The sequence below is a fragment of the Corvus kubaryi genome, unplaced genomic scaffold (genome assembly GCF_017639235.1).
Source record: "Corvus kubaryi isolate FWS band 111438036 unplaced genomic scaffold, C.kubaryi_AGA036_p1.0 37392, whole genome shotgun sequence".
Lineage (NCBI taxonomy): Eukaryota > Metazoa > Chordata > Aves > Passeriformes > Corvidae > Corvus > Corvus kubaryi.
Genome location: NW_024581131.1, coordinates 3,947,411 through 4,066,624, shown reverse-complemented (window position 1 = coordinate 4,066,624; position 119,214 = coordinate 3,947,411). Strand labels below are relative to the sequence as shown.

Sequence of the window (119,214 nt, the reverse complement as noted above, 5' to 3'; positions counted from 1 at the left end):
GAGGGGGAAAGAGAGAGGGGGAAAGAGAGAGGGGGAAAGAGAGAGGGAAAAAAAAGCTTGGTTTGCCAAGGCCCCATGGAAACTGCCTGCTCTACATATGCTTACATTCCTCTCTTGTCTGACTTGCAAGAATGGGGGAGGAGAGATAAGGTCGTGTTCCACATGTCACAGGAACCAGAGCTTTCTTTGGATTTCTCAGTATTTCAGTCCCTTTGACTAAAAAACACATTTTAGGAAACAAACTTGGAATACTTTCCTAAATGCTGATTGAAACAGCCATGTTCATCTTTACCTTCAATTGCTTTAAAAATCTGTCCAAATGGTGAATAAATAAAATAGAAATTCCCAAGAATGATTTTTGCCAGGTGGAACTGTTCAAATCTTTCTTTAGTGGCATTTTTTAAAGGTAACACCTTCTAAAACCTTGAAAAGCTCATTTTCAAAATACCAAGTGGCAACATCAAGTGTCTTAACACAAATAACATGATTGGTACTAATGTGATGCTAGTGACTTGACACAAGAAAATATTGATTGCAACAAACAATATGAAATGTATTTTCTGGCATCTCAGTCACACTTTAGATCCTCATGAAGAGGAAAACCAATTCAGTAGCTTTAGACCTGGCTTATAATTAAATTACAATGAGTTTAAAGGTTTGACTGATCTATATTAGTCACAAATTTTTCTTTGTATTTTGGTAAGTGGCCTCCAGAACTCAGCTTTCCTTCAGCACGTGACAACCTGGCCTGTCACTATCAGCACTGGGAGCATCACTCAGGCCAGGAGGCAGCATCTGAGAGCTGTTCAGCTCAGCCAAATCCTGCTCAGAGCAGGTCTTCCACAGGACCAGTGCTGATACACGAGCATGGGAAGTTCTGATGTGAAATGTTATTTCTAGTTTTGATTTACTCCTTGCTCAAAGGCTGAAGGATTTGTAAGCAGCTGGGCAGTTGCAGATAGATCTTCCAGAAGATTTAGAGCTCCCTCACACACCCATCTCCATTACTGCCTCGTTGGTAAAAAATGGATCTATCACTAGAGCTTTGTATTGAAATCTCACCGTATTTCAAGTGGGAGACAGAGGAAGCCAAAATCACTCAGCAGATGTTGCCGGATGCTTTAAAAGCTACATTTAAAATCTCCCCAAGGACCTGTGTAAAAAAAGGCAGGGAAAAGTCACATTTAGTGTTACACACAAACAGATCCATTAAATGAAACAGCCTTTTAACTGTTAAGCGTATTGAGTAGTACGAGCAAGCACGTCACTGTTTGCTGTCTTTATTGATGTATCTGCACTGTGTTCAGCAATCCCATAAATCTGTTATTGCTGGGAACAGCTGTGGAGCAGACTGATAACCTGGGAAATGAGCACACAGCTGGTAATGCTGAATAACCAGCTCCAGGCTGGTGCCAGCCAGAGCCCTTACACCTTGGAATACACATACCATCAGAAAATGCCGAGGTGTCAGCAACACTGAAGCGTAAGAACACTTCCCAAGGTAGCAAAGGATTATTTGGCATTATCAGGCTATTACTGAGCTTAGGAGTTTCTGAAAAAGTCACCTGGCCAGGTGGATAACACTCTACATATATATCCCTGTGGAGCAGGCAGACGGCCATACACAGGCACGGCGGCCCGGGCTTAGCAAGCGGCATGGGCAAGGAGAAGGAAAGGGAAACAGCAGAAGGAGAGGAGGGAGGTTATCAGAACCTGGGAAGGAAGTGAAAAAGGAGCAGCCCGGCAGGGAAAGCTTTCCTTGGAAAGACCAGCGGTATCATGTGCCATCTGGAGGCTTAAACCAGAAATGAACAGGATATATTTCCTTTCTGGCTTGACAACAACCACCTCTTACATAGATACATACCTTAATCAGAGCTGACATTAGATCATTATCATAAAACCTGTTTTCTTCTGATAGCATATTCCCAGCTCTGAAATCACCACATCAAAAATCTGCCAGACAAAAAAATAAAAGAAGTCTAGAAATCCCTTAGAGAGGATCCCTGATTTCCTGTCCATCCTGCCCTGTGGTGAAACGAGCACAGACTGGCACTGTGTGTGAAGAGCGCTCTGTCCCTCACACACTGAGCACACAGCTCTTGTGTGTCCCTAGAAATCCTCGTCAGCACTATTAATATACCAGGGATGTCCACAAGACACCAGCACTACCCTTGAACATTGCTCCAAACAATCTGGCTTTTCTCTGATTACTTGGGAAGTTGGAGATAAAACATGAATTCGAGTAAGTCACCTGGGATCAAACTAGACTATCTTTTCTCAGCAAGAGGGGATAATTTGCTAGTGTTGCTTTTGGCTGTCAGGAAATTATGTATATTAATTTAAAATGAAATAAACCCAGGGAAAGCAATTTGAATGAATAAATTCTGTTCTGCTAAGTAACGGGGACAAAGAAAAACAGGCCTGGATTCATAATCTTTTTCTTCAGATCTAAGAAATAGCTTGAGAAGGGCTCCCAGCTTCTCCCCCATGTGATATGCTCTAACAGCTCCTTCCCTTCAGCTAACAATGCAGGCAGGAAGCAGCTCCTCCTGGTGCTTCCAACTCAGGTTTTCTGCTTCATTTGCCTCCTCCTCCCTCGCAGGCAGGAGGCTGGCATGGGCAAGCAGTTTGCCAAGTCCAAGGGTAAGGAAAATGGAATGAAGCACAAGATTGGAGAGAGGCAGTTTGGTACCAACATCAAAAACACTTTGCAAAGTGCTGAAAACAGAACAGTTTGCAGGCAGAGGTTTTTCAACACCATGAGTTCTTACGTGAGGTGCTGAAAGAGACTCCCTGAAGCAGTGTCACAGTAAAAGAAGAAAGAAAGTACAGTAACTTTTCTGGTGAGTACAGGAGAGTGGAGAACACTGTACCTGCCCACCTCAGAAGCAAGTAAACTCTTGATCTTCGCTTGCCCCACATTCCACCACTTGACCATAGTGATTACACCTGCATTTTTTAATTAGTTTTTACTCAGAAAACCCAGGAGGTGTTAAGTCCTTGGTTCGCTCTTTTTGCTTCAGAATAGCATACTGTGCAAAGTTTTCAGGTGTTTTTCCCTCCCAAGCCCCCATTTCTGACCCTTTTCCACAAAAACACTCACATGTTCATCTCCAAACTCCATTTGCTGCCTGATAACACCCATCCAGGAAGGGCATGCACAGGCAGCATCGATACATCCCATTTATTAAGCCCAGAACAGGGCAGAAACATTACATCCTCTCCTCTCTGACCTCCATCTCTAATCTCCAAGGCAGTAAAACTAACACATGACAAGACCAGGTACAGAATGTGATTCCCAGATATTCAGGTTCATCTCTACCCACCCAAACAGACAAAGGCTCCAAATGACAGCCAAAACAGCTGGCTTTCCTGAAGTTCTAATATTACAAGGCTAAGACCACCGTCATGTGGCTGGCACACAGTCCCACCGAGTAATGACAAGACAATCACACTTGGCTCTTCCCATCTCACCATGCAGGCGTTTCAGAAACAGAACACAGCAGTTGCCATGGAGGATCACAAGATTTACTCCAGTGTAAGCACCCTGTGATGAACTGGAGAGCTGCTGTGTGCCAGTATCACACTCCAGGCATGTGATCCTCCTCAGGAGTGATTCAGATGGCAGTCAGGAATGGCAACTAAATAATTTTAGGAGAAAGGGACTTAACTGAGATAATCTTCTATGCATCTACAGACAGGTGATCTGTAATCCAGCAGCCAGCTATAACATCGCAAAGGTATTTCTGCATCTCCTTCTATCACCACCTCCAGACAACACAAAGAGATGAAAAAGTCCTCACTCTTGTTTCTCTGGAAGCAAAGAAATCCTAGAAACATTGGTCCTCCCCCAAGGCTATTTCAGTGAATGGAAATCTTTTGATGGACCTTGGATGATGGTCCCGTTTCTTTACCTGGAATCAAGCTGTTCATTTAGAGAAGCTACCAACTGCCAGGACACAGTAATATCAGATCCAGGGCCTGCCAGGGAAGTCTGAAAGACAGATTAACACCCTCCCAAGGAGCTCCAGTGACTGCAATACACAACTGACTCAAGTGCCACCCCAGAGGATGGGGGCCCACTTTCCATTATGAAGTCCTTATGAAATGGGTATTTTAGCAAATTAATTTTATTCAAAACAAAATCCCAACAAAGGAAAAAGAAGACAAAAAGTGCTCTGGGATGATGCTTTTTAATTGTTATTTTTATATTTTTAAAAACAAATCAAACCATTAAAAATATTACAGACATGTACTGAAATTTCCTGTACAACAAATATGAAAACAATAAAATTTGTACATCATTTCAAGATATTCAACAGTCACTTATTTGAAACACATCAACTTTTCCCTTCTTAAGCAGGCCCCAAATGGGAAAAAAGGGTAGAACAGAAATGCAAGAGATGGCAATTGTCACACAGTGGAGCTTTCAGTGGACAGCTTTAAATAAGCAACAGTGAGAGAAAACACTGACCAAAGAGACCAGATCTCAGCAATTATAACACAGAGAACATCAGAGGGCAGGCAGAAAACATTTGCAGGAATTCAAGTCACCTTGACCAAGACAGATCCACAAGGTAGTGGAGCATTACCTGTAGTCCTCCTCTTCCTGCAGAGACATCTGTCATAGGTTAGCAAGCATAGTCCCGGAAGGGACGTCCTTGCTAAGGGGTGCTTAGTTTCCTCTGGGAACTGATAGAACCTATCAGCTGGCCAGTTTGAATATGGACAATTCTCTAAGCCACTTAAAGTTGTGATCACCTCTGTGATCCACATTTAAGAATAGGCAAACTCCCCCTCCAAGCTCTCTCTCGTTTCCGGCGCTGGCACAGGTGGCTGCAGGCCCCGTGTGAGGGCCAGCGGGCCCGGCCAGGCCCTGCCTGGGCCAGGCCGGGCCGGGCCACGGCCATCCTGAAGCCATGGACCTGTTCCAGCCGTGGAACCCCCCCCCACTGCCTTGCCGTGGGCAGCTGGATCGGCTCGGCTCTTCCCCCTCTCCACTGCGATAAGAAAAATACAACATTCCAGCTGCAAAGCTGCAAGGCCGAGGTGAGATTAACCCTTTTATTGCTGTGAAGAGCTGAAAACCTGAGGGAAGAGAGAGAGGAGATGCTTAAAGCTGAAAGTCTGTTGTGAAGCTATGATATATCAGAGTATCCTGTTGTAATTTCATGAAGATATGGGGGGTGGAGTGTTCAACTCGTGAGCAAAAGCACCTGCGCTGAGATAGGCAGATGCTGACGCAGCTGTAATTTCATGAGAAGTTTGGACAGGGAGAGATGAACCAGATGAGGACTTTTGCTCCAAACGGGAAAGGAGAAAACCTCAGTCCGTAGAGATGAACCAGATGAGGACTTTTGCTCCAAATGGGAAAGGAGAAAACCTCAGTTCCTAGAGATGCTCCCAGAGATAGTCCTAACGATGAAGATGATGAAGACCCTTTGCTCCCAGGGAAGGAGAAGGGCCTCTGTTTTTGTTTCTGAACGGCTCAACCTTAAAATTGTACCCCAGAAAACTTCAAGAGTGGACCCTCGAAAGCAGTTGCGGGAAAAGCTGCAAGTCGGGGGAAAGGACTCACATGCAGGCAGAGACTCCTCTTCCTAAATGGACTGAACGATATTTGGAAGTGGGTGGCTGTCTCGTTGTGATAATGTTTTCATAGCATGAGCAAGAAGAGACTTCTCTTTCTAAATGGACTGAACAAGGTTATTATGGAAGTGGTAAACAGACTGAACATCTTAAGGGTTGTCTTTTCACATTGTCAGTGGGAGAAGGGAGGAAGGTGGGGGGAGGAGGAGAGTTCTGAAGGTGGTATAATTTTTTTTCCTTCTTCTTTTAGGTCTGTTAATAAACTTCTTTATATTCTTTCAAGTTTGGTGCCTGTTTTGCATTTCTCCTAACTCTTATCTCACAGCAGATAAACAGTAATGAGTATTTTGGACCAAACCACTACACTAAATTGGTGTTTCCGCCCGGTTACAAACCGAACCCGCGACAACATCCTACAAGGAATGTCCTCCTTATTCACACTGACACTATGCCCAACCATATGTTTACAACAGCTTAAGCCTTGCCAGCTTTTTCCACCTATACACAGAATCAACAGGTCATTTACTTCAACCTTCAGTCTCCTCTCACAATGAATCAGTTTTGAAAAAACACCTGCATACAGTTCTTTAAAAATGGATACTCAATTAGATGATGGCACAAGTGAGAATTTGATGCCTGCTTCCAACACCAAAATAATGGGACAGATCCATCTGTTTTCTGTAAGAGGATCTGGGCAGTGGTTAGGCAGAAACACATACTGTCCTAGCTTGTTTTCTGATGTTCTGCTGCAACAGAATAGAAACAACATGATGTAGCATGGAAGACTCATCTCCCTCTCCTCTATGCTATGCAAAACAAGGGCCTTCTGGAGCAAAAGAGCACTTGCCACCCTAAGGCAGCAAGTTCTTGGGAGACCTGGAATAATGAATACTGGCTCTGTGCTCTGCACAGATGTGCAGTAACTGAAAGAGTAAGAGAATTAAAGAAAATAACATGACTGCAAAGCGCAGACTTTCCTCCCTCCCAGTTCCTTTGGAATGGTTCTGTTTGGTCCGAGTGGTTTATCTTTGTCATCTGACAGCAGCTTAGGAAGAATGCAGGTGAGAGATCCACTTTCTGGGCTGCCAGTTTGGATGGAGCTGGGCAGGATCATCAACCTCATGATAAGGGTCTTTTAAAGTATTTCCAGAGAAAGAGAAACAAAATTATATTCAAGAACCCACAAGTGGCTGCTACAAAGAAAAAAAACCAACAAACTACAAACAACCAAACCAAACCCCAAAACCTACCAACCAAAAGTGCACTGTGGTTTGTTCCTCCAGTTTTGCTTATGCAGCACACCACAGTTTCACACCAGGTTGTGAAAAATTCCTCAGGATATTTGTAAAGTTACAGTTGTGCACCAGGAATTCCTATGTTCTCCTTCAGCTGACACTGGAGGACCTGTGAGGCTGCCAGGTTCCACTGTAAAGCCACATATACTCCTAGCATCTGTAGCTTTTCCTGACAACTCTACTAAAACAAAAACCGCCAAAACGACGACAACAAAAAAGCAGCAGAATTCCAGGGACTCTGGTTATTAAACCTTCATAAGATTTTTTCCCTGCTTTATCGCTATTCTATAGCATTATTCATAAACTTCATATTCATCTGCAATGCAACCAGTGCAACAATCCAAAACCCAAAAAACAGACCCTCCCCCCGCCCCAAGCTATGTAAGTCCTTCATTGGTAATGCCTTCCTAAGTCTAACAGTTATGTACCAGCAAAATAAATCCAATCTGATCCTTGACTTGTGAAATCAGCAAACCGGGGATTTCTGCTTGTTCCTTCTGTTTCTAAAAGGATCAGTCAAAACAAAAGCAGCAGTATATTGCAAATAATTACAAAACAATTACACTGGATCAGTGAGATGCAGGCAGGTAAGATGTGTCTCAGTTTTGAATGGATAAAACAACCAAGAAATTTGTCTTTACAGCATAATTTTGTGCAATGTCTTTTGGTAGAAATGGTAAAGCCACTCGATCCGTTTGGGAGTGCTTCAACACTTGGAACCTTAGTTTCAACATTTTCACAGATTTATATACTTGAGGAAAAACAACAACAATGATAAAAAGACACCAACCTGAGAAAAACTCTATTAGAGTGAGCATTATTCAGTAAATCATATATTGCACCTTTAAATAAATCATTATAAATTGTATAAAAACAGAATATCAGCCAGGAACAGGGAGGAGCTATTCTGTCCTTCATCCACACCCCCACACACTCCCCCGCACACACATTCACAGATTCACTTGCTCTGTTTGTAACTACAGTTAAAGCTCGGAGTGACAGACCACACTCCTTTTTCCTCTGGCAGAGGCACCGAAACATTAAGGCAGGGGATATTTGTGGTGAAATGCAAAAACAAAGCTCAGCTCCAAACATCTGGAGAGTCCTGCCAACAGTGCAACTACAGTTAAGTTTGACATAAGCCTTATTTAAAAATCTGTGTTCTCATTAAGAGTTTCAGTACAAAAATAGAATCTCTGCTGTTTTTTTTCCTAGAGTAGCAACTAGAAAAGGCACAATTTCCAAGTATAAATGTCCATTTGAAGGAGCCATTTGTACTCCTTTTTTAAATAAAAAGGAACACAGAAAAAAATAGATCACAGAGGCACATATCTATTAACTAAGTAACCAGATACAGTAGATAAAATATGTTCCTGAAACTTATAATTAAATATATTCAAACAGCCCACAAACCTGGTGTCTGTAAATGAAATCATATAAAACTGTAATAAAAAGCTTGTGTTATTATTTCAATATTTAAATTCTAGTTCACTGTTCATACTGCAAATGCTATTTCACCTATCAGTACTGTTAAATTCCCAAGAAAAAGCAAGATTCCGCTGTTAACTTTAAAAAGTTTTGCTTGGGTTTTGTTGTTTGGGTTGTTTTAACATCAATCTGCAGCTCCTGCCAGCATTGTGTTTTTCCTCCTGTAGATCACACCTTTGAATGCAGACAGAACTGGAGAAGCCAGACATGAGACACTGCACACAATTCCAGAAAACACGAGTCGAACACCTCCCTTTCCTATGGGCAGGTAGCACCTCCTGGAGGCACTGGGCTCCTTCTGGGCTATGTGTGGTAGCCATTGGCCTTCCCAAAGGCTGGCCCAGGTGCGAAGTTTTCATAGATTGCCATTGCTGTCACGTTTTGGTAGATAAGGTCAGTTTTCCTCTCTCTCTGGGATCTAATGATATCCATGACACACTGGTTTAGGAAGATGTACTGGTCCTGATGGGAGAAAAAGAGAACATAATGCATTTCTAAAAAATACCTGATTTTGGAAGTAATTCTGCTTCTGAATATAGGTTTGGCTACTGCACTGTTATCACAGAGCTTGTTTTAGAACTTTTATGTATAGTTCATAGAAAATAGAGCTGGAAAGGACCTCATGATGTCATCTGATCAATGCCCCCCATAAAAAAACGAGGATCAAGTCTTGCTGTCTAGAACTAGGATCTGTCATGCCTAACGCTATCCCAACAGACTTGCATGATGGAGATTTTACACCCTTTTTCAAATCAGCTTGAGTTAGTCCACACACCTTTCTGGATCAAAGTGATAATTCCAGCAGGAACACTTGGATTCCTGCAGAACACAAAAGCAAAGATGCACACCGAGACCAGTTGACTCCACATAATTCTGGCTCACAGCTAAACGATAAAACCCACATGGCTAAAAAAGCCTGCAAAAAAGTCTGCCTCAGGATTTGATTCCTTCCAGCTGCAAATGCCAGTCCTGCAAAGTACTCCGCAAGGAGATTGCTTGAATGTACTATGGTCCCTGGCTGCAACTACTTTTGTGGGGACGAGGCAGGAAGGAGGGAAGTTAAATGAAGAACAATTTTATCTCCTTAATATCTTATCTTCCTGTAATTCAGACTACATCCGGACGATTATGCACACTTGAGGAATGTGCTGCTGGATGGGAGAGAGCCTCACCTCAGTCTGCACCATGAGGGGTCGGTGCATGCGGAGATCGTACACCACCCCGTACACATCCACCGTGCTCTCCATCTCCATCTGCTGGATCAGGCGGTCGATGGCAATGAACGTCCCCGTCCTCCCAACGCCAGCGCTGCAATGACACCGACAGGCTGTTCATCCTTGCTCTCAACCACCTGCTCACTGCTGGCCTCCTGAAAAGCCAGTCAGGCCAGGATGATGCTTCCTACTATTTCAGCAGCATGGGTAATAGAAGTCTTGGCAGCACAGAGGGGTGGCTCTTACCACCACCAAGAGAGGCTTCTCAGCCTTACAACATGTGCACAGGATTACATATTTAAGCTCTTGAAAGGACAACTTTTCCAGCTCAGTTTTCCAAGCTAGGAGAGGTGCTCTGTTCTAATGACATTTTGTATCACTTCCTTTGCTATCTACACAGCACTCCTAGTTTCTGAAGCACAGGGCCAAGGTTTTAGTATGGCAGGGTAAATAGCCCATGTCCTTAGGCAAAGAGACTTTGGTTTTAATCCCACTGAAATAGAATTGGCTGTAAAAAAACCCATGAGACAAAAGTGTGTCTGACAGAAACACCTTCTTCCTACCTGCAGTGCACCAGAGTAGGAGAGTCCATTGGATTCTGGCTGTTGTACTCGTGAACAAGGTGCCTGAAGTTGATGAGAAGGTCTGTTGTCTCTGGCACTCCGTGATCTGGCCAGGAGGTGAAATGGAACTGGCGCACCATGTGGCTCTCAGGGGTGTTGGACTGCAGAAATAGACATTAAAATAAAACAACCAACAGAACAACAAAAAAGACAATGAAAACTGGCTTCAGAGGAGCAACAGTTGGGCTTCCTGACACAGGCCAAGCTCAGCTTCATCAAAGATGCCTGTTACAAACTATGCAGTGATTTGACCAATGACATTCCAGTTTCCCTCTTCCTTCTGCTGTGGTAGAGAATACTTTGAAATAATTTCCTTTTACTTTACTCCAAGCTTATATTTGCTGCATTTTATTTGCTGATGGGGCTAACTGTTCAGTGCAGAAGATATTACAGCTATCTGCATAAGCACAAGGTCATTTACACACTAACAACCAACAATCAAGGCAGTCCTTACCTTTTCTACAGTGAAGTCCCTTATTGTCCATTCCGGAAGGACAACTTCTGAGACCATTGTCACAATAATGTCACCATAGCTCTTGGGCTGTTTGTCTGGCCAGTACTGCTCACATTTTGTCTAAGAAGAGAGTTACAAAGTTAGACACATCACACACAGCAATGAAGCAACTCACTTTTAAGTAACACACCACCTGAAGCAGGGCTAGAAAGCATGTCACCCTTCTCAAGGCCTATTCCAGGGCAAGAGAAGATCTACCAAAACCATTCTTTAGAGAGAAGAACCCACCCTAAATGAATGTGTAATTCCACAACCCTCCTGACAATCTGTTCTGGTAGTCAGCAGATATAAAAAGAGGAAAAAGCTAAAAAAACCAACAAAAAAACCAAAAACAAAAACCAAAAAACCCCAAAACAAAACAACAACAACAAAAAAGAAAACTGCTTTTTTAATTTAGAAAACAGTCTTCCACCAAGAGGATGGTTGTTAAAAGATAGTCGTCAGTCTCCAAACCACTAAGGTAACAACAAAATTAGAAGAGATGCAGCTGCCTTCAAGAGACAATTCAGTACTGATAACAACATACCCGGGCTTGTTCCATACATTTTGTCAACATAACAATAGAGTAGATACTCTTTTCCCAAATCATTCGCCAGAAGTCGTCTATAGTATTGGGTAACGGACCCTGTGCAGCAATAAATGCCTTCTTTGAGTTATAGCCCTAGGAAGAAAAAAACCAAAATAAATAAATATATATATACCCACACATCAGTGAGAAATAAAAGCTGATTTTAAACATCAGCATGAGCTCTTATGCCTAAATCAAAAAAATTCACAATATATTTAATTTCAGCTAAAGAAGCAACTTACAGGCATATAGTTTGCATTAATATAATCACCAGTTCCAGAGCTTTGATTTGAAAGTTTAACACGAGAAATATCATCTGCAGAAAGAAAAAAGGAAAAGAAAATTATGAATTTTAGAACTAGAACCTTTCAGCAAAATATTGTTTATTTATAAATGCATGGTTTCTAAGTAAAAGGTGTTCTAGAACAACGTGCATTTTAAGAATAAGAATATAACTTTAGGAATCATAAATAGCAGTAGCCTTCAGAAAAAGGAGTGGCCAGGATAAACACTCTAGAAACACAGATTATTTTGGTTTTAAACACAGTTTGGTTTTGCCCATTTATATATTTTTAATCCAACACAAAATTTACTACCGTTTTAATTACTAGATACAAAAAAAGTGATTTGTCTCCTGCTACCATGGCAGCTGATATTTTTCCTCCAAAGCATCCTTAAGTACCTGTCACTGTTCACTTTTCAATTAATTCTGACACCTTGCTACATTGGGATGCCCACTGGCAGCTTGACAGGGCTTAAACTCTTACTTCATCTGCAAAGCTGGCCAGCAGGGTCTTAATATTTCTCATAGCTCTGCACATTTGTTTGTCTGTGGTCAACTGTTATCCTCTTGTGCTTTCAGCCTGGATTGCATCTGTCTCACAAATGGAAAATTAAAGTCAAGGGAAAGTTCTTTGAAGAAGCTTTCTGGAGAAATATCCTTGAGGGAAGGCTCCTTCAGGTTTGCTTATACACTGACTTCAGGAAAGCAGCAGTCCAAATTCATTCATTTGGAAAACGACATTTGAAACCTCTGGGTACTATTAAAATCCAGATTAGCCAAACCCAACGGTTTTCACTTAAAACTCAACCAGTAGGAGTTGCAAACCCAAAGAGAGTAACTCACATGGTAAGACGTTGTTGTATCTATTTTTCCCCCTGTTCTCAGGAAGTTCAGCAGCAAATTTGGGCTGATGAACACCAGCAGACTTGAGTTCCTGCAATAAAAAGAGGATTCATGAGCACCTGGTCCTGGTTCAGCAATCATACAGAAACATGACAAACAGAAAAATAGTCTAAACACTCATGTCCTGTGCTGTAAAAGTAGGCATGTTACACTGGGATAAATGTCAATAAAAATCATCTTATTACAGAGTGGGAGGGTGACAGTGGCAAATCTGATAAGAGAAGAGATTAATACAGAAGGTAGGAATAGCAGCATGTTTAAAACCCACAGATGGACTTTAAAAGCCTGGAAAGAGTTCTGTGGAAGCAGACACTGATCTCAATGGCAGCTCCTTCTGTCCCCAAGGCAGAGAACTACTGCATAAGCTCTGCAGACATTGCAAGGAGAGAGGAGCAAACACAGCACGAAGCGACTGAAGGAAGCAAAATCTGAGAGGAAGGCAAGGTGGAGCACCAGCCTGTGAAGTACAGAGAGACAGAATCTGAATAAGAAAGTCAATTAATAGCTTCAAGGAGATGAGAAAAAGAATGAGATTCTTTAACAGCAGACATGACATCACAGAATCCTCCCTGACACTTCCTTCCTGTCCTTTGGCCCTTACCACAACTGAGCTTTAGCACATTTCATAGAAAAACTCTTATGGTCAGTAAGAGAATCATAATTGCTGTTTCACTGACTGAGCTATTCACACATGTGGTTTGCAAATCACACCCACACACTGGAGAAGTCGGTGAGATTAGCAACAGACCTGTCTTGATTTGTATAAAAAACCCCAAAACAACCCAAGATGAGAAAACTGAAGTGCAGAGAAATTATACAGTGTCCCCTAGGCTAACTCTATATATGACTAGGGCAAGGATTCGAGACACCTGTCTGTGGTGAGAGATCTGACAAGCAGGCCATGCTACAAGCCCACAGGCAGAGACAATAATTCAGGACAGGAAGTATTTATGAGGCACTTCAACTAAATTTGGAGCTGCATAAGGGAAGGGAAGGCTACACATACAGCTTAATCATCTTTATAAAAAAGGACCCTTCTCTTCTCCTTCAGTAAGCCTTGTGCATGCTCCATAGGAAAGATGATTTGTCTTTCCAAAAACATTTGTCATGAAGCTCTCTCTCCACTGAGGGCACATACCTCATACTCTTCAGCAAAACCACAGTTGGAGTCAGCTTGCTGCTTCTTAAAGTATGACTCAAAGTTCTCCACTTTAATCATTTTTGATCTAAAGTGAGAAAAGCCATGTGTCAGCAACTGGTATTAGGTAAATAAGCCATGAATTAATTCAGTTAATGTGTTAGAAAGTATGCTTTACTTACTTCTTGATTCTTCAGGAGAGGGTGAGGGGAAGAAAAAAAGGCTCATTAGACACATGCAGTTGTATTTTTCATTATGTGAATCTAAGACTGAAAGCATGACTGTTAGTTGCAGCCTCAAAACGGTGCATTTACATGGGACAGGATACCAAGCATAGCATTTAACTGCTCTGTTAAATCAAGGAGAGAACAGGATCCTTCAGGAGAGGAACATCACACAAGGTGCCACTCAGCTGCTTACTCCCATTGGATTGACCCCATTCCCTGGTGTATTTTATGTCAACAAAGTCTACAGAGGTGGGATTCCATGGGATGCTCTGGCCACGGCTTTCCAACAGCACAAAAATTGGTGCCAGAACCAATAACATGACTCAGCTGCAGTGCCTGTGACTTCCAATACATTGTGGTTACCCCCTCCATGGTCAGCTTTTACAGTCACAACATGATCAGAATTAATGGCTCAGCACAAAGTAGTCATTAAGAAAAAGAAGAATTCAGGTCACAGAACATATTTTGCCTTTGTGCACATTACGAAAAATTTGGATTGTTCCCTCAATGTGCATGAAGCCTGTATTTCATTCAAACATCCTGTTTTTCAAAACCATGTGGAGCATTTGTGTGTCTAATAGTGATTCATGAAGAGAACACTCAAATCCCTGTGGTGGCTCTAGAAGTCTCCATCAACATGATTATTTTTAGCCTGCATGCTGGAGTCCTTCAGTTCCATGAGGAATTAATACTTCAAAATTCTCTACAAAACTGCTCAGAAAGCAAATATCTGAGTTCCAATTAATTTTTGCAAATATCACTTGAGCTCAGAAAACAACATGAGAAAAGATATGGACTTACTTAATTGGAGAAAAGGAAACTTCATTATTTCTTTTATCTTTCCTATAAGGTGAAAGAAAACAACACAATAGGTTCACAGTAGAATTCAATGGAACGTGTATGAGATTTCTTATGACACCTATTTCCTCTGCCTGTTAAGAACAATTTCTCTTAAAGCTTCTCATTCTGTGAAAAAAACCCCAAACTCCTGAGGCAAACTTTATGTCTGGAATACAGAAAAACAACTTCATCCTTCTTTTGGTGATGATGTCCAACGGGACTGCTTCTTTCTGTTGGAACTAGAGTATAAAGTCTGGACACAAAGCACGTATTTTGGTGGAAGATGCACACCTGAGGGATCTGCACCACTAGCTAATATCTCAGGAGAACTGATACCAATCCCAGAATCCCTACAGGAAGTGTTCAACAGTGATATATGTCAGTCATTCACTAGTAGCTGAATGGAAAGAAATGTTCCTAGCTTTAAAGGAAGCTCTTCCCATGGTGGTACACAGCTACTGGTTAAAATTGTGAAAATAACAGCAGTTAACCAAAGAAACTGAGAAAACTGGACTAAGGGCCCTACAGCTGACTCCAGAGAAAGGATGTACTACATGGTGAGAAGCAGGAAAAAGCCTTCATGCACTCTAACATCCCAGATTATGTGGGCAAGATTGGAAACAGAGACCAGCTCAAACTCATCAGCTTCTGGAAATTCCAGAATAGAAGTTTCATGTGACAGGCTATAAAGCAATTAAAAAGAATGACTAATTGATAATTTAAAATCAAACCATCTAAGGTACAATTACACCCAATTACTTTTAGCACAATAATTTGAGACGTTTGCTCACTTCTGACTGAATGACTTCATCACTATTCATGAATGATGAGGCACTGCCACAGGTTGCCCAGAGAAGTCGTGAATGCCCCATCCCTGGAAGTGTTCGAGGTCAGGTTGGATGGAGCTCTGAGGAACCTGGTCTGGTGGGAGGTGTCCGTGCCCATGGCAGTGGGGTTGGAACTGGATGATCGTGAAGGTCCCTTCCAACCAAACTCATTCTATGATTCTATAATTCTGTTCCCTGAATTAAGATTTATTTTGTTTAGCTCTTCTGAACTCATTAATTTGTTACGTTTTAAGTGGGGTTAAAGTTACTTAACAACTGGTTTGATACTTCAACTCTAATCTGTAACATACAAACAACATTTTTAATACAGCGTATTTTAAAACATCTTGCCAGACGGGTATCATGACAGAGAGAGCCCTTTCTAGGAGAAAGATACTCAAGTGAAACACTGGTGCTCCTCAACACAACCAATACAATAACACACACACATTACCTTCTCCTTCTCCAGAATATGAAGCCCCCTACAGCGACTACAGCAAAGATAGCCAAAAGGCATCCAATAACCACTCCAGCAATAACACCTGATAAAAGAGAATGAGTATTACTCATTTACCTCTTCAGTAACTTCTAACTGAATCAACATGCTACAGCAGAACCTTGCCAGTGACAGAGCATGCTCCACTCTACTAAGTATCTTGTCTTTACTGTCCTTTGGCAGTTCCAGTATTGACACCTCATTAAGAATAATAACTAGAGAATGTTAAATTAATATAAAATTGGGATCAAAGGAGCAGTATCTGCATGCCAATACACCTGCTTCCAGTTTAACAGAACTGTGAGAACATCAGTTGCTACCCTCTACTTGTTGTTATACCAAAGTCTCACTGTGTCATCCAATCCCTTTCAGCATGCCACGAGCAGCACAGCTTTTGGCTACTCCTGCAGGGGATTCTTACACAGAAAAAAGGGATCACTCGCAGAACTAGCAAGGTATGAATTTACAGAGCAGTGCCACTGCAAAGCTAGAAGGAAATAGTTCATACAGGGAAACCAATGGGTGTTTTGATATTATGAAACTTGCCATAATTAAGGAATCTCCACACGCTGTGTATGTGCCAAGCCGCCAGTCCTATATTTGACATTAACTATACCTGGATCCTGGGGTAGTAAAACCGGTTCAGAACAGGGTGAAAATGATACATAACTATCTTCCCCTTCAATCATGTTGGCCATAAAGGTTATATTAGTGAAACCTGCAACACATGCCCTGTTGAAAAGGAGCAAGAGAAAAATAAGAACAGGTTCATTACAGGGTTTTAACAGCCTTTAGCAAGATCTGTAATCTTTCCATTAGATGATCTTTTAGATTCCAACAGCAGAAAACTTACCAAAAGAGTGGTTTGAAATAAATACCTGTATGAACGAAGAGGTATCAACGGTCCATTTTCATAGCCATACATTGTGTTTCCCTTGCCAACATTAATGATGTTTTTACCATTCTGGGAATGGGAAGAAGATGATTCTGCCTGCTCTGTTTTTATGACATATGTAACATAGGCAGTTGTCTTCTTCTTCTTGAAATCTCTGTATGTGTTGTTCAATTTAGACTTCAAAGAGTCAGGACCTTCAGGATAAAATAAGAACATAGACACAATTCATCCCCTGATTTTGTATCAATTGCCACAGCAGCCGAGATGGTCACATTAACCACAGTTGTCATTCTTTCACAAGTAAGAAATGACTGAAATGAAAGGCTGAGAGCAACAGATAATCTCAAGAAACCTCTTCTACTGCCGTGCAATCTACTGCACTACCTCTCCCCAGTGTTGTTTGTTTTAATTTGCTTTTGGTTTTACTTCTACCGTATATAGTGGAGCTTTTGAATAAACGTACACGAGTGTTGGAACCTGGCATCCTCATGGACAGGCTTCACCAGCCGAGTCAGCTATATCCATATGCATTCTATCAATTCTTGTATGTAGAGAGTAAAATGCAAATGGTGTAGAAAAAGACAATCAGTATTTGGCAACATTGTGCTACTCAAACAGCAGCAGGCCTCATTCAGGGTGACACTAAACTCGTCCTGACCTTGTTCCCTGTTCTATCCTACAAGAAGTCTCACACCTAAACTGTAAGAGATGAAAGAGGTAATTTCTGCCTTTCCTTGACATAGACAAGCACTGGACAAAACACTGGCCAGAAGAGTTTCTAAGAAGACTAAGAACAGGCTATGACAGTGAGCAGCGACCAACAGGACACCATTTGCAGAACAGCACCACCTTACAGTGTCTGTTGTTACAGCAAATGAGCCCTAGAAACTTGAGGCAATTATACAGTTGAGACACATGTAACCTAAGAGGTAATAAACTAAGTCAACCTACCACTTGTCCAACAACTCAAGAGCAAGCCAACTAACAAATCTTCCCAGTGTTGAGGGATAACAGAGAATCTCATTGACAGAAGTTTGCATACCTTGCTCTCTGCTGACTCCCTTTACAAAGCTAAAAGCTCCTTCTAGAAGTGGGTATAATACTGAATTCACCTTTAAAAGAAGCCCTGCAGGAGGCTCTGAAAGGTGGAAAAGCTCTGGTAAGTTTCCCGGAGCTGGGCAGACAAGGGGTGATCTATTACCAGCAGCAAAGCTCTCCTCAACTGTAACACTGCAGCAACAGGATGCAAGGCAACTCTTCTAAAGCACTAACTTGGTCTCATCAAAAGCAGATGAGGTTGCAATTAACTCAGCTGCCTAGAAATGGGTGTTCAATACTACCTGAGATGTGTTCTGTCCTGTCTTGTCCCTAGTTTCCATTCCAACGGGATGTACATCCCTGATTATACCTGCAGCTCCTTGTGAATGCCTTGAATATCACCCTACAACATTTCAAACAGCCTTAGACACCATGCCTTACACAACAGAATAAAGTCCCCTCTGACTATCCTAAAGGTAACCATGTCTATTTTAGAACAGAGCACCACTCTCAAGAATATTTGTGCTATTTCAACATGATAAAGCTGAAGCGATGCTTGGCTGTGAGGCTGTCTTCTGCTCCCATCAAAGCACTCACTCTACATTTTTAAGTGTGGGCAACCTTCCTCCCTTATTTCTCTCAGTCACATCCTCCAGGTTCTCCTTCTTGAATACATTACAATCCAAACCACACAGGAGAATGCACCAAATCTCCTTGTGACTAACCAGGACTGGCTGAAGTTACAAGCAGAGCTGCATGCAAGAGACTGACAGTCAAATCAGCAATTCAGAGGCAGCTAAGTAGGTATGGGAAAAACAGGAATTTTCTGCACTGATGTGATGAAACATATATATACACATATATATGTACACACACATGCATTTCTTGGATGTGTATTGCATGGAGAACCACTGAAGGAAGATCTGTAGTCAAAATCCTGCAAAATGGATTTCCAGTGTGGTAACAAAGGATAAGCGTGAATGTCAACTCCCACTTAGCAGAAGCTGTCTCCATCAGGTGCCTTATTCCTCCAGTGCACTGGCAAAAATGAAAAGTTGTTCAAGCGGGACCTATGCTGCAAAACTAAGCTCCGTAATTTAATGACTTATTACCAGACACTCACCTATCAGAGACATTTCCTAGTTTTGATGCTTTAAATAGACCAGTCTGATAGGCTACCCCCTAGTTTTCTGAGGCATTTAACTCCCATTAATGCTGTCAATGATTTTTAAGCCTTCCATCCGCATCCCATCTCTCTTAGTTAAAGTGTTTTGAGTAAAATCAGGAAGAAAGCTTTTTTCCTTTTAAGACCTTACTGCAGGCATATTCCAGCTGAAGAAGGGAGGAGGAAAAACAATCCATATTCCAAAGCTGCTTCTATCAGCTGCTCTGAAAATTATTCTGTGGGAGAAGAAAGGATACTATGCAATCTTGGGGAAGGGAATCACTGCCAAATCAAGATGGGAATAGCACAGGGGCAATACATATGAGATTTATGTACAAAGATAAGTCAGGCAGGAAAAGACTGACTGAAAATAGGGCCTTCTGAAAACAAGGAGTGACCTGACTTCAAGCAAGCAAGGTATTTACCTTACAATTCAGAAAAGTGATTGAAAATTCTGAGTCTGCTTTTCCTCTATCCATTTAGCACCTATTTAGAGTGTGAAACATAATGCTACCTGGTAAATTGTTTCAGCTACAAGATAATATCATGAACATCTTACCCTGATCTTCTGTTGTAATCATTACTGCGTAGGCTTCTAATGGACCATTCCGTGAATCAAAATCAGAGAATTCAACAGACAATGAGCTGTGACTGACAGCCTTGACTGAAGGAACTTCACTTGGAGGAGGTGGGTCTATCAACAAAAATATTTTTTAGTTCAGTAAGCACTGATAAAAAGTTTTCCAACCAAGAAAAGGCTGTGAAACTGACACTGTTCACATAATGTATATTTACTGTGCATCACGTTAGACTATGCATTAATGTAGTGTTTTATTCATAATCTGCAGGCTGATAATGTAGTGCATACCAAGTCTAGTATTCTGCAATCATGAAGTTAGTATTTTTGTCCTTTTTCATTCTTGGATCTTAATGCTTACCAGAAATGCTGGTGTGACACAATTTGTCCACTGGAGAGCTTTCAGAGCCATTTGAAAGCGTTATGATAGAAACATTATAGGTGCTGAAAAAATTTAAAGATGCTGTTTGGAAGGTTTGCTCAAAGCCTTCTACTGTGCAGGGTGGAGCCAACTCTTCCCTTGAAGTATGTGTATTAGATATGTTGATTTTGAAGCCAGAGTTGTTACCAAAAGGACATTTCCACTTCAGCATTAGGAAAGGCTGCTTGGCCACTGGTTCACACAGGAAGGAATTCACTGAGACAGTTACTGCCGAAAGAAAAAAGAATAACAAAATAAGAGGAGTAAGAAATCAAACCTTGTCCTCAATAGAAAAAGCTGTCTATTTGTATGTTATGTGTATAAATGCTTGTAAAACTTCAGTATTCCCTTCCCCTTTTAAAAAGATGCCTACATGGCACCTACTGCCTACACAAGGACTTGTTACCTTATGAGGAAGACAACTATTTCACACACTAAGTACACAGACCTATTCTGTGCTCTTTAACTCCTCTACAAACAGGGTTACCGGCAAAAATTAGGCTATCTATCAAGATCAGCAATGTTTTCAAAATACTGTTCAATCCTTTAACATACTACTCCCAAGAACATTTTTATAGTATGTAGACTGCCACTAAATCCCTCCATAATTATGTAAAACTCTTAGTGGCCAACAAATAAGAAAATTAATACAATCTCTGTCCATTAAGAGCACAACAGTAGCCATCCTTAAAAGCAGCAACTAGAACAAGTCAGTTTGGGTGAGAGTCTTCTAGGACATGATATAAAAACTGCAACCTTATGACCAGATACAGAAAGACACTTAAAAAGCTAATGTAGCAGTAACACTCAGAAGAAACGTCCCTCTAAACTAAACATCTTGTAAAACTTGGCCTTCAAGATCAAAACAGTTATAAATCTGGAATTACAACACACACCAAATTTATTTCCTCTCTTGGTAAGGGAAGTATTGGGTACTTTCAAATACAGGAGTTATAGACTCATGTATTAAATTATTTTGTTATTAGAAGGGGTATTATTTTAAGAAACTAAGGTACACAATTGTCTACCAGAAGCAACAGATTCAGTAAAAATAGATGTGAGTGACTGGGACTTACTCCTACTGCATATTATAAATATTTATTTTTCTCCAGTAACACTGTCAGTTACTCCTACAAATATGGTGAAATTATAGGAGATTACAGACAAACCCTGGAACAACACCTCTGACACCTGGTGACAATGGATGCCTGGTTTCTAGAAGAGTCATGACTTTTGAACTCTATCCTGTAGGAATAGTTAGATGAAGTATCATCAGCGCTCCATGGGAAAAGTCAGAGACCAGCATACTCCACCCTGATATGGACAAAAGAGCTAGGCTCTGTGAAAGTCATGAGGAGACCCCAGAAACACTCAGGAGTATTTTGTGACAGACAAAAAAAGCAGAGGCACAACCACGCTCCATGTTTTAGACAGACTGAGCATTATGAGTAGCCAAGCAGAACTTTCAGAGTACCAGTGACTTTCCAAGTTCATCCCAGAGCCCCTCAGAAAACCCACTCGGGAACTCTGGGACAGATTCATTTCACCTCGGTCAAAATGGGACAGAACAAAGGAAAGGACAAGGCAGCACAGGATCACAACAAGGAGGAAAATAGTCACAATGCCTAACACTAGGAATGCAGGAGCAACTCAGCCATCTCCTGTCTGCTGATGAGCTGAGCAAAGCAGCAGGGCTGACAGCCACACCACCCAGTGCTGTGATGCTGTTTGGGGTTTTTTACCCTTTTTCTTTTACCTATTCTCTGTATCATTTACACATGTACTTGTAGCATTGTAGCTTAGTTTCAACATTTTCCTAGGCAGAAAGACAAAATAAATTCCAGGATCCCTATCCTATCTTGGTTCTCCTTAGAAACCAAGGCTGAAACCAGCTTTCTAATATATACTTTTGTAAACAGAGCCTGGAACTCATCCTGAGGGGGGAGAATTTAGAAAGTACTAGAATTGGGGGGATTACTTTACCAGGGGAGTTCCTAATTTGGAGGTTCTTATCAGATATACTAATTTGCAGAATCTATAAAAATGGTACACGCATCACGCACAGGGTACATCTTCGGCTACTTCTACCTGACTAATTTGTGCACCTAAGGATCCTCATATAAAGGTACTCTTTTATTACCCTAATTGTGTCTGACTTGTATTTTTAGGGCCAGAGAAAAAGGCATCAGCTGCCCAAGCCCAGCCACAGCCATGGGCCCTCCAAAGGGGGAAGTTCCCCAGGCACAATGTGCACTCTCTGGGAGCCCATCCAAATAAGAACCTGAGGGCCTCACCCAGAGGAAAGGGCAACAAAACCCCTTGCACAGAACCCCCTTCCACATATTACCACTGCTGACTCCAGGTAGGCTGTGTGCAGCACTTCTGCCTAACATAATATTGTATTTCAAACCCTGGGCAGGTGTGCAGAGCCCTGTGCTGCACAGCAAAACACAGACCAGCAGCAACAGGGATGCAAAAAACTGTGACTTACTTGTGTACAGGTGTATGGATCTTCCTTCTCCTTCTGTGGCATTATCAGCCGCTACAGCAAATACTGTGAAGTTGTACATTGTCCCAGGGATTAACTCAGTAATTTCTGCTTTGGTGTCATTGAATGTCAGGTTTCTCTTTGTATCATTTACAACCTCTATTCTGTACGTGTAGGAGTCAGAAGCGTTGTCATTCACCATCCATTTTAGGATGACAGAAGTCACACCAACATATTCTGCCTCAAGATCAACAGCTGGGCTGGGCTCTGTGAAAGGCAAAGCAACAACTTGTTAACGTGCAGGAACAGCTGCTCACAGACATGGAACACAAGAAACACAGCCAGTGCTTCACTTCCCTCACACCACTCATGGTCCAGAGTGCAGGAGCACCCCAACAACATCACCAGGCACTCCTGGACTCCTTAGTTGCACCAGTGGGCAGCTAAGACAGAAGTGATGGAATGTAGCCTTGAGTGGCATTCGTCTCCCTTTGACACTCTAAAGCAGAATACATCATCGCATTGCCAGAGCTCCCAGGATTTTGCTTGGAAATTCAGAGGTGTGGTTAGGAGAGATAAAAGGTTGTAGGGGGACTGGAAAAAGAACATGGCGGTCCATCTGTGTACAGCAAAAGGTAAGGAACTTCAATTATCACTGAAAAAGGAATAGAGGTTATGAGAGGTGGCAAAGGAGCAGCTTGCCTAGGTCATGCCATGAATGCACTCCTGAGCAAGTGTTATCTAAAGTTCATTCTGCTCCAGCCACAGGGCCCCAAGTCACAGTATCTCTATATGGGAGCCCTTAACAAGAATGTCCTGAGGCCCTGATCCCCCTAGAAGTGAAGGCAACAGATGCACCCACACAAATCCCAGGCCAGAGGAAGTTTTTGGAAAGAGCTCCTTGTGTCATAGGCCTTGGTAACCAACTTCAACAATCATTGTTTTTGAGGTGTTTGTTTTACTCTGCTTTTTCTAAGAAGGCTATGTCTCTTTCACACAAACATCTCTGACTGCAGGCACGCAAAGCACAGCACCTCTGCCGGCAACACCATTAAATTTCAGCCCATGGGCAGGTGGGCAGAGCCCTGTGCTGCACAGCAAAGCACAGACAACGAGGAATAGGGATGCAAGAAACTGTGACTTACTTGTGTACAGGTCTATGGAACTTCCTTCTCCTTCTGTCTTATCATCAGCCGCTACAGCAAATACTGTGAAGTTGTACATTGTCCCAGGGATTAACTCAGTAATTTCTGCTTTGGTGTCATTGAATGTCAGGAGTGACACTGTTGTATCATTTACAAACTGTATTCTGTACGTGTAGGAGTCAGAAGCGTTGTCATTCACCATCCATTTTAGGATGACAGAAGTCACACCAACATATTCTGCCTCAAGATCAACAACTGGGCTGGGCTCTGTGAAAGGCAAAGCAACAACTTGTTAACGTGCAGGAACAGCTGCTCACAGACATGGAACATAAGAAACACAGCCACTTCCCTCACACCACTCATGGTCCAGAGTGCAGGAGCACCCCAACAACATCACCAGGCACTCCTGGAGGCTTTTGCATTAATAGGTGGGTAACAGGAAATTGAGAATGAACCATCTCAAGCATGACTCATTTTCCTTTCACAGGCAATGGCAAGAGGGGCATAGGCCACCCCGGTGCCACCACTTGCAGGGTTTCATTGCCAATGCAAAAAAGTAGGCAGGAAGAAGAGAAGAGTGGAGGGGAAAGATACTGGTGGTGCAACTTTGTACAGCAAAAAATAAGGAAGACAAAATATCACTAGAAGGGGAAGAGAGGTGATGAACCAGACGCTTCTCCAATCCTCATGCCCTGCACTTCATTCCCATGGAAGAGAGACTATCTCCAGACCCTCTGGAGACCCTCTCTCCAGCACCCTATTCTTTCTGCATGTTCAAAAGCCATTACAGACAGACAGGTGAGACTTTTGGGCATTGACTGTGCAGCTAGGAATATACATGCAGGTACATTTCAGGAAAACATAAATGACAAGAACAGTCATCTATTTTCCTTCAAATGCACTATGTGGAATGATCAGGCTGGGCTACTGCCTTGCAAGCCAGCTGCAAAATGGTCCCTCCAACACCACATGTCAAGACTTTTAATACTCAATGTGGCAAGGTGCTGGATGGCCAAAGGAGTTCTCCTCATGTAGCACTGCCTGAATCTCTCTCCTGGCTGCACCACAATGGCAGCTATAGGCCTCCAAATCACACAAGTTCACTCAGAACAATATGCTCTTTGTGGGACCCCCTTAAAATGAGAATCTCAGGCCCCCATACTCTAGGAAATAAATGCAATGCCCTCTCCCAAGTTTGGAAGAGATCAGTGCTCAGTGAAAAAACTCTTCTCTTTGCTGACAGTCTTGAAGCAAACTTTACCAACAGGTTTCTACCAGGGCAATTCTGCTTCTACACTAACATCCTGTGCTTGGAGATTGGCCATCTCCAGCTCCAGGATGGAATCATCACCTCTGCCTGCAACAGTCTTAAATTACAACCCTTGGGCAGGTGTGCAGAGCCCTGTGCTGCACAGCAAAACACAGACCAGCAGCAACAGGGATGCAAAAAACTGTGACTTACTTGTGTACAGGTCTATGGAACTTCCTTCTCCTTCTGTCTTATTATCAGCTGCTACAGCAAATACTGTGAAGTTGTACGTTGTCCCAGGGATTAACTCAGTAATTTCTGCTTTGGTGTCATTGAATGTCAGGTTTCTCTTTGTATCATTTACAACCTCTATTCTGTACGTGTAGGAGTCAGAAGCGTTGTCATTCATCATCCATTTTAAGACGACAGAAGTCACACCAACATATTCTGCCTTGAGATCAACAACTGGGCTGGGCTCTGTGAAAGGCAAAGCAACAACCTGTCAAGACAGAGAAATACAGAAAGAAGAGCCACAGCCACGATTTCCTATTCCACACAGGATGAGCACCACTTGGAGCCAAGCATCACTCCTACTGTACCAGTGCCCTGTTTCAGGCATTCATGCTGAGGCATCTTTGGAATGATCACAGGAGCTCTGGGGAATATTCTGTTTCATTTCATATGCAACAATTACTTGCTTCCACAGTGGTTTTCCAGACAGAGAAGCAGATGGAAATCAGGGAAGGAAACAGTGCAAGCTGATCTTGGTCAGTTAACTCAAAATTGTGCCCATGAGTCTCAATTTGAGAACTTCAGCCCGAACTCTCCTCAATATCAGGAGAAAGAAATGGGCTGCTTGAGCAGGTCCAACAGCTGGCACACCTTAGGGGGCTGTGTCTGCAAGCCCGACTCAGCATCAACCCCAGACAGATAGAACTCACCTCAGGCAGCTTAGACAAGCTTATTGACCCAGTAGCAGCTCCAGGACACACTCCTCTAAATTGCTTTGCAGAGACATTGCCTGTTCTCTTTGTATTTCTGAGCTACACACAAAAGTAGAGTCTCCTCCTATCCCACCTATCTGGTCTGGGAAAAAGGTTCCTTGGCACAATGCCAACAAGGCTGGCACCACACTTGATAATGCAACCCTAGGAAGTGGGACAGTCACAGCCCACAGGAACCTCAGGCCCCAGACTGCAAGGAGCTCAAACCAATCTTTAAGAACAAAAAGTCTCTGTCACCCTGGTACCATATCCCTGCACACCACAGCTTTTGGCACGAGCTGTGATAACCCACTCCCAGAAGTGTTGTGAGGGATCTGTTCAGCCCTCAAGTGTCTGGAGGAAAAGTCATGCTATTGTAGCAGCTGGATCTCTACATAGCCTTGAGCAGACATGCTGATTAAATAACTGATTTACAGGGGGCACATACAAGCACAGAGACAATTTCAGTCCCTTTGCCAAGACTTCATTGCGTTCATGCACACAGACACCTGGAGCAAAGAAAGCAACATCACAACGAGAAATAGGACGAAGTTGGAAACCCAAAGTAAGAAAGAAGAGTGATTTGGTACAAACACATGGTTACTTGCAATTGCAAGGCACCATTTCCTTACTTGTGTACAGGTCTATGGAACTTCTTTCTCCTTCTGTGGCATTATCAGCTGCTACAGCAAATACTGTGAAGTTGTACGTTGTCCCAGGGATTAACTCGGTAATTTCTGCTTTGGTGTCATTGAATGTCAGGTTTCTCTTTGTATCATTTACAACCTCTATTCTGTACGTGTAGGAGTCAGAAGCGTTGTCATTCACCATCCATTTTAGGATGACAGAAGTCACACCAACATATTCTGCCTCGAGATCAACAACCGAGCTGGGCTCTGTGAAAGGCAAAGCAACAACTTGTTAATGTGCAGGAACAGCTGCTCACAGACATGGAACACAAGAAACACAGCCAGTGCTTCACTTCCCTCACCCCACTCATGGTCCAGAGTGCAGGAGCACCCCAACAACATCACCAGGAACTCCTGGAGGCTGTTGCACCAGTGGGCAGCTAAGAGAGAACTGAAGACAAGCCATGCTGAGCAGCATTTATCTCCCTTTGACATTCCAAAGGAGAAGCTTTGGTCACCACTGAAGCTGAGCTCACAGAGAATCCAGAAAGATGGACAGGAAAGGGATGAGTATGGTCGGCAATTTCAGTTTGGTTTACTGGTTGGGTTTTGGTTTAGCTGTTGTGAAGGATTTTTCATTTCATGGAGGGGGGCGGGTTAGAGGGAGTTTGGTGTTTAATAAGTAAGGAAATAAATCAAGGCTATGTTTCTTCTATACATTAACCACTCATTCTTAGCATCTTGCCCAGGTAAGGCTCCTATTAAATTACAACCCTTGGGCAGGTGTGCAGAGCCCTGTGCTGCACAGCAAAACACAGACCAGCAGCAACAGGGATGCAAAAAACTGTGACTTACTTGTGTACAGGTCTATGGAACTTCCTTCTCCTTCTGTCTTATTATCAGCCGCTACAGCAAATACTGTGAAGTTGTACATTGTCCCAGGGATTAACTCAGTAATTTCTGCTTTGGTGTCATTGAATGTCAGGAGTGACACTGTTGTATCATTTACAACCTCTATTCTGTATGTGTAGGAGTCAGAAGCGTTGTCATTCATCACCCATTTTAAGACGACAGAAGTCACACCAACATATTCTGCCTCGAGATCAACAACCGAGCTGGGCTCTGTGAAAGGCAAAGCAACAACTTGTTAACGTGCAGGAACAGCTGCTCACAGACATGGAACACAAGAAACACAGCCACACCAGTGCTTCACTGGGCAGCTAAAAGAGAACTGAAGACAAGTCATTCTGAGGGGCATTCATCTCCCTTTGACACCCCAAAACATAAGCACAGGCCATCACAGTGACTGAAGTCCCATGTCCTCCCTTGGGAATCCAGAGGTGGGCAGGAAAGTGATAGAGTGGAATGGAGTATTTATTTAGAAGGAACCTAGAACTATCCTAGTCCAACTGCCTGACCACCTCAGGCCTCACCAAAAATTAAAGCACATTATTAAGAGTATTGTCCAGATGTTTCAAACACAGAAAGGCTTGGGGCACTGACCACCTCTCTAGGATGCCTATTCCAGTGTTTGACCCCTCTGTCAGTAAAGAAATACTTCCTAAGGTCAAGTCTAAACCTCCCCTGAGGCAGCTTTGAACTACTCCCACTCATCATATGCCTGGACACCAGAGAAGAGATCAACCCCACCCTCTGCATTTCACCTCCTCAGGAAGCCGAGGAGAGCAATGAGTTCACCCCTCAGCTTCCTTTTCTCCAAACCAGATAAGCCCAAAGCCCTCAGCTGCTCCTCACAGGACAGGCCTTCCAGCCCTCCTCTGCAGGCATTCAAGGACCTTTACATCCTTCTTCAATCATGGGGCCCAGAATTGCACCCAGTACACATTCAACTCCTGCATCCATACCTTTGATAAATACTTTGAGCAGCCCCAGGATGGAGCCCAGAGGACCTTAAGGACAGCACTGGTGAGTACTCACCAGCCAGACACAGCCCCACTCACTGGAACCCTGTGAGCCCTGCCCTTCAGCCAGCTCCTCACCCAGCACACCATGGACCCCCTCATCCCACAGCTGGACAACTTGTGCAGAAGGATGCTGTGAGGGACAGGACCAAAAATCTCACTAAAATGCAGAAAAAATACATTGACCACCCTCCCTTCCCCATAGGAGGAGATCAAATTAGCTAAATGGGACTTTCCCTTTGTGACCCATGTCGATGGCACCTGATGACTGCATTGCTCTTTAAACACCTCTCAACAGTACCCAGTACAATCTTCTCCATAATTTTTCCAGGAACTGAGGTTGGTCTAACAGGCCTGCAGGTTCCTGGGTCTTTCCTCCCACCCTCCAGGTAAACAGGAGTAACAGTGGCTGGCAGAGACCTCTCCAGGCTCCCAAGGCCTTTGGTAGCTGATGGAGAGGGGTCCTGCTGTAACATCAGTGGGACCCTTCTGTACTCAGGGATGAATCCCAACAGGCCCCATGGACTTGTGAACATTCAGCTGATACAGGTGGTCCCTCACACTTTCAGTGTCCACAAGTGGAAGCCACTGGCCCAGCACTCATGGGCCTCCAGCTCTGGGGCTCAGGCAGACCAAGGTTAATCGGTATCACCAAAACCTGAGGCAAAATACACACTGAACACCTCTGCTTTTTCTTCATCCCCATTAGGCAGGTGACCATCTTCAACAAGGATCAGTCCAGTGTTTTCTTTAGACCTCCTCTTGCTATTAATGTGCTTTAAAAAGCCTTTCTTGTTATCTGAAACAGCATTGGCCAGTTTCTACTGTGATTGGGCTCTGGCCCTTGGTGTCTTCTTCATGCATAGACAAACCACAGCTCTGTAATCCTCCTGAGAAGCCTGACCTCACTTTCAGAGCTCATTCAATTTCTCTTCCTCTTGAGCTCCACAAGGAGTTGCCTGTTCAGCAAAGCTGGTTTTCTGCCCCATTGCTTGACTTTTGACATAGTGAAATTGCCTGTTCCTGTGCTCCTAAAAGGTGGTTTTTACTGAACATCACTTGTGGACTCCTAAGCCCTCAAAAGCAAATTCCCAGGGTAGGCTGCTAAGTAGTGCCCTGAATAGCTTAAACTTTGCTCTCCTGGAGTCCAGGGTAGCAACTCAGCTGTCTCTTTTCATTCATTACACTGTGAATTTGAAACACAGTCATTTAATCACCATAGCCAAGTCAGCCACCTACCATCTCACATGAGTCCTACTCTACTCACAAACAGCAACTCTAGGAGGGCATCTTTCCTAGTTGGCTCACTACTTGCGACAAGAAATTATCTCCCACACAAAGTGATACGAGAACAAAGATGGAGAGGAAGCAAGGTGGATTATGTTTGCCTGGTTTTTTTCTTTTTAAAAGCAAGGATGTATTTCTTCCACACTTCAAGACCCCATTGCTTAGTGGACATGCCAGATTAGGCTCCAGGAATAAGGCATCACATCTATACACGACAGCGTTACATTTTAGCCCTCAGGCAGCTGTGCAGAGCTCTGAGCTGTCCACCAGGAATACGGTTGCAAGAAACTGTGACTTACTTGTGTACAGGTCTATGGACACTCCTTCTCCTTCTGTCTTATCATCAGCTGCTACAGCAAATACTGTGAAGTTGTACGTTGTCCCAGGGATTAACTCGGTAATTTCTGCTTTGGTGTCATTGAATGTCAGGTTTCTCTTTGTATCATTTACAAACTGTATTCTGTACGTGTAGGAGTCAGAAGCGTTGTCATTCACCATCCATTTTAGGATGACAGAAGTCACACCAACATATTCTGCCTCGAGATCAACAACTGGGCTGGGCTCTGTGAAAGGCAAAGCAACAACTTGTTAACGTGCAGGAACAGCTGCTCACAGACATGGAACACAAGAAACACAGCCAGTGCTTCACTTCCCTCACCCCACTCATGGTCCAGAGTGCAGGAGCACCCCAACAACATTACCAGGAACTCCTGGAGGCTGTTGCACCAGTGGGCAGCTAAGAGAGAACTGAAGACAAGCCATGCTGAGCAGCATTTATCTCCCTTTGACATTCCAAAGGAGAAGCACAGGCCATCACTGTGACAGAATTTCCAGGGCCTCCCTTGGGAATCCAGAGAGGTGCGCAGGGAAGAGACCAGGATGGAGAGGAAGATAATTTAAAACAAGAAAACAAAACCATCAGGTTTGTGCTGTACAGCAATATCCCATTCTCTGCATACTGTCCAGGTCAGCCTCCGGGACTAAAATATCACGTCTTATACACAATAGCATTGAATTGCAGTCTTCACATATGCAGGCAGACCCCTGAGCTGCACAGAAAAGTACAGACCACGAGAAATAGAACTGCAAGAACCTATGACTTACTTGTGTACAGGCTTAAGGACACTCCTTCTGTGTCATTACCATCTACCACTGCATAGACAGTGAAACTGTACATCGTCCCAGGGATTAACTCTGTAATTTCTGCTTTGGTGTCATTGAGTATCTCCACAGGTGCCACATTTACAATCTCTACCCTGGACTTCTCAGGTTTCGAAGTAGTGTTAACCACTGACCACGTTAAGATGACAGAAGTCACACCAATGTATTCTGCTGTGAGACTACCAATTGGGCTGGGTTCTACAAAAAGAGAAAAAAAATTTTAACCTACAAGAATATTTGCTGACAAACGCATACAGCACCCTCCTCCCTGCCACACCCAGTCTCTGTAAAACAGAAATCAGCCTGGGAAAACAGTCAAGCTATCTTTCTCTACTGCAAGGCCCACCTGCAAGCTCTGCCATCTACTCCAATTCCTCAAGCTTCACTTCATCTCAAGGAGCACAGCTGTCTAGGTGCAGCAATGATTTCTGTGCTGCCTCAGCTGTGAGCTTTATGCAGCATGCTGAGGCAGTGTGTGTTGGAACACACAACCCACTGTCATTTTTTTCCTAAACTGAATATCCCAAAGAGAGAAGCCTTTCTTAGTTGCAAGATTCACACATCTCTCCTGCAGATATGTGACACAGTGTTCTGTACTAGGCAGAGGACTTCAGCTGTACCCCATCACTTACACATTTCAAACCTGTATGTCACAGTCAAGCTGTAACCTAAAAAGCCATAACAAGCAGGGAAGGGAGCCCGAGTCTAACATGGATAAAACTACTGGCCATGCACCAATCACAGTATGAAACTGCACTCCCAGTCAGGTGTGCAGACACATTTCTCGGCCTCATTCTCTACTGCAGTAAAGCAGCTGGATCCATGCCCCTGCAATGCTCTTTGCCCTTTGAACTAGAGCTCAGGCTTAAAATGCTATCACAATATAGAAGTGCAAAACACCCCGAAGATTCACATCCCAGCCACATTCCAAACCACGGACATGTTACAGTGCTTAGATCACCTCTTGTTCCATCAGACACAGCCCTGGCCACTCTTCCACCTGCAGAGGTTCTGTTCCCACTTGCAGAGATTACTAATAAATCATCATTACTACTAGTTGCTGGTTCTGCAGTTACGTTTTTTGAGCTGCAATCCTCAGTGCCTGGAAGAAGAACACAAAACTGTGTCTTTACAAAATTTCTGGACTTCCCATTTGCAGAAGTACAGTCAGTTACTGATATCAGGCACAGACCCGCAGCCACTTCTGTTTTCCCAGTTCTATAGAAGCCTCACTGCACATTTCCTGGTTTTACCACTTTTCCTGGTTTCACCGCTTAACTTCTGTGAGATGATTTGAATTAGATTCAAGTGACTGCCACATTATTTCAGCCATCCACTGACTCTACATATGGTTTGGATGAAAGCTATCATGACCTGCTCTTTTCAGTACAGTTTTGTTTGAAATGAGTTAAACCAACTTGCAGACACATTCTGTGTGTGTGTTTTCTTCATCTATTGTCAGAAGTTTTGTTTAACCTGGCACAGCAATTTTGCCTCTTCCCCTCAGCATATTCCCCTCCTCCCCTCTCATATTCCCACAGTGCATTCCCACAAGGAAAGAAGAGATATGGCTCTATACCTAGAGCCAGAAAATTCACACTGATGTAGCACAGCCCAAAGCATAGAAACAGTTGATTCAGACCCTAGAATTTAAAGGCTAACTCATGTAAGCCTGATGTTCAATATTAAGGTAGAACTTAACTGCACACATTTTCAGAAATTTCTGCCACACGAACACTTGTTATCTTGACCAGTGCAGCAGTTCTAGACTCACTTCACAAATTCTTTAAAAGCATCACTTTGTGTGCCCTTTGGTTCTGGGGTTTGTTTGGTTTTTATTGCCTTTCAGTGTATTTTCCCATCTTTCTAAGCACATTACACCTGTAATTGATTTTACCAGAACTCTCTACAAACTGAAAAGCAAAGGGATTACAGTACAGATTTATATCTTTAAATATCCTTAAGTGCACTGCAGGTATTACAGTCACTAAAATAACTGAGTATGCATTTTTAACTCCTATTACTAAAAATTCTTTCCAGGAAGCTTTTTTTTTTAAAATACTTTGCTTATACTGTTTGATCTTTCTTAAAAGAAATCAAGATAATGAGAGTTATACAAAAAAAATAAAAAGCAAGCAACAGAATGATACTTACAAGCAATTGTACATCTGACCTGGAAAACAAAAACAAATAACAGAAATTAAAACTTTAAAACTACTGGAAGCTCAAATAAAATAACGACTGGTTTAATTAACATGAGGGGGGAAGAAATCTGTTTTAAAAAAGTCCGGATTTTTCAATCTGCAAGAGTCATACATAAAGTTCTACTGGCATAAAAATAACACCAAAAATACACTAAACTAGTAGAGAAAAAAATTCTAAACATGCTGGTAAAATGTTAGTTTCCACATTCTAAAAAAAACTAGTTTATTTTATCACCAAAAAAAAAAATTTTGAATAACATAAGCTGGTTATTTTGCACATAAAAATGTATAAACTAAATCTATAAGATCTTAGTTAAAACACACTTTAGTTAGTACCATCTCAGAAAAAAATGGCAGATGTCAGTTAGGTCTTTCTTATCAATAAGATTTTTCCTTTCATCCTTTTGCTGCATAAACCTTCTTACTACTTCTCCCAAAAGAATGTTTTACATTTTCTGAAGTGAACTCAGGGTAGTCAAAGTTCAAAACACTCGATGCATGCTCTGAAATCCAGTTTACACATGTGCACACATCCATAACATATCAGCAGTTGCCACTTAACTGCAGCCTGAAACTCCTCTGCTGGTAATACTGACAAACACACCAGAATTTTGCTTTGAGGATGATTTTTAGTCTTCAGACTTTGTACTTTACTTCCAAATAGCCATTTCCCTTCCTGTTGGTGTGAGATTTGGCCCATAAATTGTCGTATTCATGTCTCTCCAGGTGGCACCACAAAATGCTGCTTACAGGAGTGAAGTAAAAGCCCCAGACTGCAAGAGGTCTGCAAGAAGCAGTCTTTTACTTAAAGCACTTGGAACTTCTGTCTTCTCTACCCACAATCAATTTCTTAGCTGTTTGTGCAATTCCATGAGCTAACTCAAAATAAGCAGCTATCTCACAACACCCTGATGCAATGCTTGAATCCCAAGTCACTCACTCCCCCAGCTGTCACGCTGCTGGTGCCACAAGGAGCTCCACCAGCAGCAGCTCCTTGCACCAGTCATGGGTGGTCCAAGCAGACACACCCTCAAAAAGTAGTCAGAAAATACCATTAAATCTTATTCCCATGATGGTCTCAGTGCCACAGTAAGAAGAGTTTGGGCACTCTTCCTAGGCAAAAAAAGCCCTTGTAAGCATCAAAGCCCTAATTCCTGGTCTTCTCTAGCACAGCCCTAGGGACAACGCAGCACACAACAGACGTGGCACCGGATGCAGATGTCCTACTTACAAGTGTGAGGCTCCTCCTCAACCTGAGTTTTTGAGAGCTCAGCCAAACTGCAAGGCTATTTAGGAAGTGAGGAAATATTTGCCTGCACCCAGGTCAAGAGTAGTTCTGCATTCCTTCACAAAGTGTCTGAGGAAGAAGAGCTCAAGAAGGAAACAGCCACTCAAGGCAGGAACACACTACCATGCAGGGTCCAGAGCAGAAGAGCTAAGCTGTGTGGAAACAGCTGCTGAATGGTGAGCAAGAGGTGAGATCCCCTGAAATGCAGGGCAATCTACAAGCAGAGCCAAAAGGATGTTATGTTTATTAAGAAAGGGAACTCACAAGAAGAACAAAATCAACAAGAAATACCACAGGACTAAGCTACAGCAATTTCTGCAGCCCTACAGACAAAGACTCCAGAGCCTGACATCGTTCACAACCCATCATCCTTCAGTTACTTTCTCTTCTGTAGAACTGCCTGAAAATGAACTTTCTCATCTTCTCCACAAATTTTGAGTTTAGAGGCACAGCATCCTTCCCAGGCAACAGCAACAACAGATATTATAGGACTGTGAAACAGGTATGCCACTATCAAGTACCCCGAACCCCTCCTTTTTATCATCCCATTTCTTCCCTGCCAGCTCAAACAAGGAACACATTGATTCCTGTCCCATGGGCATCCGATCTAATGGCACATAATGACCAAGCTGATAGAAATTTGGTTGTACGGTCACATGGGGTTTTATTAAGGATGCTCAAACAACCTCAAAAAGGAAAGTTACACTAAAATTCCTGTCACATGGTTAATGAACTGCATCCCATCACTCCACTTGCTTATCACACCCTGACAACACTCCCTCACAATACCCTTCTGACTTTCCAGATCCCTATGTGCAAATCAACTTCAAAAAAATCACATCCCACTAGCAGCAGGCAGGCCTCCTTCTGAAACCCAAAGCCACACAAAACAAATGATCCCATTCCCAAGCATCAGCTTGCCTGACTCAGTCATTCCATGCTCTATTTTTCAACATCAGCCATGAACCAAACTGTTCTCCAACCTGACGTTATTCCTTAGTGAGAATTTATACAAAACATTTGTTTATGATTTCAGAGGATATTTGCACTGAACACCTGATTCTCCTTGCGTTTGCATTTAATATATCACGAGGCCTGCCATCTCAGCTTTTCTTTTCCAATGACAAAAATCCCTATTATTCATATATACAGCTGGGTAATTTTTTAACTTCGGTGGAAATTTGGGTAGGGGTGGAACATCCCTAACCAAGAAAAGACAGCAAAATGCCAAATACTGACCATTTCAACTGAGAAACAGGAGAGAAAAGTATACTCAAACCCATCACTGTCATCAGCTATGGCAAATAAATTTTTTCACGTGTCACACAGCCATGCTTAGGGCCTGATCAAAGGCTGCACATTCCAGAGGAGGTGAGGAATTCATCTGCACTCACACAAGGTCTGTCCTGCGCTCCTTATGTGAGCAGTTTATTACTGACCAGGAGCTGGTGGTGTGTGATACATGCTGAATTCAGCTCCATCCTCCTCAGGTGCACACTGGGTTCCTACCTAACTGAGGAATTAGTATTAGTCTCATGTGTGATTTTATCCAGGAAGAATTATGACTGCAGGAAAACTTCTTCAAAAATAGCGAGTGACTGAGAGGACCAAATCCCACTGATATTTGATCACCCAGAGTAAGATATTTTCACGAGCATGATTTAAAGCATGCCAGCTGTACACATGGACTGGGGGAGCCACAAGGAAGACAGCAGGGCAGGACTTCAGCTCAGCTTGGCTCTGCTGCCAAACTGTGCCCTTTAATGAAGCTGGGGTTCCCGCTCTGGGGAAAACCCTTGTGGACAGTAGCCAACCTACCTGCTCCAGTTTTTAAAACAATGTGGTTTGGTTCATGTAAATATAAGGCCAAAAGCTGGCTGAATAGTCAAAGTGAGCAAACCAAAAAAATCTTAGCCAAAAAAACCCTTAACCACAAATCCTTTCCAAGAACACCACTTGAGGTTGCTGCTTACTGTTTCTGGTGTGCTCACCAGTGTGTGCCTTGCGACTCAGATGCAGAAAGCCAGGGAGTTAATCACACCCTTCTCAAAGCTAATGATCTTTCAAGTGTGTACCTTCAGATCTTATCTTCTCCACCCATCCCTCCTCTCAGGTTTAGAGGAGTTTCACAAAAATATCACCAAGCTGTCACAGCAGTCTCCAAATTGCTTCTCAACACCCCTTCACCAAAGCAGCAGCATAATTAGGATCACTGCCCCACTAGGCAGGGCCCCTGCTCTCACACCTTTTTTTCCCCCTCAATGTTCACCCACCATTAGCTGTCCCACGTGCATAACTATGGGCTTCAGGACAAGCCACCACACAGCACCATCGTGATGGTTTTAAGACTCCAGGCTTGGCTTTGCTGATGCTGTCAGTCACCACCACTCAGCCAACAAACACTAACCGGCAAAGATGCAGTAGCCTGGCCACTTACAGACCCCTCTATCACCTCTGATATTTTGTACTTAGCACAGTCTTACTCAGGAAGCATTCCCACAGAAAGCCTTTACTCAAGGTCAGACAAGGTAAGTGAAAATCAAACTCAGGAATGCCACTGGGAAGCCTGGGAAGTAATGGAAATGGGATTGCCCAAGTATTGCATCCAGAGACTGATACAGCTTTCCAATACTTGCTGATTCTGTAGGATTTTTAAGGCATTGCCTGCTATTTCACCTGGGGACATTTTTGCACTTCCCTGGGAGTGCAAAGTCTAAATCAGCAGGGAGTGACACCTTTCTGCTGGAGACCGTTGTCCTGCAGGAAGACAAGGTGGGTTTGGAAAGATGAAATGTTTCTGTCTCTTAAAACCCATCTCAGGGTTGTTCCATCTCGTTCATTTCCATATTATTTCCAAATTAATGAAGTTTGTAGGCTTACAGCAGTGGGCAGGAAGAATGAGCTCACCTGAATTGGGGCATAGAACTATGTGCTTAAACCTGTTTGAACCTAGTTCAAGCAACATGACTTATCTGGACAATGTCTAGGTTTTGGGGTGGAAAAATATCATACTGGAAAATGAGTCAAAATACACTTGGGTAACATATTTTCCAATTTCTTTATAAAATGTCATAAATCTTCAACTGCAAAGCATTTCTCTGCATTTAAGCATAAAACTTCAGGTGCAAATCATTACACTATTACAAAACAGAATCATCAAAGTTGGAAGAGACCTTCAAGATCGTCCAGTACAACTGTCAAACCAGCACCACCATAATCACCCCTAAACCATATCCCCAAGTGCCACATCCAAACACCTCTTGAACACTTCCAGACAGCCTTTAATTTACACAAAGATATGCCAAGCCAAGAAAACCAGGTGTTTTCCCCTGTGCTTATTGTCCAACAAGAAAAAAGACAGTGTGGATAAAGCCTGTGTGCTGAAGGACTGCTAAGATAACAGTTCAGTTACCAATTCCAGTGGCATTTGTGGATACTCAGCCCTCCTGTATCAGGTCCTTACTACTTGAAGGAGGAAATAATCAACAGGAGGCTAAATCAGAAGCTAACATTTAATTATGTTACATAGTTTTACAGAAGATTGATTACTTTTTGGATTCAGTGCTAGAGTTTGGGATCAGTTTTCTTTTTTTCCCCTTTCTAGTGTATATTTACTCTGCTAAATTCACTTTAACTGTAGTCCACAACAGTTCTGGGTTTTTTTCACTCAAATCAACTCCAGATGACCTCAATAATACAATGCATTCACTTCCAATGGAAAATGGAAAATAGGCTGTGGCAAGTGTCAGTTCCACCTGTTTTCCCTCTGGTATTTTATGCAGGTACTCACAGCCCATACACAAAACACCATTTCGCAGAGTGTTTGCAATAAGTGGGTTTATCCTGGAGTAAAAAAGCTCTAATTTTAGAAACAGCACAAAGTTTTTACAAGATGTTTGGAGTCTTCTTTTAACCGTAAATGAGCAGCTCTGCTAATGAGCCTGCACAGGCCCAGATGGAGATGCAGAACTCAGAAAAAAGAAGTAAGAGCTGGTGCTTGTTATGAACTGGGTGGGGCTGGACCCTCCTAGGCCACCCTGTTGCATTAGGGAACTGTGCAGAACACTGAAACAGCCATACACAACTGTGCACAGGCTATTTTGAGCTGTTATGCAGTTATGTGAGAGAGGAAAGACTATTTCCACTTTGCATGTATTTATATTTTGCCCCTGACATTTCTAAATTCTGACTTCCCTGAAGCAAGCCTTTCTGCAAAAAGAGACCAAATATAATTTTTTTTTCCACTGGCTTTTATGAAAATATATGAGGACATTCCAGCCTGTGCAGCACCTCCAGTGAGCTAAAAATGCTGTGGAAGACAAAGCCTTTAAGAAAACCAAGATGAGACACCAAATAAAAATTTGTGATGACACATACTGAACAAAGTTCTTTTTTCCTCTCATGATTCTTCCAAGTTTTACCTGTATCTGCTTTTTAGCTGGCTAGCCTAGGAGCAAGGAGTTTTCTGGGCAACATATCCAAAATAAAGAGAAAAATATAGACACCAAAACCCAAACATGACTGCATTGCAACTGATAGCTCTTTCACCGCTGACCCCAGAGAACACCATTAGACTTAATTCCAATGACTTCCAGATCAAACTTCAGTTTAAAATGTTTCCATGCAGGCCAGTAGCAGCTCTGTTTCACCCAGACCTCCAGGTCCTCATTACTTACAAGCATTAGGTGCTGCAGACCACCTCAGAGTTCAGTAGAATCATTCTTCCATCTGAGGAAACAACAAAACTTCATACCAAAGAAAGGCTGAAAAGCTTAAATAATTCACATAACCCAGTAAGTTGTACATGTAATGCTTTTTCAGAGACCATCCTGCTGAACGACTTCATAAAGGGAACAGTGTGCTTACCTGACAATGGCAAGGAGTAACACTTGAAACAACTACTTACTAAACCCCAAATTGTTATCCTACTCAAGTTCCACGTCATATTGTGCTGGTTTCACCTGGGGCAGAGTTCACTTTCTCCACAGTGGCTGGTATGGGGCTATGTTTTGGATGTGGTATTCAGTTGCTGGCTGAGGTTAAACCACGACACTTAGTGACATGGGTGGAATTGCAGATGGATGTGCAAGAGCAGTGCTTGAACTGAGAAAAAACTTCTAAGAGGAACTTCAAGTTAACACTGCCAGTTTGTTTTTTTTTTTGTTTTTTTTTTCAAAACTGAGGAAGCATCAACTTTTATTTTAGGTGAACAAGCCGCATTCCTGCATGCAGCTCAAGAGCACTATTTTTTCACTCTGAGTCATTACTCAGGCACACCCTGGAAGAAGTAGGATACAATGAAAAAAAGGAGAAAGGAATTTAAAAAAAATACCCGGGTGGCAATGACACAACACTCGCTGTCGCCAAGTCAGCAGGGCTGGCCACCCAGGCACCATGGAAAATGCTCACCACAGCCAGCAGCTGCCTGGCCTTTGCAGCACAGACACGAAAATGAGCAGCATTTCCTGACAGAGCCCTATTTCAGATCTGCTTAGCTGAGTGCAGTCAGGACTCTCAAGTTTCTCTTATCACAAGGAGATTTCACTATCCTGTGCCAGACACTTTGGACTCTGCAGAGTCTTTGCTCAGGGAAGCGTTAAAAAATACTTTACAAGGAGAATAACATTGAGCTGGATTTAGTTTGAGAGTTTTCCAAGTGAAGCTAGTTGCAAAGGGATTTTAAAACTTACACTAAAGCTCAAAGACAACATCAAGAAAGATTATTTATACTGACAAAAAGGACCAAATTTTTGATCTATGACACCCTGTCTGGTGGCAGGAGAACCATGGCTTGTGAAAGCCTTCAAGCTTGCTCACACAGAGCTCAAAACTGTCTCATTACACAGAAAATCTTTTTTTTTCTGGCAGTCTTGATGGTGGTACATGAATGCTTTGCTCTTTCCTGCCTTAATTCTACACTTTTCTTAATACAGTTTATCTTTTTGTCCTTATTGGGGTCCTGAAAATTTCCTAATCTAAAAATCTGAGAGTTGTGCAGCTGGGAGAAACCAGCCTGTGACCACTGCCCAACACAGACTTCTCAGGCTAACCTTCATCTCCTCCTTCACGCTCTGTTGCTGTTTATTGCCATTCATTTATGCTCCTTCAGCACATTCAGTTCTAACTCCGTGTGAAATGCTCCACTAGAATCCAAATAAATTTTCTGTATGGCACTGCCCTCGCCCTGTAGCTGGGTAAATCTATCCGAAGGGAGGGAGGCAATCCTTCCCATCCCCGAACAGCTGCTTTGGTTCAGTAATGCAGTTTGAGACCACTAGAGGCCCCAGTAAAACCATCTAACTCCAGCCCAAGTGACAAACAGCAGGGAAATATGCCTGAATTCCCATAGAAGCTGACATTTGGAAAGCACAAGGCTAAGGATGACCACATTAAGAGTGTAAAATGTGGATGCAGATGTCAGCACCGCCTCAGATCCAGATTGTGGGAGATAATGACACCATGCTGAGCTGGCTTGGGCAGGCTCAGTGCATCTTCAAGCATCATAAACCTGTCACAAGGACAGTAATTTCATGCAATAAATTACTGGCTGGACCTTAGACTTTCTTCACACTGCTTATTTAAAAACTATCACATCTTTACCTGCACTGGTTTATAGTGAATCTACATTTTTTGATGGGACCTAAAAATCAAAGCAGCTCGACTTCCTCAAAACAAATGCAAATTGCCTTACAAGCAAAAAATGTGATGTTAAACCTTTTCCAGCTCCAAAATAAGCCAGAGATCTGGCTGATCTACAAGGATCAGATTATCACAAACACAAACAATTTGATTAAACAATGTTTTCCCATATGCTGTTTCCACACGCAGCACCACAGGGCTGCAAGGGACACCCTTGGGGTTTGCCTCCAACTGTCAGCCCATTTAATCCTTTAATGAATTGAAACTGTAGCAAAAGACAAATGGACTGCAAGCGTTCAAAACATGTAGTAGTACTCCTGGGAGGGAACAAAAGATCTCATTGTACAGCTCCACTAAGTTCATCTGGGGCTCTGGTAGAGTCTCTCTTTTCCTCCTCTTTGAACAGAAGCTGAATAGAAACAGGAATGAGAATTGGCTCCGCCATCACCCCATCACCAGACTCGCCTCTGTGAATACACTGAGGCTGCATGAGAAGTTATTCACCGACAACAACATGGGCTCTCTCTCATTTACCAGTCAATAGGCACGTCTCTCAAAGGTCAACTTCATGGCCATCTGGGAGGACTGGCTGTGGTGGAAAAGGGCTGGATGGTGCAGGGTCAGAACCCGAGATCAAACTGACAGAGCAGCCTGACCAGCTGCAAACTTTGTATTCCAGAAAAATAATATCCATGGCTTCTCTCTCCTTCCAAGACACATGAAGGAGTTACTGCTGATCTGTATATTTGACGTAGCTCTGATACAAATCAGCTAGTAGCTCATTTCAAACTCTTAAGAGGAAGATGTTTACGTTACTCATTACCAGTCTGGAAATACGCTCATTCCAAATAAATTGCACATTGTATCACTGTGCAGCGTTTGCTTAGCCATGTATATCGCTTGAAAAAAGAAACCAAACCAAACCTAGAAAGCCTTCAAAGCTGAGTGTCAATTTTCCCAACATTTTGGTCATTGTTTGCTTAGAGCAACAGTACCACTGATGTGGCTTCCCACAGCTTCTGCTACCTCCGTACACTTATGGATTTTCTTCCACCTACACTACAACCCAGAACACAAAAGCATACCTCTTTCTATTGCATGGTCTTGGCAGACAAATCCAAAGTTTTTATAAAAGATTACTGAAAAAACTTTTAAAAATTGCAATTAAGTGAAAGACGAAAAGACAAAATTCATTAAATTTACCCAAACTTCTATTACCACTAAATGAAGATCCACTCCCAGTGAGTTTAACGATGAAGCACAACTATTTCATCAGAAATTCCCCCTCCACTTGAGGATGGCTCTTGCAAATTTTAAACACACAAGATTTTTAAAAAAACATCTCAAGTTCTGTTTCTGATGACGCATCCATGCATATTTTATACAGGCAGCCTTCTGTTTCACAGACTGCCTTGAGAAAATACGTTAAATGCACTTTGAAGTTTTATTAGAAGTACAGGTACACTATTAAGAATAATTGTGTCACACAGGCCTTCACAGCATCTGACAGTGTTGCCCTAATAGAAAAGCAGAAAGGAGCAGCAACAAGTGGAGTACCAACCTCCAAGCACTTTGGCAGGTTCTCCCTTTGGCAAAGTCTGTAGTAGCAATTATTGCCTCAACTACGGCTAAGAAAAAGAAGTGCGACATTAAAAAGTACTAATAGTGGTCAGGCACTGACTCTCCAGAAGACACTGGGGGTAGGGGAGGGCTTCATCAGTATTTCTCTTTTTCCTACCTATGCTATTAACCCCTTTAGTCTAATTATTTTTTAAAGCATATTTGGGACAGTTAGAAATTCAAATGGAGGGATGTCCCTGAGGTATCCTCAATGTATTTTAGCCTCTCTTAATATGTCTATACAAAATGGCAGGGTGAAAGATGAGCAGCAGGTACTACAATCAATCACAACTCATCCTTCCACTTCATTTTTGCTGCTCTTCAACAACACATCAACACTTCCTTCAATTCATTATTATTTGATTCAAATTGAAAGTCACAAGAGTAGATTTCATTTTATTTCACCCACATTATATGTTCAGTGTCTTCGTAACAGTAGATGTGTTCTCTTTTGCTTCTCTGCCTTCAACAGACCACAAACATGGAAAGTGAAAAAATATCACTACTTCTCTAGAAGGTTTCTAACCTTGAGCTAAACTGTAGAAAAAGTTTCCCTGCATCATTGCAAATTGCCTGGGAAACCTTGAAGGACAAGAACTTCATGATTTCCAGACAGACACATTTCTTTCTGGCCTGATGTTTAGCGTTTAATTTTTTATACTTTGCAATAGCTAAGGCATAACAGCTCTATCATATTCAGGGAGGAAACAAAGACATATCCAAAGCCAGCTAGCTAGAGCACATTCACTGCTATTATTTATTTGCACAAAAAACCCACCAAAAAACTAACCAAAAAACCCCAAACAAACAAACAAAAAAACAAACCACCAATCCAATGCCCCCTCCCCAAAAAAACCAAACCCAAAACAAACAAAAATTCGGCAAACCAGTAAGGCTATGAAAATGCTCGAGTATTGTATTAAAACACACCTAGTCCACAAACAGAACTTTGAATTATCTGCTAAAAATATGCTTCTAAGTTTCTCATCTGCATGTTTAAGGCTGACAAGTACCAAAGCTCTGAACAGAAAAGCCACGTAAATGGGTCTGTGTTTGGAGCAAGAGCTTTGGGGAAGGTTAGAAGGGAAACCCTTCAGTTCACTGGGATGCATTTTCACCATGCACACATGGGGCAAAGCTTCATTTTCACACTCAAAAACTAAAGCCACATTAAACCAGCTCAAAGACAAAGATGAAACTAAGTCATCCTTGCCTTGCATCATGTTTTATGTGCATGCCACAGAAGGCTAAGTCATTTACTGTCTCTGCTCATGTAATAGCCGGAGTTCCCTCAGATTAGGGGGATAACATACATAGTGGTAACTATCTATAAACTGCTGCTTGCCAACCTGTAAAACAGCAATATAAAACACAAAACTTAACTGCTCTGCACCACACTGCTGGTGGGATTTTGATAGATCTTTAAACTTTGCACAATAAAAATTACACATGAACTGGGGCTGCTGAGTCACAAGTCAAAGCCTCGTATCAGATGACACAAGTAACTGACCTTTGCTACCCACCACATGGCTGTTCACCTGCACGAAATGTGCAGGCAGGGGAGACAGGTAAGAGTGAAGAGGAAGTTAATTGCATTCCAGCTGCTAAAACCTCTTTATCTTTGTACCTTTTAACTGATGAGGTTTTACTTCCACATCACCTTCCCTGAACTGCTCCTCTAGTGGCCTCAGGCTCTTTCCCCACCTTCCAACAAGGGTTAAGTGGAGAGTAATTCACAAGCTGGATTCTTTTGCACCTCTCCTGTCTCTAACAGAGATAGTCAAAATGTCACAGAGTTATATAATGCTGACAAAAACGTGACTACCTGAAGAACAGGTTTGAATATAGAATGTAAAACATTTTTAAGAACGACTATATACCAGAACAAAGTAGTGCATCCTTCACAGGCTATGGCAGCTTCTCCCATCTCTAGGAGATGCTGCTTTCTTTATTCCTCCTTACACTTCAACTGCAGCAAACTAACAAGAAAAAGCACTTTGGAACAGTTTGCCTTATTGGTGAGAGCTGACAGTGGAGTTTGATCCACCCCCCTCACAGGGTTTGATCCCTGGCCTGCATGGCAGCACCTCCACCCTGTGTTTCAGCAGCAGCGAGAACGAATCCTGCAGACACTACCAGGAAGAGTTTCATCAAGAGGGAAGACTCGGCTAAGACGACACATACAAATGAGACCGAGGGCACACCAAGCCAAGTCAGACTAAAGACCACTGTTCACTACACCCAGACTGCCCCTGAAAAGCTAAAACACTTTTCAAAGGACTGAGAAACACATTAGCTTGAATACACTAGTGCACACAAAGCCCTAGTTTAGAAAGATGCCTGATCCACCACCTGATTCAAGCTATGGAAATGAAAATGTACCCACAGACTTTTTTCCTGTCATGTATTGGGGACACATGAGCCTCCAGATGCCAAAAGGCAAGATGGCAGATGTCTAGACAACCCCTAAGGGCTGAACATCTCTATCAAGACATTTTCTCCTTTTCTTTTCTAGTGATATATCCAGTCTGCATGACCCAGAATCTTTTAAAATCCACTGTTACAGCACTTTCTCCCCTGCCACACAGTGATTTTTAAATCTATGCTGCCTCTAACAGCAACTGCACATTGCTAAGTCTGTGTTCAGAGCCCACTTTAAATGCAGACTAAGTTTTAGAGCCCAGTCCCTGTTCTGCCTCCTAAAGACACTTACCAAAGCACATTCCTTACAAGTAAGCCAAACAAACTGAAAAGTGTTTGGACAAGTAAGGAGTTTCCTTCTTGTTTGAAAACAGAGGAGGGACCAGCAAGTATGTGCTCTTGCACTGTCACCCAGGGGGTTCAGATGCAGGTAACCACAAAGATGAGCTCTGATCATACAGGACACTGTTGCATGTAAGAGGGAAGACACATGTCTCAAGATCATGGGTTAAAAACCAAAACAGAACAACATCATGAACAAAACCACCAAAAAAAAAATCCTCAACACCAACTAGAATGTCTTATTGGGGATAGCTCTAAAATCACAGATATGTTTCTAGAAACATTTCAAGATTGAAGCCTTCTACAAGAAGCAAAAAGGTAGGCTTTGGAGCTGCCAAAGGAAAAAAAAAGAAAAAAATTTTGCACTGAATGTACTTCAAAAACCATGTTTTATTACAGACTGCAAGAACATGAAGTTACCTGCTTTCATTCATTCAGACATTACCACTCTGGTGCCAGGAATGCAGCACCAGCAGAGACAACCCAAGCACAGAAGAAACCAAAAGAATTACCTTTTTACTGACAGAGGCCAGCCTAGGGGTAATCCTGCACTGAAAGGAGCAAGTACTACAATAAAAGACAATAATTAAACAGGAAATTCTCTGGCAACACCTGTGAATTTTTCGATACAACACCTACCACTGGATATTTCCTAGCCAATTTCCAAAAAAACTTATATTAGATGACATGACTTATCAGAATTTAACCTTCCTATTTAAATGAAAGAAAACAAATTGCAGTTATGGTATTTATAACTCAAAGCATTCATATTGCAGGTTAACCAAAACTGTCTCATCTGAATTACATCCTTTATACCCTACATTCAACCTGCCCACACTGGAGACTGGTGACTGAAAAAACTGAGGGAGAGGATAGAACATTATTCTTTCTACTCTTTATGCTGATTTAACTAGAATTGCATCCTGAAAGATATTTCCTAATGACCATCTTATCCCATTTCAACATAGATTGTATGAAGATCCCCCATTCCAAATATGATCACAGTAACATTTTCAGCTCTTACACTGTTCTTTCACATACCCCTCCCATATCATAGGAACACTTCATGTCTCTATCAATTCTTATCCCCTATAATATTCAACCCTTGAAGTTTTTAATTCAGTTCATTAGTATAAATTTTACTGCAATTCCATCAACAGAGTATAGAGTGTATTTATAGCAGCTATCAGAAAAGCTGGGTGTAAATGGCGGCTCAGTCACCCCAGAAACAGTATCTGCATAGCTACACAACCCAAAATAGACCCAAAACATCATCTTCCAACTGAGCTGATCTTCTGCAGAAAAAACCTTTACAGTAAAGCACCAGAGCTTCCTCCTTCATTTCAAACACTGATCAGACACCCAAGACACAGAACAGCTTTGAATAAGAAGTTTAAAACGTGTAATAGTTTCCTCTCTTATTACAGAGGGTTTATGTTGCCTCATAGATACCTTGTTTGTGTTACCATATGAGCTGGTTCCTTCTACTGCAGTACCAGAGCTTTTGCTGCAAGGCTCTCTTTTTAAAGTTACAGGCTTATTAAAAAAAAAAAAAACAACAAAAAAAACCAAACCAAACCAAAACAAAACAAAAGAAACCCCAGTAAAATAAAAACCTTCCCCTGACTGCAGGAGTCAGGTTTGCTTATCAGCTGATCTGGATCCACACTGCTCATAACAGCCTAAAGACTATACAATAATAAAGAAACAGGCCCAGCAAATTTTAATATTGCTGCTTCTGGATAGAACGGGTTTTTTCCCCTTGCTCAATCATTTATTCATTAAGAAACAGTTTCAGGGAAGACTAAACTATTCATGAATTTGGGCTGAATTTACAGAAGGGTTCACTCGAGGACAACCCCCTCCAACTCGCATTGAAACCAAGGCGGGAGATCGAAAGGAACTATTTCGATCCTGACAGAAACGTTCAGATGCTGAGCACAGGGAACAAAAGCCGAGGCAACAAAGGGCCACATTCAGCCACAATACGGTGAACGTGGTTCCCAACACCCAAATGGTCACAGCGCTCAGCTGGCACACAGCAGATCCAGGCTGGAATCTCCTCGCTGCCTGGCCACAGAGGGAAGGACAAAGTGGGAATGGGGCAAGAGCCGCCAGCCCAGCTCAGACCTGCCCTCACCGTGTGCCCCGTTGTCCTTAATTACCACCAAGCTCGGAGCACATTCCTGCCCGAGACAGACCCGAGGTCAAGCCCTAACGAAGAAAAAAAGCTTTAACAAAGCACATACAGGGATGTGCCACTGGGAGAAACATGGGCTGCCCCTTTTCTCCCACTGCCTTCCCCTCTACTCCTTCCCCTGGGGCTCCTGGGTTTAAATACAAACCACACAGGCAAAAAAGAAGCCCAAGGTAAACCACTCTAACATGAGGTCACACCAAACAGTCAAATTACCCTAAACTACCCAAATTGTGGGTTTGTGTTGCTGTAAGACTTCCCCTTGTTCCCAGCCTCCACCCCCATCCCCACTATACGGTTGAATTGCAACAATTTTTCCCTTTGAAAATGTTTTTTTGGGGGGGAAAGTTATTTTCCCATATCTATGCCACCGAATGCAAAAATAAAGATGTCGATTTTTTGTTTTCTTTTCATGTTGTTAAAAAAAAAAAAAATCAAAAAAAACCCCTGGCCACTGCAGAACTGTGTGCACTTCAGTGAGGGTGAGTCTGGGACACATTCATATTTTATTAGCACCTAGAAGCCAACAGCTCTGGGAGCAGAAAATCCTGTAAAAACAATAAATAAACATTGAAAAGAAGCACAGGGGAAAGGCATTTGTTTGCACTCCAGGGTGGGGCGGCAGCAGAGTACTAATGACATAAATTATTCTTTTTGCTTTCTGTTTAGCTTTCTGCATAATCCCTCTAAATAGCAGTAATTTGGGGAACAGCATTAAATTCCTCTCTCAGAGGCCACTCTGTACATACCCCTTATTCAAATGCAGTTAGAGCACAGTGGTAAGAATGATATTCATTACTTTCTGCTGCTCAGGGTGGGACTAAATCTACTCAACAAGCCTGTATAGAGACACCTAAAACACATCCACAAAAATTAAAAGCCTGGGGAAGGAGGGATCTGAAACATTTAATCCCAGCTTTGTTGATAGGCAAAAATAGCAGGAACTTAGACCTAAAAGTAATTAATTATAAGCAGGACAACAGTATGAAGTGGCAGCAGTGAAATCATAATGCAACACTCTGACTCACACCATGTATGCACAGCAACACAAGATTCTCCTGCCTGGGGTATTTTGGGAATCTGTGTTCTAATATATGCTGTAATTGCAGCACTCCAGCCTTCTGAATTAGGCCCAAACAGCTCCTTTTATTATGGAACCTTTACTGGAGAAAAAATACTGTGTTGCAGCAGCAGCTTCTTACCTAGAAAGTGGCCATTCATACACAAAACTACTCTTTCAGTACCCACACAGCTTTCATGAGGCATTATACACAATTAAGTCCCAGCAGGGATGCCCGTCAGTGATTACTCAAGAGACTGGATGTTTCCAGCTGTATGGCTTTGGACACAACTTGCAATCAGCTGGAAGTGCTGCCCCATTTACCCAAGCGTGTCCATCTCTTGCATCTTTACGATCGATCTGCAAATTTAGCCCCCACCAATGATAATAAAAAGTAAATAATTAAATATAAAAGAGAGGTTAGCTGCTGAGGTCGAACTGAGGCTTGCACTTCTCCCATAGAACAGCTTCTGTGAACTGCTTTTCCCACCTGCTGCTCTGACACCTGGCCAAGCTGGCAGGACCCTCTTCCCAGCCCCACTTCCCAGTCCTGAGCGAGCGCAGCAGCAGCCACTTGGCACAGGAGATGAGGCAGAGGAAAGCCTCCACCCTGCGGCACAGCTTTTTCAATCACCACTCAGCCTCAAGACTTCTAAAAACAAGATCAAGACAATGAAAGATCTCAGTGATATGATGGGAGCCAAAATTGCCCTTTTTTTTTTTTTTTTAAATGTGCACACAAATGAATCAAAAGTTCCTGTCTGATAATGTCTTCCAGCACACAACTCCTAGCCAGTGGCACATGCCAGGCTGGGGTGGAGAGCTCCAGGCATTCATGGCTCTAACTGGAAGGACACCCAGTGCCTGGCAGTATCAAGAGTCTTATTTCCTAATTTCCACTCTCAAAACAGCTGGTGCAGAAAGAAGTGCATGTGGTGAAATATTTATATATATATATTTATTATTTATGTATAAAAAATATTTGTATGCCTTAATAAAAAGAAAAATCAGTATTTGAGATCTTTTCTGTTATTGATTCTGGATTAATGTTCTGACAAGCAGCAAACCTCTGTTTTTTCAGGATCTCTTGTTTCTCCATATGCCAGACAGTTGCTTTAAAATAATAGGGAAAGAAAAAAAAACCTTTTAGCATTTTCCCACAGTTCTAACCCCCACTAGCAAGAGCAAGGCTTCAAATATATAAATAGCCTGGCAAGTGTGTAGCATAAACCACACACCATCTCAGGGCCATGGTCTAAAAGAAAACTATTAATATTCAAAATGGGACGTGGAGAAGGTGGTAAGGGCTGTACTTGACATATTTCTGTATCTACTTTTGAAGAACACCAAGTACCTCACACAAAAATGTTGTACCAGGTACTCTCCCCCCACCCATTTTATTTTCCATGGGCAGCTCTCCCAGCCCCACTGTTATGTGCCTCCTCCTGAAGCCATGACAGCTTTTAATTGAGAACAATGGCTAACAGAACACAAGCTCTGGGGTTTGGAGGGGAGAGGGGTCCCCTGCAAGAAGCCAATACAGAGTTTCAGGATGTTAAGGCAGGAAGATGCACATCTTTCTGCATGACCAGCCTGCTGCAGAGGGATTCACCCAAACACAAGAGGGATGTGGCTGCCCCAGCCTCCACCTTGCTCCAGGTTTCCAGAGCAATTGCACCAGCAGGAGCTACAGTGTCCCCTCATGAAACTGGACATTTGACACCCAGGATGACCCCCCACTGCCAAATAAAAAAGAATGCAAATTTCCAGGCAATACACACTACTTCTGTGGAGCACATTTTTATTATAGTTATAGGAAGTTGCCAAGAAGTAAGATCTCAGGAAGCTGAGAAGAGGAACCAGATCTTTGGGAGACTAACAAGAATCAGAAGAGCTGCAATAAGACTGCTAAAACAGAAAAAGTAGATCCCTTAAGGGCAGGATTAAACCTTGGACTTCAGTTATAAAGCCAGACTTCTTACTGCTGAAGGGGAGGTGGAGAACCAACACGGAATCTCTCTCCATAGATGAATTTGAAGTTCTTGGTTCTGCCAGAGCTGGAAGTACCTACCTTTCACGGGCACTTTCCCCTCTTGCTGCACAGTTCAAGTGAGGGGTGAATGCAGCCTCCATGCCCCCATGAAAGCACCTCACACTTAGCTGTGCCTTGAGTGAGTAACAGCAAAGACAAGAGAGCTCCCCGAGAAGCCAAGGCTCCACTCACTCTGCCGAAGGTGGAAACTCCAACCTCAGCCTGGCTGTTCTGTGTCTGCCGAAAGACTTTGAAGTGAATTCTTTGAAGTTGGCCAGAAGCGGCTCTGAACTGGGGAGAGTGGCGAGGAGGGTGGATGGGGCCTGGCCAAGGGCTTTGATTCCCACACAATCAAGTCCAAGTAAAGCTTGGATTCAGCAGTTAAAAGTGCATTTTTTAAAAGTCAGCATTCATTTTACAGATAAGAGGTGATGTAAATCCTAACTCACGTTCGCAAGATGACCTGTGGGCCAAACTCCAAGTCTCTCAACAAGTGCCACAAGAACAGAAGTGTGCACTTACTTCAGCCTCACACTGCTGCAAACATCACCCCTTAAACACCGCTGTGATATGACTGGACTAGGCACCAAAACCCTTCACTGTGGGTATTTCTGCAGAAATGACTGAAAATTCCCTTAAAGCTCTCTGCAGCACTTAGGCTACAGGGACAAAAGGAGCTCTTAAAGCCAATCTGAGTTTCTCAGGGGCAAGTAAGAGGAGGAACCATGTAAAACTGGCATTTTCTAGAATCCTTCTGCAAAGGGCATCTCTAATCCTCATTTTCAGTACTTAACATAGCATCACAGAGACTGTAATTCTAAGGGTTACATCTTTGGAGAGTAGCAACAAGAAGTCTGGTTTAAAGCACCAGCCTGCCTTAAAGCAACCCTGACCCACTGGGACCTGGCAATACATTATCCCTCTGAGCAAGGAGCAAAGGAACACGATAATAAAATAAAAAAACAGCTGAAAGTATGACACACTAGAACCATTTAATCCCCCTTATGACACCTGAGAACCAAAGGAACAGAAGCAGTAAGTGCAGTGCTAAACACATGCAGGCAGTTTTTTAGCAAACTGATGAATGGGAATTAGTGAAGTTTCTGTTGGACAGCATAAGGAACCAGGCACAGCAGGCAACCAGTATTTGGCCCACAAAACTATGAAAATGTTAGACATGATTTGATCATTCAAAAAAAAAAAAAAAAAAAAAAAAAAGAAAAAGAAAAAGTTCAAATGAAACCAGGTGCATATACAAGACTGCACCACGAATAAAGTGCCCGAAATTCTGGGACCCTGGGTTTAGTCATACTCAAGTATTGCTTCTGTTTTCCCTTTCCCAAAAGCTGTATATTCTTTAATACAATTAATTTCCTCAATAATTTAGAGCTTATTGTAGAAGTGTTTTCCATTCAGTTGCTGACCAGCTGCATGTAACAACCAAGAGGACAGATGAAGATTTTCTTTCACAAGTTCTCTTGCTGAATTTTATAACCATTTCTCACAGACCTTTTTACAAGCCAGTATTTTTAATAATCTTGGTAAGGAAAAGGAACCTGTCAACACTATTTCCTCTTTATTTGCTCTGCTAATTTAGTGGCTTTTTGCAACAGACTAAATCAAATGACTTTCAATTTTGAAATCTAAAAACTCTTTGCAGTCTGTGTTTAACACATGAAGATTTAGAATACACATATTATTTGAAACACAATACAGCAACATCTCATAGTGAAAGGAAAACATTTCCCTATGATAAAAAAGATGCAGGATTTGTGGTATAGCCCTGAGTATAAAGGTCTTTAAGGCTGCTACAAATGGTGCAACAGTTTCTACATTACTGTATCTTGGCGATTTGCACATTAAATTTACAGAGTTCGCAGACAAGTTGCCAGTGTTACTCTATCCAACCTCACTGGGTTGTGGTTTTCTGTTTTGCTTTGCTTTTTAATTAGTTACTTCAGATCTGCAATTTGAAGTCACTTAACAGTTCCACTGTGCTGCTTTTAGGAACACTTCTCATCTCCTTGCCTACAGAAGCATAAATTGTTAGAAACTACATGAAGAAATATTACAGTTCTAGTGCAGGAAGAAGAGGTTACTCAAAATAAGCACAGCAGCAAATGTGTTAAGCAGAAATATATTTAACTGGCCTGCTGACCATGGCCGCTTACTTAGCCATGGAGATCCTTATGCAAAGTAGCTTCAGTTAAAACCACCCAGTACTATTTTAAAAACTTTCAGTTTCAGCAGTGTTTAACCAGATAAAGTTTGGGTTTTAGCACTAAGATCTCCAAGACAGTCTCCAGACATAAGAGTTCTTTCTCCTCACAGACACTGTAACACGCAAATGAAAAGATTTTGAACTAGACCCTGAGCTAAGCCCTCTCAAGTTGTGTATTTAGCATGTCATCAACACAATGAGCCAATAAATTGCTGCCCCTTCCTTCCATGCTTTGTTTTTAAAGGCTTCACTGTATTTTATTTCAGTTTATTTAAGCAAGATTTCTATCGCTGCTGGTACAGAAATGGGCAAAACTTGTTATCTTTGCAAATACGAAAAAAGCCTCTGAAAATACATCCATATATATTAATTGCTCTGACCTTACAATTTAACAACTTAAATTTTGTTTGTTCACTCTAATCAGCAACCACAAATCAATATACCTTCAAACCTTGACAAGTTAGGGAAATAAACAACATCAGGAGCAGCACTTTGAACATTTTCCTTTTTTTTTTTCCCCTGACAACCTCCAAGATCAGCAAGAAAGCCAGGCAATGCACCAGTTGTAAAACTATTATGGAGCTTGCAGCACTTTCCTGAACATACAGCCTTCTAGGAAGACTTTGACACTGAACAAGAAAACTTCACACTAATGAAAAAGCTGAAGGCTAATTACTGCACATCGTGGGGACTTCCTGCAACCTCACAGACACTAAAGAACAGATCTGAGGGCAGCTTCCAAAGATTTTCTCAGATCAGCTGCTTGGGTTCTGATGCACACATGGGTGTCAGCAAGTACTGTCTTGACAGACCTTCTCCTATTGCCTGCTTTCTGAAACACCCCAGACATTCAAAAATAAAGACATGTGACTCATTTTCCCAACCAACTGCTTACAAGGATTATTGATTTCATGGGTCATTAGAAACATTCCTGCCTTTTTCATTGTCTCTGCTGTGGAGTGGGGATGGGAACTCAGCACTTTCAAAATAATTATGAATTTAAGAGCAGCAATGACAGAGGAGAAAGGAGAAAAAAGAAGAAAAAAAAGGAGGGTGGGTGACAGAGATGACATGGAACAGAACACCAGTAGTTTCAGCACAAGAATTCCCAAAATACACCAAGGAATGCCAAGCCCTCTCTTTCTTCCCAAAGCACCATAAGGCAACAGCAAACAAGAGGAAAAGTTAGATAAGGAAAGAGCTGCAGCAGAGCTGGGAACTGTGTTTGCTGTTTGCTTCCCTGGTTGTGGGTAAACATCCAAACATTTGTATGACTAACTGATCCTCATCATTAGATTTGTGTTAAGCTTGCCTGTATCAGAACTTTTCATCTGTGTATACTTAGAAGAGAGGGTTTTGCTGCTTTTTAAAAATTCTCTTTTATTTCAGAAGCCTAAAAAACATGGGGCATAGACTATTTTATTCTCTGCTTACTTTCTGCATGGAGAAACTCCAATGAAACATGGTCAACACCACCTCAAATAGCTTAAAACAGGTAACCTACATCCATACAACTGCATAAAAAAGGCCTGCTTATATTATGAACAACTGCACACAGCCCTTCTCTGCAGCAGCTCAGTACTAATGCTTTGGCTGAGCACTTCGAGCAGGAAGAGGTGCCAAGTGACAATGGGAGAAAAGAACTTTTGTTTAGCTTTGTTCTTCTCACTCCAACCTGCGATTGTTATTTTGATCCCCTCTAAAAGGACCAGGTCTGCATTCTGAGGTCTCTCTGGGTGAATGAAGCAAGCCCCTCTCTCTGTAGGAGACTACAGACAAGGGGGAAGCTTTCCTCCCATTCCTGATTACACAGAACACTCCTACAATTGCTGTTATCAAACAGCCTGGTGCTCCAGCAGCCAGGTCCAAATTCCTGCCCACCCACACGGTTCCCCTTGCAAAGCTCTGCTGCTTTGCTGCTCTTTTTCAGGTGCAGGATGCAGGCAAGCTGACAAGTGGCAAGTTTCACTGCGGAAATTTAAAACATCACCGAGCCAAGCTACCAACCCAGTCCCTGCCAGGCAAGGCAGGTAATAAATTACCAGCGCAAATTTTGTCTAAGGACCTTTCAAATTCTTAGGAGAATCCCATCTGCCAGACTGCTCTGACCCATGTAGCCCCTACATGAGTCCCAGCTCACGAGCCACCTGCAACAACTTCAGAGAGGAAACTGCACCACAAAAAGAGCCCCAGGTTCACCTCACCTAATACCTCTCCTTAATCAACTCCCACGAAAACAAGACCCAAAACCCATGGTGGGTTTTCCCTACCACTTCTGTTGAAACAGTTATTAAGTGTCATGTTCCACATGGAGGCAAAAAGAAAAATTCAAAGGCACAAAAATCGCACTGAATAAAGTTTGCAGTATTTCTATCTATTTTCACATCACCATTTTCACTGAGACCTTGTTCATAGGTACAGATAAACACAAAATAAAGGTGGATTGCACACATATGGACATAACATTTACAAGTGAAAACATCTGGCAACAGTAGCTTGAAACTGCCAGAGCTGTAGAGAGGACTCCAGCCTGCCTTGGAGCTTTTCCTGGTAAAAACTAATAGGCTTTAGACTCAATCTTCTGACCAGAAGTAATTCCTTACCAGCATGACTACAAGAAAAGTCTAAAAATCACCTTTCTTGTTAAAAAGTGTTATAAACATCTTAAACAGTATGAATATTAAGCCTCAAATGAAACAAAATGTGTTTGGGGAAACAGATAAGAGCCTTTGGCTAAAATAAACAACTAAGAAACAAAAATTAATTCCCTAATGTAAACTGGAGGAGGAAGAAAAAATATTTGCCAGTAGATTCCCATGTTCTGACCTCTGCATGAACTCTAAGTAACCAGTCTGCAATTTCGAACAGCAACAAGAAAGTGCATAGGAAGATACTGAAGGATCCCAGTCCTTCCAACTTTTGCTAAGCAGACAGGACTCAATCAACTCAAGAAAAAAAGACAAACCTTACACTGCACAAAGCTGCAGCACTTTGTAGCAAAACACCAAAATACTTCACTGCAACCATTACAGGTGGAATGCTGCGAGTCACAGACTTACACATGCCTTGGGGACCAAGGCTCGACTTCAACTGCAAGTTTCTTCCCAAAAATCTGTGTATGCCTTGGGGTTTAGCTACATTATCAGTTCAAGGTAAAATCAGCTTGATTTAGAAATGCCAAATACTGGATAATCTATCACAACCCAATGTTAATGATTCCCCAGCTTAATTAGTGTTATCATAATCATCTGTATCTACTCCAAAAGATAATGTGTTGACAGACAAAAATTATTTTAGGGTACTTGAACATGAGGATTTTCTAGGCTGATGGCGAAATAAATAAAGCCCAACTGCACCCATTGAACACGACAGAAAAGTTAGAGGAGATCTTCAGCAAAGTAGGTGTTTTGCCTTCATATAGTGTTAACAAGCAGTAACTACTCAAATTAGTGTGGATAAACTGCTCTTAGAAGTGGCAGAAATATTGGCATAAGGCAAGATTACAGAGTCTATATTACACTGCATATTTTTATAAAAAGAGGGTTATTCCTAAGTAATTAAGAAATTAACCTTTGTCACTAGCCTCAGGTTCAGCAAGGCAGACATATACTAATGCTTTCCTTCTCATATCCCATGGTTTGTAGCAGACAAGTCTCCAGAAAAAGCTGGTAAGTTCATTTTGTTTTGGCTGATAGGAGATAACTTGCTTTTGTCACAGAGGTGTGCAACATTGCCACCACATTATTTCCAGTTTTTTTGAAAAAAAAAAACAGGTTCAGAAATTATTTTTTAAAAACCTGATTTTTATGCTTGGAGGAGCTTCTTGACTTTGCAGCTGTAGAAGAAACTGAATGTTGAAACAACCTCATCGACCATGAGCATATTGCCATTTCCATCACGCTGGGCTTTGATTTGCTCTATTAAAATGGTTCACACATTTAGCTCTGAAATTGGCATTTGATTTGAGGTTTACAGAGGTGGATGATGACACTGCATAAGAAACTAAAATACTATGAATATAACTTTTACTACTACTGCTGCAGAATGAAGCTGACCCTACCCAACTCTGGCCATTCCTCCTCTCCTCAGGCTGCCCTCACCGAGGCACAGTCACCCACCTGACTGCACAGCGAATCTGTTTAAGCAGCTCATTTGGCAGAGAGCTTCTCTTCCAGAACAATGGGAATAGCTTTCTGCTAATTTAGCTATCTCACCCAGCCCAACACGAGGTCAGACACAGGCCAGCAGAGTGAAAGGGAGCAGCTCACGTCACTGGGTGACACGGGGAAGTAGATGGACATTAGATTGCCTCAGCTATTTCATAAGGCCTCACCCTCTTTCAAACATAAAGATCTAGCACTTACCCATCTCAACAGCATTTGAGGCAGGAAAACGTTCACCTTCCACCAACAAGTCATTTCACAGAGGTGACATATTTCAATTACATAAAATAAGTAAACAGAATCATTTGCCTATCGCTCTTCCTGGTGAAAGCTCTACTGGTGGCCTACAAAATGAAAGCATGTTCTTTTCTGACCAGGAATCTCAAAAGCACCTCTCCTACAATCCACTCGTTCCCTGCCTGCTTGCCTCACTTTCCTGTCTTTGGCCCATGTGAACCAGTTGAAAGACGCGAGACGGGCAAGTGACTCCTTTAGAAAAACCACACCAATTAAGGTCCTTCTGCCTTAACAGTGTGCATTGCTGGACATGAGAACACCCCTTTAGAAAGACTGATTTCAAAGGCACTCTCTATTCCAGGCACGCTACTTTATCATTGCCATGACTGAGATGCACAAGGCTCTTGCAGAGGGATTATTCTCACACAGCAGGAACAAATCATCTTTCAGCCAGCACCAACAATGAAATGAATTAACCAGTTGGGAACCCTGATGCAATTCATTAGACAACCTGCACTGCTCCTTAGCAGAGGTTAGTACAGTATTTATTCACAACAGAAAAGGTACCATGTGTTCTTCAAGTAATTACTATAAATACTGCACAAATTAACTGCCATGAATTACTTGTTTTTAAATAAACTGTTCTCCTTCCTCTGTGCAATAATATTAGTAGAGAACACAAATACAGCAGCTTGAAATAGCAGAACTTGAAGAAAGTAGGAGGAAATTTAGCACCCTTTATTTTGCCTGTTCATGCAAATTACATATATTTGCACTCCAATAACACTCAGAAACAGAAACCAGGGAACCACTCTGCTGAGAACTCTGCTCACATCTGGCAAAACCAGCTCCTGCCCATTGTCCTTTCAACCCAACCACAGCAATACAGGAGGGTCTTTAAGGAAGCCGGCAAATGCAAAGGATTTATCCCTTTCCACCAGTGCAAAACATTAATTCTATTTGCCACGACACATGTTTTGAAAGACGAATCTACAGCATTCACCTGACATAAATACTACATGCTCCAGAAAAGGCTCAGCCAGATAATCACCTTTTGTGCTCCACATGGAGGGTACAAACTGTAGGAATGACAAAGTGAGGTAATTTACCCCTCCTTGTTTTAGACATTATTTCCAAACTTCTGCTTCTTTGGCAAGGAGACTCAAGAACGTTACTAAGATCCAGTGGACCAAGGTTAAGAATTAAAAACCTCCAACTTTGCAAAAAGAGAAAATTAAGTCAGAAGAAATGCAAAGCCAGCAGCACAAAAAAAAAATAATTTCCTTTGGCACAGAAAGGGAACAGGCAAGTGAGATGTCAGAAGAGTTAAGTGGTCACAAGCTGCAACTCCACTTCCCATCATCAACAACCAAAAGGCATAAGGGTTCACTTCACTAGACAACCAGATCTTCCATCTTCCTTTAGAAGAGGAAGAATTTTCACCTGGGGCAGGTGGTGATGCTGAAAATAAAATACAAATTCAAAGGGGAAGAACAGAGTAAGTGGCTAAAGCCCTTCTGAGATGTCCAAGGGAGTCCGTAAAAGAGGGTGGGAGAAATAATGCCCCAGCAGCTCTTCACAGCTCTAAGTGCCATTTTACAAAATGGTAATTGAACTCTATGCAGCCAGTCAAGAATGTGTAATATGCTTTCCTTAGTGAAATAATGAGAATATTTTCCTTATCGTTCCAATAAAGTGAGATAAAAAAATATAAAGAACTCATACAAGAAAAAGGGAAGCTGCAGAAAAGTCAGGATGTTCAAAACAATTGCAAGAACCACTATTAAGGTGTGCTCTTCTGCATGTAATAAAACCTATTATGTATAATCACAGAATATATTCAAGCAACACAAAATGCCACGTATTCATTGAAAGATTAGACAGATAGCTCAGTGCAAAACAATGCACTACCTGTGCACTGAGCTGTTCTGATGAGCAGCAGGAGAAGATCAGAATTTCTGTTGCTGTACATGCCAAACAAATCGTACTACTCTAAGCCTTCTTCCAACATTCCCTTAAGTTATCTCTATTGATAAAGGCAAAAAATGAGTTAGCTCGATTCACTGAGCTCAGCATCACCAGAATTTTAACTTTGAAGTTGCACTGTTAATTAGATTTTTTTTCTCTGGTTTTAATCAGTTGAAGATATTTATTAGGGATAAGCACAGTTCCTGAAATCTAGGAAGACCTGTGGGTTTACAGACACATCTTATTGCTACCTACAGTACTTTTTCCTTCCCTGTTTTGCGTCTGCCACATGCAACGTGACCCGAAACACAGAGCAAATGAAACACTGACTTGGCCAAAGTGCTGCCAAAAGCTCCAGGGGGAAGGATGCTCATTTTGGGGTTGTTTTTTAAAAAACTTTCAGCAGTAATCATATTCGGGGTCACAGCAGTAGAAAAGTGTCATTAAAAAAACAAAAGCAGAAGAGCTGCTGCTTTACAACTTCACCAAATCTGCTGGATTAGGTACTAGAAGAATTTAAGATAATTTAATTTAAACCTTCCCCAAAAGAACACAACAGACTTCCCCAACAGACTACACCAAGTGACCATTTTTAACCCCCGGAAGAGGTAATTTTTCTGAGATGGATCCAACCCTTCTACAAAAACATAAAGCCTTACAACAGCCACCAATACCTTCATTTCTTCTTCCTATATACACATTGTATTAAACCAACTTCTCAAGACCAATGTGGAAAACTGAAGCAAAAAGTGAAATGGAGAATATAGAGTATATATTTATACATCCAAAAGTAAGTAAAGTTTACTAAACGTTAATAAGCAACACTGAAATACTGAAAGCTAGAGTACACACCCCAAGGTGAATGACACAGTAAGAGCAGAGCACACCTTACTCTGCAATTTGTTTTATTTCATAAAGATTTGTAAGGAAATGTGGCTCACACAGTGTGTATTCATTGCAATCCCCGCTTATCACAATTCCTACTACAGAGGACTGCACAACAGGTACTACTTTCAAGGACTAAGGGGAGGCAGTTGGGTATTTGGGGGGAAATGCTTGGGGCTGTAAAGAACTGTTTTTGTTTAATGAGTAATAGGCCTTCCTCATCCCCTCCACAACTGAAAAGTCAAGGAAGGAAAGCAAACACTGAGCAAGGTTACTGCGTTACAGCACAATTTGCCTGTGCTGCTTTTAGCTACTCATTAACTTCCACACATATTAACCAGACAATAAAAGAGAGACAAACTCCGTTGTTTCCCCCTCCATACCAAGAAACAAATGAAGCAAATGATAGGTTCAGAACCATCAAAATCACTCAAGAGATGCATTCTACCATGGACAACAGCAGGATGGCTCCCCACTCAGTGATGGATCCCAGCTACTGCCATGGGGCCAAAGAGATACCAAACACACACTCCTGGGGCCAGAGTTTTATCTGGAAATTCCCAAACTGTAATGTAGCCAGATCCAGCACAGCAAGCTGTGCAAAAAACACACACCACAAAACACCAGTTAGTTGTCATTTCAAGCACCTGACCTAAGAAAGCATTCTTGTCAATGCAAGGCCTCAAAAGTAGGCATAAGGGTGACTGACAATGCAGAGACTTGGCCATCAGATAGATTTTGGCTCCAGCAGTTCTCGGGATTTAGATTTTGCCCAAGGCAGTGTGTGAGGCTCTAGTGACGGCTAGGGGAGGCTCAGCGAGACAGGTAAGAAGCCAGCTGAGGACTAGAGCTCCTGACATCAGGGAACAAAGGAGTTGATAATGCTCCTCCTCCACGAGGACACCGAGGTGGTACAGGTCAGCTCCCACCTGAGAAGGATGCCAGCACCACCACCATCCCTCAACGCCAGCGTTCCTACAACTCCAATCAAGCAAACTCACAGCAGGTGCTGGAGGATTCCTCCCCATAAAAGGGCTTTCTTTTTATTAGCAATGAAACATGAACAAAACCAAGACCACGAAGCACAAACCCCCCTGTTGTGACCCCTAAAACGATGCACAGTCTACAAAAGACAAACTAAAATGGACAGAGCAATGGACCTTTCACTCCCTTAATTCAATTCTCTCCTTTAAGTCAGTGCACTATTATTGCCCTCGTAATGAGACTGTAACACTGAAGTTTTTCAGCTTGATGGTAAAATCACGTAGTGTCCATCCATCTCCAATAATAGCAATATTGAGACAATGAACTCTATTGAGGCATCTAATAAGGCAGATAGTCATTTGCATAGTACATTTTCTGTGACTCTCTGTAATACAACATCTCAAAGACTCAATTCAGACTATTCTCCTTTCCCACAGACATTTTAAAAAAAGGATTCTTTTACTAGAAAAAGAAACAATGACCCCTCCCATAATAGGAGAAAGCAAAAGATAGAATTTTCCTGCCTACTCTGGATGCACACTTCTGCCTGTGTATTTTTATTTGGTTGGGCTAGCTTCTTTTCCCTTTTTTTTTTTATTAACTCGATGTGCTTTTCATCTCTATTGTGGCTTGAATGCCCACAAGTACATTTCTGATTTTGTTCTAACAGGCTTCTGATCAGGAAGCACTTTGGGATCCCCATCCACCAGCACAGGAAAATTTCATCTTTAATTCCTGTGCTACAGTCTTTTTCTTCATGTCTTGCGATACTCCTCTCTCCTGTGCGACTCCCTGAATTGGGATTTGCTGGACACACCATGGTTCTGTAGACACACAAGCCCGCTTACGAGCCCTGATGGGCTCTGCAATGCAGTACTTGGGTAAGTTTGACAAATCACTTCCTCTCCAACAAACTGTAAAAGCCTAGAAGAAAATGTACACACATATAATGTAGGCTGTGCCTCAAAGTTCAGCTCAAATAACGCCTCCAACCACTGCCTTAGAGAAGCAGCAATGATTATGTCCTTGCTCCTCACAATCCTTCTACTTTACCCTCTTTCCAGTAACAAATCCTGGACTCTGTCAGTGTTTCATTTCGCACAAGGAAGAACACGTATTACTCCTGCAGGTAGTTAAGCTATCTCTACCTGTACAGTAAAGACACATACCCAAAATACCACCTCAGTGTTCTCCAGCAGCTCCTGTCTGCTCTGCCCTCTGTCCCTCAGCATAGTCCTAAGCAAACTCCAGATTTTCCTAAATTTTCTACCCCATTTTCTTTGCCAGAGCCCACAAAAGGAGCAGCATGAGAGAACACACACCCGTAACTCATCACCTCAACTCCTAGCCCATGATAAAATCACTGATCCACCTTTGGCCACGAACACAAACTCTCTGCAGCCAGGCCAGGGTGCAGAGGAGACAGCCACTGAGCTGCTGAAGTCCTTGGACACTCCTCTGCCACATCCCAGGACACCAGCGGTGACACACACTCTTCACATGGGTCAGGCATGGAGTCTCCCTGCAGAAGGCTGAGCCACAGCACTGCTCTTAGGTTAACCTTTGGCAACTCAGTGTTGGGCTCTTAGGAAAACGAAACTAGAGGGCATTTTTGGCAAGTCAGAGAAGGTCAGCAGAAAGGGAGAAAAAGTTGCCACACAACAGCCCTAGTGAGGAACAGCATTGCACTCTTTGTCCAAGTTTCTGATTTTATCAGATTATGCCACAGTATTAACATTGTTTATGGCCCTATTTTATGTCTGTGAATCACCCACTCCCAGAGACTCTTCCTCCACCCCAGATTATAAATAGCACCATATACAGAATGGAGCCTGTGAAGCAAAGGAGACTTGCTGAAACAAAATAATGTATATTGAACCGACAAAAAATCTTTCAAAAGCCTTTCTCATTTATTTATAGCGCTGGCTAGACAGGCAGATTCCCACATTTCGTAAACCCTGTAGGTCACTATCTCCATTGCTCATTCACAAACAATTCTGCTAAAAAAAAAAAAAAAAAGCCCTCTGGTTATAACTGAACTTACTCCCTGGCACACTGCTTCTTGGCACATGCCTTTTGAAAAGAGAGATTTTTAAATAAACAGTATTATGTATTTTTCCTATTTGAAGGCAACATATGTCTAGACCATGATATGACAATATGACATTATTTATGTATCTGGAGACATTCAGACACTGCAACCAACCTCTCAGAGCTCTATCAGTACAAACAAGTAATTTTCTACCACGTCATAGCAAACCGTGACTTAAATTTCCATCGATTCTATTTTCATAGGAAAAATACATCCTCAATAGCAAGCACAAAATCCATCACATGTTTCTTAATTCCCTCTTTTCTCCAGAAACGAATTGCTTGCAGTGGGAAGTTCACAGTGCTGTCATCCAGGAAACAAAGCAGACAAAGAGGTATGTGACCAAAAGCTGTAGAGAACAGGCTCCTGGAGTCCAAACGTACATGACACCTTGTTAAACCAAGACATAATGAGCTGTAGGCCTTACGAGCCAAACAAGCACAAGCCTGGGCATTAAAGAAACTCAAGTTCCCTCAAGCTGGAATGGATAGAAAGCGAGCCTGCACGTTCTATTTTGGCAAGGAAAACCTTCAGCGCTCTTGCTGAACCCCAGGCAACTCATCCCATCTTTCCATCCCCACGCTTGGACGCATTTGCCACGCGTCAACTTCACACCAGAGAAGGATCTGGACTGGATAAACGTCAGCCTAGCAAGGGACTGCTGGGCTCAGACACCCACATCAAACCCACACTCACAAATACACACCACTACAATGTCCCCACCAGCTGCCAGACCCTTTTTACCAGGCAGACACACCAACAACACCAGGGATGCTGGGGCTGGAAGAAACCCTTGATTTTTTCTTCAGTTACTGAGATGTGGTTACACAAAATGCCTGTGAAAAGACATCCTGCCCAGAATCGATCGAATAGAAACAGAAGAGCTACTGAAACAATCCTGGCATGTTCTACTGATGAAATTCCTTGTAAGTGCCTAAGGTGAAGCCATTCAAGTACTTCACTATTCAAGTCACCATTTTTCCCCCTGCCATTCATCACATGGTTATTTGTCAAGCTAATGGTTCCTTAATCAGTTGTAGAAGTTAAAACCTGATGTAGCAAGGTTCCTCTTTAGAACACAAAGGAGGAGTAAAACAAAGCACTCCAATGCATACTTCAGGAACAGTTAAATGTATTAATATTGTGGTTCTTTTTTATTTTGTAGACTCAACAAAAACCAACTGTTTATAATCCTAGCAAAAAAGGAAAATACTAGTGCCTGGAAAACATCACAGTAAGTCTGGACATCATTTAAGCCAAGTACATGTCTTCTTTTTTTTTTTATTCTCCTACTGCTTATCTCAACACAGTTCCTTTTCCTTTAGCCTCTTTCAAACAATACTTCACACTAAACAAACAAAACTAAATAGCAAAATAAATTATTTTTCAGTAAAGGCTCACTTCTTCTCTCCTGTTCTACATTTACAAATATATACGTGTGGGCATACATATATATAGATATATAATTATATATATATATATATTTACACACACATATACACACACATATATTGAACTGGCTAATGCCACTTAGGGTATTCTATAATCTTACAGTTAGACAAAAACTGAGTAGTATTAAAAATTACTTTTTGGCAGACAGCAAAAACAACAGTAGGGTCCTCTTGCAATGACACAGCAGCACTGAAATTCAGAAAGTCCAAGCTGTGTGTCATCACCTCACTGTTACTTCAGACCCTCATGCCTTTTTCTCCACATTTAAGAACAGAAGTATTCCCAGGGGCTCAACACATTGATTTTCATCATCACTCTGAAATACTGGCCAAAGGACCTACACTAGCAATATTTAACCCTCTGTAAGCTCTTTCCACATAAAAAACGTGTCTTAAAATCATAAATCTTTGTTAACATGTCTGATCAACAAGAGGGAACTACGAGATCACGAAACAGCACTGTGACACAATAACAGTGATGGGGATCTCCCACGTAAGTTCTCATTTATGCACACAAAGGGGAAACAGGGAGGAAAAAGAAATTTAATTAGAGCTGACTGAAAAGTGAGGCGTACGGTTCACAGGAATCTTTGCTTTCAATTAAAACACCATCCTCCTCCTCGGCAAGCTAAATAAATACAAATGAAACCAAACTATTCATGTATATGCAAAATTGAATATAAGCATGAAATAAAATTGGGGTGGAAGCTGCACCATAGACCACAGGCAACTACAGTCTGAGTTCTGCAAAAAACGTTTTGGCACCAGACTACCACAGGCACTTATTCCTCCCCATCATCACTGCATGTAACTATCTGTTTACCCCCCATTAGTGAAACCCATTCCACCTACGTATCTAAAATTTTACTTGAGGTGTGGGCAGAAAAGGAAAGGGGGAGATAAAAAGTTATAAAGAACAGGGCTGAATTTTAGCAGGAGACTTTTTAATAGAGAAATCATATTCTGAAGTTTCATATTGATAAAAATGCTAAAATATGAAAATAGCCAGGTTTCTAAAATAACATATTACAGGGAACCGTGTGAAAGACAGGGCCATTAAGGATGGATTTTCAATCAAAATGACAAATTTCAATTATGTATATACAGAGAAGACTTAAGAAAATGGGATATATTTGATTTAGAAACAAGTATGAGAAATGCTATGAGAAAGACCATCCACACTTGCATTAAGGAAACTCAGAAGGGGTGGACCTTTCCCCCACTTTAAGTGGCAGCAGGATTATCTGGCTCAGAGAAGGAAGAATTCAGGAAAGGCTGTGACACTGAGCTGTGTCCCAGCTCTGTTGGGGCTGCGCCTCTCAGGTGTGCTTGGAGATTTCACCAAAGCATCACCACCACAGTGTCTCTAATTGAGGATGCTCTCTCACACTGTGCATCCAACACCACAGAGCTTGGTTTGGGGTGAACATCTGCAGCCAGACAGGAGGCAGCAGGAGAAAGAGCTGTTCTGTATGACAGGGAGGCAGGCACTGATGCTCTGAAAATCAAGGCCAACTAGTTTAATGAGAAATCTGAATGGTAATCCACAGGATGTAATGTGACATTACCCAGGGGTTTCCTATCAGAAGATCCCTCTTCATAACTTACCCCAAGTGCCTCAGTTTGGAGGGAAAGTTTTAAGACTACATGCCAAATCTGCCTATATATATTTACTTAATTATGAAATGTTGCAACCAAAATGCTTCAAAACACTGAGAAAGGTGGAAAACAGACTGCTGTGCCAGTGCTAAATACCCTAAAGACCTTTTTTCCTTGGTCTGGCAAGAAATGGACTTTCCCTGACCCATTTAGTGCTTCCTTTGCTATGGCTGCCCTTGCTGTAGCTAGGAAAAGCTTACATATTTCAGAAATACCTAGGATATCAAAATAAAAAGTCTTAATTGACTTTTGCCTATTGGAGCTTTTGCAGAACTGGAGCAATGGGGGGAAAAAAATGCTCTCACCTCAGCTTGAAAGCTGATCAAAAAATGAAGGAGGGGCAAACAGACCTCTTAGCAAGGCTGTGTATGGGCAGCTGCCCTGGGACACCCTCTATCTACATCCCAAAATGCAACCAGGTGAGCTGAAGCTTCTCGTGAGGGGGCTGCCACTGAGCAAAGACAGCCAAGCATGGGGAGAGCAGGAGAAGAATGAGTACTCTAGGCTCTGCCTCCATCCTTTGGAAAAGGGCAGATTAAAGTCAAATGGGCAGCTTTAATTCCAACACTTCCTGGGTTTTCAGAGATGGATTATGCAGTCATAGAAATGATCCCTAAATTTAGACTGTGTGTTTACACACACACATGCTTAAAATAACACACATTTGGGCATTTCAGAACATGGACTGCGTTCCCATGCATTTTCACATCAAGCAAGGTAGCTCCACTCCCAGCTAGGGAGCTTTGAGCAATACCCTGAAGCGTATATACAAACAGTAACACCAGTCACATCCTCCCCTCAATAATGGTCACCCTAGACTGGAGACTTCGCTACTGTGTAGTGCAGCAGATGAACCAGACAGGCTCACTCCTCTTACGCTCTCAGATCATCACGGGTTGACCATCAGCAGACACTGACCATCATCATCTCATTGCAAGCAGCAACACACAGCTGGTGATCTCGTGTAGAGAGAGCCTGCAGGTTCAGCAATAGCTGTCCAGAAATGCCTTCCATCACTTTAAACAGTATCCAAGTTAGAGGGGATAGTGCCATGTTATCACAGCTGTCAAGTGTGCAAAGGTCTGGGGGTGGCGGGTGCATGTGAATTTGGCCTCCCTCTCATTTCACGAAGGGATATCTCATCCCAAGAAGATCTAATTAAGAAGGAGGTGGATGGGTTGGTTTCATTTCAGAGGGAATGGGATCCAGCTCTGGGTAATAAAAAAGCACATACTTGGGCACTGCTTCAGTGGATGAGGCACGCTGTTAGCTTACACAAGCTGCAGCAGGTACACTCTGTGTTTACTCATCATCCTCCCCCAACAACCTACTTCCTTTTCATCAGAAACTTTCCTTCTGTTTCCACAGAGATGGACAAGATGGAGTGCTTACACCAAGCTCAAGTAGCCTCTTGTACACTTGTCATCCTCAGCTGTACCCACACACAGTTCTTGTTCAGCTCTCTTTGCCGCATTAAAGCAAGGAGAGGAACACCTCAAGTTAAAGTTCTCCAAACACCACCCAACACATACAAACCACAGACCAGTCACGGCCCTACAGGACATCCAGAAACAAACTGTAGGTTTTGTTGGTCAGAAAAAAGCAGTATTTGCTGTGCAACAAATGGGTTTGTTTCAGTTACGTACAACACACACTGCCTGGGGCTAGAACAGCCTGATGGAAGCCATTTACAATGCAGACATTTTACCAGCATACTGGTTTTTGCACCTTTTCAATATAATGGTTGTTATCTTTAGCAGGATCTGCACAGCCATGTGCCATCCCTTCAGAAGCTCAGAGGTCCAGTTTGTTCCCCAGCATCGCAATGCCTCTTGCAGTGAGTAGCTGCTTCAGAACGGGGACTTGCTCCGTGACACGTATCCAGAGTGATATTCACTGTCCACTAAACGCCTGCCAAGGTTTTGCACAGCCTCACTCGCACTCCTACTCGCTTTTCTCAAGCACTTGAGTGGTTTACCACAGGCTGCCCTGTGTATAGAGGTAAATGCCTATCTCACCACACAAGAACCCCTTCCCCATCTGTGCCCGATGTAAGGAATGCCTTTCCTATCTACAAACCCACCAAGAATTAGCCAATTCACTTACAGAAGAAAGAGACAAGACCCCACAACCCCGCTTTTGTCTGATTTATAACCCATTCATGACCAAAAAGGAACCCTGTATTCACAAATACAGGAAGTTGTATAAAGGAAGCTTTTTTTTCCCCTGCAGCTCTGATTTTTGATGCAGTTTGTGAGCAGAAGTGAATCCTGGTGGAGACAGGTGAGGTGGGGCACTATGTTGACTTCCTGTATGCACCTGCTGACTGAGAAAGATTTCTTTTCTGAAGTCACTGCCAGAGATCCTAACCCCACAAGATTCCTTAGTAGTAGCCACGTACAAATGCAATGTCCCATGACATTTACAATCTCCAGGTCACAAAACACAACCTGTGCAAGAAAGGGGAGGAAAATGCAAAAAGATACGAGGGGTGGCAGATGAGCAGCTCCCAAGTCCTCCAGCAAATCTTGACACAACAACCGACTGCAAGTCTGAAAACTTCTCAGTCATTAACTTTATCTTCAAAACTCGAGCAGGATTTCATCAGTGCTATGTTTTATGCTGGAGCATGAAACAGCAAATGTCTGACTTCAGGAAAGCAAAAGTAAGAGGTCTTTGTTCAGACCGGAAACTGAAGTTTGGCACTATCTTATCTCCCATCTTTTCCACACATTTCTACAGGAGGAGACAGAATATTCAGCTGACCAGTTCTCACTGCAAAACTCAGATTAACATTCATGGAATGAATTTTGATGAAATCTGAAGACAGTAGTGACAAATACCACATGTAGCAATGACTGAATAAATGTCTACGTATGAGATACCTGTTTTTCATCTTGCCTTTTTCCAATTACAAAAACATCATTTACAAGAGAGAAGCAACTAAGGCAGCCAATTTACAGAAACAAGACTGCAGAAGACTCAATCTGCAGCAACAGGTTTTTTGCAGAGCTGGGCATTACAACTTAGTATTCTTCTTAGCTTGAAGATGGAAAATAAATTAAAAATAGCAACTGAGTGTGGTGTTGTGAAGCCCTAAATTGTGAAGCCCTAAACTTAAGGAGAGCAAGAATCACTGCACATACTGCTTCCAAACCATAAATGCACCGCACAGAATTCTGCATGCAGCATAACCTGTGGGGCACAGTGAAGGTTATCAGAAATTACTTTCTGTCCAGCAGCAGCACTGCAGGCAGGCAATGGCTCTGCTAGGATGGAGCAGGAGCTGCTCTGTGTGAATCACCCAGTCACTAACTTAATGACTTAACTGCTGGATGGACAGCAGTCCCTTCCTGCAAGTTGAAAACAAAAACCGTGCAAGTGAGTGAAAAGGCCAATTTTTTTTTTGTCGGCTGCTCAAACTTTAGAAGAGAACTATCTGCACCACTTAGATGAAGTCCTAACCAATTTCACCATAAAGAGAACTAGACTCCATTATCAGTGGAGAGGGAAAAGCTTGCTCTGCAGTAAACAAATAGCAGCTCTGACCTTCTGCTCACTCCTCCTGCAGTGTTGTGCTTCGCACACTGGACCAGGAAATAGTTGAACAGATACATGTAAAATTACGAAGACTGAGTCAGAAGACAATGGTTGAAAAAATACCAGTTAAACCACATACCGTGGATCTGTCTTGTAGGACTGGGAAATGAGTATCGCCTAAGGCTGTTCCAGATACTGCATCCACCTGCAACTATTTGCTGCTGGCTAAAGCTCAGCACATGCACTCTCATCAGCAGTGGCAGGACTCCGCAAAATATTATGGACAAGAAAGAAAAAGTCAGCTTAATTCAGAGTACAATAAACTAATTATATCCTTTAATTATGAAAAGATATAATAGCTTGTTGGAAGACTTTTTTAGTTTGGGTGTGTGGTGGTTTTTTAAAGCACGTTATAAAGTTAGTTAAGGATTTAGCTCTTTTTTTTCCAAGCATTTTAGGCCTTCAAATTCATGAATATAGAGAGCTGATTATTAGCTTCTTTAATGTGGCTGTTTTACTACAAAAGCACAGCAGACATCAGAAACAAGAGTGTCATAGAGGAATCAGGCACACACACTAAAAGCTCAAAAGCAATTACACTTTCATTATATAGTCTTAAATCCACATAAAAATATATTAAGACATTTATATTTTAGATCAGCTACCCTTCAGCAATAGTGAAAAATCATTGGAGAAAAAGACAACAAGAAGATAAAAATGCACTAAAACAGTGCTGGAGGATTTGGCCATTAAAGTAATTTCTTATGAAGAAACAGCTAAACACTTTATAACAATATTTCATCTCTAACTGTTAAACTGGAAAAAAGGCCAGTCTCCAAATGGATTCAACACATAAAAGAACGGGGGTTTTGTGTTTCTGTTAACTGGCTAGTTTTTTTTCCTCTGGAACTACCTCCCCAAAATTTTAACATGTCCAAATGCAAGTCCTTGATAAGTTATAGATAAAGGAAAGTTTTCTTTTTTTTAATAGGGACAAAGGAGTGTATTGTTTAGATTTGTCATACACATACAATTACCTACATTGTTATGGAGATTACAGAACAAAGGCCCAACAGATCCACTTCCAGATCTTACAGCCTTGTCCTTTCCCATAATTATGTCTTAAAATTGGATTTCAGTTAACACATTCACAATACCAATATCTACCAGTGCTTTGCATGTGCTTAGGGATAGTTTCAATTATTTTAAAATGGATGTGGAAATACATTTAATTTATCCCTGATCACTCAAGTGAACATGTTCAATTTGATAGCACCAATAAAGTGAGGGGTTTTTTCGTTGGTTGTAAGAAGTCTTAAAACAAGTCCAAGGTTAATTAGAATAACTGAGTCTATCATTTGAAAAAATGCAAAACAAATTTAAAAAAAACCAACAACAACAAAACAAAAAAACCCAAAGCTTTTATTCTGCAAATATTAATGCCACTCCTTTACCTCATGTAAGAGTACGTCGGTCTCCTCTCCTCAGCTGTCAGATACAAAATCTGTCGGAAACTCTGAGTTTAGAACACCAGGCCTGTGTCTGTGATATGCCCAGTGTGCCAGCTAAAAAGGCCAGATCCTGACCTCAAAGCTGGGCTGCTCATTTCTCCCCGGTGCCCAGCTGCACGGAACTAGAGGTGAATTCCCCTGAAAGAGCTATGTAAACTGAACCACAGATAATGAACTTCCCCTAAGAAAGAACTTCTTTTTTTTTGTTGAAGATACACATTTACAAAGACTGTAGGAAGGAAACTGCGGCTACAATTCCCACATTTCCCCTTTATAAAGTCAAAAAGTATAAATCCATAGAAGGTGAAACCATCAAAGACCTCTTAACCAGGCACAGCCTACTTAGCAAAAAAAAAATCACAACAGAATTGACCAGAAAAAGGACATTTTTATTGGTATTGAACTTCAGGCCTAGTATTAGAAGAAGCAACTGACCCTGCAAGAAGATGAAAAGAACACCAGAATTTAGGAAATATAATTCATGTAGCAGGAAAGCCATGGACCCAATTCCAAAGTTGGTTATAAATGGGCAATTATAGAACATGCAGTGTCAAGAAGACTTTCGAGTTCCCATATCTGCCTTCACCACAGAAAAGCAAATAAAGAAAAACAGAATTTGATTATCTAAAAGGACCCTACCAATTTACTGCTGTCCATTTTATTTCCTCCTCAATTTGATGTATTTACAAGTATGTAAAATTCCTGCAGAATCAGAGATCATGATCACAGAATGAAGAAAACCCTAAACTCCCTTATTAACACAATACAATTTTACATCTGTAAATTTGGTGCCAGCCACAGGCACCTAATCTTTTCCTTCACATTGTGTTTCATAAAAAGTCACATTTATTGTTTAAAAAGTACAGTGAAACCATGGCACATCTATTATTGTACTAAAACCACCAGCAAGGCTGAGTCAATCTCTCTTGATGGTTCCACACTTCTACTTTCTGCTAACGTGCATTTCTTTCACCTGTATCCCAGAAGGGAACAATGGAAGCCCTTCTCTTTGTCAGCCAAAACCACATCTTGGTCTCAGAGAGGTCATTTACCCCAAATCCCTGCCAGCACACAAAACTGGTTACCTTTCCAATCCAGATGTCCCTGGTGGTGGATGCCTCGTCTACCTCCACTCCAGCATCCACCCTACCCTTTCCACTTCAAAGCACAGAGGCCACCTTACACACAAAGTCAAGCAGCAGAGCAAGTTTTGACAAATAAAGACAAAGATGGGACCTCTCTTACTATGAATTCACACAGAAACAATTCACCTGTCCTTAACCTGACTCAGACTTCAGACAGATGAAGGTAACTTAAAATAAAGCCTCAAAATTTTCCCCTTCTGTATCACAGGACCTTCAGGAAAATTAAGTTCCAAGTTTCAAGGGGACAGTCTGGGAATCAGTTGTCTGAGCCACTCTGGGCATGAGGACACCCTGGGAAGGAAAGGCAGCAGAAAGAACCAAGCTCCATTGACCCACAGGGACTGTTGATACTGCAGGCACAACAACTGCTACAGGGAGGCAGCAGGAAGCTTTTGCAGTCTGTAATACCACGGTTGGTCCCATGCTTTGCTATTTATATAGGCTGGCCTGCCCCAAAACTAAGCTCTGCTGCCCCATCCTTTGCAGCATCCTGCTGTCTCATGAGTCAATGTGGCACTCACAAACCAGTCCTATGGCTGGCATCCTTTGCATGGCTCTCTTCTCACTTCGAGAAACAGAGCTGGTAGAAAATACAATTTGAAAGTGAGGACTCAAAAGCAGATATGTGGAAACAGACTTGCCAGCAGTGACTTGTTCATGTGTATATACAAGAAAATAAACAAGGAAGCTGATTAGAAGTGCTCTAACTTACTAGGATCCAAGTGCACAAGAGGAAATAACGACAAAGTTCGGTATAAGCTCCACCACGATGGGGAATGCAGAAACAAAAGTCACCAGCATTCCTGTGCAAAAACACCCTCCAGAGCAATCTACCATTGCAGACACAAACCAACAGCAAGCAGAGCAAGATGTGTAACATCATAAACTGGACCAGGAGTCTTCTTACAGGCATGCAGAGTTCCCTGTCCTACCACCCACCTACCAAGACATCCATGAATGATTCATTTTGACACACTCCATTAAAAAAAAAATAATAAATCCTGCTGAACTAGCAGAAGCAGAGGCTTTTAAATATGCATTTAAAGCCATGCCAAGCTACAATCCCTCAACGACCAAGGACAGACTGGATTTCCACAAAGCTGGTCTGCACAAATAACCCTCCTTGGGGAGCACTCCCTTGCAGGCTAGGCTCAGCCCAACTGCTTGCAAGCTGGCAGACACCAAAAAAAAGCCCCTATCAAAATAGTGCCAAAAGGAAGTAAGGAATTAATCTGAGAATGCACCTAATCACAGAGCCAGGTGTGTTGCAGATACAAATACAATGGCCTAACAAGGGGAAGCTCCCAGGCACTTACATCTCTCCACTCACCTGGGCTATGATGGGAGAGAGGGCTCCAGCACTTTGGGGCTCAGAAGTGCTAAGAGACTGCATCTGCTTACCAGGCCACAAGAGACAGACTGTAATTTGCAATAAGGCTTTGCACCTGATGTTCAAGTCTTTACTTTATGATTTTACAGTCTCAGGAGCAAAAATTTCTTACCTTCAATGAGGAAAATGGTGCTGAAGTTCACACAAATTTTTCCTTATACTCAAGCCCTGGCTCATTTGGTGCACAGTACACAGAAATCAGTGCTACAGTATGTAGACAGCCTTCTCCTGCACACCACAAAGCCAGACCAATCAACCAAAAAGCCATTAAGCCCTTCCAATAAACAAAACACCCAACCCAACACTTAAAGAAAACCCCCACATTCTCAACCCTAAAGCAGAAGCCCACATGCAGAACACAACAAAACCTTTGCATGCATTAGGAACTTCCCAGTGACATACTAGGTATTTCTTTTACTTGTTCAGTTTGGTTAAAACTGTACAAAAGAATGAGCAAAGTCAGAAGTGTACCAAACAAACAGGAGGTACAACAAGAACAGGAAAAGGAAACAGAACAAGCAGATGGGCAGCACTGGAGAAAAGGACTTGCAGGCACTGGCTAGCAGAGTCTGAAGGTGATCCTTACAGGGGTCCCTTCTCCCCCCCGAAGCCATACTCATGTCAAACACAGCCTTAGCCCTCTTCCCCACACATACCAGCTGGGTTTGAAGCACCAGGTAAAGCCAAGGTCAGTTACCGACCCCACAGGGCTGGGGCCACAGCATAGCCCAACATCACTCCTTCCTCCATTTAGAGCTGCCATTTCTTCTTCCTCCTAGGTGCAATTGCTTCAATTCTGAGACACAGTTACCTTTTCTCCTATTACATTTCTAGAGGTGGAGAACAAAGCTTTCCTACATGGCCTTTGGTATCTTCACAGAGAGCACAGAAGGAAAAGAGTGATGGGTGGACTGCTTGGTTTCTAATATCAAGGGGTTCTTCCAATTTCCTGATGATGGTAAGAAAATAACCTCAACTACATTCAGTGATGGGCCAAATACCAGCAACATTTATGGAAAGATATGGACATATCTTTCCCTGCCTTTTCTACTGAAAAGGCCCATGAAGGTCATAGAAGATAACTAAATGAGGACATGAGTTTATTGATTCAGCTCTGGTTGGACCACATTTACCTGTCCATTCTTTGTTAGATTACAGAAATACTTTTCCCACTTAATCTTGGATTTTCTCCTGGAATTTTGGATTAATAGCCCCAGGAGGCCCGTTTATGAGCAGATACTTTTGGGAACAGCTGGAAAGCACTTAGAGAAAAGCCTTGGTGCAGCCTTCCAGAGCAGTGCATCTGTTTTGTTCTTCTCTTCCTGTGATGCTTGATCACTCTCTCCCCATACTCTTTGCTTTCTAACACTACATATTAGCACATGTTCACCTACACCTCATTTTCTTCCCCCCCCTCCCAATTAAAGTCCTCCCCTGTACAGTCATCTCCTGCTGAAAATTAATTTCCTACTGATGACTCCATTTAAGGCAAAGCTCTTTCACTCACCCATTCCTACATAGCAGTAGGCCCTTTCTGCTGGAGAAAATTCAGCTGGCTCCTCCTACACTTCCAGAAACCTTTCATGATGTTCAAGGTACTACTTACATTCAAATTTTGGAGTCATACTAAAAGCACCAGGCTAACAACCACATGTGCAGCCACCAACTGGTTCAGTAGTGTCTCTCACCTTTGCTCATACCGAGAATCTTTCAAGCAGGCAAGTAAACATCATAGATAGGCTTTGCACCTACAAACATCCAAGTTCCCAACCACTCTCCAGCACTGTTGATATGCTCCCTCTATGATACACTGTAATTCTAGTAGAAAGAAAGAAATGCATAAATTAAAATTATATAGATTATGCCCTACACAATGAACAACCAAAGGTTTTAAAACAGCAGCAATTTCACATGTATTTAGAAATGCCAACCAAAAAAAAATTATATGCCATGAAAATTCTCAACAACAAACTTGCATGTAGCTCACATAATTGAGGAAGTACTAATAATAGCGTGGCTGTTTGCACAGACAACATTTCCACTGTGGGCCTGAATTCTGATCTCAAATATGCAGAAGAAGATACTTTGTTGTGTGTTGCTGGCTGGAGACTCAAAGTATTGGAAACCATGTGAGTGTGCTGCAATGTGCAGCCAGCCTATGCCTCTAAGGAAGCGCTAGGCACATCCATGCCACACTGAAAACAAAGCCTCCATTGAGTACTGCAGAAGGTGCTTGTGTTGTGGGGTTTTGTAAGGAACATAAAGAAGCTCAGGAAATTAACCTGTGTTGCAGTTTTAAACAAAAACGAAAGCAGTCATCACATAAAAATAACCTGGCCTGGCAGATGAAAAGTTTCTAAGCTCCTCTGACACAAGCAAACTCTGTTCACAGCTACAGCTTCCCTTTCAGGTCTGTGCTGCCTAAGTTCAGGCCTGCTCAGTTCTCCAGATCAGCAATGCTCATACCTGTGTTTTTAATAGTGGCCATTGTCACTCTGGTTACCCTAGAAGTGCATGTATAGAAGCAGCAAGGGAGCCTCACATTTCTCAAACTTTATGACAAGTCTACATACAGCCCATTTAGAGGCTTACCAAAGAATAAAGTTAAATGGAAATTACTATTAACTTTTTCTTCAGCATGTACTGAAGATTACCCAGAATAATTCCACAAACTAAAATTTAAACTTAGTGTACTCTATAGGAGAAGACTCAACAAGGATGGTCAATAATGACCAATATATAGCAGAAATTATCTCACATGCAACATACACACATGGCAAGCCCCCATTTGAGATAAGATGGTTCTTCATTTAAACTCCTCAGCTGGAAATTCAGACCAGTAATTAAGTCATAATCCTGTATAATCAACTCACACAGTATCAGTAGTTCTGTGCATGGAATAAGCTGTAAGAACAAGCTATTAGGTCCACATAAAAGGCATTTGTAATTCTAAGCACCAAAGCAAGCACACAAACACCGTCTGTTGCTCTTTTAGTAGTAGATGTTGTTTGTCATATCACTAATATGATCACTCTCAATAAAAAACAGGCAGCAGGGTTTGTTTTTTAGCAACTCCAACCTTGCCCACTACATTGTAATTCATCAGAAGCAAGATGCTTATCCTCGAGTAAAAGACACCACAGAAAGATCATGTGCCCATCACACCACTGAGGAGCTGCCATGACACAGCCGTTCCACAGCTCCGGCTGCTTCCCAGTCCCTGAGCGTGTTTGGGCTGACAATGGTGTCAGCGTAAGGAGCGCTGTCCCCTCTCCGACCCCGCAGGCATCTGAAAGGCAATGCGGGGGCCAGACCCAGACAGGAGCTACTTCCACCCCACTCGCTGCCTTTCCACTCCGGGGCTGGCTGGGAGACTGCAGACAAGGGCAATAGTTCTGACTGGCACCACACGAAGCCCAGCTCATGCCACATGGCAATCCTGCCAGCTGCTGTCACCTTCCTACACCAGCTGAATAGCTCCCCAGGTAGTGCCAGGCCATGACCCTGTACCTGAGCACGCGCCACACCTCAAACAACACTGCCCAACTCTAATACCCGCCTGAACCTATGCAAAGAACCCACCACAAAGAGCAAAACCGTCCCCTGTTAGACAACATCCTCATTTTTAGAGGGCAAGACCATGTGAACAGCACTGGAATGGGCAACAAGACTACTGTGCTTAAAGCATTGCCTCCAAGCAAGGCTTTATTGTGCGTCCTTATTGCTTATGGCCTATAGAAACATAATGACCTTTTCAAATACGAGTTATCCCCCCTACCTGATGTAAGTGGTCATGGTGAAATTTAGTCATTTCAAGTGAGTGGATGATTTGCAGGATCACACCATCAGCGAGTACCTGGTTTACATCCCACTCCTCTAAGGAAAGAATCCTAAAGGACCTTTTGCCCCATCCCTCTGCGGTTCAAGCACGTCCTCCTGATGTTCAGAACTCCACCAGGTGCTGATCAGCACTGGTTAAGAAGCCTGGTGAACTGAGACATCCTTGCCTCAGCCTTCACATTCACAGGCATAATTAAGTCACAATCAAGAATATTGTCTTCTGCAGTTTCAATAGTGACACCATGAGCTGCAGAGTTCCCACCTAAAATTACAAGCCACACCATGATCTGCAGATCTGACCTGTGTCCTGTAGCTTGTTGATGGGAGCCCTGATAACATCAAGGGACAACAAGACCTACTTGAGGGTCCGCAGCTGGGTCCCAAGATGATGAATGCATAAATATAACTACATATAACTGGGGAGAGGATCCACTGTTTTTAGTACTAGACACCAATTAAGAGCCTGGCTTAGAGAACATTAGAGATCACTAAGTCAGAGGATTTCATACTCAGCTTGAGAAGAAAAACTACAAACAGCAGAAGTCATGGCAGGCAGATCCTGCAAGGCTGTACCCAAGGACAGTCCAGGCCTCCTCTGTGTTCTTCCAAAATGCTGGTGTGCTTTACTAGCCAATTCAGTTTTACCTCTTTTTCAGAAGAGATTTTTAAACATAGGCTTGGTACAACAACAAACAGAGATCAAATGACAAAACACTGCAAGGTACCCCAAAATGAAACAGACAAGAGGAGGAAGGAAAGGTTTACAACAGTCACGGGCTATAATCACAAGCTGGTGCCAACGCAAGGTAAGGAAAAAGTAGTCAAAAAAGTAAAGCAGCAGTACAGCTCTGTTCTGCGGCTCTCAGGCAGATCTGTCACCACAGATTACTGTGCACGTTGGTTCCTATTCAACACACATTCACACTTTTGGAGCAGAAACCATTGAGGCAGAGAGGGCAAGTGGGTACACCTAGAAGCAAAAGTTCAGCAAGCCCCAAAACATTAGTTCAGAGCAGTCATGACACTCTCCTACAGGAACACTGAAAACACCATCAGCTGAGGGAAGCAAGGGTGAGACTGTGCCAGCATGCTCATGACCCATGAGTTGGGTCACCTGGCAAGCAATTCTGATTTCCATCACTGAAAGGTGCTCTTGGAAGAACATCCTGCAACACACGTGGGAACAGAGCGGGGCCTCAAAGCCAAGTGTGCTGGCCAAGGCCTCCTGCTGATCTGCTGCCCTGCACTGCCAGGGCTGCTCGCTCCGCACCACGGCAGGATTTTCCCGTGGAAACTCCGCGCTGATCCCGAAGGCTGTAATCCAGCGGGTGATGTGCACCACCGGCACGGGCAATGCGCAAATACCCTATTACTAATTAACCAGCAGCGACACGAGGAGGGCAGGCTACAACACTGGGGAAACGGGAGCCGTCCCTGTTGTACCCAGGGCAGCTTTTACCCACGAAAACAACCGAGGCAGCCTCGTACCCCAAAAGGATCCCCGCGGCTGCCGGGTCAAGCCCCGGCAAAGCCCCCGCCTGCAGCCGGGCGGGGGGCAGGGGGAGACCGGGGGGATCCCGCCCCAGATGAGCGACGCTCCCGCCGGACCACGCCGCGGCCCTCCAGCTTCCTCTGCCCTCCCCTCCGCGGGCGGCACCGGCGGAGCCGCTGCGGGACAAAGCCGGAGCCCGGCCGCACACCTGCCCCGCCGGCTCCCCGCCGAGCCGCGGCAGGGGCAGGTGCTGCAGCCCCCCGCCTCCCGCAGCTCGGTCTCACCTCGGCCAGCAGCAGCAGCGGCGGCAGCAGCAGCAGGAGGCAGGGCAGCGGCAGCCGCCTCATGGTGGCGGAGAGCGCTCCCCGCTGCGCGCACGGCCGCTCAGCCCGACGCCGCCGCCCCCGGAGACATGGCCGGGCTCAGCCCCGCACCGCCCGGCGGCCCGGCCCTCCCCCGTGCCCCGCCCTAAGGAGAGGCGGGGGGACGGAGCCGCGGGGGAAGCCCTGCTCGGGGCGGGGTGAGGGGCGAGCGGGGCAGCGGCCGCCGGAGAGCCAGGCCGGTCACCTTCCTGCGCCGCCGCTCCTCGCCTCCTCCCGCCGGCCCCTCGCCCGCGGCTTAAATGGCCGTCTGGCAGCGGGCGGAGGGGCTGCGGCTGGCGCTTCCCCGCCTTCCCCCCTCCCTCTCCCCCTGCCGGCATCTGACATCTCCCCCCGCCAAGCCGGGCCGGGCGAGGAAGTGGCTCCCTCCGAAAGTTTCCCGGTCTCTGTGCGCGCCCGCGGAGGGAGCGGCACCACGGGGCGCGCCCCGCCGCCCGCCCGGCCCTGGCACGGTGCTCGAGGGCGGGCGATCCGCAGAAGGGTCCGGGATCAAGGCGAGCTTAACTTGGCCCCGGAGACTCCGCTGCCCGGCCCGCCGCCGGCCAGAGGTGAGCGCTGCCACATGCGAGGCCACCCCGGCGAGGGTTTGTGAGGGGCTTTGCTTGTTGCACCATTCTTCAACCCCAAACGGTCCCTCAAAAGAGTCACGTCCCGCTCCAGGCACTGTTTTGGACATGTTTTATCCCTGTCATCAAAAGGGACGTGAGATCATCAAACGCAATCACTTTTATAACCTTACTTTACTTCCCAGGCTCAGTGAAGTGTTCCACATTTCATTCATCTTGGATAAGGGAAAGGGGGAGGCAGGGACAGTTTACAGAGCATATCTTTAATTACGGAAACACTGGCAGTCCTCATTTTCTCAGAAGCTCTGAGCTCACATGTTTGTAATTTCCCTGCCTTTTCTGAGCCCTCAAAACATATGCATAGCATTACAGAAGCAACTATTTCCACGGGAATTCATGGGAAAATTCACAAGAATAAGGGCATTGGGGTTGTTCAGCCTGGAAAAGAGAAGGCTCCAGGGAGACCATATTAGAACCTCTCAGTACTTAAAGGGAGCTTGTAAGAAAGATGGGGACAGACTTTTTAGCATGGCCTGCTGATGTAGGACAAGGGGGAATTGTTCTAAACTAAAAGAGGGTCAATTCAGACTAGATATAAGGAAGAAAAGTTTTACAGTGAGGGTGGTGAATCACTGGAACAGGTTGCCCAGGGCAGTTGTAGATGAACTGTCCCTGGAGATGTTCAAGGACATGTTGGGCAGGGATCTTAGTAACCTGATGGAGTTGGAGATGTTCCTGCTTATCACAGGGCAGCTGGACTAGATCACCTTTAAACTTCCCTTCAAACCCAAACTATTCCGTCATTCTCAAAGCGCACACACATACCTTGTTAGGGAGGCTGAGACCTGCAGCTGGAGTTAGACAGTGTAGAGGCATCCCTTCATATCAGTAAGATTTGTAGAAAATAGATAATTACTTCAGAAAAGGGGGGGGGGGGTTGGTGTTAGGGAGTACTGAAATGAGGCAGTAAACACTATACAAAAAACATTAATAAAACTTTTTACATTTCCCATTCAGTGCAAAGCACCTGAGAATTGTTTTCCAGCTGAAGACTCCTCCTGGTAAACCACCCACCTGACAGCAGTCTCACTGGCTGCTGTGAAGTTGTTATGCTGACATAACTTCTGCAGATCAAACCCTACCATTTGGAAATTACAGCTCTGACTCATAAAATAAATTCCCTGTTGCTGCTGCCTGTGCCTGGGCAGACCCCCAGTGGGTCTAAGTTGCCAAACTGCAGCTTCTCGCCAGACTGGGTTTCACTGTCTGGGTTGCACCTAAAGTGCCACAGCTGCACTTGAGCGAACACACTTGGTCATCCTTGGCTCCAGCCCAGTGGGAACAGCGTGGCTTTTTTTAATTGCATACTTTTCCAGTACAAAAACCTAGTAACTAATCCAGTTGTCCTTGAAATTCAGTGGGAATCTTTTCACTGATGCCAAAGTAATGGCAACCAGCCCTGAAAGAGAAAATTAAATTTAAAAATAAATGAATTTAAAATGCACCGAGAAAGCAAGAAGTGGGATTCTCACCTGTTAAAATTTTAAGTATCTTCAAGCTGATGTTGTCATCTCCAGACTCTAGATATCCTTGGACTCTTAAGTTCACTCATTCTTCTTCATTTAAGAGGCCACAGAACCCAATTTAGAAGCAAGGGACATTATATTTCTCAGGCTATGTTAATTCTTTGCTCTAGAGTGCAACTGGGCAGCTACATCACTGTATATATATGTAGGAATATATATATATGTATATATATAAAATATAGGAAGCTGAACTCCTTTCACCACACCACATCTGTCTGGATCTGGTAAAACTGGTGGGGCTTTTCAAATACAAGCTACATGGAATCTGTAATTAATTACTTTCTCATTAACACTTGTGGCCAAGTGTATGTCATATGACTGCTTGTATGTCAAGTACCTGAACCAGGAGGCCTATGGAGTTCTGGGACATCTGGTCTCATTTCTGGAGCATCCAAAATAGCAGAGAACTGCATTAAATTTGCCTGTAGAGATCTCTAAGCAGAGTATTTCTAGGATTGTAGCATAAAATTACCCTACAGTATATCTTTAATTATAACCATAACTAATGCCATCAGCAGGATTTATGCACAGTGGGTTAAACTGGAACACAGAGATCATGGGTTTGTTGCTGTTTCAGGGTATCTCTCTGACTGACTCTTACCAGACCTCAAGGAAAGGACTGACTCCTTTCCAGAGACATTTCTGGGGTGTTGGAAGTATCCAGCTTCCAACTGGGTCTGCACTGAAGGAGTGAGCTATGAAGATTCATAGACATCTGAATAAACTAAGATATGTATGCTGAAGGTGGCCACAAGAAAAGGAAAAAAAAGTACCTAGAAACATCAGGCACTAAAAAGTGTAATTATTTTGTAACATAAAACAGAAATGCAATTTCTGTTTGATTCATTGGAGGAAAAAAATGAAAACAACTGATAGCAAACAAACTTTTTTTTTTATGTACAGATTCTAAAGGAATATTTGTCTCCTTCTGACTGCTTAAAATTCGGGGAAGAGGGCTCCAAAAAAGCTTTTCTGATTAGATTTAGGAATATTTGTCTCCTTCTGACTGCTTAAAATTCTGGGAAGAGGGCTCCAAAAAAGCTTTTCTGATTAGATTTTGAGAGTTCCATGGCGAAAGAATCACACGTGTACCTGATTGTTTCCTTCGATCAATGCTTCTGCCCTTTAAAGCACGCTCTGGTTCACTGCTACCCATGCACACCTCAAGGAAGAGATGGATGTCAAGGAGCTGTGATTCATGCCAGAACTGGAAAATGGAAAAAGAGAAATTAAAAGCCAAATTTCTAAAAGTTCTTCCAGATGCTAATTGCTCAGCAGCAATAACCATCACAAGACAAGCAATTTCCTAGGAATTAGAGGCTCAAGGTTGCATTTCAGGCCATAGGCTCTTCACAGCTTGTTACTAATCTTCTGGAAATTCCCTGAATTACAGCTGCTACTGCCTAATTGTTTCTATAGGTGAGTTTTGTTTATTCTACAGGCTCTTATTAAAGCTGTATGTGTGACAGGCTTATGAAACTGGGTAGGTGTTGCTTCTGGGCTAAAGCTTCTACTTTTTAACTCACTGGAAGTTAATTTGTGCATCTGAGTCATAAAACCTCTTCAAATGGAAGTGTCAGAAAGAAGTGATTCCACATCCTTATGATCAAGTTTTTGAACAAGAGACATAAGTTTAAGTCATGTTGGGCCCCTGCACACAAATCCAGGAAGAATGTGCGTATTACTTATGGGTGCTCTAGTTCACACCATAAAGAACACTACTAATGCTCTGGGCAGAAAGGGGAGACTGAGAAAATACAGTGACCCAAAGCTGTCCAATTTGGAGTTGTTACCCTGGCTGGTAATATTTGTCTTTCACTGAAACTGCCAATAGAATATGGTTTAAAAAAGAAAAAAAAAATCAGAATGGCCATATTTAACTGTATACCACAGCCAGCCTTGATCACAATAGCATATTCTCATTAGTAATTCCCGGTTTCATTCATCAGCTCAATGTGCAGTGTCAGCCAGAAGAAGCATCAAATTGTTGAGCATCATCAGGAAGGGAGTTGAGAACAATGCAGAAAGCATGGTTTTGCCCATGTGCAAAACGCAGGTGCACTCACATCCTGACTGAGGCTTGTCACAGCTCTCAGCATTGCAAGAGGGACAAAATGGACTGAGGGAATGTACCAAGAAGGGCAGGTAAAGAAATGTGGATGATAGTGCAGCTGTCTTATCAAGGCAGCCTTAAAAAGCTGAGAGTTCTCAATTAAGAGAGGAGAAAGCTCCCTGGAAATAAGATGAATGAAAAACTTGTTCACTAAATCCAATTTAACAGTTATAATAAAGTGCTTTCTTAAACGGCAGGCAATGAGCTTGTGGAATATGTAGTCACAGCAGGTTTTAAAGGCAAATAGTATGAGCAGTTCCAAAAAGAGGGTAGATACATTCATGGACAATATGTCCATAAACAGCGAGAAGGCAGAGATGAGTCTGTAACGTCTGGATGCTGGGTATGGTACTCAGATAGCAGTCAGGTTTGTTTGCTCTTCCTGAACAGAATCTGCTAATGCCACTGCTGGACACAGGGTCCTGGGTTGGATGGATTCATCACTGACTGGGAAAGTAGCACATTCCTTGGCTACTGTTTACATTCAAAACAGTGCAAAGCATAAGGATATAGCTTATCAAGAAACAAGTGTATTGGCATGTGGCTCGCTACCTCAGCAAGACAGGTAACATGTAACACTGGATGTTACTATTGTCATTCACAAAGGAGGAAGCTCTCTGCTGTGATTACAGGCTGAGGTCCAAGAGGTGCTGTGGCTTTGCTTAACCCTTGCAAGTCCTCAGATTCAGACATTATGGGACCTCTGTGACTCACACAGAATTCCAAATGAAATTCTGTCCTGTCGATCACTGCTGAGTGCCCTGGAGCTACGGGAGCCAAAAGTGCACTTTCTGGTTGACATTGCTCTGGCTCTTAGTTACACCACTTCAGACCCTAAAAGGGTCCTCCAGGCTTCCATGTGCCACCAAACCCAGAGATGAGTCTTTTGGGAACAACTCTCAAGCAGAACTGCAAGTTCCTTTTACATTGCAACAGAGGAAAACAACACTAAACTCTGCAGCAGCTTTGGTGAAAAAACAGAGGGACTAAATGCCTCACCTGGGGATGGTCCTAGCATCATGAGGGATGCAGGAAGGTTTCAAATGTTGGATGTGGCTCTAACCTGGTTTCTGCTGGTACAAGCTCTCCACAGCCTGTAGCTGCAAGGGGTACTGGTAGCATTTTAAGTCCTAAACAGTACCTATTTATTTTTTCATCACAAGGAATTAAAGGTGCACTGAGCTGCTAGCAGAGCCATCTTTCAGATGGAGGGTAAAACAGACAGGATATTCAAAGAAAACCTGTCACTTCTTACAATGAGAGGAAACTTGACCTGAGTTCTGGTCAGGCCAGGTTTGAGATGGTTTTATTTTGAATGAGGGGAAAAAGAAAATTTTTGCTGTGGGGGCCAGCAAAGGAAAACTGAAAACATTTTTTTTGTTCCTTTTTTTTTTTTCTTTTTAAATGGAACTTTCAAAAATACTTTAAAGTGCCATAGCTGAAAATGACTTTTTGGAAGTGGGTAACGCCTTCAATCCCTTAAGTTCACTCAGTGGCCAGCTTCCTTTGTGTGGGAATGCAGGTGAGTGGGAGGATATCTTTCACATAGCAATTGAAGGGAAAATATGCATTAAAACCCCACAGACTAGCACGCTCCAAAGCACTGAGTCAGCTGCCCTGGCAGCCACGAGGGCCAACTGTGTCCTGGGATGCCTCAGGCACAGCAGCAGCAGCCTGTCAAGGGAGGTGAGGTCAAGCGAGGTGATTGTCCTGCTCTGCTCTGCATGGGTGCAGCCTCACCTCGAGTCCTGGGGGCAGTTTTGGGTGCTACAATATAAGAAAGATATAAAGGTATGAGAAAGCATCTAAAGAAGGGCTATGAAGATGGTGAAGGGCCTGGAGGGGAAGCTGTATGAGGAGCAGCTGAGGTCACTTGGTCCATTCAGCCTGAAGGAGACTAAGGGGAGACCTCACTGCAGTTACAACTTCCTCGTGAGGGTAAGAGGAGGGGCAGACTCTGATCTCTGCTCTGTGGTGCCCAGTGACAGGACCAAAGGGAATGGCCTGAAGCTGTGTCAGGGGAGGTTCAGGTTGGATATTAGAGAAAGGTTCTTCACCTAGAGGGTAGTTGGGAACTGGATCAGGCTCCCCATGGGAGTGGTCACAGCACCAAGCCTGACAGAGTTTGGACAATGCACATGGTGTGATTTTGGGAGTTCTCTTGTTCAGGGCCAGGAGCTGGACTTCTTGGGATCCTTGTGGGTCCCTTCCAACTCAGCATATGCATGATTCTACAGTACCTGAGCTACTTCTAACACAACAGAACATTTTTGTAAGTGATTTGAGTTCAAACAGCCACCAGCCTTTTAAACAGGTCATCTTCTATGCAGGAACGAATGGGCTCTGTTCCAGTAGGAAAGAAGTCATGGTCCTACAGCTTGTCTCACCAATGCAGGGTCCCATGTAATCACTTGGCTTCAGCCAGGAGTAGTGTCATGGGTTCCAAAGGGCTCTAGCACGATAAATATCCATCAGTCTTACTCAGACTTGCAGAAAGGGCAAGAGGAAAGCCCTGCTCAGGATAGGTAGTCCCTGTCATATTACCAAAAGGTACAGCCATAGCTCAGCTGCCCAACACAGCAGCTAGAGCTCTGAGGTGGCATAGAGAGCCAGGAAGCAGTGACTGGCAGGATTCTGGGAAATACCAGAAGCTGGCAGAAACATTTCCCCTTCTCCACCTGCCAAGTTTTTTGTCCGTGTCTCCAAGCTCAGGAAAGAAAGCCATACATTTTTCTCAGTGTATAAAGCTTCAGCGGAATCACTTTCAATTACTATTTAAGTCCCATAAATGATACCATATAATCCAAATGAAATAACACCAAGATAACTTGGTGCTACAAAACATTACGACAGCTGAGTCTGCCCTTGAGAATGAGTGAAATCACCTGTCACCTGTAAACCAGCAGGTGTGTGCATGACTGGCAACCTCTGTCAAGGGCATTAGAAAAGGGAGTGGCTGGATACCTCATGCTGTCCTCAAGTCCCATCTGCCATGACCTTCTACAACACATCCTGCCACCTTTAAGCAATGAAACCTTAGGAAACTTGTCAGAAAAACCATGGTTGTGACACCACTTGCGAAAACATCGATCGTTAAACAGCACCAAGATTTCCACATCAAAGGATTGTTGTTCCAGAGTCACAGATGACCACTGAAATCCCAAGGTGACAGATATCCATTAAAGAAGGAAAAAATTAAAAGGTTAAAAATTAAATCTACTGAAATTCTTTGACAAAATGAGTCAGCCTCCTTTTCCCCTTCTTTTGACATTATAAATTGTGGTGGGAGGATAGAGCACAGTTTGAATGCTGGGCTTTTATAATGTGTTTTTGCTTATTAACAAAACTCTAACCCTACCCCCCCTGCTTCTCCCCATAAATAATAATGTGGAGAAATGATGCAGAAGTACAGTTGTCTTCCAAGTGTGATGCATGTCAACCATATCAGGAAAGGACTGTTTATGGACATCCTAGGAGACCAATTAGCATCTTCAGGGTCATTTACCTTTTGGTCCATTGCAGAGATTGCCCCTAAAATATAGGCACATCATCTTGTGCTCATTTAACTGATGGTACTGAAGCATGGACTGTTTTCATGGCAATGTATATTTGGCAATACCATAAAAGTGGGAGAAGCAGTTTTCTGAGCAATAAAACTACTGGCTGGAATGCAACTGGCCTGTTTTACACATAACCAGTGTTTTTCTGCACAAATGCCTGCTTTAAGGTAAACATCTTTTTACAAAGGTACACAAAAATGACAGGAAGCAAAAAGGAGAAAAGGAAGAGGTGAGACTGAATCCCTGAAATACTTGGATCCATCATTGTACATCAGAAAGATATCTTAAGGCTTCTCTTGGTGGGTATCAGGTCCTATTTACTGTGCTCAAACTGCTGTAGTTGAATTGGGATGGTTTCAAGCAGCTTGGCAGTGACCCTTAGCTTAAACAGCAAGATGGCAAGAAGGCTAGGAAGACATTTGCCTGGGAAGAAGACAAAACCTGACATCAAAAATTATCAGTTCACATCCCAGCTATCATGGTTGAACTCCCTGGCTCTGAATTTGCATCCCTGCACTTGCAATTCTAATGCCTGGTGATACGCTCTGATCTTTGTTTGTTTACTTGTCCTGTCTGACTGGAAATGATGTTTTGGCAACAGCCTGCTATTTACTGTGGCACAACAGCCCTAAACATCCTTTAAGACATGCTGAGGCTTAGCTGGCCAAATTCTTACGCTGGCCTTTCAACTCTCATTGAGAGCCAAGTGCCTAGCTTGATACATGCTTTTCAAAAATCCCAGCTTCTGGGTTTTGGTAACATTTTTTCAAATATCTATTTTTAAACCTCCCTTCCATCTACCACTTGAACCCAGTCAGTGCTGTACAGCCTCCCGATGCTACTGGGAAAAGCTTTTACATGAATGTTCACTAAACTCTAGTAAGTGAAATAATAAACCATATATCAAATAATGAAGTATTGCTATTGCTGTTCCCGTCTCCTTCTTGCATGAGAACATCGATGCACCAGCAGATTGCTTTTAGGATTATTAGTTTGTGTGTGCACTGCTTCCGCCTGCAATTCCTTAGTTAAACAGGCTGTTCTGAACAGTGCTTCTGCTCCCCAAGTAAACAGGAGTCCAAAGGGCAAGGAAGCCACATCCACAACTAACAATCTCTGTGGAAGGTAGAAGTCCTTTTAAAAACTGATGGATTAGATTCAATCTACTTCAATAGGCACTCACCAGCAATAGTCCAAGTTAATTTTACAGCTGACAGCTTAAAAGGTTGGGTGAATAATCTGTCCTCTCAAAAGGGAAAACTTCCTTTTTCTGAAAGATCCTGAACTTCCCAGAGTGCATCCATACAGATATAAGTTGTTGCAACAGCTTTACAGGTTATGAAAACAAGGAATCGTTTGTTACTTTCTATACTTGTCCTCTTTACTCACTGCTGAAGAGCAGAGTAATTCCAAGGCACACCTTGCAGAAGGGCGATGGCTCCGTGAACTATGTTCTCTGCCAGAGGTGATGTGGCTTTGCAGTCTTTTCGTCCCCAGGAGTGCCTGGCAGAGGAGCTGTACCTGTCACCTCTTTTCTAGTTGAGAGATTAAGCACATAACTCCTTCCAGGTCAATACTATATGTAGTTCTATAGCAGTACAGTTGCTCAAATTAACTGTGTCACTGCAAAACCTCTCTTTTTTGGCAAGAAATAACAGTGTCCAGTGAGAATGGAAACAGGAAGAGAATAGAGTGAGGGGGAAACGGATATCAGGGCATAGCAGAAAATTATTGCCTTATTTCTCCACAAAACTCATACCTCCAGGTGACACCAAAGCAAGGAAATAAAGATTTAAAGCAGCTGATAAGGAATAAAACAAACTGTCCCAAACATGAAATCAGGAGGTCAAAAGGAAGAAAACTTTGAAAGTAGGGGTTTTTTCTTGTTGAAGGAGCATTGTTGCTACTGCACTCAGCAGAGGTAAGACTCATTCTGCAGCTGCAAGCACTGCAGGAGAGGCCATAAACACATTGCATGGGTTTTCTGTCAGACTGTGCTGTCATCTTTGACAAAGCAGGCAGTGCTGAGGCTTTCTGCTAGGACTAAGATCTTCACTCCCAGTCACTGGCTTTTTTGTGCTAATGCACTCTAAGAGAGACACTTAATGACAGACGAAGGGAAAACAATCATTGTCATGAGAGTACTCACCATGCCCATCTACTGCAACGATGTGACCAGCCTTGCCTGGGTCCCAGGCAGGTGGGCGTCTTGTAGTTTCAAAGCAGTGTGCCCTTTTGAATGATTTCTAATCCCTGTAGCTGAGGAAAGCAGGAGATAATGGAGGATGTGCTTATGCTTCTCAGTGATTATCAGAGGGAATTATAATGGAGCATTTTCAAAATTAATTCATTTCCTATATCCAGCATACTTAATTAATCTGGGGAATAAAACTGATTAAGTTTCTCTTCTAGAAATCGTATTCTTTCTTCACCAGAACTTGATCTTGCTTTTACTATTAATATGTGGTTTGGTGAGATAACTGCGACCCAATTTATATGATTTGTTGCAGCATCAATCTTACCTAGTCTATAAGCCAGTTCTGATTCTACAAGGAGTATGTATCTCCAGGATGCAGCAAGTCTTTGTCTAAAGGTAGATGATTCAAAAATTAAAGTTAAAACCATGAATATGTTGATCTGAGTAGCCAAGAGATTCTGATTAACTATCAAAATTGTATTTGCTGCTCTCCTTCTCAAGAGGTCCTCAGGTTTTAACTTGCCCAGGTCTTAAGATACAGAAAAATTAATCTTGATTGCTGTCTGCATGCTCATTAGAAGTTTCGATTTTCTAAACAAGCCTTATAGATAAGAGAAATAATTTAGATTTTTCTTTAGCGGATTAAAGACTTGATGGAGTAACTCTCTCCCTTTCTTGTATGCACTGGCCTTTCTGATGTGGTGTTGTATAAAAGCATGGGCTGAGGTAGAAGTTAAGATGGGCATAGGCAAAAGAAAAGCAAGAGCTTTAGCAGAGAAACAGAAGAGGTGAGGAATTTATTTAGCAGTAATTGGTGGTGCTATTCCTTTCTAGAGAGTCACTGCCAAGAAGATTCCCTAATTTGCCTCCCCTTGTTCCTCAGCCCTCCTCCTCCGGACACAGAAGACTGCCATCCACGTCCTGTTACTTCTATAACCCATTTATCCACAAATGTGGGCCATGTTCCCTCTTGGTATCCCACTAGCTACAGCACTTGCTTTGGCCACGTGAGCTTTACTGCCTCACCTAAGCTCTGGGAGAATACGCTGAAAGATAACTTTAGCCAACAGATAACCTTGCTCTCAGGAGGCCCTGACAGGCCCCCTGCCCTTCCCAGACATCAGCAGATAGCCACAATGCATTCTCTAGGAGACACTCATGGATTAGTACAGCTAGTAAGGAAGTAGCAGCGGCCTAAATGCAGTGCGAAGTCTGATCTTGCTTCCAGCCAACTATAAATAATTGCAGTCATCTCTATTTCTCTGATTTAATTTCACTTCAACTACAGCAGCACCACCTTTAAGAGTCTGGCTGCCAACCTCATGACAGTGGGTTTTTTCTTTGCAGAAGAACTTGCATTTGCGTCACAAGCGGGAAAGACTCTAAGCTTTTTTTAAGATGAAATATGGTTGGATCCTGAAAAATGATCCAAAAGTTCCCTAAAGAATCATAACCCAGAAGGTGGGAGGGGTGGGGCAGAGAACACATGATTTCTAAGTTCTTCTCATGATCTTTGAACACCTGGCAGAGCCAGAAGGGGTTTGAGGAGCTTTTGACACTTTAGAGGTCACAGACTTTCATTCAGTCCTTTGTCATCTTTAACTTGGGTCACAAATCAACATTCAAGATGCATGAGGTAAAGAAGGAACACCTTGAATTTTTGAGTTCCTGCCACTGCTAAAGCTGTTCAGTGACTGAAACCCTGACCCTAAAAGCCTGGCCTGACCAGACAGTGCTGTTTGGACAAGGAAAGTCTGCCCAGGTGCTTTTAATTACCAGGAAAGTAGTTTTCCAGAAATAGCTTGCTGGCTGTTTGCCAGATCTATTTCTTCCGACAGGAAAAGCAAAATGTAAACATCCAGCACTTCATAACAGACCACAGAAATCCCTCTCCAACTGGAGCAGGACTCTGGAAAGACTGTGCTATCCTCTTGTCTCCTAACCCTGGGCTACCTCCTAAACAGAATTATCCCACACACCTTAGCAGCTTGCCATGGGGAGATTGCGGGAGTTCCCTCAGGCTGCAGGAGACATTGCAGTGCTGAGGAATCCACTAGGTCTTGGTACAGAAATATTGCTTGGGAGAGCAGATCAAACAGGGAGCTACTGCCATGCAAACGCTTATAAAGCCCTTGGGTACTGCCGAGAGAGACCAGTCCCGCCCAGCTGCCTCTGAGTGGCAAAACTGGGCCCATCTGAAACTGATTGAGAAGGGTGTTCTCATTTAGTCCTGTCTTTGGCATTTATTTCTTCTTCAAACCTACTACTGTGGCTGCTGACAGCTTTTCCTGGACTTCAGAACTTTTTAGTTATGTGGTACTGTGCTTACTGGTGATACAGGTATAGAGGTACCTTATGGTATCTCATATGTTGTAACATCTGCAAAGGCAGCTCTTTAGGGAGTATTTCACTTTCCCTTTCCTTGATCTGTGCCTGGGAATGTCTTACAGGAGGCAGACCCCTGAGAAAAGTATCTCCTGATAACTCTAAGCATATGGGGAGGTAACAAAGTGTATTTTCTGGGTTCCGTCACCTATGCACAACACTCTGGCAGGAAGAAGATGAGACAGAGAATGTTACAGTGAATAAATAGAGCTTCGCTCTTTGCAGTAGCTGCCAGGCAGCTCATGGCTCCAATTCTCCCTTTGCATCCTTGTTCCCTGCCGGCACAGCATCTGTGCTGAGTCTTTCAGCATTCAAAGTTCCCTATTTCTGGAACCTTTAGCCAAACTAAATGACAAGAGATACATTCTTATTAGTGCTCTAGTTTCTAGTTTGGCAATTTTTGGAAGACATCCAGAGGACATGTTAAAGGATAAGGAAATGGTGTGGTTTCATTACTCAGATATTCCTCTTAATTCCACTGATGCCTTGGGATTATGAGGAGCAAAGTTTCTTTGCTGGTAAGTGCTACACAAATATGTAGGATAACATTTGCAATAAGGAGATGATGGAGAGAAGGGGAGACACCAATAAGGGAAGTTGTTTAGAGATGGCACAGTAAGTGCTTAAGGAGCTTGCCCAAGGTTGAAGAAAGAGATTGTGTGAGAGCCAGAAACAATGTCTGCTGAGTCATAAAACACGAGTTTACTCATCTGAATTTTTTCCCATTGCATAAATACCAAGGAACTCGTCTGCAATGTAACACACACAAGTTGCTTAAATGCAACTGAACTCAGTAAACAGAGGGTGGTTTCATGAGCTTAAAGAAAGGAAGACCTTCATCTTACAGAGGGTGAAAAATAAATTACTTCTTTGCAAGGAAGGCATTGGCTGGGCAGTGTCACTATTGTGCTTGGTTCCAACAGGGAGATGACTCAGAAGTGCTGACACTGATGCTGCTGTTGGTCTCCCTTGCACATCTGACTTCCTTGCTTTGGGCAGTTTTTGCAACTGCACCCATCCTCCACAGGTCTCCAGCCCATTTAAAGTCTCCACAACCATCCCCATTCAGAGTCTCCATAGCCACAGTTGGATCAGGAGGGAGCTGTGTGGAAATACTGCTGTCTGCTACGTGTACAATGCCAGGGGAGGCTTCCAGCTCAATGAAGTCCTTGCAATTTACAGTAAAGAGAGGCTGGAAGAGGACGTCAGGAGGGAATTGCGTTGCAGAGCACTGCAGCTTGAATTGGGAATTTCTCCTCTAGAGACCAGTTGTGAAAAAAACAAAAAAGGATCATCTTGCTTCCTCTTCACAAGAGGTCACGCAAGGCAGAGAGTTGGTGTCAGCCCCAGCCAGATGAAATTAGCAAGAATTAGCAAAAAATCCAGTGTCTGTAAGTAACCTTTGTAAAAATTAAGACCCTTATATGGCACCAAATAATGCAAAGGAGAGCTTCCCAAAGAGGACTTTGGAAAACATGAGCACAGTGCCATGGGCAAACAAACAGCTAATTCAGTCACTAAAGAGATCTGATGCTTTCTGGGGAGGCTCTGGGAACTGAAGAGGTGGTATGATACAGGGTGGTAAAGAAAGAATCAAAGCCGGAGCAGAGGGTCCCATTGTATAGGAAAAAAGCTCCATTTGGCCAGAGTCTGACTGTCTGCCCTGTCAGCCTCTGATCTGGCAGAGTTCTGTCAGCTCTTTCTTTAACTTGCATTATTTACCCAATTTGTTGAAGACAATGTGGCTGCATCTGGGCTTGAGTATAACACACAAACTAAATGCTCTGCTGCACTGCTGCCTTGAAGTGCTTCCCAAAAACACTAGAATGAGCCTCTCTGGCATTGCCTACACTACAGTTTTGCTAAACATTTCCCACCATGACATCAGCTGTCATGGAGAGACAGCAACAGTGTGGACTCTTGAGCAAAGCAGACTTCGAATTTGCATATTAAAAGTCTGAGTCCACGAGAAAAGATTTTTAGAAGGCTTAAATGTATTAGGAGCTTAGCTAGCATTGATTTGCCCATTCTAGAAAGAAAATCTGTACCTCAGAATACATCTATAAGTTTCTAGAAAAGTTATTTGACTTTCAAAGTAGCACCTGTTCTCATCTCCAGTGGGACTTGCACATGTCCAGAACTTATGAAAAAGCAAAATATTCCTCTGTAGGAGGCCAAACCTAAACATTTATTAACGTAACTTTAAACATCTACATTTTCAAGATGTTGACCTTCCTCTAAAATATTATTTTACTAACCAATTTTTCTCATTATCTAAAAGTTGTTCATGCAGTGCTGTTTAATAAGTTGGGTGTGAAATAGGTCACACCAAAATTGTGAAATTAGGTGAATTCACACCCAATAGGTGGAGTGTGAAAATGAAGACTATGTTAAAACAAACCTAAAAAAAAAAATTATTGAAAATTTTGGTCTGTTTGGGTGGTTCCTGCAATTTGTCTTTTTGTAAAACAGCTTCTTGCCTGAGGAAAAATTTAAATGCTCTTAGTTTTTGAATATTGTCCAATGAAAATTTCTGAAGGTTATTTTTTTCCATTTGAGAACAGAAACATGTCTGCTCCATGGTCCCCTGCCCACAGCTGTTAAAAGATATGTAAAAGCACAGAAAGGAGCCCAACCCAAAACAGTAGTTATTAAACTTCCCCCTTCCTCTTATTTTGCAATAACAGTTCAGAAACATGCACAGTTAACTTTTCATCATGAAAACTATTCTCATCTAAGTTGCTAATACACCCATGGAACTGATAAGCTAAGAATATTTCCTGTTTTTTTATTATTTCCACTATTTATTTCCATGCCAAGCAGAAGCATGTTCTCTACCCACTTTGAAATTCATACTCAAAGATGCATTACCTGTAGAAAGGCAGACTTTAGGAGGTTATTTTTCTTCTTTATTTTTGTTCTAGCTAATGCTTTGCTGGTTATAGAAAGATGTTCAAGAATCTGATCACTCAGAGTGCTCTGAAAGAACTTTTATTAGTAACAACCAAGGCTAATAGGCCAAGGCAGCGCATAAACAAGAAATTTCTTCTTTTAACATCAGGATCCCTGAACAAAGGGATCTCCTGATCTTCTGAACTGTAATGCAGAGCACTCAGCTTTCTGTATGTTGCCTGCAAAAGTTGCTCTAACTTCCTGACAGGAAAATGATGCCAGACTGACTTCATAAATCACCTAAAAATGGTTTGAGCTCTTCTGAAAACTGGAAATTACATGGCTATTCTTAATACTCTTATAAATATTACTAATATTCTCTTTTAATAGGCTGCTAAGAAAATTCTGTATTGTCTTCCTCTGGTAGCTTTTACTGAAGCAGCATTCTGCAGGTCCTTACTACATAAGCAGACTTCTTACTCCAACACACTTTGGTAGTGGCAGGAAGAGGATTTGGAGCACAGACACCCACAACACTTGTCACAGGACCCTGAGAGGACTTCTGTGAGTGGGAGCTCTGTTTCTGCTCAACTCTGCTGCTCTTCAGTCTCATGAGCATTGCTGGTGTTGGCCTTGCTCGAGTGAACTGTCCCCCAGATGACTCCCTGCATTTGAGCATGAAGCCACCCAGCCTTGCCATCCCAGGGACCGTGGTGTGCCACCTCAGGGCTGTGTTACTTGGGATTTGACCAGTTTGGTAGGACTGGCCACACCGGGTCTCAACCAAGTGAATAAGTGACAGCTCCGCTACTGTGGCAGGTGCTTGTGTTCTGCAGGAAGTGAGGCCTGAGAGATGACATCAAATCTCCTGTTAGTCTGATATCCTCTAAATGACAATGACCAGTAGCAGCAGCCTCGGGAAGAAAAGGAGAAGAGAATAACTCCATGCTAAGCATGTAGTAATGGTTTCCCAGAGTCTTGCCAGCAGGTTTTCTGCAGCATCCAGTCTGCAGCTCAGGGTTCTAGGATGTGAAAATACAGGAGTTTGTAGTGCATCTGCATGGTTAGATCCTGGCACTGACACTTTTCTGTGTGAAAGAACACAATTCGAGAAGAAGCAAAATACAGATGTTTCTTTCTTCAAAAGTTAAATCAGGCTGTTAAATACCAGAATCACTTAATGTAAGCCTGGGGGATTTTATGGGAAAAGGAACTAAAGAGCAAGAAAGAGGGAACTTACCAGCCTGCCCTGAACTCATATTCCCTTGTCTGCACCCCACCCATTTGACACTGTTGAGCTGAACTGGTATCAATAGCATGATAAACTGCAAACTGGGTGAGGTTATGCCAGTAGTACAGGCAGTCATCCCTTCTTAGCAAAACCATTTTCAGAGGAACAAGAGGAAGGACTAGGAAGACCTTTATAAAGTGCACAAGTATATCAGTGCTTTTATGGCTTGGTTACTGGAAGCCCTACACATGTTTCAGTTGATAAGGCAATCACAAGGTTTTCATTCTCATCTGAATAAGAATATTTAATCTTTGCAGCATAAAGTCCCATGTGCTAAATTAAATTTCCTGCCAGCTCAGCAAACAGTTTTGCTACTTTGAACTGCATTGTGCATGATTTCCTTTCATCACAGGATGCATTCTGTCTTGAGCATCAACAGCCAAGAGGGAAAAGCCAAGTCTGCTCCAGCACAAGCATCAGCATGCTGTGGTATTCAGAACAACCATGCACCAGCAAGCAGCTGGGTGGGATGCAGATGACCAAGCAGAGGCACCTGTAATGGGGACGAGTGTGTCTGAACGAGGCACTGCAGGCTACTTTAACTGTCCACGGACATAAAAGGCTACTTGGTGGCACAGTGCAGCCTATCTGATGGAAGTGCCTGGTCAGACACCATCCTAAAAGTGCCTCTTTCTCTGCATTGGTTTTCAAGGATGTGTGGAAAATTAGCTCAGGTGTAGACAGCCACATTGCAAATCTCTGTGATCAGGAGGGAAGAATCTGACTTCCAGTTTCCCCCCATTTCTAGGTAATAGAAGCCTTTGCCACAGTAGATTTGGGGAGGCTTCTCTAGGTCGCCTCCTGCAGCTCACTCATCTATGAGTATGTTTCAGAATGCTTCATGCTTATAGGCTAAATTTTGCCATTTCATTCCTGAGTTACCTGAAAACCTAAAACAGAGAAAAATGGTCATATTTTTCTTCCAAGGGAAGAGAAGGAAGAGGGGGAGAAATTATGGCATTATAGCAAAAGCAGAGGTGTTTTTTTCACATCATATACCCTCAACAAATTGAAAACATTGCATCTTGATAAAGTTCACCAAATGTCTGTGCTGATTTTGTAACAAAGTTTTATCTGGTTTAATTCTTGGTTAAACTTTGCTTATTTGCATTTTTGCTATGTAAGAGTGGGTGACAGTTGTGATTACAAAGACTTTCAACAAACAGAATGGATGCTACAGTACGAAGCAAAAGGGAGACTGGGGTCTCCCGTTGTTAGGGAACAGAAATTCAGTTGCCTTTTGGTTAACTCCATCCACAGCTCAGCCCCTTTCCAGCTTTTCTTGCATCATTTGGAGTTCATAGCATTTTAGAGATTTGCTGACATAAGTTCAAAAGTACAGGAATTTTGGCTATTAAAATCAAACTCAAAAATACACTTTTCTTTGTTCGACCACTGAAATTGACAGGAAGATGAGTTTGACATACAAATCTCAATTCCTCAGTATCTCAAAGCCTAGCCTTACTTGACCAGAGTAACTGAACATATCTGAAGAGAAAAAGCTTCATCTGCTATAAGAAGGAATTAAATGTGTATAAACAGACACTAGGTTTTGGCAGGCTATTCTCTTTCCCAATCCTCAGTATTTCCCCAATTACTATACAGCCCAGTCATTCTACATAAGTTGTTTTTATTAACACTATAAGAGGCCATCTGTCTGCAAACACCCAGTCAAATAATAGAAACCAACAGAAGAATAATCAAATTCAACTACTGACAGATCGAAAAGATTTGTGTGCAGAATAAATATTTACTTTTTTAGGCACTTCAATATAATTCTGGGAGTTTTCCAAGCATTTATCATTTCAGGGTGGCAGGGAACGGTAACAATTCTTTCTCCACCCACTTCAAGAATTTTTACTTTCAATCACCAAAGATGATGTAACACGAGGCCTTTCCAATCTGCATCATGTTGTCACACCCTCAAAATACTGAGCATGCTGTGATTGTTACAAGCTCATAAAAAAAAAAAAAACCAAACAACCAAACCAGCACATTTTGAACTCCAAAATTTTGACTCTTAGAGGTGTCTCATCCAAAAGATCAGAGTTGCTCCACAAAACTGTGGCTGCAAAAATGGGCTGTTTCTCTGAATGGGTCCTCTGAATCAATGTAGATGGATTTGGTTTAGCAATCAAAACTAAAATACTTGGATTAACTGTACAGTTTCTGTTGAGAACTCTCCCACCAGGCAGCTTTTCCAACCACTCTGCCCCCAGCCTGCAGGGGGTTGTGACCCGTATGACACAAGTTGCTATATTTTCTAGCAATGGCCAGCAGGTTGTTCTATGCAGCATCCCCATTCTTCTTCTTCTTCTTCCTTGTTTTCAATGGAAATATTAAATAGGACAAACAATGCTGATTTAATACTGAAGCACTTAAAGGAAGCTTCTTTGCAAATTGGTGTGTTAAAAAAAAAAAAATTAAAATAGTTTCTTCTCCCAGGTAACAAATGATAGGTTGAGAGGAAACGACCTCAAGTTATGCTGGGGCAATAAAGATTGGATATTAGGAAAAATTTATTCACCAGAAAGGTTATCAAGCAATGGAACAGGCTACCCAGGGAAATGGTTGAGTCATCATCCCTGGAAGTGTTCAAAAGCATATGGATGTGGCACTTGGGGACATGGTTTAGTGGTGAACCACAGCTGGCTTTACAATCTTTAAGGTCTTTCCCAACCTTGACAGCCCTGATATTGTGCTGTTATTCCCCTCCATCCAAAGTTTCCTTGGGGACTGAGAGATTGAAAAGACCAACTAGGCAGTTGCAATATGTCTCTGAGCAATGAGTGTAACAAAATGCATGCAAGGGTGGAAGAGAGTGGTTTCCCTTCATGTTCAAGAGTCTAAGAAATGATAGCGATCCAATAGTGTGTAGCTGTTTTCCAGCTGCTCCTCAGCCTCCATGTTTCACCACTGCTCATCCTCATGCCTGAGAGAGAGGAATACCCCCCTACCCGGGGGCAGTTACTGCACTGTGTACAGACAGCTGTACAGCTCTGCACGTCCCACTTTGCCACATGCAGGCTACAGCTCCCAGCCTGTCAGGAGGGCTTGTGTCTGGCCCTGATGCTGGAAGGAAAACATCCAGCTATGTTGCAAGCACGCGTGATTGCTCTGTTACCTTGATTTTCACCGACTTGCCTCAGAACTGAATTTGCCTCAGTGGCCATAATGATTCTAACCTGTAATTGTGGGTTTTAAATAAGGTGTCAAAAATGTATCAAAAGCAGCTGAGCACAATGAAAGCCAATTAAATTTGATGATGAAAGATCTAAAGAGTTTTGTGAAAATAGACTAGATTGCCTCTTGAATGATTATCTCTGCTTGAATACAGAGATGCTTTAAATAAAGCTTGGCTTTCTCAGAAAATTTTGCCTTCAAAATAAATTTCTGGTTTTTAAGAAAATGAAATTACAGGAGGGATATCTTTTTATAAGTATCTTACACTGCAGAGTTGTGCTATACTGAGAACAATACCACAGTAACTAAAAAGGTACACATGTAGCAGGTTTGTATAAAAAAATTCCATGAATGTTTGCAATACGGTCTGAAGTACTATCATTACTGCTTAGGGAACAAAAACTTTTCACCAGGGATAACTACAGCTGCCAAAAATCAACTATTATGTAATAGCTGGGGGGGAAAAAAAAGAGTGAAAGGGGGAGAGGAAAAAAACTCCCACTCTCCATCTCCTCATGGTCCCTGGAGTATCTATGCAGACCAGATGTTAGGAGGGAAGGATGTGCTTGTACTGCCTGCTACACAATAAATGATTATGCCTTTTGCAATAGGGTAAGTAGAGAGGTGTCAGAAATGCTGGGGTACTCATTCTCATGGAAAGCAATGGGCAGGATGAACCCCCTGTTCTTAATTGTAGGTCTCACCTTCAGAGGATGAGGGGCCAGCTCCTGTCTGGGATGTTTGGTAAATTAACTCCTCTCTTTTTGTGCCTTGGCCACCTCAATGATGGCTTAAGCCAAATTGCAGCTATGCATTATTTGGAGTCATGTTAAAAATTGACTCATTAATTTTAAAATCACAGCAGTCATGGTAATAGACATTATTTATTATACATTGCTGTACAGTAAGATAGTTGTTATAAAATACATTTGTATCTGCTTTGCAGATAAAAAAAAGTGCATTTGGAAAACAGTTCTCCAATGACAAAAACTCCACTAATAAAACATATTCCACTTCCTGCTTAGGCTATACTGTTCTAAGGCACTTACCACCCACATAGCTCAGCAGAGTGAAGGCAGTGAACTTCAGAACTTCAGAGGGACCAGCAATAAAAAAGGCTCTTCAGCTGTTAAAGCCACACACCATTTTGCTGGGCCTGAGAAAAGGATGGACAAGTAGCAGGAGAGTTAATGTCAGGAAATAATAATAACACTAATACTTCACTAATTACTCTTTTCCTCTGCACTCGATCAAAAGTGAGATTAGGAGTGCAACTAACCAAAAAATAAACCCCCAAAAATTTATGTTAAGAATAAGAGGATACATCTGTTTCCTGCCTTAGCCAGATCTGCTCACCCCTGCCATCAGAATAGCTACACTGAGACGTGAAGTTCCGAAGATTAAAGCTGAGGGCCACTATTTTTGCTCAGAAGAGCTCCAGAATATGCGTAAGAGTAGTTTATTATGTCATCTCTGCCTGTGACAATGCAGAAGTGCTGCCAAACGGGGAAACTCCTAATTGTGGAAAGCTCATTTGAGTGAATGCAAGTAAGAGATTAAGGATTAAATACCTGTCCCAAAAGAGTTCTTTATGCCATTTCTGGAAGTCAAAAAGATGAGCTTGCCATGGATTTAAGTAAGCACAGCGCTGACATTTGGCTTTAGAAGGACTTTGCCAGTTTGTCCAATGTGTCTCAGCTCCTACAGTGGAAAGTCTTTTCAGAATTTTAGATCTGGAAAAGAGACATTTTGAAAATGGACTCCTTCATTTAATTTTTCATTTACATACTTCCAGTTTTGGCCTGCTGGCAAGATTTCTTAAAAGATGAAAATTGCTAGCAAAAACTATCAGAGTGGGTATAGCTAGTCACACTGACAACTTATAACCATCTGTCACTGGTTACTCATGAGTGGTTGGAGTCCCCTTTGTGCTAAGCACTTCATGTATGCATAGCAAATGAGAAAGTGCCTGCCCCAAATAGCTCAGAACAGACAGAGCTAAGATTTGCCTAAGACTGCAAGATGTACATGGCAGAATTGGGAAATGAGCCCAGGTTCTCTCATTTCAAATCCAATTCCAATTCATCTTTCTAGATGAAATGGATTGGAACCTGTCCTATGTCTGTATGGAAAAAAGTTCTGCACCACTGACAAATACACACAGGGTTTTGGTAGTCTGTGGCTAAACACAGGAGGATATCCTGATGCTGTGAAGGAAAAGGCTAAATTATTGTTTAAGCTGAATGAAGGTGGAGGCTCTGATACTGCCCATACTGTTCAGAGTGACAGCAGCAGAAATAATCACTTTATTTCACACAGGCTTCTCTCCCTGTGAAGCCTCCTGTCCTAAAGGAAATAACGGTGTGGGTTTTGTCATCCTTTTACCCCCTTCCCTAATATGAACCCCATGACTTTTTGTCATTCTAGCAACTTTTTATCTTCAAAATGCCTGAACCAGGTTTCTACAAACCAGAAAAATATTTGCAATCATTTTTAGTTGTCTTGTTTGGGTTTTAGTGGGTTTTTCATCCAATATCTGAGAATCTGATTGGACAGAGCTCTGAGTGGGGAGGAAGAAAGGGAGAAAAGATCCCTGCTCAAATAAACAGCCTGTTCCTGCTCCTCTTTGCCCAAAAGATCTGCTAATATCACAGCATCTTTGTTGTAGATCTGCATAACATCTTGAACCATTAATATACAGCACCTGGTGTTACTGCACTCCTAACTCCCACATTCAGTCAGATGGAACAAATCCCAGCCCAGGGATATTCCTGGATTACTGGTATATATGCCCCATCTCTGGCAGTATTCAAGGCCAGGTTGGATGGAGCTCTGAGCTACTTGGTCTAGTGAAAGATGTCTCTGCCCATAGCAGGGGGATTGGAATGAGATGCTCGTGAAGGTCCCTTCCAACCCAAACCATTCTATGCTTCCATTGGAGGCTCAGAGCCTGGGAGGTGCAGGAAGTCCAGAGAAGCCATGTGCAGGAGTTGCAGGAATTGGTGCAGCGATTCCTTCTATAGCAGGCAAACAGCAGGAGCTGTCATGTGCCCAAGGAGACATGTCTCTGTTTGTCCTACTGATCTGCAACCAGGTCTGCTTCTCACAGTCATTCCACGCAGGAACAGAGGTCACAGCTACTGCTGCAGGCCAGGAGCTGTGGCAGTGACCACGCAGCTGCTTTATGCTGTGTCTGCTTTAACTTTGTATCACCACCGATTCTGGAGCCCAGGCCTTCCTCGCACAGAGCTCTTCTGCCCCAGCTTTGCAAGGAATTAGTTTTTGGAACGAAAAGGCTCTTAATTGTAATGTAAATGAAGAACCATGGAAGGTAGTGCCTGGGTTTTTGACAGCATGATTCACAGTGGTTGCTTTCGTCCTTTCAATGGAAGCGATGTAATTAGGGAAAGCACAGTCAGATCGAGTTTGCCTTGCAGGAGGAGACAGAACTACAGTGATGAAGCACATAACAGAGCAGTGGAAAATCAGCCCTCCTCCACAGTTCATGCAGCACTCACAGTGTCAGCTTTGAACTATTCTGCAGTGTATTTTGAATAACACATTACATATATGCCTGGAATAAAACATAGGGACCTTAACACTACATTGATTGGATTTTGTAAGTGGTTAACTCATAAATCCTCTTAATGAAACAAATGCATCCAGGCTGAAGATTGAGGTTGGCTTTAGGATTTTTTTTTAAGTCACTACTGCCAAATTTTAACTGTAAGAGAAGGTGTTACATGTGCGGTTTCTAAAGTTACTGCTCAGCCTGCAATGAGATTATGGTATTGTTAAAATGAAGGAATTCCTGTTCTGTGGTGTTGGTTTTGGCTGATCCTGTATTGTGAGTTAACTTCATTTGATGTATTTTCTTTAGAACAAATTTCCTTCAATTCATCAGCAGAGGTTCAAGCTGCTCTGCTAAGAGTTTGTGACATTTTTTTGGAAGTAGTTATGAACTCACCAATGCAAAGTTAACAGATTGTCAGGAACACTCCCTTGGGAGTGACGTTTCTAATTTTTCTTTATCCTTTCTCTTTTGTTTATTCTCTTTTCCCTTTCAAGACTATATCTTTCCAGCCCAGAAAAACTGTTGTGTGGAGCTTTTGACACAATCCTAGAGAGCTGCAGAAGAAGCCAGACCAGAGAAGAACATTCTAATTATCCACTAGAATGGAGGCCTTGAGCAACAGATATTCAAGAGCAAACCTTCAGTCTGTTCCTGGCTTTCTCTCAGACTCGTTGGATAATCATAGTCAATTGATTACAGTGGGGTATTTCAGACCCAACCATAAAGACAACCAACAAATAATCAGTGGGGCAGTTGGTGCAGAACCAGCAGGTCACCTGGGGAATTACCTCTCCACAAAAATAGGTTTGTGTTCCTATGCTTCACAAAGGGCAGAAGCAGCCAACACATAGAGTAAAACTGGAATGAGCTCTTTGACAGAGTATTCTGGGTCATGACAAGAGTATGCCATTAATTGTTTAGTCAGGGGAAAGAGGTATGTGATTGTAGGTAACACAGCTAAGTCATCAGTCTTGGTAATTATAGGTAAGAAACCAGTATACTCAGCCAAGCAGTGGAGACAGATGGATTAAAATAATATGATGTCAATAAGAAAAAGAAGTGACAAATTCTTCTGTTTTCAAGCTAAAGAATGCTTGCAATTTATTTTGCTTTGAAGATCTTTGTATTTTATACAAATGGACCATTTTGAAAAATTCTAATTGGCTCACTTCATACAAATGCCTGTCCAAGTCTCTTCAAATCCTTTGAGAAAGGCAGAGGAGACTAGCAAGATGAAAAAAACAATGGAAACAGTTAATGAATGACCTTGTCTTATAGTCCTGTTCAAACATACACTTTCCTTAACAAGTGCAGTAAACTGCAACTTTGAATTGGATACGGAAAGAAATATCCCCCCTGAAAAGTAAGATTTAGCTTGGCCATGAAAGCTGTTCTCTTTAATGTGGCAACAACAGGAATACAAGAGCTTCACATTCCCCTTTTATATGTTTAACCTTTGACAAAAAGGTTAAACACTTTCCTCACAACTGACTCACATCAGGAAACACAAGAACTCCACTCTCCAGATGAAGCCTGGCTAGCTGAAAATGCAATGTCAGCATCCAAGTGCATTAAGACAAGGATTCCTTGTGCAGCTCCTAGTACTGCTACAGGGGCAGGAAGTGGGTCTTTTACAGACAGGAGGGAGATGAAATGGTGCCGGGAACAATAAGGAAGTTCAGGGTGGAGGGAGAATTAGTTCCAATTACAAACATCTCACTGAGATCTATTTTAAACATGTTGATATATTAAAACCCCCCTAGCAACACAGCAGGAAAGTTTACAAAACATTAAATGGAATACCTATGAAAGCTTTCCGTGTTTTCCATTCTTTGTCTTACAGATATTTTAGGGCTGGATTCTCATCTGGTGTCAATGTGCCTAATTCCCTTCACTTGGCTGATGAATGTAAGCTCAAGTTTGGCTGGATGTGTTGGTTTGTTCATTGGAAGACTGGTGGCCAAGCTCCTCAACTGTAGCAGCTCCAAAGTCAATCAATTCTGCAAGTACCTAATACGTCAAAAATTCAGGATGGGGGACCAGATAGGGCCATTGATTCTTAGTTCCCCAGCTGGCTAGAGATGTCCAACAGGATAAATCCAGGCCCTGTCAGGTGGGACAGAGTTGCCTATGGAGTGCTGAAGAATGAATGCTGGAGGAAATGAGGAAGTGCTGAGCAGGGACCCAGGATAAAGCACAAAGAAATGATCAGAGGTGAGTCCACGGGTGACTCCTCACCTTATCTTAATATTTGTAGGGGCCACCTACAAATCTTCCTCTTACAAATCACTTACATATCTTACTCTTACACAGGTAAGAGTGTATCTGCACACCCAGCATAGTTCAAACCCAGGAGTGCAGTCCCTCTACATGGAGCATGATGGGGAATGGGAAAAGAAGAGAAATTGTTAGGAACATGGCAGTCAGCACCTGGAAGCAAGGTCTACCTGCATCCATGGACAGACCATGGCTGGTATGACAGCCAGACAACAGAGATCCTGGAAAGGTCTTGGTGGGGGTAGATGGTGCTGCTGCCCTCCCCCATACTCTGTGAAGGAAAGTGGAATGTGAAGAACCAAGCACTGTTTTCAGGAGCAGATCCTCTCTGAGGTGACCCCTGAGCTTTCCATCTGCCCCAACTTAATCTCTCTCCTCTAGCCCTCACTGCTCTGTTCAACCTTCTTCCTTCTATATCTTGGTCTGACTCATTCTTCCCTGGCAGAGGAAAATCCACTAGAAATAGTCATAGTGCTCCAGGACTTTTTGCTCTGCCAGGCTTCCTAGCTGCTGCACCTTTCCGTGCTGCTCAGCCAACCCCACTGCCCTGCTCACCCTTCTCCTGACATCATATGGCCTCATGCAACCTGTGCTTTTGGTGGCAACAGCATGCAGGGGAACATTTCTCCTGCCTGAAGCCTGCATTTTAGGGTAGAAGGGTGAGCTGGCACCCCTTCTTGGCCTAGGACAGAAAAGCTCTTGCAAACCACAGCACAATGTAAGGAGCTTAGGAAACGGTCGTGGCCAAGTTCCTGGTTCCCTTCTGCACAGTGAGGCAATTGTGAAACTCTGTAGCTCAGCAAAGCATGGGATGGTGTCCCAGTGTTGTCCAATAGTACTCCCTCCAAGACAATATGCAGAGAGGATGTGAGGAAGAGGCCATTCCAGGACTCCCTTGACTCAGAAGGAACAGAATTGCTTGTCACAGCAGCACAGACCCCTTCAGCCAAGTTGGTGTGGATGCAGGATTCACAGCATATTAGGGCACGGAAATGGAGTCTTCTCTGGACTGAACCCACAAGGAGGTGATGCTAAACCATGAAATAAAATTATATAATAAAATCAGATCTCTAGGTGTCATCTGCCCAGCATATCTAGAGATTACAATGCTGTCCTGAAGGTCTGTCTCCTGCAGCCCTCATTATATGTGCAAAACAGCAAAGGATAAATCCTAGCTTCCGAACCTTGTGGGACTTCTCACTTTAAGGGAAGCAGAAACTGGCTCTTGATAAGTGATTCAATGTTTTGCTAAACATCAAAGCCATATAAATGAAAAGGAACTCTTCAGCATTTGAGGAGTATTCAAAAAAGAGAAATTTTCTTGGGCACTGGGATGAAGAGGTGAACAGGTATTGCCAGTACACCGATCTGCAGCACCCGTGGCATTGCATAGTGCTGACAGGGGACACAGCCACCACCTCGGTGTCCCCCAGCAGACCCACCCTGCAGTACCCTACAGGGTTACACTGGCTTTACAAATGGCACTGTGGTGGCAACCACCATATTCCAAAATCGTCACATACCCAGGCTCCAGCGTTTTGGTATCAGCTGTGCCCATCCTGCCCCTCTCACAAGGAGCGTTTTGAGCCAAATATTTTACAGGAAGCCCATAGCATCTGCCACAGAAATTGTCATAGTAACGCTGCGTTTCCTGCAGCTTGGTATACGATGCAGCAGGCACCAGGTGGCGATATCATTACAAGATTAGCTGCGACGTTACAAAATCATGTTGTAGTAGAAGTGTTAAAACTGTTTCCTAGACACTGTCATATATCATTATTGATCCAAAATGAAAATTTTATCACTCTCTAGCAACTGCCTGATTTGTCACGCACTGACTTCCTGATCCTCTGCAACAGGATGGGTTTGACCTTTAAAAGACCAAAAGGGAGCTTACGTCGGTGTGGGATAACTGACAGCTGTCAGCAGGAATTTCTGAGACAGATTCTGAGTGGGTTTGCTCGTGGTTTTGTGTGCACACGCACATGTGTGTTTCAAAGAGTCAGAATAACTTGTGAATGGGCAGAATGAACTCCTGCCCTGCTCGTGGAAATGGCAGGCACTGTGCACCACTGTACTTTGCAACAATTCTCTGCTGGGAGAGAAAGGGGGGGAAAGGAGTGGGTAGAACAGTCATGTAAGGGCTGACTCAGTGAACAAATGCTCACTTAGTGGAACAAGCAGAAGAAAGTAATAAGACAGTAAGGAACATCCCAGCTTGCTGGCTGGAATAGCTGGCACCAAGCACTCAGACCTGCAGCACTAATGGGCTCTCCAAGTCAGGATCAGGAGCAAACAGACCTCCGGCCTGTTTCTCCTCTCATCAGGAGCAGCAGATTAAAGTCAGCAGAGCTATTCTGACATACATTCCCATATCTGGTTGCCAGATGGGAAATAAGTAACACATTTTTAAGAGTGAGAGTGACTAACTATTGGAACAGACTAGCAGGGGAAGCAGCAGATTCTCTTGTTTCTGAGCCCAAACTGGATGCCTGCTTTGTGCAGGCTGTGTTTTAGGGAGACACACAAAGCTCATTGTGAAGACAGCAGCCTAAGATCTGTGATTAGAGAACATACTATTTAATCTGGCTCTTAATTCTATTAATCTGTAACAGAGTCTATAAGAGGAGAACTGGGCCCTGCATTATTGTTTCCCAAGTGGGTGTGTGGACCAAGCTTCTGGTGTATTTGCAATGCAGAATTCAAAGTTCAATTTTTTCATAACTCATCTACTGGTGTAATCATGTAATTTGAAATTCATATTAGCTCATCTAAAATGGTTATAATAGAAGTTAATTATCTTCCTGTTTTTTGGAATTAGTACCTTTGCTCTGATTTTGGGTAAGCAGGATAAAGCTTAATTTACAGGCAAAATCAGTGACCCCAACTCTTCTGTTTTATTCTTGCATTTCTGCTGGTTAATCCCACTTACGATTCCAGCCAAATTTCAGGAGATGGACAAAAATTGTTGAGGTAGAATTTTCCTCTCTCTGTAATAAAGTACAATTTTGAAAGTTCAAAATATATAATAGCAGTCTCAAAGATCCCTTTGCACATCAGCTCTTCCAGATGGCAAAGCCTGTGAGGTAGTTAAAAAACATTTCTTATCAAAAAGACATATCATTCTCTCCAAACAATTAATACAGTTTCAAAATGTTTGTCTTTGTGTCCTCACATGCATGAACTGTGGTACAAGAATATCCAATGAAGATGGGTCCATGCTACTGTAAATAGAAACTGGCAAAATTGATTCAAGAAACTTCATCAGCTGAGTTTTGTAAAAAGTTCCAGACGAACCAGCTTTTGATAAATGATCTAAATTGCACCTACACTTTCATTTCCTTTTCACAACAATGAACATGCCACCAGCCATAACGTTTTGCGCTGGCTCAATTACTCCTGATGGTCTGGTGCATGGAAGAGGTGAGATACAATATCTCTAAACTGTGACATTTTATTCTTGGTGTTTCATTATTATTCATTCAGTATTCATTGCAAGGCATCTCATCTTGATTAATGCAGTGAATATTCATGTGGATTTCCCTTTACTTCAATTAAAACTGTGTTATAATTCACAACTGGCATAACTAATTGAAGTAATGCTTTCTTTTTCAACCACATAATCTATTCATTACAAAAGTATGTAATAGTCTTATTGTCTGCTCATTAGGAAGTTTCATGAAAAGAATCGACCAGAACTCTGTTTCTTGAAATAAAAGAGATGAAAAGCTTATTTTCTTCTGCCATTTACATATATAGATGGATGTGAATATTTGTGAATTTCCCATTCACACATGTGCCCATCTCCATCTCCAAGCATCACTGCAGATAAAAAAAGGAACTATTCTGTTCAGAAAGCAGCGGCCCAGAGCAGTCCCAAGATACCTTACTGAACTATATGCAAGAGAGCACAGCACTTTGTGTCTGTCCATCCACAAGCTCCATTTCCAGCCACCGTGCCATTCTGCCCCCCATGTAAAACAGCTGAAGCTATTTGAGATCTCAGCTGCCTTCTACCTTTAGAGCTCAGCATAAAAGACACCTTCTGTACTGCTCTCAGGCAGACAAGGCTGAATCCCCAAAGGACTGACTGCACTAGAGCAGGCCAAAACACTTCTCTCTGCCACCACAGGACCCAGCCTGACAGTACTGGTGTTCAGAAAAAGCTGACTCCTTCCAAAACCTCAGCTTTGAGTCCCAAGTTCGTTTTTCAAATTTTGAGATCAGACAAAGATCCACGTAATTGATGTCATTCAGGGATTAAGTCATGTGCTATGGTCAATATGGTGAATGAGCCCCTGGTTTTGGTCCCTATTTTACAAAGTGCTGCAGAAAGTGGACTCTTCTGTTCTCAGAATTTCTACTCCTGCCTGCACATTTGCACTCTTGGGTCACTGCCCCTTTTCTTGAACAGTGTGGTTTTAACACTAAACCAAACTAAGCACTTCCTCACAGTACTCTTCTAGTTTTACCATCTCCGTTCTTTACATTGAACAGGATTTAAAAATTTGTTCCAAACCCATTTTTGTCACACTCTTGCACTGCACCAAAGTTAAAAGGTACATTTTCTGGGGTAGGCAGATACTCATTCTCTTTTCAGTTACTGGTGTGTTTTGTAAAGCACAAACAACAGACAGCTATTTCAGCAGAGCCCAGATTAAGCTGTGTTTTCCTGGAAAAATATATTACCAAGCAGTCACAAACACAGCTGTTTGGTTTTTGTTTTGGGTCAGGTGGTAGGAGATCTGAAATTAATTCAATCTCCGAGATTCAAATCCTGAATGAACATAAATAATATGAAAATCTACCACTTGGGAAATTATAGTATATGTTCATTTTTCACTGCCTCTCTTTTAGGAACAAATTCTACTTGCTATTACACCAATGTAAATTCACAGCAATAGCACTGGTGGTGATGTTGCACTGAAGTATAGCCTTGTATATCAAATTAGGGGATGGTCCTCCATCTAAAGCAGAAAGGCATTGTATGAAAAATGCTGATTACTTATTAACAGTGGAGTGCTGCAGGGTCACTACCAGCTGAGCTAATATGTATTTTCAAGTTCCTGAGGATCACTTACTAACAAAGCTTTTAAATACATTTTAAGATACAAATTTAAAAAATGGAAATCCTGAAGAAAGCATGTGTTGGTTTTTAGCATTTCTCCCCACTACTCTGAGAAATTTCTTCAAAATCCAGGAGAATGAGCTAGTCAGCTGTGTGATCTTTTGGACAAACCTCTGGCCCGAGGACCCCAGCAGCCAGACCCTACTGCCGCCCTGCCATGACCTCTCCTAACCTCACTCTCTGATCTCTCCATCCTGCCTCCTGTGCCTTGCTTAAACTTCAAGCCAGGAAAGTACCACTCTTTGGGGCAGTCTTGAAAATAAATCTCACAAGGGACTGAATGAAGCCTGTGTCAAAACACTTGGCTGGGGCTGGTGAGTGTACACTTTTGGGCCACAGTCCGTTTGGCCAGGGCTGGCCTCCAGGAGCCATGGCCAAGCTTTAGCTGTGCTGGCAGAGCCCCTTGCAGATACCTGTCCTACAAGGACTAAAGGAGTTTCCCTGAAAGCATTGCTACATCAGGGTGCCTTCCTCCCCATGCCTCCAGCCAAACACTGTACTATAAACCTGCCCTCAATCCATCTGCATCTTCCCATGAACACAACAGGAATCACTTACAGCTTTTCCCCACTGATGTAATAGAGAGAAGCTGGGCTCAGAGCCCTAAGCAGGACTACAATGGACCCCAGTATCACCAGGCAAAGGCGTGTGTGGTGGGACAGTAGCACAGCTAATGCAGAGCCACCCTCTCCAGTGCAGCGGCAGCTGCTCCACTTGGGACTCAAATCTGAAATCTTTGCAGTGCTGCTCTTTAACTAACAAATCAATCTCTCATACGGATCGAGCTGTTAATTAAAGAGGTTCCTTTATGCTCCAAAAATCTCATTTCAACATGCAAATCCTTCTCCTTGTTCTCTGTTCCCCTTCCACCTTGTCCTATCTTCACACCTTTGGCTCCTTATCTGAAATTGGCACCTAAGTTATTCTCTGTGAGGATGTAAGGGGGTCTTTCTCCTTCTGTACTATTTTTTTTTCCTTTTTGGAACTGCCCTTGCCATTTTGCAGAAAGTTCCCAACTCCAAAAGAACAGTGCATAACTGCTGTGGGTGTTATGTGAACGGAAATTACATGGTTTGGATTTTTACTTGAGAATTCCAGAAGGAGGCAAAATGTTGCAAATAACCTTCATAAATCATTTGAAACAAAGCTGAGGAAATGCCATCATGATTTCGCTCTCAATATCTAAAAAAGAAGTTCACAGTGTTCTATGACTCCTGTTAAGTAAGTATGTTTGCTTAAGATGTAATTGCAAAAGTACTGTGTTACTGTTTACATTTTCCATTTTGTATCTCCTGTCCAGGCACAGCTCACTGCTGGCAGCTCTTAATTTGTACTCTGCAGTACTTCATCATCCAAAAAACAGTCCCTCTGGGGCTATGGAATAAATGGCTGGAGGGAGATAGGTACGAACCAAAACGTCTGGGGAAGGCTGGAGCGAAAAGCTGGTGACATCTATGGAGCTGTGGAGTTACTGCAGTTTCCTTTGCCCTCCCCTTTCCTCAGTCATTCGGGATAGGAAACAACCCTTTACTCGGCGTGGGATTCCACACTTAAAACACCGGTCTGCTTATCTGTTGTCCTGTACTGCCTCACACATTTATTGATGTCCATGCAAAATCCTGCATAAGCAGATTAATGTTTTTTAAGGCATGCTCTTTTCAGATGGACAGCCAGAGAGCAAAGAACCTGGCTTGTTTAGTCCAAGTCAGTGACGAGTATTGACTGGGGAGGAGATACATTCTCTACTGTAAAACACCAGTTTTAGTAACCAACTTCAAGGAAACAAAGTAAATTTTACCAATCAGAGATGTAGTTTCAGGACAGCAGCAGATATCTTGTTATATCAACCTTTGACACCCAAAGAGAGGCTGAAATGAGATTTGAAAACAAAAACAACAACACTTAGAGCACAACAGTAAAGTTTAGGAGTTTCTGATCATTCCCCTTACTGATCTGCCACTAGGCTTAAAGGTGGGATAGTGGATGAGCTGCTTTTGAGCTGTTTTGTGAGCATATGCAGTTAAAAAATCCTCTCTTGCATCATTGGTTTTATATGAGGAAAATAGTTGTTTACAGTCAAGTCTGTTTACTTGCATTTCTCCCAAGTAAATTTTATACTGTTCAATAAAAGCTCACCTGTCTTCATAAAAAGATAAATTTTACATATTTACTTTGTAAAAGCAATAACAGCACATCTCACATTAATTTCAAGGTGTTAGAAATAATTTATTTACCTTCTTACACCTATTTTTACTTCCGTATTTATTGCTTAGCTGCCCCAGGAGGGTTTGGGTTCCAATACATCTATTTAGTGAGAAATGGCCTCAGTCTGGGTGCCCTGATACAAGACAGAGAGAAAAACTATTATCATCCTTTTTTCTTACTAGAAGGAACTGAGGGACATGGTAATTTGCTCATACACTCCAAAGGTCTACGTCAGAGATGGAATTTTAATTTGGATCTCTTGAGTCTCTTGCAGTGCCATTTCTAGTGTCTCAGTGCAAGCAGACTTGCATTTCTGTCACATTTCTGAAGGCAGAGGGCCTCACACAGGCTTCCTTCAGCTTCCATGTATGACTGCAATGCCTCTGAGAGTTGCTCTGAGTGACAGGAGGCGCTTTCTTTCCCTGCTGGCAAGATAAGTGTGTTTATTATTTTTTCAACCTGCATTTTGGAAGGTTACTTATGCAGGCTTAGAAGTTCACATGTGACTTTTCCGTGCCAGTACTCAAGAGTCATGGTCCCTGCTGCTGAATATTTGCACTGCTCTTTTGATCCACAGCTTTGAAGAGAGATCTATTAGAGAAGAGGGGGAACTGCCACAGCTGTCTTTTCTATAAGTATTTATTTATGCTTATAAAACCAGATGGGAAAGGTGCCCATTCTGTGCTCTAGGCACTCCTGATGATTATTTAAAAGCACAGTATAACAGGAAGATAAAACCAGTAGACCTACACAGTAGTAGCCTTTGCTTAGAGCCTACATCAAAACTGAGAGAGTAATACAAAAGAAATAGAATATCCAGGCCTCTGGGGTGAAAAAAACCCCATGCATCAAGAAGCAGTCATGTTTCTAAACACCCTAGAATTTTCCAACTTCTCCAATCACAACAGATTTTGGAATTCTTCAAAAATATATGGGAGAAGTACCCAGGTCAAGCAGTCTGACCAAAACAGAGCAGGTCCCAAGAACATCCAGAATGTCGTCTACCTATGCAAATTAAAACAAACAAACAAACAAAAACCCCACCAAAACAAACAAACCACATACTAACATTACTTGATAACTGAAGAGCTTCTCAAAATTTCTGAAGTAATCTGCTCATCGCTGGTCACACGTATCAATAACTCCACATAAAAATCCCCCACTGGCTCTCTCTTGATCATGCTCCTAAATGTACCAGTGATAAAACATAGCACCTTCACAGTGTCTGCTCTGATCCAGTACAACATCCTTCAAACACAGGATGCAACCACACACTTTAATGAAAACAACAACAAAAACCGAAAACCAAACTGACAAAAAAATATTGACAAATGCCTTTCCCCCCCCCTCCCCCCCGCTCTCCTTCTGAGTCTTTTCTAATCATTCAGTGCCATTCACTGGAAGCTGTTTTTTTCTCCCAGGAGGTGACAGCTGCCTTGAGAGAGCATTCCTGAAGTACCTTAAGTGGCTTTCAGAGCCAGAGGTGATGCAGGCAGAACAACCAGGAGGTTTAGAACGCCTCACTGGAGGGGCAGCTGAGAGCTCAGAGTGCCTCAAGACGCAGGATTACAGCCCCCCTCAGACAGGAGGTAGGAACTGAGAACCAAATTTCAAATATTTCAGTGAAATCCCATCCATTCCAGGTGCAATTCTTTGTCTTCCTGCAAAGAAGTTGAAGTGGCAGCCAAAAACTAACCTTGTATTGCAAGAAAATATGCTATTATTTTCTTCAAAAATCATGTCCTATATTCATATTTTCCTTAGATGTTAGTTTTCTAGAAGGTCCAAGCTGGTTTCTGTAGTTCTGGTAACTCTAAGCAAGCTTCTTGAAAGGTCTCTGCGTTTGACATATTGGAAAATATTTGGACAGCAGGAAAGTTCACTGAATTTAGGCTCTTATTAGACCTATTTAAACATCTCTAAACTGGTAACCAGATGTCCCTTGGGATGGGGACAGTTTGCTAAAGTCATTGGCTTAGGTTTCAAAAGGCATTTTCCAGATAAAAATATAGTCTGTCTTCAGGCATCATGAACCACTTATGCTTGTGACAGAATCACAGGCTTCTGGAATTTTACGTTAACTATTTTTTTCCTCATAAGGCACAACCATTTCACCCCACCCAGGTTTCCAAACTCATAACACACTGTTCTTGTATATCTTGCATTCTTACATTTGTCCTGCCACACGTTCTGTTGGATTTCTCCCTGACACCACTATCATGAACATGGTAGATGAGGAGATTGCTTCAGTCTCCTGATGCCAAGAGCCCTGGCTTTTGCTCCTTCTCACCAATAAACTTCATGGTTTTGAGCCAAACTGGAATGGTTCCGAGTCACATCAATGTTAATTTGTCTGTGAACTTCAGTAGCTCTGTCTTGCGCTTTTTCAATTCAGTCCCAGCTGAGTTCTCCTGTTAATTCTGAATGGGCACAAGGTAGGACAACCAACAGTGTGCCCTGGGACTCATCTGGACTTAGGCAATTTAGGGAGACCCAGTGGGTTGTCATGACAATCACAAATTACTCAGGTGACACAGATACAAGCCAAAGCCAGAGACAAGTGAAACTGAACTCAAATGAAAAAATCAGAAGTTCAGGAAACATAGTACAGCCAATTCACTTTGGGACTACAGAAATATCTGAGGCCTCCATTTCCTAATCAGCACTTACTGTAACTTTTCAACCCACAGAAAGGAAAGCATATCAATATTACTATGTTTGGCCCAATTCCTGATAAACACGAATTTTCAAACACCAGACTTTGACATGGGACAAAATGTTTACATTTATTTTCTCTTTTACTGCAGAGAGTGGGAAAGAATCCTAGGCATAATACTTCTGCTTTTAGACAGAGGGATGGAGGCACAAAGAGACTGAGCTCCGACTGATCCAAGCACACAAAAACCTAGTAAATCACCCAAATTACTCTCAGCAGCCAGGAATTCTGACTCTTTGTCCATTGCTGAAATGATTAAATAATGATGCCAGCCATGATAAAACCATATAACAGGAGAAGGTGGGCGTTAGAACACCTGCAATTAGCAACGACTAGGCTAATTTTATGTAGTCTGTGTAATCCAAACACTTTAAAAAATACTTTCTCCAACCCACAGAGGGAAATTGTATCACTCTATACTCCTACAATGCATTGTAGTACATTTCTTGTTAAAACAGTATCAATAGTTTGTGTAACACTCTTTACTAGCACATTCTTAAGCTGGAAATAGGAAGTGAGTAATACCACAAGCAAGAGCATCTCTTGTGTCACTTTTGTGTGTGTTTGCAATATATTAGTGATGTGTGTCACTGCTCTGAACCAACAAGAGAGACACCAGGTCGCCTGAGTCCTGGGTGGCATTAAATTGAAACCAAAGGTCACCTTTTGTTTCTCTCCTGCTCTCAGAGGCATTACATCAATAAATATAGACAGGACTTCCACGCTGTAAAAGAGTTAATGTCCACAGAATTGACATTTAAATGAAGGGACTAAAATACTGTGAATTTAACAAGCAAAATGGATCTCAGATAGAACTGACTTTGAAATATGGGTCTAGTCATGCCTCAGTGCTGCTTTAGGCAATTGTCTCACCATCACATTGAAAGGGAAACTGGAAGGGATCTTTCAGTTGATACTTTGGCAAATAAATAGGAACTTGTTATTAACTCTTTTGTTTCGTGATTGTTGAACTGTTCCTATATCTGTTTGCATTCAAACAGCTCTAGGCAGTCACATGAAGAATATGGAAAGAGAAAAATCAAACTTGAGGCCTTTTAAGACTTAGTCCATTCTGGATACTAGTAGACATAACTTGCACCAGCTTCAAAAGGAATTGCCCTGGCTTATGCCATGGATGAGTGTGGCCTTGGAGCATGTTTGTTTTCTATACTAACTCAAACACATACAGGTACGAGCTCAGAATAGCCCCTGTAAAGTTAGGCCTGGAGCAAGAGGTTAGGGAGGCAGTAAGACAGCTTTGTCCCCAGCCATACAATTTAAATAAATCACAAAAGTTTGAAGTAAAGTGAGCTCTGAAGAATTCAAGAAACTTAAATACTTAGTAGTGTTGACCTATCATTTTGGTTTAGAAGGAATTTGCCTATTGCTTCAGTTAACATTCTGATATATTATTTTGCTGATATATTGAATCTTCAGTGACACTAATACACAAAATAGTACTGCAGTGTCATCACACGATGTTCCATCCTGACCCTCCAGACCAGGAATGAGAGAGAGTCCTCAGGCTGTGAGGCCCTTTTCTTCCCTCATATCCCATCCACTCCACTCTCAGTGAAGTCCCAGTGCCTGGAGCCCTTTCTGGTGAAGCCTGAGAGCACAGTGATACCCAGTGATTCACTCTCGGCCATTTATCCAAGTCATCATAGGAGCTAGGTGGCACTACAGGAAAGTCAAGTTACACCCCCAGAGACAGTCACTAAGGCTTCTCCCTTTGACAACTGCAGCCAGAGGGAGACTTTTCAACAAGTTATAGTTAGGAGGTACAGTGCTGGAATGAATCCCTCCCTTTTCTCCTACAGTACCAAGCCATCAGGTGGGCATTAACAAACAATAATAAAACCAAACCCATTCTCAACAGCCCATTTTCAATTAACCAAGCCCAATTTCCCTGGACAAAGTAGCACTTTGCAAGAGGCCCTAATGACCAAGGCTCACTGTTCCAAGCTTGGCTATTGCTTTGTTCTGGTGATGTTATTTTATATAGGAAATAGATGAAAAGATGAAACGTAACTCCCTCACTCCCCCTGCAGCAGGTTGGGGGAGAGAATCAGAAGGGTAAAAGTGGGAAATCTCATGGATTGAGGAAAAGACAGTTTAATTTGTAAAGCAAAAGCCCCATGTGCAAGCAAAGCAAAGCAAGGAATGGATTCCCCCCTTCCCAAGGGCAGGCAGGTGTTCAGCACAGGATGCACAGCCGGGATCCACCACACGTAACAGTGACTGGGGAAGGCAAGCGCCATCACTCCAAACATCCCCCCATTCCTTCCTCTTGCCCAGCTTTATAACTGAGCCTGATGCCATATGGTGAGGAATGTCCCTCGGGTCAACTGTCCTGACTGTGTCCCCTCCCAGCTTCTTGAGCTCTTCCAGCCTCCTCACTGATGGAGGGGCTGAGAAACAAAAAAAGGCCTTGGCTCTGTGCAAGCCCTGCTCAGCAATAATAAAAACGTCCCTGTATTACCAACACTCTTTCCAGCACAAATCTGAAACACAGCCCCACAGCAATTACTGTGAAGAAGTTAACTCTAGCCCAGCCAAAACCAGCACAACCAGTAATTCTCAAAGCTGCATAGCTCAGAGAAAGTGCACTTGCTTTCTTTCGTAATACCCATTTACTTCTTGCCTCCTCCTACTCAGGCCTGTGACAGTCCGCCCCTGCTTCATTTTAAGAAGATAAAGCAACTGAGTATGGATAAAGATGCAGGGTAGGGATATAGATGTTATATCACTGTATGTAGTGCTACGACAGTTGACCAAAGGTAACCCATTTTTTTAAATCTTAAGATGAAGCTCTCTCTCCAGCTGAAGTTTGGATGACCTTTCAGTTTCTCTTGCTGAATTCCATGCTCAAGTGCCATATGGATCCCATGTCAGCTACTCCTACTGTGTCACATGCACCAACTGGTGTGCTTTCCCAAGCACTGGATAATGGGAATGGCTTATTTCTTTCTCATGTGGTTATCACAAAAAGTTAAAATTCTATGTTTCTCGCAGTGTATACACTTTAACAATGTTCATATGTTGCACATAGAGAGGTAATAAATTGCATGGCAGACAGGGCTGTTAAACAATAGCAATAAGGCTCTTCTTACGTAGATTTTTTCATTGTCATTCTTGATCATTAATACTTTTCAAATGGGGAAAGCTTGATTCATAAGTTCCCTTATGCCACAGCTTGGAGTAACTTTTGAGCAGTGCCTGGTGAACTGGCTTTGTCACAACAGGCAAAAAGAAAGGGCGCTGCGGCTGGCAGTTCAGTAGAGCTAAGTGACAACGAGACTGGCAACGAATACCAACTAGAATAACTCAAAGAAAAAGCTTGACAACAGCTTCAGGTGCCAGACAAAGCAGTCTTGCAGAGCATATGCCAACTTCTGATGACTGCACATAATATGTAGGTCCTTGGTTTCTTAATCAAGTTATTTTCAGCAAAGGGGTATATATATCTTGTCTTTATATTACCTGCCATGATGTATAAATTAAAATTCTTAGCTGATTATATGCCCTGAAACCTAACTAAACCAGAGAAAAATATTGTCTTTTACCAATATACTAAAGGCATTTTTCTAAGACATCAAGATACTATTAAAACACAAAGAGTTATTTTCTATGGTGGTGATCTCACAGAAATACAATACTGAAATTATCTCTGCTCAGGGTATTGATCATAAGGCCCTGATGAATCTGATTTCCCTGGTTCAGTATTTTAGCCTGCCGTCCCTCAAGGTCCCCATTATTCATTGCTGGGGTTTTAGTTTAGTCTTAGTTTTTTTCCTGTTAAAGGAATTTTC

General features: G+C 42.6%; 1 protein-coding gene and 2 long non-coding RNA genes across 5 annotated transcripts in view; 1 reads left to right on the top strand and 2 right to left on the bottom strand.

Moving 5' to 3' along the window:
* LOC121669589 overlaps nucleotides 1-1,702 on the bottom strand; it is an 8,968-nt gene extending 7,266 nt beyond the window's left edge. Inside the window, exons 1-2 of the long non-coding RNA XR_006017813.1 lie at nucleotides 1,566-1,702; nucleotides 1,063-1,153 (exon numbers count right to left, since the gene is read on the bottom strand). This is a non-coding gene — a long non-coding RNA (uncharacterized LOC121669589). The remainder of the gene's footprint in view (nucleotides 1-1,062; nucleotides 1,154-1,565) is intronic.
* Nucleotides 1,703-7,555: 5,853 nt separating this feature from the next.
* PTPRJ (protein tyrosine phosphatase receptor type J) lies at nucleotides 7,556-79,790 on the bottom strand. Of its 3 annotated transcripts, none has more exons than XM_042038353.1 (25): nucleotides 79,634-79,790; nucleotides 33,123-33,141; nucleotides 31,930-32,070; nucleotides 30,912-31,166; nucleotides 30,107-30,370; nucleotides 27,454-27,720; nucleotides 26,602-26,865; nucleotides 25,200-25,463; nucleotides 23,738-24,004; nucleotides 22,596-22,859; nucleotides 20,045-20,332; nucleotides 19,666-19,800; nucleotides 16,887-17,097; nucleotides 16,625-16,740; nucleotides 15,967-16,054; nucleotides 14,647-14,688; nucleotides 13,801-13,809; nucleotides 13,619-13,706; nucleotides 12,421-12,511; nucleotides 11,537-11,610; nucleotides 11,253-11,387; nucleotides 10,667-10,786; nucleotides 10,153-10,313; nucleotides 9,548-9,683; nucleotides 7,556-8,837 (listed from the first exon to the last, which is right to left on the bottom strand). In XM_042038353.1, exons 1-25 carry the CDS (start codon nucleotides 79,694-79,696, stop codon nucleotides 8,679-8,681), a joined length of 3,921 nt encoding a protein of 1,306 aa, XP_041894287.1. In that variant the 5' UTR covers nucleotides 79,697-79,790; the 3' UTR covers nucleotides 7,556-8,678. The 3 variants fall into 3 exon arrangements, with proteins under 3 accessions (XP_041894287.1, XP_041894289.1, XP_041894288.1); XM_042038355.1 differs by having other exon boundaries at nucleotides 22,596-22,720; nucleotides 23,863-24,004; nucleotides 27,454-27,603; nucleotides 30,254-30,370; XM_042038354.1 differs by lacking the exon at nucleotides 22,596-22,859 and having other exon boundaries at nucleotides 27,454-27,603; nucleotides 30,254-30,370; nucleotides 79,634-79,789.
* An 85-nt stretch (nucleotides 79,791-79,875) lies between these two features.
* On the top strand, nucleotides 79,876-112,051 carry LOC121669423. Its single transcript, XR_006017758.1, has 3 exons — nucleotides 79,876-80,277; nucleotides 103,571-105,290; nucleotides 111,782-112,051. It is a non-coding gene; the product is annotated as an uncharacterized LOC121669423 (long non-coding RNA).
* Nucleotides 112,052-119,214: the final 7,163 nt, after the last annotated feature.

What these genes read in the sequence shown, in the direction of transcription:
- PTPRJ (XM_042038353.1), bottom strand. Translation starts at nt 79,696, where the DNA reads ATGAGGCGGCTGCCGCTGCCCTGCCTCCTGCTGCTGCTGCCGCCGCTG. An exon ending in TTCCATAGACCTGTACACAA is followed by an intron (nt 26,866 to 27,453) that starts GTAAGTCACAGT and finishes TGCCTTTCACAG; the next exon opens with AGCCCAGCTCGGTTGTTGAT. An exon ending in TTCCATAGACCTGTACACAA is followed by an intron (nt 25,464 to 26,601) that starts GTAAGGAAATGG and finishes TGCCTTTCACAG; the next exon opens with AGCCCAGCCCAGTTGTTGAT.